Raw genomic sequence first — 143,238 nt, forward strand, 5'->3', positions numbered from 1 at the left:
GAAATATTCCTCCTCATAGAAAGATGATAAAGGGAGTATAACTCAAATCTAGACAGCTTTCATAATTTGCAGGGTTCTCTCCCAAGCCTTTCTATGAGCCTTCAAGTCCCTCTTTAAGAAGGCAACTTTGCTTGGCAGCAGCTGCTGCAACAAATTCTTTTAATTCCTGGGCTTGATGTGACAGCAGCAGAAACTTCCAGTGGACTTTGGGAGTTACATTTTGACGCTGGCAGCAGTGAATGTGCCTGGTGCAATCTCACAAGAACATAAGTAGAACCTTGCTGCATCAAGCCAATGGCCCATCTTGTCCAGCATCCTGTTCTCACATTGCCCCGCTTGCAGATGCCGGTGGGACAGTTCTGTGGCTCACACCTGCCCAGAAGCTGCATCACCTGAGCTGGATTCTCTGCTCTTCATCCCAGGTATATGAGATGGAGTCCGCTGTGTTTACTTGCTAGGAAAGGAAAAGTACAGCCAGGAGCTCAGGACAGATTATAGATGTCTTCAAAACACACACACACACACACACACACACACACACACACACACACACACCACACACCACACACCACACACCACACACCACACACCACACACCACACACCACACACCATAGACATGAAATGCACAGGGTAGAGTGGAGCTTTCCCCCTCTCCCTTTCTTGCAATCCTAGCTCTCCAGTGAAATTGATTGGCAGTAGATTTAGGACAGACAGAAGGAAATCCTTTTCCCCACAGTGCATAAGTGGACTACAGAAATTGCCACAAGCTGTGGGGCGGTAGCAGCCACTCCCATGGCATCAGTGTCTTCAAAAGGCAATTAGACAAATCCATGGAGAAGGAGAGTTCTATCAATGGCTTTTAAGTGTGATGGAACATTCACATTCAGGGGCAGTCTACCCCTGAATCCTGAAACTCTATGTTGCTCTTATATTAGGCTGTGGTTTCATTCCCCTACAATGTTAGCAGAAGATGGACATTTGGAGTGATCAAGCTCCTCTTATGCTTTTGAGCCTGTCCTTTTGAATAGTGTCATTTTGGCCTTTCAAGGGTATGCACTCACCCCGATGGTTCAAGGCTTTGAAACTCTTCTCTGTTCAAAACATGCCTGGCAGTGACGTTTGCTCTAACATGGTGCTTGGCTTTGATTTGGAAATGAGGCTTGTTGTTCACATGATTAATTAAGGCTAATTAACAAGAGTTTGTTCAGAACGTTGGAGAGCCTCTCTGAAGAGGCTCTCTGTGCATGGGAGATTCCAGGAAATATTTATATAACCCCATCCAGCCTTGGAAGCTTCCAGACCTCAGAGAGAAAGAAGCTAGACCCATTGAGGGACTTGCCTCTAAGTAAGGACTCACTATTTATCCATCCTGCTTTGCTTGCCCAGAGCTTATGCGGAGATTAGATAGATTCCGGTTTCTTGAACATTTCTCCTGATTTGCTTGTGGGCTGTTGATACAGCTGCCCATTAATCATCTGCCCATTCTACAGTCTTCAATGATTTCCCCTCACTTTCTAAACCACAAAAAATTCTGTTCTGTTGTTTGTTTTTGTGGATTTGTTGCTCTAGGCCAGGGTGACAGAGCCCTTTCATCCACTTTAATTGCGAAAACCTAATTTTCTCCTCCCACAAATCCCTTCTACAAAATGCTGAAAGTCTGGGGGTGCCTGCCATAAGCCACCTAGTGGAAAAATAATGGAATCATAGAATTGTAGAGGTGGAAGGTACCCAAAGCATCATCTAGTCCAACCCCTGGCAAGGCAGCAAGCACCGCTGAAGAAGCCATGACATGGCCATCCAACCTCTGCTTAAAAACTGCCAATGAAGGAGAGTCCACCGCCTTCTGAGGTAGCCCATTCCTAATATTCATTCTTGTAATTTGAATTCATTGGTTTAGGTCCTACCCTCTGGAGTAGTGGAAAGCAAGCTTGCTTCATCTTCCATGTAACAGCCCTTCCAATATTTGAAGATGACCTGTCATTTCTTCTCCAGGCTAAAAATATCCAACTCCCTCAACTGTTCTTCGTGAGGCTTGGTTTCCAGACCCTTGATCATCTTGGTCGCCCTTCTCGGCACACGTTCCAGCTTGTCAACATCCTTCTTAAATTGTGATTCTGTGCCCAGAACTGGACACAGTACTGCAGCCGTTGTCTGACCAAGGCAAAATAGAGGAGGGATGCGGGTGGCACTGTGGTCTAAACCACAGAGCCTAGGGCTTGCCAATTAGAAGGTTGGTGGTTCGAATCCCCGCAATGGGGTGAGCTCCCGTTGTTCGGTCCCAGCTCCTGCCAACCTAGCAGTTTGAAAGCACGTCAAAGTGCAAGTAGATAAATAGGTACCACTCTGGTAGGAAGGTAAACGGCGTTTCCGTGCGCTGCTCTGGTTCGCCAGAAGTGGCTTAGTCATGCTGGCCACATGACCCTGAAGCTGTACGCCGGCTCCCTCAGCCAGTAAAGCGAGATGAGCACTGCAACCCCAGAGTCGTCCGTGACCGGACCTAATGGTCAGGGGTCCCTTTACCTTTACCTATGACTTCCCTGAATCGGGACACTAGACTTCTGCAACCTAGAATTGCATTAGCTTTTTTTTTTTTTTTTTTTTTTGCTGCTAATTTTGAGGGGAGGTTATACAACAAGCATTCATTCCCAATTTGCTTGTGAGATGTTTCCACATCTTCCCTCTAATCTTTTGTTTATTCCACACTTGATGCATTACTGCCTCCAAATCGCACAGCTGAAAGTAAGGGACCAACTGCTTGATATGGCGGAGGTGGAAAAATTCCACCTTTGCTGTGGCTGCAACCTGCACCTCCATGGAAAGGGAGGCGTCAAAGCTTACACCCAAACTCCTGACAGAAGGCGCTGGCACTAATTGAGCCCCCGCAAGAGATGGGAGTTGGCCTCCCAACCCCATGTCATCCCGACCCAGCCAGAGGACCTCTGTCTTTGAAGGATTTAACTTCAACCAGCTCCCACGCAGCCATCCAGCCACAGCTTCCAAGCATCTGGTCAGTGTGTCCGGGGCCAAGTCCGGGCGGCCGTCCATCAACAGATAAAGCTGGGTGTCATCAGCATATTGATGACAACCTAGCCCCAAACTCCAGACAATCTGGGCAAGGGGGAGCATAAAGATATTGAAAAGCATCAGGGAAAGGATTGTGCCCTGCGGGACTCCACACACCAAGGACTGCCACAGCAACAACTCCCTCCCTAGTGCCTCCCTCTGTCCCAGACCTGAGATAAAGGAGCGCAGCCATTGTCGGACTATGCCCTGAATCGCTACGTCGGCAAGGCAGTGGTCCAAAAGATCATGATCAACCATATCGAAGGCTGCTGACAAATCTAAAAGAATCAGCAGTCCCAACCCGCCTCGATCCAGCTGTCTACAGAGATCGTCTGATAGGGTGACCAAAGTCATCTCGGTCCCATAACCAGGGCGAAAGCTGGACTGAAATGGATCCAGAGCCAATGTTTCATCCAGAAACCTACCAAGCTGTTCAGCAATCGCTCTCTCAATTACCTTACCCAGGTATGGAAAATTCGAAACCGGGCGGTGATTGGATAGATCTAAAGGATCAATAAAATCAATAAAAAGCATTAAAAAAAGAAAAGTCAATAAAAAAAATGGGGGGAACACTTCCCTCTTGGCTGGCTTTCCTCCCCTCTGCTCAGCTTTGATCCTGGCCACACCCTTCCCCCTCCCTCTCCTCTCTCCCCCACCCCTGCCATTTTATTGCCATTCCAGTCCTGTTGCAACAAGCGAACTGCAGCCCAGCAGCTGCTGCTGCTCTTGCTGCTGTCCCAGCAGGGCTCTGCTGTCTCGCTAATTTGGGCCTTGATTAGGCCACTGAAGCATTGCCATTTTTTTGCTGCTCCCAGTTGCTTCGGCTGTGCACACCATACAACTTTACACGGATGGCAGGAGCAAGACGGGCAGATTAGCCAAAGCTCTCCTGCCAAATTGATTACTCTCATTAGACCATCACCTGGAGAGCAAGGGAGGGGAGGGGAGTTGAAGGCTTGCTATCTCTCTCCCCCGTTTTCCTTTAAAAAGAAGATCGAATAGAATCAGGCCATAGCAAAGTGGTGGAGCACATGCTTTGAGTGCAGAAAGTCCCAGGTTCAATCCCTAGCACCTCTCAAGCACAAGGCTGGGGGAAAGGGGCCTTTTGTCTGCCCCCAGACCCTGGAGAGGCCCTGCTAATCAGAAGAGACAATGCTGGCCTAGAGGGGCCAATGGCCCAACTTACTGTAAGGCAATTTGTTGTGTAAAATATCTACTTGCATATTGCAGAAGGAGGGGACAGGAGAGGATGCAGATTTGAATAAAATTTGCATGTACAATTTACCGGTAATAGGTATAGGTGCAAACTGAGAAATAATAGCTAAAATAGAAATTGAGAACATCTCACCACATGGAAAAGACTGTGCCCAGGGCCAGATTTACATCATCCGTTTAAGGTACTATGATTCCACTTTAAGCAGTCATGGCTTCCTGCAAAGAATTCTGGGAACTGCACTTTGTTAAGGGTGCTGAAGAGATGTTTGGAGACCCCGAACCATGAATGAAGGGGAATGATGGCCGAATGGTCCAGTATAAGCCCACCAGTAATGCACTATGATTGCATCCATAATATGTTGCAGAAGACACCTGCAAAGACTGTGCAGGGGGCTAGAAATGAGCCTTTGGTCTGATCCAGCAGCCAGGGGCTTCTTATGCTTTGCAACAGATGAGCTGGGCAGGATTTCTGCTGCCCCTCTTCCTCTTCCACCTAACAAGAGCTTACTCATGCTGCTTCCTGTTGCCAGCATGGCTCCAGATGGGCACAGGCTGCATCCTGCCTCATGCGAAGCCTTTGTTGCCAGCTCATCTCGGGGTCTGGATGCTCCGAAGCACCCAACAGCACCGACTCAACACATGTGACTCATGACTGCGGGGGGGTTCTCAGAGGACTTAGCAACCCGATTTAGCAGCGGAAAGAACAAATACATATCCGTGGGCAGACTGGCTCATATTCTGGCAATCGGGAACGAGACGTCTGGATCACCCACTTCTTCTCTGGGATTAGCTGACACTAACAACAGAGAGGTTGCCAAAGTTCGAGACTGCCTTTGCGTCATCTCATCCAGAAATGTAGTCTTTTAATTCCATTGATTAATTCCATCAAGGTGTGGTTGTGTGTTGCTGATAGAGGGGCACCTCTCTCTATTCTCCTCCTGTGATGTTCTAGGTCAGAGCACAGGTATTCAAAGAGTCCCAGGCCTGAAATTCAGCCAATGCTCCTTCCAAAAGCAACGCAGTCAGGTGCTTGCTTAAGCTTCTGTTGGGAAGGAGAGCCCTGATCCGTCTGAGCAGCTCACAGGTCAAAGCTGTTCTCAGGAGTGTACCACTTCAGATTGCAGGTGGAATAAGCACGTAAGAGCCCCTGCCCTTAAGAGACAAAAGAACACAAGAAGAGCCCTGCTGGAGCAGGCCAATGGCTCATCTAGTACAGCATCCTATTCTCACAGTGCCCAATCAGATGCCTTTAGGAAGCCTACAGGCAGGACCTGGATGCAACAGCATCCCTGTGGTTTCCAGCAACTGGTATTCCAAGGCATACTGCTTCTACCAGTGGAGGTAAATACACAGCCTTCACCTAGTAGCCTTTGATAGCCTTATCCTCCATGAATTTGTCTGTCCCCCTTTTCAACCTAACTAAGTTGGTGGGTATCATTATACTTTCTGGGAGCAAATTCCACAGTTGAACCATGTGCTGTGTCTCTCTCCAGTTTCTCAAGGCTATGCATAGTTTTATACACTTCTTTCATGTTAGCACTTCCTTGCCTGCATGGGTAGGTTTAGTCCATGGAGAGCTTTACCATGTGAGTTGCTGCTCAGCTTGGCATGGGGTGACTTGCTTACTGAGCGTTCATCCAGATTTGCTTGCACAAAGCTTACGCAGAGGCTAGGTTGTTTCTGCTCTTCGCTGAGCATTCCTTCTGCTTTGTTTAAAGGGGCACTTGTAGGGCAATGCGCATTCCTGCCGTTTTCATCCTGATTGGCTTATGAAGTATTTATCCATCTTCCCACTGATCATTAGGGCACCAAGTTGTTGAAGACTTTTTAAGGGGTTGAACAAGGTATTTCACTCTAGGTTTGCCAGCTGACCTTCCCCCTTTGGCCACCTCTCTGTTGCATAGAGCATATGTTTTTTTCCTGAGAAGGAACCTTGGCTGAGTGGCAGAGTGTCTGCTCTGCATTCAGAAGATCCTGTGTTCAGTTCCCTGGTGCAAAAGATCATTGGGTAGCAAATAACACAGAAGACATCTGCCTGAAACACTAGAAATCTGCTGCTGGTCAGAAGAGACTTTTCTTGTAGAAAGTGTCTTTTTCTGTTGATTCACTTCCTCCAGACACCGGCAGCTATTTGCTCTGTCAGCTTCTTTCTCCCACTCAACAGTTCTTTGCTTGCACCACAGCAATGTCTGGTTTGCTTGAGCTGATCCGGCAGGTGGGTGCATAATTCTGCCTTTGGGATGACAGCAGGTTGACCAGATAAGCCTGAGTCCTGCATTGTTCTATGCTCTTAAGTGCACAGATCTGTCTAGACAAATTAATTTCTTCTGTTCACTGTTGGTGGAGTCTCTGCTCACACAAGAAGTAAAAATAAAATAAGAGATTCCTTGTTCCCTCTACTTTTCCTTCCCGGATTTCCCCTGCTTTTCTTGGTGGGGCGAATGTAATCCTGACTTTTTCATGCTGCCCTCCCCATTTTCCAACTGTGCTTAAGTAATTAATGTAGACAAAGGACCTGTATACCAGAACAACAAAAGGGAAGCTGCCTGTTGTTTACTGACATGCTTGTTCAAAGATTGAACACACACACACACACACACACACACACACACACTGCTGCAGCAGCATTGGTACACAACTCAAGAGCTGCACAATAGGAAAGCTTTCAATGCTTTTCATGGCACAGTCCAAATAAAGGTCTCTTCAGAACATTAACTCTATTGGGGAAGATGAGACTGGGTGATGAAAAGCATTTTCCCTGTTGTTGAAAAGTGCAAGAAGCCATCAGATGCACTTTCAACTCTTGTGCTTTCAGAGCTACATTGCCATTTCCATGCAAAGCTTAGCAGGGGGCCCCAAGATTCTGGGTGGGTGGAGGGGAGATAATAGGACAAAAGGCAGAAGAGAGGAAATAGCCAGCTAGCGGTGTGGTGTGTTTATTTCTGTTCAAACCCAACAGCATTTCAATTTGTGACGCAGAATGCATTTTCTTTTGTAAGCTGAGCTGATCCATTTACAGCGTTTTTCTTCCTTTCTTGACTTAAAGGTGGATGGTCTGTTGTTGTTTTCCTTTGCTGCACCAAATATTACCCTCAGGAAATGGACCTGCCTCTCATACCTTGGAGAAAGAACAGCCAAGCAAGCCCAGAAGCAACACACACAAAAATTATTGCATGCTAAATTTCCTTCCCGGTAGATGTGGTAGACTGTTGAGCTAAGTACAAACAAACATAGAGATTTCTCGCCTCTGCTGTTCTCGCTTTCTCTGTGTGGCATCCCCACATCATGTATAGAAGTGCACATCTGAAGCACCTGCATCTTAGGATACCTTTAAACCCTGCTGGCAGATCTCTTGCTACCAGCATCAAGCCACCAAAACCTAAGACACAATGACACACACAGGATCCTCTCCAAGTTAATGGAACAGGAAAAGGTTGCTGGCATCCATCTGTCTCAGGAGACAGTGGATGCACCTCTGAGTGTGAAGGCAGACTGCTAGAGAATCACAGTGAATGAAGTGACCTCTCCAGGGAGATTCTGGGCTGACCAGATGACAAGACCCCCCCCCCCATGGCCTATCTGGAGATGCCAGAGATTGAAACTGGGACATTCTGCATACAAGTAGATGCTCTACCTCTCAGCCACAAGACTCAGGCTCTGTGATAGGAGCTGGTCTGGACACTTTCACCTGCTCTGCTACTGGATCCTCAGGGAAGAGACAGCTTCCAGGGTGGGGTTGGGGTAAACCACTCTGTATCAAGGGTAAGACACCCAGAAGCACCACTGGCAGGGGTGCAGAGTTTCTGCTCTTAACTGCGTTATAGGAACTGTGTCTTGACAACTTTTATTTGAGCTTGCTTCATCCCGCTCCCTCCTAATCCCTTTTTCCTTATATGTCATGTTTTTTCAGACTATAAGCCTTGAGTGCAGAGGCAGCCTTAATATTGATTTCCACAAGCTGCCCTTTTTGGCTAAGGGCAGGGGGCTATAGATTCAATAAAGAATCAAACTCAGAGTTCCCACAATGAAGTGGCCAAACAACCATGGTAAAGGAGACCTTTTTGCATCTCCCTTCAGGAAAAACAGAGGCAGTGATTAAATGCTAGTGTGCTAGTTCTGTTTTTTTAAGAGTGCTTGAAGAAGTGCTTTCCTCCCTGCATTAAGTGTGCTAACTAGGAAAAGGGTACAATAGATGTGTACCCCCTCTTTTAAAAAAAGTTATATAACTACTTTCATTCCCTCACAATGAGTGCCCCCTCCTTTAACTCCACTCTCCTTTTGTCTCATAGTTTTTAAAGAGTTTGTTTGTGCCCTGTATTTCTGTACAGCACATAGCACATGTTGGGACTTTTACAAGTAATAAATAATGCTGGTGACGTATGTTGACTTAATGCGCAGTTAAAACAGTGGTCTGGAAGAACTCAAGCCTCCATCCTTTGCAGTTCAGTACCATGGACAGCAACCCACAGAGCTGCCTTTTGAAGCGGTATGGTGCTGCAAGCTCCCTGTGATCTTCCATTAAGCTATGCTTTCATCCTTCACAATGCTAGTGAGAGTCTGATGTCAGTACTTTCCATATGAATATAGGATCAGATGGCTATACCTGTCTTTTGCCCCTTAATGTTCTCCTTCTTGGAAAGTTTTATTTGTTCCATTTGTGGCTTTTTGGACAATTAGAAAAACAGAGCAGAAGAGTGCTGAATAAATATGTGAAGGGCAATTGCACAGATCATTCCACCACCCACACCTCCAGCATTAAAATGAGGGGTTCAGCACTAACTCAGAAAAGAATGATCTTCACTAATGATGGTTAGCATACATGTTTAGGACTGTCCATGAATTTATTATGACAGTGAAGAGTTGGAGATTGATGGGAGAATTTGGCATAGAATTTAGGGAAAGCAAAATTCTAATCCCCTTCTCACCCTAATTAAGAAGGCAGCTTGGCAATATCAAATCGTGACTTCAGTGCCCTCCAAGCCTCCCTGCTCCTCATCCATAGCTCATATTCTGTGCATCCTGTTATCCAAGCTGCTGCACACCCACTTCACGGATGCTTTCCTCCCCATACATTTCCTTTTTGCAGACCCAGCCAAATATCCTACCTATCTTTAAAATCCTGAGTTTCGGAACCAGAATAACCTCTCTCTCTCTCTCTCTCTCTCTCTCTCTCTCTCTCTCTCTCTCTTAAAGCTGTACCTAATTTGCAAAGCATAGGTAAGCGTTGTTTGGGGTGCAGCACTGGCAAACACCCCTACTCCATTCTTAAGAAGAAATTCCAATGTGCAACTGAAAAGGAGAATCACGAGGAAGTACCACAACTCTTTTGTTGAATGCTCAATGGGCAGAGCAGGAGGGATGAGTCTTGCATCACTTACCACTGCCATGGAGCCATCACTTACCACTGCCAAAATAAGCATATGACCCAGTAGTACCTGCCCAGCAGCAGCTCACTGGCTGGCGGGGAGGGGCTATGCCCTGAAGTACGTCAGCAGCTCTTGGGAGCTTCTGGAAAGGAGCCTCACGTCATCCAGGAAGCCTATGGCAGGGATCTGTTCCTCACTGGTGCTTTGGGTGTAGTAGCTGGTGGTGTTATTGCTGAGCACCTCTGCTACTTTGCACCCACTGTCTGGAAGCTTGACTCTGCTCTGTTGGACTATGACTCTGTTCTTCTTCTGGATGTGACCCTGCCAGTGAACCAGTCAGTGCCATTGCTTCAGCCCAGCTTTTCCCAAGAGCCTTGAGCCATGCTAAGACAGGACAGCTCCTGGGATGTGAGACGCAGCCTATCAACAGCCTGTGTGCCCAGGGACTGGCACTTGCTACTTCCCCTCACTCTTGTCTTTCAGCTGGCCAGCCAGCCATCCCTTCTGTGCCCACGCTGTCTGCAGCTCCCAGGCAGGCAGTCTGAAGTTGATTCTGAAATGCCCTTTTGCAAACTCCCAGACATTTCATCTTTTCCTTGCAATAAATGGAAGTCCCGTGTTGCATTTAAACACCACCTTGCTATACACTGCAAATCCAAGGCAGCTTGTAGCAATTTAAGAAGAAAAAGTAATGTAATAATAAAGCTGATTTAAAATACAGTAAAATAGCAGGTACTGAGCAGTAAAATAACAGAAGCAATCAAAGAAATGTAAAGACTTTAACTTAGAAGAGTCTAACTTGATATGAAGTCGTGTGTGTGTGACAACCTGATATTCCTGATATTTGGTGATTATTGCCCAAACCCAGCCCATTGGCTATTTTGTCAGTTTAGTACATTAAGTCAGACATAATTTGCTAGTCCAGGCTTAGACTTGACCCTCTGTTGTTATGTGCTACCTGAGATGTGGGTAGTGCTGTGGTCTAAACCACTGAGCCTCTTGGGCTTGCTGATCGGAAAATCAGCAGTTCAGATTTGTGCAACAGGGTGAGCTCCCATTGCTCTTTCCCAGCTTCTGGAAACCTAGCAGTTCGAAAGCATACCAGTGCAAGTAGGTAAATAGCTTTTCCATGTGCTCTGGCACTCACCAGGGCCCTCTGTGTGCCAGAAGCAGTTTAGACATGCTGGCAACATGATCTGGAAAGCTGTCTGTGGACAAGCACCAGCTTCCTCGGCCTGAAAGCGAGATGAGCACCGCAACCCCATAGTCACCTTTGACTGGTCTTAACTGTCCAGGGGTCCTTTACCTTTTACCTTTTAATTGCTACCCCATTCTCCAAGCAGTGAGAGATTCCAGGGGTGCCTGTGTTTACCTGAGGTTCACTTTCCTTGAAATGAAGGCAGTGGAGATGGCAGTGGATAGGATAGATGGTTTTATTTACACATATATGCAACCTCAATACAGCATGGTGGGCTCACAGCATTAGCACCCTAATAGATCTTGCTTCCCCTTTAGTTTTCCAGGGGAGCCCCAAAGTCCACTGCAGAGCAAATGTCTATGTGTGTCTCTCTCTCCAGGTTCCAGCATCTATCCTCCCCTTCCAGCATCCAACTTTGGCTGTTGTTCTTCTACCTACCAGCCGGGGGGGGGGGGGGAGAGACCCACCCATTTGTTTCCGTGGCAACCTCTTTGGATTTGTTAATCATGGCAACCTCTTTGGATTTGTTAATCACAGTACTCCAAAGTCATTACCTTAGCAAAGGAAATGGTTTGGCTGGTTTTCTTTTATAAACTATCCCCCCCCCCCACAGGATCAGTCTCCCCTTCGCATTGGTAAAATGGGAACAGCCAAGATCAACTGCACGCGATTGCTGGGAAGGAAAACACAACAAAGGTGATGAAATACAGAATTTGCTTTGCTTTAGACTTGGCTTTGAGCTTCATTTCTGCCAGGAATTCTGCAATGCCAGGGGTTCATGGTGTAAGCTTGTGGTTGTCAGCCTCACTTGTGTTGTCAGTCTCACTTCCCTCAAGAATAGAAACAGCAGGGGATCTGCCCCACAGGGCTGTTGTGAAAGAAAGCAACCATAAACACTTTGGCATCAAATGTGAATGTGCATTCTTGCATTTCAGTCAAGTTTGTTGTTTCATGTGCTTTGTAGAAGGTGAGGAGACATGATGTGCTTGGTTCAGGTTCTTATTCTGTCACTGGAACGCTCTGGGGACTGGGACATTTCCCTTGTCATTGGGTCAGTTCCAGTCTCTGATTCAGCTTTGAAAGCTCCCAGGAATAAAAGCTGAACCAGTTGATGGGAGGGCAACAGTCACAGCTGCCATCAGGATCCCTGAGGAAATCTCCTCTGGGTCGCTCTGCAAAGTTATTAAATTCAGAATAAGAAAAGTCTTAATAAGCAACGCTCAATACTGAGTTACAACAACCTGTCCAGCTCACACAGGGGCTGGTTTGACATGAATCTATAGCACCCCTGAAGGCCAAAGGACGCGTCTGTTTATTATTATTATTATTATTTGTTGTTGTTGTTGTTGTTGTTTTACAATTTATATACCACCCTTTATCAAAAGATCCCAGGGTGGTATACAACATTAAGAACACATAATGGAGCATCAATAATAAAAACACAACAAAGGGGCCATTCTCTTTTCAATGCAATTCTCTTTTCAATACCCCCTCCCATAAAGTTGTTTGTTGTATGACTTGCATTGTGCACACAGCAGGGAATATAGAGATCAGACCTCCCAGGAATCTGATATTTGCAAATTCTGATGCAAATTGACTTGATCCACACCATCTTTGTCCTCCCCACATACCACCCCCAGGGGCCTTGTAGTGAAGGGCAGGTAAGAGGAAGAAAAGAGCAGCAAAATACGAACTTCTCTCCCCACTGGAATATTATCACAATGCATGCAGGTCACTCCAGTGTAACTCAGCTAAGCTCATTGGTAAGCAATGCTTCAAGAAATATCAAGCATCAAGTCACAACCTGGTCCCAAGCTCACAAAAAAAATATATATGTAAGGACATAAGGAAAGCCCGCTGGATCAAGACCAAGGGCCCATCAAGTCCAGCATCCTGTTCTCACAGTGGCCACCAAGAAGCCTGTGGGAAACCCACAAGCAGGATCTGATCACACAAAGTGATGCTCCCCGCCATTCCCTCCCGCTCCTGAGCATCCTTGACCATGGATGACCCCTGCCTTTCTGCCTTCCGCAGGCAGCTAACACGGGAAATGATTATCTGAGTGTACTCAAACTTCACACGAGAGCCACGGCTCAGGCGGTGGTGACAAGCAAATAATTACAGTTTGTGAGGGGGTGCCATCCCTGGAGCGGACACATTCAGAGCTGGCTGGTTCTCTCTGAGTGATGAGGGGCCTCTTTCATCAACACATAACAGCCCTTCTGTACGGAAAACTGTTTTGCTGCAGACCACCCACCCTCTCTGTCCCTGCCTCCACTGGATGCACCACAATACAACTGGGCTTACCTCTCTTGCCATCGTCAGCAGCTGCTAATTACAGTTTTCATCAGGAAAAGTCACTCTGCTTAATTGGGGTTGTATGACAACTCATTTTCTTTTGCCTGTTTCTGGCTGTAAATGAAAAGCACACACAGCCTTGTCATTTGCAGCTTTGTGCCAGCACCTCTGGGCAGTAATGCGCAGTTTTAGATGTTCCAGGCAAGCCGAGCCTAAGCATTATGCTAAGCGTTGGGGTGCAGAGTAGAGAACCAGACAAAGTGGAAGACCTTTTGATTATATTATTCTCTGGCCTGTTAATACATGGGATGATGAAGGTATCTGTGACTACCTTATGATACAGTCACAATCCACAGCAGGACTGATGAGAAGGCAGCAGATTCCAGCTGGACCTCAGAAGGCTGAGGCCCCACTCTGTAAGGCCAGCAGCTTCTGGCTGCATTACAGTCACTTCCAGGAAAAGATGGGTCAACACCAGGCTGTGTCTCAAGTCCTGTTTTTTTTCAGCCATGAAGAGCCCATTTCCATCTGAGCTGGTCATGAAGTAAAGGTAAAGGTAAAGGGACCCCTGACCATTGGGTCCAGTCATGACCGACTCTGGGGTTGCGGTGCTCATCTGGCTCTATAGGCCGAGGGAGCCGGCGTACAGCTTCCGGATCATGTGGCCAGCATGACTAAGCCGCTTCTGGAGAACCAGAGCAGCACATGGAAACACCGTTTACCTTCCCACAAGAGCGGTACCTATTTATCTACTTGCACTTTGACGTGCTTTCGAACTGCTAGGTTGGCAGGAGCTGGGACCGAGCAACAGGAGCTCACCCCGTCGCGGGGATTCAAACCGCCGACCTTATGATCGGCGAGTCCTAGGCTCTGTGGTTTAACCCACAGCACCACCCGCGTCCCTTTCGGTCATGAAATAGAACCTTGTAAAATCAATAATTTGGTAGCCAATTTTGCTTGTTTTCCTCTCCTCTCCTCATCCCTTTTTTCTTTCATGACATGCCTTTTCAGATTGTAAGCCTCAGCGAAGGGACCATGTTGTTTTTGTTCATCTGCAAACCACTCCGAGGGCCTTTCTGACTGAAGAACAAGGCATGCATTAGGAGCGAGCCAGCTGGAATTTCTTTTTGACCTACTGAAAACGAAACACTAAATTACAGTATTTAAAGGGTTGGTGAGGAAGTGATGAGGAAATGTCTCAAATGGTTTTTAGCTTCATGTAAATACTTTCTGGTTATTATTTTTTAAACCTTTTCAGCCTAGAACATTTTCCACAAACATATCCTGCCCAGCTGCTGGTAATTAGAATGGTTTTTAAAAACCCTTCTGCGAAACAGTTGCGCGTCTTTGCTGCTGTGTTTCAAGGAGAAACATTTCCACTAACTTTTTTAGCAGAGAGTTTGAATGTTCATGGTAGGGAATTGTCTTTTCAAAATCCTGCTTCCAATGGCAGATCTTGCTACAAAAGTGCAGTTTGGTGTCTTCCTCGTTTGGTAGGGAAACTGTGTTCTGGATCAAATGGAATACACCTCCTGTAAGCTCTACTGGCTGTGGCAGATGGGAATTGTGGGGCAAAGCATCTAGGAAGTGCTAGGTCAGGGAAGGCTGCTCTAGGTTAATTGCAGAAGAAGATTTGTGCATCCCACTAATTAACACTCAACAAACAGGAAACCCAGCTTGGCGACATCTCGGAGCCTGTAACTTAGTGCAAAATCCTCCAGAACAGCTTTTCTCAGCAAAGGATTCTGTTTTTCTCAAACCATGGCAAAGCTTTTTCAAAAACACTCCTTCCACCTTTCGAAATGCCAAAGGAGCAGTTCCTTGCTGGCCTTCAAGCCCCGGTGCCCTTTGCCTGAGCTTGCCTACTGCCAATGTTTACTGCAGTAGCACCAATTTCTCTCCCCGTCTCCCTTGAGCCCAGCTGTGCGGATGTTCTAGAAGGCAGTGTAAAAACCCTTCCTTTTTAGAATGGCCTTTAAGAAATGTGATGCACTTGGCAACAAAATGTCATGGTGGCTACCAAACCAGATGGCTTTAAAGGGGGATTAGACAAATTCATAGGGGGTCAAGCTATCTGTAGCTACTAGCCCTTGGAACTCAAATACCAGAATGCACACTTCTCCTTACACCAGCCGCTCTGTGGTTTGCGATCTGGAGCTCAACTACCTTCTGTTGGCAGAATAGTATTAAGCATGGACATATAATAGGACTTCCTGTCTGATGGAACCCCACCTGTGGAGCCCCCTTCCCACAGAGCAGTGTTCTTCAACCATGGAGTTCCAGATTTTGTTAAACTACAGCTCCCATCATCCCTGACCATTGGCTAAGCTGGCTAAGGATGATGGGAGTTGTAGTTCAGTAACATTTAAGCCCCAGGACGACTGGCACAGAGAATTTTGTCATTTTAGAGCCAGATGAAAACTCACCAGTATGCCTGTGTTTTGGGCAGGGGGCACAGTTAGGAATTATGTTGCAGCTACAAGTGATGCGTTCTGGTTGTGGCTCCCCAGGTGTGTTTAATGATGTTGGGTTTTTATTTGCTTTTATGAGTTATGTTGATTTGCTTTTATTGCTGTGTTGTTGTTTTACTGTTCTATTGTGTCGCAACTTGTCCTGGGATCATATGACAAAGAGCAGGCTAGAAATTGTCTTGGAAACAAAATGAAATATTTACGGTGGCTATGTCATCTCTAAAATCAGAAGCAATGTGCCTCTGACTAGCAATCACAAGTGGGGAGAATTGCTGTTGCAGTCGGGTCCTGCTTGCAGGACTTCTCATTGGGGCCTCTGGTTGGCTGCTGTGAGATGCTGAATTGGGTGGACCATTGGCCTGGTGCAACAGGCAGGATTTTCTAACATTCTTCTATTATAAGTGGCATCATCTGGCACGCTTGCAATCCTGTAGTTTCCTGGGAGTAAGCTCCGTTGGACTCAGTGGTCCTTCTGGTTGTGTATAGTTTCAGCTTGTAAAATGCATTTATCTTTAGCAAAAGGTCTTCAGCCACCTGAAATGCAACCTTTAGCTTTTAATTCAAGATACAGTCTTACAAAGAAGTGTTACCTTTTAAGCTGGGCTGAAGTCAGGACACTACTGAAGAGAAGAAGTAGTAGTACCCAACCTCTGCTTGATTATTTTCCTCTTCCTCTTCCTCTACATGTCACAAACAATAGCAAAGCTTGAAAGCCTCGTTATCACCTCATCCACTTGCCAGAGCAAGGAACATCCATCAGTTACCTTGGTGCTCCTTGTTCCTGTTCCTGCTCCACCACACCACTGGGCTAACCTATGTGTAATGTCTTAGTAAGCATATTTATTAAATTTAATATACACCTAATTACTCTCTAAACTTGCTGAACTTTGGGGGCTCTGCTGAGTCTGACATGGGGCTGGATCAGCTTGTGCTGGTTCTAGCAAACTTCACATTCCTCTTCCTCCTGCATATTTTCACTCAGGTGTTGTAGATTCCCCTGGCATTCTTCTCAAGACAACAATGACCCTGAAAACTAGATTTTCCATATGTATTCCCCACCTTCCCATCAGATATTGAGGTGAGTCTCGCCTGTGCATACCTTATAGCTGTTAGAGAAAAGCTACAAGACCTTTGGGTATAGGGTGGTAGATAAATTCAATAAATAATAATAATAAATAATACAAAAACAAATTAGTTCCCTTGAAGAGCTACTAGTGGAAAGACGGGGTAGAAATCTTCTCAAGCAAGACAAAATAAGCATTGGCAGGGCCTTTTCTGTTGTGGCCCATGTCCTAAAGATATGCCTGGAGCACTCTTGCTAGTGGGTGGTATATATCCCTTGAAAATGGATAGACTAAAGCAGGATGTCCACAATGCAGTCATAGTGATGCCTTTCAGATGTTGTTGGACTATAACTCCCCTCTTCCTTGACCCTTGTCCATGCTAGCTGGGGATGATGGGAGTTTGTTTGTTTCTTATCGCATTTATTTCCCACTTTTCCTCCACAATAATATTTTTTTAAAAAAAATAATACTCCTCATGATCTTGAGGTTGTTTAAATTTCCTGGTGGCTGATATTTACATGACCAAAAAAATTTAAAAATGTTCACATTCATTACACTCATCTACCGTAATTAACCACAGTTAACATCATCATAACTAGTTTAGCCCTTGGCTACAATTTTGGCCCCAATTTTGCTGGAGCATTCCTAAAGCCAGGGGAGATTTCCACTGCCACACAACAAGCTGTGCACCTCCCCTACATCCCCACCAATGGAGCAATAGAAAGCCAATCATACTGGTTGTTTCTAAGATGATATGTTCATCTATGCAATAAGAAGAGAAAGAGAACTCACTTCGCATATTTAGTGTGCATAAATCATTTGGCCTACAATAACCAAGATTAAAGAGCATTATACATTTTCAAATAAAGCTCACGCACGAGTGTGGCAACGGAAATCAACTTTGAGCTGGAGACCATAAGCTAGCACTCTCTGTCTCTTTCCAGTCTTGTGGGAGGGAGGTGTAAATAAGTGATTTTTCTTTTGAACTTCCATACTGAATTATGCCTGGGAGGAATAAATTGCTCATCAGCTGTAGCTTCTGAGTTGGAGCCAGCATGCTTAATGCTGTTTTGATCCGGTAGGTCTGAGGACTGACATTTTAGAAACCGTTGGGAGTATTTTCTGAGAGTCTTTGGATTTCTTTGCATGGGGGCAGGGGATCCTTACCAAAGGACAAAAAGCAGACAATGAGAGATGAACTTTTCTGTTTTGAAAGAGGTGGGGAAATCCCATTGACAAAGAGTAGAGGTTAGCAAACTTAAAAACAAAAAAACTGTTCTCCCTGGCATCCTTTGATGCTTTTCTTCATTTTTTACTCTGCAGCGTCACTCTTTTGAAATTAAGCAATGGGACAGGTTGTTCCCAGTGGTTTCCTAGTTTTTCTAGAACACCCACCTTCCACTTGTTGTTGACTGTGGTCTCAAGACAGGGTGGTCATTTAGAATGTAAGATGAGCCTTCTGGATCAGGCCAATGGCCCATCTAGTGCAGCATCCTGTTCTGACAGTGGGCACCCAGATGCAAGCAGGACCCGAGCACAAGAGCCCTCTCCCCACCTGGCATTCATAGGCATTCTGCCTCCAACAGTGGAGGTAGAACATAGGCATCTTGGCTAGCAGCCATTGATAGCCCTCTCCTCCATGAACTTGTTTGCCAGTTTAACTTTCTCTTTAAGAGGTGGACAACAAATTGCAGCAACGCAGGTTCCTTCAGAATCCTGAGTCTGCCTCTGGGTTTTAGAGGAGACCCAGTGAGGATGTTATTCTTGCACAAAGTTCCAACCCCAGAAATGCAAGTTTCAAATGATAATTGTTTTTCCACCTCATTTAATTAAATCTTATATACTCTCCGTGGTTCCATTCTCTCTTATCCACCTCTCTCTGTGTACAGAGTTATATCACTCACAGTCTTTGCCTGGTGACACTCTCCAAATTCAGAAATACTTATCTATTTTGTTTAGCTTTCCTCCCATGCTATATGAAGGGCTTCAAAGTTTCATGGGCTGTGGAGCTTTCCAATTATAAGGCTGCTGCTCATCCTCTACCTGTTGGTTTGACTGTTTATATAAGGTGGGGCCAGTGCTTTCTTCCCTGTCCCATCACACACACCCTACTTCCAGCCTGGGCATGTTTGCATTATCATTATCATCATTCTAATTACAGTGGTACCTCGGGTTACATACGCTTCAAGTTACATATGCTTCAGGTTACAGACTCCGCTAACCCAGAAATAATGCTCCGGCGGCGCGGCGGCAGCAGCAGGAGGCCCCATTAGCTAAAGTGGTGCTTCAGGTTAAGAACAGTTTCAGGTTAAGAACGGGCCTCCAGAACGGATTAAGTACTTAACCCGAGGTACCACTGTATATTTAATTTTATTACCCTCCCTTCACCAGCAGGTCCCAGGGTGGTCATATTTTCAATCCAGGGACTAGGACCCTGGACAGACAGCAGCATTGAAAACACCTGCTGCCCCAGCTAGGTTTGCACAAGCTGCTGGGGCAGCTCTACAAAGCCTGGCTGTCCTTGGCTGGCTTGTTCCTTTGCTTGTGTCCTACTGGACAGCTCCAGTGTCAAGGGAACCTAGCCACATAGCTCAAAGTGAGCAGAAATGAGTCACTGGCAATTTGCACAATAGCATTTACTTTCCAGAGTCTACTTTGCCACCATCATGTGTACACCTTCCCCCTGATCCAGAAAAGCCAATGTGAGGTCGTCCAGATGTTGGACTACGATTCCCATCATCTTTTGCTGAGACTGAAGGGGATTGTGGTCCAGCAACATGTGGATGGCACCAGGGCACCTGTCCCTGCCCCCAATGGATGCTACAGTCTACCACTGAAGCCTTGTAACATTTTATTCTGTGCCTGTTGCCATGCAATGCTATGCCCAGTAGTTACCCAATTCAAGTCACCAAATATCTCATAAAACATTTTCTTAAAGGCCACCCTTGACTCATTCCTAGATGTGGGTGGAAAAGGGTACATATCAGTTCAAAGGCTTAGTTGCAAAGGTTTAGATGCTGCTGTTTCAGACAGCTTGTCCCTGTTGAACTGAGCACCTTCTGGGTGACTTTGCACTTATAGAATTGTAGGAACCCCAAAGGGTCATCCAACCTAACCCCCTGCCATGTAGGAATCACAATTCAGACCTGTGATGCAACTGTGTTTCTGCCCATTGTAAGACCAGCAAGATAATTCCAGCACAACCTGTCTGCAGCCTTGAGAGCAGCTTTTCCCAACCTGGGATGCCCTCCACACATCACTGGCATCCCTGACCACTGGCTATGCTGAGAGGGACTGATGGAAACTGGAGTCCCAAACCTTTGGAGGGTACCAGTTTGAGGGAGATGAGAGCAGAGAGAGTTAAGCACACCTTGTCCCTTGCTTCTGGAGCAGCAAGGCAAATAAAAAGGAGAAATATCTATCATCTATCTATCTATCTATCTATCTATCTATCTATCTATCATTCCCCCCCCTCCCGTATATCAAAGAGGCCAAAGCAAGTCATGGTCAGTGGACTATGGAGTGACCTTTTTCAAGGAGGGGTTTGTGCCTTCTTCTTCCCCCATTTGCAGCTCTCTCATACCTGGGTAGCAAGGGGAAATGTACTGTCTTTAGGTACTCAGCTCAGACCTGTGCACAAGCTTAAGATGCCAGCTTTTTATAGGGGTCCAGGAGCATCAGCTGGCTTGCCCTGGCCTCTCACTGCCAGGAGGCTTCCTTGGCTGATGTGGTCTGTCCCCTTGCAGCTCTCTCTCGTTTCCTTGGAGCTGGGGTGGAGCTGGTACACAGTCCTGATTCTGGCCCAGCATCCTTTAGGTCCTGAGTACAGAACTCATAGCAGGGCTCCAGCCCCGACAAACTCCTTCCCAGAGTCAGAAACACAATTCTGTTCAAAATGGTGGGTGAACAGTGATTTGGGCTCCTGAAATTTGGCTCGGGGGTTGCTCAGGGCACCAGTTTTGCCTGCAGATGGTCCCAGGCTCGATTCTGGCATTTCCAGGCAGGTCTGGAAGAGCCCCCTGCCTCATGCCCTGAAGAGCCACTGTCAGTCAGCATAGACATGACTGAGCTAGATGGGCCATGGGTCTGACTCAGTAAGGCAACTTCCTATAGTGCAGTTACCATAGCTCACCTGCTTGGCATGCAGAAGATCCCAGGCCCATTCCCCAGCATCTCCCCATAGGGCTGAGAATGTCGCCAGTCTGAAATCCTGGACAGCCTCTGCCAGCCAGTGAAGACAATCCTGAGACAGATTGACTCAGTAGAAGGCAAATTCCTCTCTTCCTATTTAAACAAGAACCACGAGATCTTATTATATTTAAAGGAAGTGTCATGGCTCAGTGAGATCACTTGCTTTGCATGCAGAAGGTTCAATCCCTGGCATCTCCAGGTAGAAACTGAGTCAGTGTAGGCAATTCTGAGCTGGATAAACCAGTGGTTTGACTTGGTCTAAGTCAGCTTCCTCCCTTCCTATAGATCTAGTTTACTAGGAGAAGTAAAGCAAGTCCTTTACTGGGAAGTGAGAAAGGAGCCAGGCAAGGGGAACTGGGGCATTTAGAGCACGCTGAAATACGGCTCCTTCTCTTTCTCAGGTGCAGGCACCTGCTCCAAAGCAGGCAAGTCCTCCTCTTCGCCTCCTCCTGGGGACGGTGGCCCCTTAGCCTTAATGTCCCCATGCGGGTGGGAGTCAGGTTCCTTCTTCATGCTGGAGGCTGCGTAGAATCTGTGCCTTGGCTGCTGCTCCACCTTCCCGCACTTGCAGAGCTTCTTGAAGGCCAGGCGGAACTTCTGGGACATGAGGTTGTAGATGATGGGGTTGATGGCGCTGTTGGCGTAGACACAGACTCTGCAGAAGAGGATGAACCAGCGGTTCAGGTAGGGGCGCTCCATGAAGGAGTTCACCAGCACCAGAGTCCGGTAGGGCATCCAGAGGAGGGCAAAGAGGACCACCACCACGGCCAGCATTTTGGTCACCTGCAGAGGAGCCAAAAAAAGAGAGAGGTGGCTTGGATGTCTTTAACAAGTTGCAGGTTTTCAGTTGCTTTTTCCATTTGCTTGCCTGTTTGGGATGTCATAGATCAGAAAATTCTACACCAATTCTACATATTGCCAGGATCTGTTCCAGAAAGGTGTAGGAATGAGACAGGCCATTTTTATATTGCATACATTTTCTTCGTGTTGACAAGATTTTTGCAGCAAAAGTAAATTTTCTGTCACCTTGTATGTTTAATGGGCATTTAAGAGCAACCTGCATTTGGAAGATGATGGATATCTGTGCAGTAATTGAACCGTACTGAGACTCTATAGGTTTGAAGGTCCTTCAGGTTTGAAGGAGATGGTGGTGCTTCCCTCGCACGTGATACAGATTTACTTGTGCTGCATAACTGCAAGATAACCAAAGTGTTTTGTGGTCTCAGGATAGTCTTGACACTTAATTTGACTCTTGCACCTGGATTTTAAATGCTCAATTTAAATGCATGAATAAAACTGATTTTTAGCTTATCGTAGATTTTAATTAGTTTTGGATGTTTTAAATAGTTCCTTTTACTGATAATCTCATTGTTTTATTCTTTTTGTAAATCACTTTCAGATTTATTTATTTGCAATTAAGCAGTATATCAATTTTAATAAATAGATATGAGCAAATAAAAAGGGCATGGGACAAACTCACAGAGAAGGAGAGATCCACTGTATGGCCATTTGCTATGAAATCTGGATGGAGCCTCTCTTTTCAGAGGCAGTCTATCTCACAATACTATTTGCTGGGGAGCAACAACAAGGGAGATGGCGCTTCCTCTCGTGCCTCTGCTGGAGGGTATCCTGAAAGCCTCTTTTGGCTACTGTGGGAAGCAGCATGCTGCAAAGCATTCAGTTAAAAAAAATAATAATCCAAGTCAGTAGGGCTGTTTCTTATTTGCTTAGTGCCTGGGGCCCAAATGCAGCCCTTGCATCACCATTCGACCATTGCCACCTTAGAGCACTCCTTTCCTGTGTGTAAACAGGGAGAGATGGAACTGCAAGGTCTCTCCACTGGCTCACTTGGCAGACTAAGAACTTTTGGCTCCTCTTTTACAAAATGTTCCATTTCGGCTGGTCATTACAAGAGCTTTGCAGCAAAGAGCTTTGTTTTTTCCCCTCTCCCTCTCAACCCTTCTTTTTGTGGCATGGAGTTGATAGAGAAACGTTAGAAGACACAGCCATTCAATGAAGCTGAATTTTGGAAGATTCAGGACAGAGAAAGGAAAGCACTTTTTCATTCAGCGCACAGTTAAACTATGGAACTCGCTCCCATGGGAGACAGTGATGGCCACCAATTTGGACAGCTCTAAATGAGAATTGGGCAGACTCGTGGAGGAAAGGGCTAGTGATGGCTGCTAGCCATTAGGGCTATGCTCTGCCTCCATAGCTGGAGGCAGTAATGCTTCTGAATGCCGGTTGCTGGAAAGCAAAGGAGAGGAGAGTGCTGCTGCACTCATGTTCTTGAGGGCTTCCCACAGCTATCTACCTGGCCACCTTGAGAACAGATGCTGGATTCAATGGGTCATTGGCTCAATCCAGCAGTGCTCTTCTTATGTCTCTTAAGGGCAGGGGATGCCCTATCACTGGTATCTGGAAGTCTTTTTCAACTGAAGTGTGGAATAAAAGTGCTTTAAATCCAACACATGCTTTTAGCATCGTGACACCAGTTCTCTGGAATTCTCTCATTCCAAAAGTGAAGCAAGCCCCAGCATCATGACATGTTCAACGTTTGTCAAAAGCTTTTCTCCCAAGCCTTCCCAAATTAGCTGGCTTTATTTCTGTCATTTTTAATTCTCATTGTTTATGATCTGTATTTTTTATATGTATATTTTATTTCTCGGTGTTTCTCTGGATGTTGAGCCGTTTTACAAATCCACCAACGAACAAGTAGGAACAAGAGAAGCATTTCCCAAAGCCACCATCAGCCCTGGATTTGCGGGGTGGGAGCGGCACCATCTATTGTGCAGCTTCACTTTAGAATTCTCTTTTCAGCCTGCCCTTTTCGTACCAGGACTCTTTCCAAAGAATTAAAACAAAACAGTGTCAAAGCCATCGCCACCGTGCAATGTTGATGAAGGCTCTGAGAACGCTTCTGGCTCCTTGCTTGGCAGACGGCAGTGGTGATAATTCAATTCCATGCAAAACCAACGTGTTGGCATGCCAAACAAGACAAATGTTGGCAAAGGGAAGGTGACACATCATATGAGTGATTCTTTAAAAAGGACTTGGATCTGCTTGGAAATTCACGTTACTATTTAGAAACCCTTCGTCCCTTCTGCTCAGCTTGGGATTTATTTGTTTGTTAGTTGGGGAAGCAAATGCATTCTGCACATGCCCAGAAGCACATCCTTATGCTCCATATAGGCCACCAACATCTTCCGATGAGACACGTTTGGTGGCCCACTGTGTCCCTGAGTTCTGGTCAGCCAATCCTGACCAAAAGTCAATTCTGCTTTCTTTTGGACATGTTTTAAAAACTGCATCGTTCAGACAGGGTTTTGGAATGTGCTGGGTTGTGTGGTTTTTAAAATCAACTCTTTTTTATTGATAAGTTATTGATGTTTTTACTATTGCTACTTTTGTATCATGGTTTTATGCTGTACAACACCTTGTTACATTTTCTCTGAAGGTGTGCTTTATAAATATTAACATTAATCAGAGCATTGGTATTAATTAAGAACTGAGAGGGGAGGTAAAATAAGCCAGGGAAACAATTGGAGGCTACAGCAGTAGGTGGAAAGATGTAATCTGGATGCTGGGTCTATCCACAGATTAGAGCTGCTAAATCAGGGAGGATGGGAGCACAGCCCCCCCCCCCCGCATCTTTAATAGATGGGTTAAAAAGGTGATTTCAGCGGGTGTATTTTGCATGACAGCTTCCTGCACTTCTATATCCCTACCTCACCAAAGATCAGGGCCGGGCAGACTTTAGGCTTGCAAGGCTATCTATAGGTCCCTCCAACCCCCCCCCCCTTTATTGCACATTCATCATGATTTGTGCTCATGATAGTATTGGGGTGGTCACATGCAATTCCACTTTCAATCCTCTTTCCACCTGCAAAAGCTTTGTGCCAGACATACTGCTTGGTTTCCAGTCTGTGCAAGCCCCATAACCTTCCTTTGAAACCCTCTACCTTCTTATCTTATAAACGTTCCAGTTTATTTTATTTGTCCCACTTCTGTTGTGCTGTCATGCAAATATGCCCTTTTACAGTAGATGGCAATAATGAAGTAATGTATCTCCCTATATGAACCTATCTGGATGCAAAGATCCTCAGTTTAAAAGGGTTTTAATTTTTGTATTTAACTAGTTTGTTTTTATTTTTCTGTTTTATAATCAATATTTTAAATGTAAGCTGCCTTCAATCCCATCTTGGGAGAAAGGCAGGATATAAATATATTTATTCCACCGGTCAGTAACACTGGGGGAGCATCACAGAACAAATAAGACAGTGAAATGATGTGTGGACGGTCCAGAACAAATCCGCCACTAACACACTATAATTGTGTCAGTCATAGAATACACTGCTGCGCTTTTGGACCTCTTGCCAGCATGACACTGTTCTCTCTAGCCCCCCCCCCCCCAAGGCTGAACCTGCCTGCCCATTGGCCTGAACTTGGCAGCACCTGGCAATCTCCAGAGGGCTCTGCGTTACCTGCTTCCTGGAGGAGACGGGCACCCTGGTTCTTGAACCACTGGCCTTGCTCCGGCTGGCCTCTGTGCCATTCCTCTCTTTGCCGATCCTTACTTTGCAACTCTGGTCTTGCCAGCGTTGGGTGCAGGCAGTGGGCTGGTGTGGGATGGGGCTGCGGAAGAGGACCCTCCCAATGAGACCATAGAGCACTGTGGAGAGGAGCAAAGGGGTGACAAAGAAGAGGGCGAAGTCGAGGAGGTAGATGGGCAGGTAGAGGTTGCGGGAGACCTTGTAGCCGCACTCCAGCTGCTGGCTTTTGTTGACAGCAATGTCCACCAGGAAGAACCACAGGGTGCAGTACACTGAGGTGAGGATCCAGACAAAGGTGATGATGCGCTTGGCCCGTGACACTGTGCACATTGCCTGCGCTTTCATTGGGTGGCAGATAGCAATGTACCTGGCAGAGATGAAAAGGAGGAAGTTATATGTGAGTAAAGACATAACACTGTGCTGAAACAGCAGTGGGGAACCTCTAAGCCATGGGCCTCAGGGGCCCACCTGGCCTCCCCATTCAACTTGCCAGGTTGCTTTGACTAAGCCACACGCACTTGCCCTACATGGGATGCCACTTATTCTTTAACACTGATTTGGGGTAATGTTAATTAATTGCCATTGCATAGAAACAGGCAAATCAGACCCACCCAAAGGGCATGTTTCAAGATGGAGAGAGAAGCTGGTCAGGCAGTAGGCAGCAGGCTGCCCAGTGATGGTCCAATGCCACTGGGATGCCACTGGGGGCCAAGGACCACATCTGTATGAAGTGGCAGAATGAGGATGGAAATACCCTGAATGATGGGCAGGGATATGAAGATCTCCTGGGGGAGAGACTGGGAGAGAAAGAAAAGCTCCCAGGTGATACCTGGGAGGGGCTGTCATTTTCTCTGAGGGTGGGGATCAAGAGCTACTTTTACATAGAGAGAAGATTGTGTACTTGTGCATTGTTTTTGCATCTTAGACTGATTTCCTCCTCCCTTACTTTTTAGGCTGCTGCTGTTTAAGGTTTATCTGGGTGCACTGTTTAATTCTGTGTTGTTAACCACTCTGTGGTCCTTTGACAAAGAGCGGCATATAAATTTAAGATAGAAATAAAACAGATGGATATCACTGCTCTAAGGTCTAAATTGGGGATGTGGAACTTGTGGTTCTCCAGATGTTGCTAGACTACAACTCCCATCATTCCTGGCCATTGGCCATGCTGGCTGGGGCTGGTGGGAGTTGGAGTCCAACACCATCTCGAGGGCAACACATTGGATACCTCTGGTCTAGTAGAACAGAGCTACTCCTAAGAATCTTTTCTTACCTTTCCACAGTGAAGGCAGTGATGGAGCAGGATGATGCATTGATGCCCAAGTACTGAAAGAAGGTGATGCCAAGACACCCAGCAAATCCATAGATCCATGTTCCTGCCAGGCTGTCAGAGATGTTGGGCAGGCCAGCAGCCACCAGAACCATCAGATCAGCCACAGCCAGGCTAACCAAGTAGCAGTTGGTGGGAGTCCTCATCTCACGGGTGGTGAGGACCACCAGCACCACCATGACGTTGCCGATGATGCCAACTCCGCAGATGCCCAACACCAGGAAGACAGAGATTACCTTGTATTCGAGAACATCCAGTGGACTATCGCTGCCTACCAGGGATATGTTGGTGGGACTGTCAAATTTGCTGCTGCTGTTCTCCATGGCTGGGATGAAAGCGAAGAAGGTTTGGGTCAAGAGAGGCACAGAATCAGATTTCACAGAGGAAGGTCTCCTCATTCCCATTCAACTCCATCAACACTTTCCTTTAGCCAGACAGGGAAGTCCTGAATGTAAACAGATCAGACAATTAAAAAAGGAGCTGGGACCGAGCAACAGGAGCTCATCCCCTCACGGGGATTCAAACTGCCAACCTTCTGATGAGCAGGCCCAAGAGGCTCAGTGGTTTAGACCACAGTGCCACCCGCAGGTATAATTAAATTAGATTCTATAATGCCACATTCACACCATACATTTAACGCACTATGTTACCACTTTAAATATTATGGCTTCCCATCACCACCCAAAAAATCCTGGGAGTTTGTTTCTTTCTTTGTTTGTTTGTTACGGGTACTGTTAGCAGACCCCTATTCCCCTCCCAGAGCTGCAGTTCCCAGAGTGGCATAACACTCAATCCCTCTTCACAGGCAACTCGTTGAACTGTAGCTCTGTGAGGGGAATAGGGGTCTCCTAACAACTCTCAGCACCCTTAGCAAGTACAGCTCCCAGGATTCTCTGGGGAAAGCAGTGACTGTTTAAAATGGTATCATAGGGCTTTAAATGTATAGTGTGAATGTGGCCTAAGAATTCTATTGGGGTACATGGAAGAGAATCAGACACTGATTTTTAAAAAATATTATATTGTCTTCTGGTGGCAGCAAAATGTTTAGCAGCTCAGCACTGGGAGAAAGCAGATAATGACAGCAGTGAGTTTCAGGTGTGGTTAGTGTGTAGTTTTGCTGGTGTTAGCTTAAGTTGGGGAGAGAGCAGCAGAAATGACAGCATTGCTGCTATCAATAAAAGCACACTTGCATATTTGGTGTGTGGGGCTAGTTGTCACTGCTGTATTTCCATATTTTGGATCTACTAGCAGGTATTATGGTCCTTGTATGTTAGTTGTTTCATTTTTATATTGGTGGTGTGGTATTATAATAATTGGGATTATTATTATTATGTTTATATACCACTTAATACCAAAACAGGCTTCTAAGCAGTTTTAAAAATATATAGAAACTAATTACACAATATTCTTAAAATGCACAGTAATTAAAAATACAACATTAAATGCACAACAAAACATACCATGCCTAATTTTCACACCTCTGTCATCACCCCTCTTCCACATTTATTTTGTAAACTCTCCTCATTGCAGAGTTGCTCCATCCCTTTGGTTATTTGGCCACCCTTCTCTGCACCCTTTCCAGCCTGTTCCAGCCTGCTGATTCTGTGTGGTTGGTGCTGTTTTAGCCAGATTTCACCCGCAGCCTGAACATCAGAAAAAAGGGAATAATTCTCCCAGGGCTTAACTCCAAGTAAACATTAAAAGGATTTCACTGTTAACTAATTAACTGGCTGTTGCTTTGTTGGCATTGTCCCATGACAGGGTCTTATTGTTGGCAGTTCTCTGTTTATGGAATGCCCTCCCTGGAGATATGTGTTTGTCTTCCTTTTTATTAACATTCAGGAGCAATTTCAAAACATTCCCATTCACCCAAGGCTTTATGGCTAAAATATACTATTCCAAGTAACCTTGAAACTATTAGCTGTGGTGGTATGTGACTGTTGTTGTTTTTTTTAATAGATGTTCTTCACTATAATAATAATATTGTAATAATTTATTACTTATTACTGGTTTCCCCAGCCACTCTGGGTGGCTTCCAACAAGAGATTGAAAATACATTAAAACATCAGTCAAAAACTTCCCTAAACAGGGCTGCCTTCAGATGTCTTCTAAATGTCAGATAGTTTTTTTATTTCTTTGACATCTGATGGGAGGGTGTTCCACAGGGCGAGTGCCACTACCGAGAAGGCAACTGCCAGAAGGCCCCTTGGTGATGGACCTCAGTGTCCGGGCAGAACAATGGGGCTGGAGACGCTCCTTCAAGTATACTAGGCTGAGGCCATTTAGGGCTTTAAAGGCCAGCACCAACACTTTTAATTGTGCTCGGAAACATACTGGGAGTCAATGTAGGTATTTCAAGACCGGTGTTATGTGGTCTTGGCAGCCGCTCCCAGTCACCAGTCTAGCTGCCACATTCTGGATTAGTTGTAGTTTCCGGGTCACTGCTTTTTAAAGCTTTTAATACTTTAAAAAATTGTATTGTTTTGCTCTTTTGTTGTTTGCTAGCCTGTAAAGAGAAGATAGAAATCTGATCAGTCCATAAATAGACCTTTACCTTCAGGTAAAAATGTGGTCCCCCACGGAATCAGAGTGGCCATGATTCGAACACTGACTCTGCGAGGCAGGGCTCTTAAAGGACCCCTTGCCATTCACACTTTATCAGGGCCTTCTTCTTTTTCCACCGGCTTCAATGAAAAGGAAACCTAAAGATGAACTTTTTACTTCCAGAGTATACCCATAACAACCTCAGTGTTTGCCTTGTTATAACGAAATGCCTATTCTTGCTGTTAACGGAAAAATCTGAGGGCTCCCTTGGACAAAAAGTAAAGACACCAACCAGAGCAATTGGAAGCAAAACAGCAGCCTGTAGGCTTGGCCTTTATTGAACTGTTGCAACAGGGTGTTCCCCTCCCTTGCAGGAGAGAGGAAAAGACCCAGAAAGATGGTCTGCAAGACCTTATAAAAACTTTTGAAATTCCCCTCCTCCAGTTCAAGCCCACCCCCAGAAACATCATACATACATTACAGAAAGGAGGGGTTGACATCATGCATACATTACAGAAGGGGTTGACATCATGCATACATTACAGAAAGGAGGGGTTGAGGGAGGACTTGTGGTGGTAACCTGAGTGTCCTGTCACCTGGCTTTCCCCCTGCCCATGAGTCACTTCCAGGAGACAAAGGGGAGTTTGCAGTTTCCTGCCCCCAGAGGGAAGATCTGATCATTGTCCTTTGATTCAGTCCATGCTGAATCCACTAACATATGCAAGTTCTTTGTCATTTTGATTGTCTTCTGTCTGGGATTATCAGGGCTGACATAGCAACTGGGCAGGGCTCCTGTGGATGTGCTGGTATGCCGAAGGGATTATGGCTGACCAGAACCAAGCCACCCCCCTTTGATAGTCCTTGTCACATGGAGTAAAATAAAATGGAACAGTGCAAATCCGATGTATGGTTGATTTTCTATGAATTTATAACAGAAATGTGGCGTATGTAGTGTGTGAGTGTGAGTGTGTGTGAAGTTTGTGCAAACAGAATGATTGGGGTGGGGGGTTCCTGCTACAGTTCCCCCCTTCGGAGATAAGATTGCAAAGGTGGCTACTTTGCAATCCTTTTCTCCGCACAATTTAAGGTGATAAATATTAACCTGCTATTCTCCGTCCCAGATGCGTGTGCCCATGTGAACCTGAAAGGGACTTGGATATCATGCTTCTTAAGGATATTTGCATAGAAATATAATGGTGTAACAGTGCACATAGTTAGACATAGGATGTCACGTAAAATTAATATTTTGTTGCTCAGTTACTTGTGGTATTCTAGCACTTTGGAAGAAATATTTTCTCAATAGTGGTCTATGCTTTACATTTAGCAGGAAGATCCACTAATGACTGAAAAGTGCAGTTTGCTTTCCCCCCCGCCATTTTTGTGTTCTCAGGTGTCAAGGTAGCTCTTCTGTGGTCTCACATCGGCATGGTGTCGCAGTAGTGGCAATCCCTGGTGAATCCACTTAGGGCTTTCATATTTACTATGTTGCCTGGCACCCACCACAGCTGGCACAGGTTTTGGACACGTCCTGAGAGAAATGTCTTCGCCTTGGCCATTCCATGGGATTATTTTTTTTTATTATTATTATAGGCTCTGGTCTTGCAGTCATGGGAAGTTGCTCACTTGCACTTTAAGGACCAAAAAGCTAATTGCAGCCTGGATACACTTGCCCAATTCAAACTGAGTCCAATTTGAATTTATGTGCCCATGGTTCTCAACCTTTCAAACCAGTCTGTTAAAGGAAAACCGTTCTTAAAAGGGCACTTGTCCAAATAAGTCAATTTAACTCTCTAAGGGATCATTCCTGCTAAACCAAAGCATATGCACCTTCATGTATCTTATCAGCTTCTCTTTGGTAAAGCGAGTTTTAGCACATTTTAAAATGGGTAGGGAAGTTAGCAGAGTGCCAGGTGGAACAACGAAATGTGGTTATAAATTTATCTAATTCTAAACATTGGACTACATAATAGCCTGATCTGTTAAAAAGCATAAAATGTATGAGAATCCTCCACTGGGGTGTAAGGAATAAGACATTAAACATAAAAACAATTACACACAAAAATAGCCCCCCTTTTGTGGAAATAACACACTGTCAGACACATTTCAACATTCCTACGTAATAACACATAATACGAAACAAACTAATTAAATATCAGTTGCATATTTTGACACAATTGTGATCTTTTACGCATGTATCTTTTGAATCCTGGAGCACAGAGGCTTGAGGTTCAAGTGAAAAAATGTCCTTGTAATTCAACTCCTCCCCCCTTTGTCAGCCCCACTCCCCATCAGTCTATATCCTTTGAAAGAGATAGCTGTGGCCACTTTGAAACTTTGGTGTCTGTTGTTGTTGCAGGTCTTGTGATGGCGGAGAATGAGTTGAGGGGTTGTTGCTGCTTTTCATCATTGTACATCTGAATAAGTGATATCCTGTAAGGGGCAGGGTTTTGGGGGCTTAAAGACAGAGTTAGGAAAAGGAGGGGGCAAAAGGCAAAAAGGATGTCCTTCGGTTTCTGTTGGAAGCTGCAAATAATAAAAATCTTAGCGAATTAAGCATTTCATTCATTCCAATATTATTATCACATTTTCATATAATTACTGTTATTATCTGCCAAGTTCGTTTGGTTTCCTTCACTTTGGAGAGAAAGAGAACTGTAAAAAATACAAGGTTAAAATAATAATGAAACACACACACTGACTTATGAGGAACGAAAATAAATAAATGCTAAGACACACAATTTTAAGAAATCTGAAGAAACAATGAAAATAAAAGAGTGTTTCTTGATGTGACAACATCGGCTAGAATGTTAATAGCAAAATACTGGAAAGTGACTTAATACGAAGGAAAAATGAATGGCAATTTAAAGTTGTGCAAGTACCTTGCACTAGCCAAAATGACAGAATTAATAAGAGATGCTCAGGCCAAAGGTAAACAAGTAACATTCCACAAACAATGTTTGGTTGTGCTTCGATTAACTTCATAGACATCATGGAGAAACGGATTAAATAAATGAAAAACAGATTATTTGTAACTTTAAAAAGTGTCAAAGCCACAAAGAGATGGAAGTCACTAATATAGCAGGGATTCAGACTTGTTTCACAGAACAGAAAGAAAGTTGCTGTGGGAGGGGGAAAAAAGGGACAAACACTTTGTTATCGGGGTTCACATATCCTGTTAAAAGGGAAAATTATTTCATGTGAGAAGCCTGTCAGGAAATGCTGTTCCTAAAATTCCCATTGAGGGGGGGAATGCTTTGATATTTACCTGTGAAAAGAATTTGGCATGTTAAGATTTGGAACCTGGAAAGCTCCTGACTTTTGATGGGCTAGTTTTTTTAACCCTTTTGTCTTACGTAGCCCCTGGAGCAAAGACACATTAAGGATGATTTCCCTCAATGGTTCCAAGTTTTTACATAAGGAAATTTGGATAAGTTTCTCTCTGCAGTTCTCGAAGAAAACCTCTCCCCCCTTACAGTTCCCCCCTTCCTCTCTCTCTCTCTCTCTCTCTTTAGCTGATCTAGCCTCTGTGCATGTGCAGAGTGATTGTGTCTCAGCAAACCTTTTATACTATTGAAAATGTTGCATCCTTTGGCTAAATTACGATTTGAATAAGGGAAGGGAAGGGTAAGGAGTAGATTTTGAAAATAGGGTTTGATTTTAAACAAAAAAGAGAAACTCAGCAATTTAAGTATTCACCAAAACTAGCAATTTCAGCCCAAGCAAAAGAGACTGCTTCCTTTATGTACAGGAAAGGGCTAATATCCCTCTGGCCATTCGCGGAACAATGCCACGCCCTTATATATGGGGGAAATGGCTTTTCTCAACATTCTCAGTCATTTCAACCTTACCATTTGCAGACAAAAAAATTTTTTTTTTCCTGCCCTTTATTTACAGGATGGATGGTCAAGGCTAATGCTACTTGACTATATGAATTTTATGTGCTTAAACTTTGAATAGACTTTTAAGTTTGATTTTTTTTTTTTTTTTTTTTTAATAGTAGACAAAATGATAAATAGTGTAATCACTCAAATGCTTGATATTACCAGTTGTGCTTCAAAAACATCATGGCTTTCACCTCTCTCCTCTTAAAACCAAAGAGCAAAGCTAGGCTGAATTTCAACTCATCACCTCACTAGAATTTAAGAATTACCCTCCAATGCTTGTAGACACATGGCCTTCCACACAGCCACAAATTGGGAGAGTTGAAAGGGACCCTGGGGTCATCTAGTCCAACCCTCCAAAATATAGGGTTCACAGCAAGATTTCGCAGCAAGATTTGTACTATCAAAGAGACATACAAATTTAAGTACAGATTTACAACTGGGAAAGGAAACATCTATGCTCCTATCATGTACTAAGGAAGAGGAAGATCTCGAGATAGTTTGAGTGAGTTTGCTTCCTTAGACTAACGAATGCAAGTTCCTATAGAAATATTTAAAGGAAGACTGAAGTGAACAGATTTGTTTTCCCCCCCTTAACTTGCAGAGGAATAGTAAGCCTAATTTAGATTATTATTATTAATATTATTATTATTATTATTTTAATAACTGCACATTGGAAAGTGAGATGCGGGGTGACTTTAGGAAAGATTCCCCCCTCCCCTCTTTGCAGTTTCCTTTAAAGGAAGCTTACTTGGGAGTAAATTTACCTGGCACAGAAGTAAGAAGGGGAAGAAAACTGAAAGAGGCAGAATGAAACAAGGGGGGCATTTTCTAACAAAAGAGGCCAGGAAGTCTTATAGAGACTGATATCAGGAGCCTTACAATAACTCTTCTGTCCAACCAAATCAAAGTAAAAAACTGGACTCACATATTTTTCTTAGAATGAACACCATACTTTCATAGGCATATGCTTAATGAAATACATACACTGCATTTTAGCTTGGGAGAGCAGTTGGCTCAACTAGGCCTTTGCAGCAGAAACATTAGGTTAACTTCACCTTCCAAAATAGACTGGAACAAAGGTGTACTCACAAACTCAAAAGTTACAACAAAACATCATTTACCATTAGACTTAAAATCAGCCTCCTCACTTGAACTAGAGGAAGGAGGTGGGGTAATCCCCCTTTCAGAACACAAGTAGCACGTATACAGGATTTTACCACTTGGGAGGAAAACTCTCTTTTAGAGCCTCTCTCAAATAACAAACATTTGCACACTCCATTCTCCATTTTGTTTTGTTTAAGATTAATAAGTTGCAACATGGCTTCCTTAGATTTAAAATTTTGAAGCAAGCTTGCAATTTAAAACTATGTGCATTTAAGAACAGTCTGTGGATGCCGAGGCCAATGTAAATACAAACCCTTGAAATATTTCTAAATCTTTGAGTACATCTCTTATTCATTTTTTTATTTTTATTTTTTAAGAGAAACTAAGATCTCTAATGCGTGGGCTCTCAGGCTGGGCTGTTATTATATCTACTGCCTTCTGAGCACCATTAAGTTTACAGTTTCATGTTCCAGCTCTAGGCTACAGTTTAACAAGACAAACTTGACCATTTTTCCCCCTTTATTTTATTTCTATTTTTCTCTAATTGGAGATGACAAGCTGGAGGGGCATATTAGAATCCTCTCTGGGGCAAAAAGGCTTCATGGAAGCTTTGTTGCCAGGAGGAGTCCAGCTAGGGTGTTTAGTGAGCTCCCATTCTCTCATATGTTATTATTGGGCTTTTTTTCGTTAACGAAGTACGCTAAAGACAGAAAGAGTGGAAACACACACAAGGGAGGAGGGGCAATGGGAAAGAAAGGGGGGACAGAAAAAAAATATCCTTTCAGTGTTTGGAATCTCTTTGACTAACACAACTCTCACCTATCTTCAAGCTACAAACTCATTTCAAGAAATCTTATACATGAACTCAAACTTCAGCCACGGGACACCTCGGCCCGAGAAACTTCAACCACGGGACACCTGGCCCGAAAACCTTTACCACGGGACACCTGGCCCGAAAACCTTTACCACGGGACACCTGGCCCGAAAACCTTTACCACGGGACACCTGGCCCGAAAACTTCAACCACCTCTTCTACCCTCCACAACAGCCTCCTGCCTAGCCTTTTGGACTAAGTTCGGAACTCCCTACTGGACGCTTGCGTAATGCAATGCCAGATCAGGGTCCGAGAAAATGAAGGTTTGGAAAGGAAACAAACGACCTTGCGTTCTCACATACCCGGGTCATCCCTAACAAAGGTCACCAGGCAGGAGGGGCAGCTTCATTTGCATAGTTAGGGTAGGTGGAGAGTAAGAGAATACTTGAAAGACTCCTCTGGACGACTCCGAGAGAGGAATGTCAGAGAAAAACAGTAAAAGAGCCACGCTTTCCCGGACTCAATTCCAAGACGGAAAACGGGGGAGAAAAGGGATAGAGAGATTAAGACGTTCCTGGACGACCCCGAGAGGGAACGTCGGAAAACAGCAATAGTACCCCAATTTTCACGGTCACCTTCCGCGTAAGGAATTGGGGGAAGGGAAAGGGAAAGGATTTGACGTTCCTGGACGACCCCGAGGGGGAACGTCAGACAGTAAGGTTCCGCAACCTCCCTGGCCACTTTCCGAAAGGGGAGAATCGGGGGAGAAAAGGATAGAGCTAAAACGTTCCTGGCCGACCCCGAGAGGGAACGTCGGAAATGAAAGAAGGAAAGTCTGGCTGTCGTGGAGATGTTCCTTTTCCACCCCCCTCCCAATGTATTTACTTCAAACCATACTCACGTTCGAAGATGTCCCCTGCGGATCTCAGGATCCTTTCCCCTTAGCCGGCTTGACCTCGCCTTTGCTTCCCCTGGTTGGGCTTTTGGTGACGATTGATTACCGCCCGCAAAGAGGAGGCAGGGAGAGGAAGAAGGATCTCTGGGCTAAGGTTGCCCAGTGGCGCCTGATCCCCTCTATCTCCCTCCTCACCTCTGCAGGAGAACCAAGTGTCCCATCTGGGGTGCCAACTGTTAACGGAAAAATCTGAGGGCTCCCTTGGACAAAAAGTAAAGACACCAACCAGAGCAATTGGAAGCAAAACAGCAGCCTGTAGGCTTGGCCTTTATTGAACTGTTGCAACAGGGTGTTCCCCTCCCTTGCAGGAGAGAGGAAAAGACCCAGAAAGATGGTCTGCAAGACCTTATAAAAACTTTTGAAATTCCCCTCCTCCAGTTCAAGCCCACCCCCAGAAACATCATACATACATTACAGAAAGGAGGGGTTGACATCATGCATACATTACAGAAGGGGTTGACATCATGCATACATTACAGAAAGGAGGGGTTGAGGGAGGACTTGTGGTGGTAACCTGAGTGTCCTGTCACCTGGCTTTCCCCCTGCCCATGAGTCACTTCCAGGAGACAAAGGGGAGTTTGCAGTTTCCTGCCCCCAGAGGGAAGATCTGATCATTGTCCTTTGATTCAGTCCATGCTGAATCCACTAACATATGCAAGTTCTTTGTCATTTTGATTGTCTTCTGTCTGGGATTATCAGGGCTGACATAGCAACTGGGCAGGGCTCCTGTGGATGTGCTGGTATGCCGAAGGGATTATGGCTGACCAGAACCAAGCCACCCCCCTTTGATAGTCCTTGTCACATGGAGTAAAATAAAATGGAACAGTGCAAATCCGATGTATGGTTGATTTTCTATGAATTTATAACAGAAATGTGGCGTATGTAGTGTGTGAGTGTGAGTGTGTGTGAAGTTTGTGCAAACAGAATGATTGGGGTGGGGGGTTCCTGCTACATTGCCTTCCCACCAGGCACGACACAAAGGAGCCGTGAGAAGCATAGGTGAGCATGGAAGTGTTGGGGAGGCAAGAATGTGCCAAAAAAATTGCCAGACATATAGTGAGCAGTGCAGCTCTTGACTGACCTAGTCAATCAGCTTGATTTTAGCAAGAGCCATCAGAGCAGAGGAACAGGCTTGTGCATACTGATTGCCCTCCTGGAGATGCCCACTGCCACCACCAGAGAAGGGGAGCCGGGGGTGAGAGGGTCCATGCTTGGTGCTCCTGAGCTGGAACATTGCAGTGCATTGATGTGTTTGCATTTAATTGAATAATGAATTGATTAATCCGTTAAAAAAACCCAGGAAATTGACCAATTTAGAAACCTTCTGTCGGTTTACCGCCAGAAGGTTTATTAGATTTTGATGCGTTCCTTTGCTCCCTCTCTCTCTTGCCCGCTCTCTCTTTCTCTCCGCTTACTGCCTCTCCTTCCCTGATGCGCTGCCTTATCTGGAAGGATGCTACACTCAGTGTGTACTGAGGAGGGATTTGAACAGAGCGGCTGCTTCCCCCTGATCTTAACTAAACCTTTTTCTGCTGCTGTTGAGCGTAAAGGGTGCAAAACATGGCTGAAGTCAATAGATGCCAGCCCTTTCCCACAGGCACACCCTGGCCCTCTGGGCTTTCCCATTTGATCTAATTTTGTGTCATCTTTGCCCTTCCTCTGGTACCCAGGTGACACGCCATGGCCGAGAAAGGGAGACACAGGCACACGAATCCTCACTGAAATCATACCGTTGCCTTGTCTTCCAGCAATTTATTTATTTATTGTTAAATTTATATCCTGCCTTTCCTCCCCAAGGAGCCCAGAGTGGCCATCAGAAGGGTAGATGGATATGGAAGTGGTGGAGAGACAAGAATGGGATCAAAAGATGCCAAACATTTAGTTTCATTAACACTATATTGGCCTAATTTGCCGAAATAGCATCCTTCCTGCTGTTGATGGATTCTTCTCTGTTCCCTTTCTCTCTTTTTTGGGGGGGGGGAGGGGAACAGCCTCATCAAGACAGGTCAGCACAGCCAGCACATTGCCAAAAAAGAAACATTATTGTGAAAGCTATTATTTGACCTCTGTAGATTCATTATTCCGTAAGTAATATTTGCTGTTGAACATAACATACACTCAAGGGTTGAAAAATAAACCACTCAGACATGCCTGAAAAAATATAAGGAAGGGAGGAAGGAAGGAAGGAAGGAAGGAAGGAAGGAAGGAAGGAAGGAAGGAAGGAAGGAAGGAAGGAAGGAAGGGTTTAAGCAGGAAGCCTGGGTGAGAATGCAATGTGTGTGCCACAGATCTGGTTGCATTCAATGTGACCCTTGCAAAGTATGCAGGAAGGATGCATTCAAGGTGTCTCTCACAGGCAAAGTGTCAAAGGGGAGAATTCTAATAGGAGATTAACTCCATGGTTTGCCAAGGCATCTTAAAGGTGCAAAGCATGACAGGTTACCTTGCCGATGGAGCTTTACCTAAACATTTACTGCAAAAGGGCTGCTGATGTTTGTTGGTTCTGTGTCCTGTCACCTAAAACCTGTTTGCTGCTCCTCCTCCTCCATATCATTCAAGAATCCCCAGATCTTTTCTGCTTCTTTCACTGGGATAGGCAAAATATACCCACAATTGAGCCTGTCCCTGCGGATGCCTTTACACATTGAAATCTATTGGATTGTCTCATTTAGGGAGAAGGGCTGTAGCTCAGCAGTAGAGCACCTGCATTGCATGCAGTTTCGATCTCCAGGTAGGGCTAGGAAATGCTCTCTGCTTGAAACCCTGAGAAGCTGCTACCAGTCCGTGAACACAATGCAGAGATAGATGAACCAGTTGCCTGGCTTGGTATAAGGCAATACTTTAAATGGTCTGGTAAAGCCTTTCTCCAAAGCAGACAAGTAACCATCCTGGAGATCACCCTCTTTCCTCCCTCTTTCCAAAACCTATTGCCTTGGTTTTTAAAACAGCAAAACAAAACCGGGAACTAACTTTTCCTGCAAAACTTACCTTCTTTTTTTGCATCATTCTTAGATCCTGGACGAGACTGGAGGCAACAGAGGAAGGAGAGTTAAAGGCATGCAGCGTCCCTGTCCCTCACCTCCTCTCCTCTCCGTCCTGCTTTGCCAGAGTGCCTTCGTATCTCCTGCCTTTTCTACAGCATCTGCCTGCCTCTCTCTCCCCCTCCCTCCCTTTTCTGTGTGGCTCATGCAGTTTTTGCTGGCAGATATAAGGGGGACCCTTCGTCAGCTGATGTAACTCCACTCTGGCAGGGCTACGGTATGAAAGGAGAGACCCTCTCTTTGTTGCTTCCCTGGGAGAAATTGCAATCAGCATTGTTTAACACACAATCAGGGAGTGTAGGAAGAGCGAATAAAAAAAGTGCCACTGCTCATCAGTTGTTTTTATTGCTTGCTCTGTTGGCCAAGTGAGGGATATTTTGACAGCTGTCACCAAGTGGAAAAGCACTCCAATCCAGACAGGAGGCGTGACCTGGGGAGGGGAGGGGCCTGCTGAGAGTCCTGAGGGCCAGATAGTGAAGCCTTGAGGGCCACATTCAGCCTCAGAGCCTGAGGTTCCCCACCTCCGCTTTACAGAATTATCTTCATCCCCAAGTCGAGCATATGAAGCTGGTTCTGAGTCAGACCTGTGGTAAAACTAACCCAGTATTGCTTACTCTGACTGGCAGAGATTCTCCAAGGCCATCTCTCTTAGACTATGCTATCAGGAGCTGTCATCCAAGCTGAGGGCATCAGCTTGGTGGCGCCTGCTCTTGAACCATCTCTGAGAGCAGAATTTTGTTTTTTATATATATAAAATATTTATTAAAGTTTAGACATTGCAAAAAAACAGAAAAGAAACAAGAGAAAAATATAAGCAATAAACAGTTACAAAACCTCAAAGACAAAAAATAAATACAGTAGTACAAAACATCAACAATACAAAAAAAGAAAAAAGAAAAACCCCAAAAAAGAACAAACAGACATACAAAAGAACTACATATTTTCATATCCTTATCTTTCATTTGCTTATTTCCTCGACTTCCTCACACCTCCTTTTTTGTATTCTAGTTCAATTAAATATTCCAGCAAGTCCTTTCCCTCTTTCACAAATTTAGTTCCATAATTTAACTTAACGCAATTTTCAATTTAAATTTACCTCTTTACCCAATATCAATCTATTCATACTTGATTCTTTATAATATTTCTACTAAAGTCATATAACTTCTTTCCAGCATCTTTCTAACATTCATTAATTTTAGAATATTTCTGTAAATAAGCTTTGAATTTTTTCCAATCTTCTTCCACCGACTCTTCTCCCTGGTCTCGGATTCTACCAGTCATTTCCGCCAATTCCATGTAATCCATCAGCTTCATCTGCCATTCTTCCCTGGTAGGTAGGTCTTGTGTCTTCCAGTGCTTTGCAATGAGTATTCTTGCTGCTGTTGTAGCATACATGAAAAAAACTCTGTCCTTCTTTGGCATATGAAGCTGGTTCTGAGTCAGACCTGTGGTAAAACTAACCCAGTATTGCTTACTCTGACTGGCAGAGATTCTCCAAGGCCATCTCTCTTAGACTATGCTATCAGGAGCTGTCATCCAAGCTGAGGGCATCAGCTTGGTGGCGCCTGCTCTTGAACCATCTCTGAGAGCAGAATTTTGTAACCACTGGCGAGTCCTGATATGTGACCTTCTCTAGGACACAGAGAGAATGTCAGTTATGTCTTCTGTGGACAATATGGGGATTCAGTGTTTTGACCTCTTTGTAGGGTCTGGCCTACATAGTTATTTCATAATGGATGCATCTGCCAAAGGGCTTGAGTTCAGTTCCTTGTCCATCCACAAATTCTCTCAGTGACCTTGAGCAAATTGCCTAGGCTTTGCAAAAATAGCTACTCTGGCTCTGAATACAATTCAGTGAGAAATGTGTCATTTTACGTCTTTGCCAGTCATCCTTCTTAATATTTGAAAGCAAATTATATCAATTACACACAGAAAGACAGACAGACAGACAGACAAAGAGACACACTCTCTTTCCCCTTCTTGCTATCAGCTCCTGGGTTATTCAAGGAGTTCCAGAGCAAACTGTTTCAAAGAGAAGAACAGAGCCCCCTACCTGCCTATACTCCTGCAGATCCTGTAGTTCCCCTAAGCCTACTGAGTGCTGATACCCATCTCTAGCACAGGGGTGACAACTTGAATAAAACATTGTGGGGGCCAAGGTATGCCCTGCCCTGCATAATCAATGAGATGATGCAGTGCACACACACCATTCAAATGGTATTGCCCATCTAATTTGTGGGGGCCCGGCCCCCTCAAATATTTTATTTACTGAAGCTCCCATGGCACCTAGGAGTTGGCTCCTATGCTCTGGCACCTGGTTTAGCTACATAAGAATCTACATTCAGAGATTGAGTCTACTAGTAGTATATTATGGCATACAACTCAGTGCCCTCAGATGCTTCAGACTACAACTCTCAGCAGCTGCTGCCAACATGAGCAGTGGTCAGGGATGATGGGAATTGTAGTCCAGATATGTGGTGGGGGCCACCAGGTTGGGGAACCCCTGTGTATAGGATGGTGATAGAGGTGAGCAACCAACACAGGGTGTTATGCTCACACATATTGAATGACCTATGCACCTTTTGGAAGTACAACAGCATTCTGTGTACAACTTAGGGGTAAATTCTCTTTGTGAACTAGCCAAGAGGGGGCTGGATGGAAGTATTGCTTAGCAACCAGGTGGAAATGCATGATGTTTGCTGAAGTAGCACGTGTCCAATTGGCTGAAGGAGTTTTTCTTCTATATATTTAGGTGAATGTCTCCCTGCTATATACAAGGCCTGAAGTAAGAAAGACAAAACCTGAGAAGTATAATTTTAACTGAATAAATTCAAAATATCCTCAGTAAGTTGGAAAAAAATGCAGTGAAAGGGTAACATTTTGTTATATATGGTAGACATGCAAAGTGATATCTAAATTTTGGACTGAAATCTTTGATGAAATTTATAAAATTGCTAACCAAAATCTTGAATCTAAACCACAATTAGCTTTATTGATAATATTTGATAACTCAGAACAGAATATAGTTTTTAACAGCCTTGTTATTTTCTTGGTAACAACAGCTAGATTGGTAATAGCAAAACCTTGGGAAACTTCTCATTCCAATTTATTTGAATTTTGGTGCCAAGAAGTTTGGCAGATTTCCCTCATGGGAAATTTATTTGATAAAGTGAAAGCACAAAGTAAAGATCCATAAGTTGTCATGTTGTGTGGTATAAATGTATTAAATATGTGTCTATGTCAAAAAAATCTTCACAATCCAGCTCTGTAAACCCATGAAACATTTTGGACAACTACACTTGGGAACCTGAAATTTGAATAATAATGAAATGGACTTACATGCCGAAATGTAATGTCTCAAACTTTACAACTCCTTTCACTAGGTCTACCTATGTTATTGTTAATGATGTTGTGTGTTTTAATTGTTACACACACACACACAAATGTATAAGAAAGACAAAAATTCTCTGTTTATTTCTCCACATATTATACACTGATCTTGTTTAGTTTTCCTCCGTAAAGTGTTATCAGGATTTCTCTCTCTGGAGAAATTGCTTACATTATGACAAACAGTGTGGAACATTAATTCAACAGTCACAGTTCAATGGCAACACAACAGGAGATTTGGAGACTGCATAGACTCTCCACATTTCATTTTCCACAGGAACAAATATTTACATTGCATAAGTGTAAGTATACAAGTAAGATACACCCCCATACTTATTTCTGGACACTACTTTTTGGTACACAAAAAGTGAACAAGGAATTGTGGGATTCCTTAGCCAGAAAATGAAGTTATTGCTTTCTGGGGATGATCCTGGCTCAACAACCATGGGAACAGCCTGCTATCTTACTTTCACCTTAAGTGGTTCAAATGATATTGTAAAGCAGTGGGATAAAAATGCTGCACGTCCCTCCTGAAGCTCAGGACTGCAGAACATTTTTGCATACAGAAGGTCCCAGGTTCAGTCCCTGATGTCATCTTCAGGCAAGTCTGGGAATTTCCCTAGCCTGAAACCCTGGAGAGCTGCTGCCAGTCAGTGTAGACATTACTGGGCTAGATGGACCAACAGTCTGAATATAAGGCAAAGTTCCCTTTGGGTGGAACCTCCTAGGAGACACAAGTCACTGGTGGTGGGTGGAGCCAGAGGCAAAAGTGGGTGTGGCCAGCATGATGGCCATGACTCTTACCTTTGTACAGTAGGCTAACCATATCAAACCAACCAAGTCAAAGTCAGAGGTTTCTAAACACACGCCTGTCTCTCTATCCACCTTCCATCCAAGCAAGCAAGAGGCATCCTCACAGTTCAAGAACTCATCCCAGCCAGGCAAATGCACTCAAGCAGTGCTGGTACAAAGGGTGTGGACTGGGCAAACTTCTGAGGGCAAGACAGAGGTTCTTATTTGGCTCTCAGGTCTGAGGTTGCCAATCCCTGCGCTATGGAAAACACCACCTATGGAAAATAAGAAGCCTGCTTTAAACCAGTGGTTGCTTTCTACAGGTTGGGGTGGGGGTAGGCTTGAACCCCAACTCCTCTCAGCCCCAGCCAGCATGTCCAATGGCCAAAGATGGCAGAAGCTGTCATCCAACAACATCAGGAGGGTGACAGGTTGCTCACGCCTGGTTTAAGCTCTGGTGATTCTTTCCAGATTTAGCTCTGAGAGCAGCATGGGGTGGTGGCTGAGGAAAGGGGAGTCTCGTGCTTTCATCCACACCTTGTTGTTAGGGCCCACAGAGCAGAGGGGGTTTCAACCTGTCAGAAGACCCAAGACCAAGAAGTTGATTTTGTATTTTTGCAGCAGCCAAAGGAGCAGGAAAGACTCGACTGTTGTTCTGGGTAATAGTTTGAGCTGAGAGGTACTGAGGCAATTCTGCCTTGGGAGATTGGAAGGGAAGATTTCTGTGGATTAACATAAAATCAGAGCAGAGCTGAGGTGGCAGTGAGGGTGACTCACTTGCAGGCCTATTATGAGGGGGTGGAGGGGAGGGGGAGAAGAGATTTTGTCTGCTTCCATGGTGGATCGCTCATCATCAAGCATCCCCCACCTCACCTCTGTCTCTGTGCAGTTTTCCCGGCAAGCAGCCCAGTCCTCAAACCATTAAGCCACAGCCATTTCATCTGCTCAGCCAAAGGTTTCAGAGATGCCTTAGTATGGTTTTACACTGGGCACCAGTCCTACCACTAGGCAGGGTCCTTTCTATTGTGCATTCATGTTTATTTGACATGATGATTGTGTTAGGATGGCTAGATGCCATTCTATTTCCAATACGGTTTTGGCTGAAAACACATTTGCGTGGACATGTTTCATTTTCAACCAGTACATCTCCCATAGCTTCCCACTGAAATACTGTCACTTTTAAAACCACAAAGGTTTCAGTTTTTGTTTTTTGTCCTGCTTCTGTTGTGCTATCGTGCATGAGTGCTCCCTCAGGGGGCAATAATGAGTTAACATGATGTGTGGACAGTCCAGTACAGTGGTACCTTGGGTTACATACGCTTCAGGTTACATACGCTTCAGGTTACACACTCCACTAACCCAGAAATAGTGCTTCAGGTTAAGAACTTTGCTTCAGGATGAGAACAGAAATCGGGCTCTAGTGGCGCGGCAACAGCAGGAGGCCCCATTAGCTAAAGTGGTGCTTCAGGTTAAGAAAAGTTTCAGGTTAAGTACGGACCTCCGGAACGAATTAAGTACTTAACCTGAGGTACCACTGTATAAGTAAATGATTATTGTGTCAATGGTATGTTTCAGAATACACACACACGAACACAAAACCCACAAGTCTCAAGGGGCCCTGAGGCAGCTACCTCAGCTGGCAGATACAGGGGAACAGGGATCAGCAGCAAATAATGGATCCACACTGTACAGTAATTTTTAAGCACATCCAGTGCACATTTAAAACACATGACCTCCCTCAAAGAATCCTGGGAGCTGTAGTTTCCTCCTCACTGAGCTAAAATTCCCTACATCCTTAGCAAACTATCGTCCCCAGGATTCTTTGAATTTAAAGCCATGTGCTTTAAATGTATGGCAAAGATCTTCCCAAAGTGTTGGGGGACAGAGCTGGGTGTGTCATGTGGCCTGGCCGCTGTGCCCTCTAAGCTAGCCTGATGTCAGGTGTGATGTAGGGTGCTGTCCTGTCACCGGTGCTGAAGTAAGACAGAACTGCCAGCTCAGTTAGTTTCTCTGCTTGGAATAGGAGGGGTGCTAAATCTGCTTTTGCTTAGGCCTCAGCAATGTTTCCAGATGGCTCTCCTTTGTTGGAAGCAAAGGTTTATTAGGCAAAGTCACTGGTAACACGCAGATTCCTATGAGGAGCTACACAAGCAGGGCTTGAAGACACCAGTCCTCCCCTGTGGTAGAAGGGCCAGAGCTCAACAGCAGAGCATCTGCTTTGCATGCAGAAGCTCCCAGGTTCAATCCCTGGCATTTCCAGGTAGTCTATTAATACTGCTATTATTACTGCTACTAGGAAGACTTCTTTTTTCAAAAAGCCCTTCGACCATAAGGTCCAAGGGCAGGTTATAGTAATATAAAAATACAACTTTAAAACCAGTTAAAAGTATTTCTGTTGTGGTCTGTGGGAAAACTCAGCAACATAAGATTGAGTTCAAGCATACCTTGTTAAATCTCAGGGAAATACTCAAGACTTTGCAGTATCCAGTCTTCTGAAACTGGTGTAAAATCAACATTCGTCTCAGGGTTGGTTTGTTTTAAGAATAAGAAGTGCCTTGATTGACTTCAGTGATGGATTTGGTGCTGTTTGTCTACATATTTCACTAACAAATTCATAATCTCGCCTCCCTGCTCTTGTACCTCATTTCATGCTCATCAAACCGCTGAAATGGCACTGCCATCCCAACCCCAGACACATTTGGGCTTGACTTCTAATGTATAATACTTTATTCAAAATGCTCATTTCAGCTTTCCTTGGTGAGTCAGGAAGAGGGGCCTGTAGGTAATTCTCAGCAGGCTGCCTTTGATTTATAGTAGGTTCATTCAGTTTGAAGATTCTGCCTCTCTCAAGATGTACAGTAAGCTCCCCTCATGTGGGAAAAACCTGCATTCAGGGGTGGCCTCGGTATCCCAGAATGTATTATTCTGCTTTAATCAATCTGGATTAAATGTTACCTAATAATTTTGTGGTCTCAGCTGATTTGGGAGAATGACTAGATCACAACAACCTTCCAGACCCTCTTGAGTGCTAATATTGGCAGAAGGGCCTTCTTGATAGTTCCTCTGGTTGAGAGGGGGGATTCTCTATGGCAGCTCCTAAACTGCAGAACTTTCTTTATACAGCTTTGGGTGAGTGCTGAAGACGCACCTCTTTTGACACCCAAGATGTATATTTTTAGGACCCATCTTATTTCCGTAATCTTAAATTGTTCCAAACTGTTTTTTAATATTGTGTTTTAATGGCTGCAACTCACCCTAGGACCTTAGGATAAAGAGCTGATAATACATTGTAAGAAGCATCATCATTGTCATGTTTATTTCTATTCCACAAAATTGTGCCCAAAGTGGCTTGCAATGTTATCAAATAAACCAGAAGTATGACACTTCAAGAAATATATTGGAAACAATTGGATATAATATCATAAGGAAAAACATAGAAAGCAATTGTATGACACGATACAAGCAGTCTCACCTAATTTAACAGTGTAAACTAAACAGATGGGAGAATAACAACAACACAAAACATTGACTAGTAGTATGGAAGATATCACCATGCTCCAGACAATACACCTGGATCCACACAACTAAAGATCCCAGTTGGGGTGTTGCAAACACCCACACCTTGGCTCTTACCTGGAGGGGCCCTATGTCCACCCTTGTTGTGGGCTGTCACACCACATGGCGGCCAGTAACTTTCCTTCCACACTCTTCCACCAAGCAATAAACATTTGTCTAGGCTGGGGGACATAAACAAGTTCTTTGGGTAGTGCCCTCACCCTCATCATGACCCCTGAAGTTAAAAACCCAAAGAAGAAAAGCCCCTTTGGTGTCACTCCTGTGGGGCTGACCCACCAAGGTAGGCCCACCACCAGTGACCTGTTATGCTGCCATAGTCTGCCATATTGTTTCCTACTCATGTGAGTATTTACCAATATGAATACAGAGATAATACTTATTAAACACACAGTCAAAATATACAGATTTACATGTTTCTGCAGTGAGGAATAGCTCAGCAATTAGCTCAGCAATTAGCTCCACTAAACTGTCAGTATCAATCACTTCAGTTTGGGGAAATTAGCTAAATGACTCTGACCATGACTAAATCAACATATGTGCAATATGCCCACAAAAAGAGGCGGAGGAAGGGGCAAGGCAGGGGTACAGTTTAGGAGGAAACATATGTCCAGCACAGCTTAGAGAGAGACCCTAGCCTAGTCTGTTCTTATCAGTCAGTTTCCAACAACCCATCTAAAACTCTCACACACTCACATAGGAATTTACCCCTTATTAACATTTTTAACAGTGATTATTAAAAAAGTAAAACTTAACTTAGTTGTGTTGATAACACAAACATCCTGACATTGGTACACCAATTAACACAAGTATTGCAGGGGGTAAATCCATGGTAGTGGTTCAGTCCACAAGTGAACTGAACCTCCAGCAGTTTCAAGCTGCAGTCTATAAAATTCCTTTGTTCCAGTATCCCTTAAAGTCATTACAGAAAGTTCTGGGAGGTGGAAATGTTCCCCTGCTGGCTTTTGAATGTTTGGCCATTTATGATGACAGATTTGTATACATTTGTCCTTTTGCTTAAGAGACAAAAGGCTGCAAGTATTCAACTGTGCATCGTTGTTGGGTGTGAGCTCCCTCTTCTGTTGTATTTGGCAATAGCATTTCTCAGTTTCAACTTTTCCTCCTTAGTTCCAATTGCTTTTGATTATCTCCATCTTAAGGTTTTGAGTCAGTTTAGAATTGCTTGTTTATAGATCTATATCAACTGTGGGAAGCATTTTGGTCCTCCAGATGTTGCTGAACTGCAACTCCCATCATCCCTGGCCATTGGCTATGCTTGCTGGGTGTGATGGGAGTTGTAGATCAGCAACATCTGAGCGCAAAAGGTTCCCCACATCTAATCACTATTGTTACTTATTAACGTATTACATTTACAACCCACCTTTCATCCAAGGAGATCAAGGTGACATACATGGTTCTCCTCATTTTATCCTCACAACAACAGGCTGAGAGACAGTGACTGCCCAAAGGTCACCCAGCAAGCTTCATGGCTGAGTGAGGATCTGAACCTGGGTTTTCTAAGTTCGTTCTCTCCTTCCCTGTTTATATTTTCTACTTTTCTATTTGTCATTTCTTGAATTTTGGGGGGGAACAGACAGAGAGTGGATCAACACCCTATCTGCTGCCCTGTTTTTGCTAGAAAATCATTTTTCTCTCACCAAGTCAGCATAGACATCACGCAGATAGGAGTGCAAACATGCTGGGAATGTGGGTTTGGGAGAGCACATCCTTGTTTGAGACTCTGTCCTGCCATGTGATGGCCAAAATCTTCCTGACACAGTGCCTGTGGAAGGTGTTGAGGCGTTGCTCCTGGCGGTTGTAAGTTGCCCATGATTCACTTCCATAAAGCAGCATGCTCAACAAGCAAGCCTGGTAGACCTTCATCTTGGTATTGGACGTTAGCGCCACATTCTCCCATACACTTTTGGAGAGGCAAGCCATCGCTGTAGCTGCCTTGCTCAGCACCAATGGCGAGGTTGCTGGTTATGGTGGAATCCAGGAAGACAAAATCATCTACCACCTCAAGCAAGTGGTCACCAATACTGAGGCGTGAAGTGCTGGAGACGTCCAGACACAGGATGTTGGTCTTTGTCAGGCTGATGAGCAAAATAGTTGATTAGTTTCTGTAGAGCTTCCTCAAGCTGAACTGTCAAAATCAACTGGTGCATCTTTCACCAGACTCAACATACAGCATTGGGAGAAAGCTTCACCTCTTGAATTTCTGCCAGCAGTGATGGCGACCATTGGCCTGCCAAAGGGTGGGGTTTGGAATCAGCAACTATAACCATCTGCTGCGCTTAGATTCGTATGAAATCAGTTGCTGCAATATTGGATGGAAGCTTCAGGTTTTGAATTTCTAAGCCTTGTGTCGTTCTTAGGTAGGCGGATGCCTGTCACAAGGGATAGTGTGCTGGGGCGGGGAAAACACGAGTTGAAATGCTGGCGCTCTAGGGCACTCTGCACGTGCTCAGAACCATTCTTGCTTTATATTACAGTGACTATGAAACAAGTTCTGGACAGTAAAAGTGCTCAAATGACTCAGTGCGCAAGCGCAACAAAGCTCTGTCTCCCGCCCCATCTCTAGGTTAGATCGCCTGATTGGCTGCTAACCCTTTTAGAGGCGGTCCCCGCCCTCCGACTACTTCTCTGGAGCTTAACCATGCGCCGCCACACCCCTTTCTTTTTTTTTCTTAATCTCTCGCTGCCCTGGGCGCCTCTGCGCATGCGCTTCCACAAACCCTTCACACTCTCTTTAGCCGTCTCGACGCCGCCGCCGCCGGCGCGCTCGAATGACGTCACGCCATGGCCGCCTTGCTCCGACGCCGCCAGTAGAGGCCCTGTCTCGCGCCCTGCCGCTTCTCGGAGCCGCTTTCCCTCCCTCCTCGTCCCCTTCCCGTCCGGTCAGGTGAGGAGAGACGGGCCCGGCTTCCAGGCCCGGAAGTGGGCGGAGGGTCGTAAGGGAGCTGGGCTGAGGCGCCCTGGAATGGGGGGGGCGCCTCCCTCACCTCCACTGCTCGCGCTCTGGGTCTTCGGAGGGCGGGGTGGTAGGCCTCTCCCCCAGCCCTGAACGGGGATGACGTTATTGGGGAGGGGGGGAGGCTGTGACTCCCTCCCCCCAATAACCAGGAGGGCTAGTTCAGGGTGGCGGGGTGTCAAAGGGGTGACCTCCAGGGCATCCCACAAGGAGGCGGGAAAAGAGGAGGTCGGCGTTGCTCTGTGGGGATGAAGGTGGCTTCGAGCAGAGGGGAAAGAGGGACGTTCCGTGTTAACAATTGAAGCAGTCAGAGCATCAGGCAACCTAGCCTGAAAGCATCTCTCTGAAGTTTGAGGCTGCTCCCATGCTGCATGAGGTGGTTCGTACTGCCGGTAAAAGATGGGATTGCTACATCCAGAGCCCCCCCCCCCCCGTGATGTTATCCCTGGTCCTATTATCCCTGGTCACTGATCATGTTAGCTGGGCCTGATGGGAGTTGAGAGCATCATGTTGGCTACCCTTGTGAATGTTAAGCTTCCTTAAGATGCGTTGGATCATTGACCCAGACACACTGCTGTTGTCATCTCAACAGTTCTCCATGTTCCCAGGTACACAGAGGCCTTTCCTAGCAGTCTTACTAGTGATCCTTTTGATGGAGATGCTGGGGATTTAACCTGTGACCTTTTGCAAGCAAAGTAGGTGATCTGCAATTGAGCTGTGGATGCTTCTGATAAACCTGTGCAACTTAGCTGCTGTCTTTTGTAACCAGAAATGAATTTGAGAGCTTCAGTATGTGCTTTACCACAGAGTGATGGTGAACATGTAAAACATGGGTAGCCAATGTGGTGTCTTCCAAATATGTTTTGGTTCCATTTCCTTTTAGCACCTGGCAGCATAGCCAAATAACAGGGATAATGAGACTTGTAGTTCACCAACATCTGGGAGGGCACCATGTTGATTATCCTTGCCCTATAAGAGTTGAGTTGGATGACTAATCCACCAAGCCCAGTCTCATTCTTGTCATTGGCAGTTTCAAGCAGAGAAATCTCTACTTGACATGAGATAGTACATTGGACCTTCTGCATGCAATGCACTGAGTTATGGCCTCTGGGATTGGTGGTGGTGATGGTAAATTGAGGAGGGTATAGTGAAAGGTTGATGGCCGCTCCTGCTTTGAAGGGTGTATTGGGACAGACTGAGTCCTCAATGAATGGAAAGCAAGTTGTGATGACAAGTGCCAATGTGGGTTCCTCATTAGCTGGCTACAGGTTCTTTTCTGGATGGATTTGACAGGGGCCAATGCTGCAGTTAGGGTGTGTCAGGCAACAGCTCAAATGGGAAATGACTGAGTAGGTTGACACTGATTCTGCTGGGAGGCTTAAGAACATGGATTTAGTTACTGAAAAGAGAGTGGCAAAAGAGGGTGAGACGGAGGTATTAACTTATCTGTGGACAGCACAGAGACAAGAGGTGCTCTGAAGTTGCAAGTAGAAATTCAAAGGGGAGGTTTAACTGAAATGAAGATTTGAGGTTCATGCAAAGGATGCCTGATCAAGTTAAGTTTTGCATGAATGTATATGAAGTTATCATTGGTTTCTCATATAAAGGGAGTAGGTGGGAACACACATCCCCTGACTGCATAATGGTAGTGGCGCCCTCCCTGTGGAACGCCCTCCCCTCAGATGTTAAGGAGATAAAGAACTACATAACTTTTAGACGACATCTGAAGGCAGCCCTGTATCAGGAAGTTTTTAATGTTTGATGTTTTACTATGTTATATATAAGCTGTAAGCCACTCAGAATGGCTGGGGAAACCTAGCCAGATGGATGGGGTATAAATAATAAAATTATTATTATTTCATTAATTAAATGAAGAAATTGGGTGTTGCTTTGTATGGATGGAGATACTGAAAGGCTTGATGGATTGCTTGAAGTGAGGAAAGATAATACAATGGGGTCTTAATTTAAGATGCAAAAGCTCAAAATGTGATTTGTCTTAGGGAGCAGAAGGAAGTGTGAGTGCTGAAGAAGGGATAGGGTGTAGGAAAGATGAAAGATCAAGACCTTTGTTAGTCCCGTCTTAGCTGGTGAAGACTCTGCATGTATTCCTAAATGGCCTGGTAGCTCCTGGATATCTCAAAGATAAGCTTTGGTAATAGGGAGCTCTTTGATACCTTGGGAAGAATAACTAGGATTTGTTGTTGATACTTAGCATTTTCAGAGTGCTTTCAATCTTCAAATAACCAATCTTGTCATCCTTATAAGAAGTTTAGAGGGTAAATTAGTATTATCAACATACTGCCGATAAGGAAAGAGGCTGATGCTGAGAGAGAATGACTTGCCTACAGCCGCCTTGCAAGTGCATAGCAGAGGCAAAATTCAAAACTTTACTCTCTTTCTGGGCCATTGCATTATATCACCTCCCTTGTGGTTGCCAGTGGAGGAGGATCTTTTAAAAAAATCTCCTGACAAGTTGTTAAGCATTGTGGATTAGTGAGAGCTAAGTAAAGCCAAGATAAATCATGTTTAACCACTCATCAGCCCTCTGCATTTTGAGGAAATGTGTTTTCAAAAAGTAGCATTCTCCTTCTAGGCTCTTAATGACACTTCTCCATCTTAGCTTCATTTTCTCTTGGCATTGCATAGATATGTGGTATAAGATCCCATTGTATTATGTGGATCTATGTATAAGGAGCTGGTAAGTCTTATTGTTTTCAAGCACCTATGGCTAGAGCAACAGACTTTGTGATAGATGCCTATTCGTTACCGGGCTGTTAAAAACAGTACTGCTAAAGGTGGATTATTGTTGGTTGTTCTTTGAAGTATTTATTTGCTGGTTTTAAGCTTAAAACGTCAGGAAACAGTTTATTTTCATTTATGGTCATTTTATGTAATCAAATGCAGCAGTAGAAAGAAAGTCTAAGCCAGAATTTTTTTTTAATCATACTAACAGCACAGTCCTCTACAGGTCTGTACAAAAGTAAGTCCCATTGAGTTCAACAGGGTTTGCTCCTAGGTAAATGGGAATATGATTGCAACCTAAAATACACTAAAAGCATGGGCTTTAGTTTTGCTAAACAAATTACTTTCAATGTATAAGTGCCAATTGCATTTTGTCCCTGTAACTGGGCAGGAATAGAGTGGGTGTGACATTTGTCAAACAAAATACTCTGCAAACTGCAAACCCAGTATTATTTCAGTCCCTGATCACCAAAGCCCCATCTGGCATGAGACTAGATGTTGCTCACCCTTCCTCTCTAAACCATTTCATAGTCAGTACCATGGATAGGTAGCATTGGGTAGACTTCACAGTGATCAAACTACGTTCTCAACAGTGGCCAAGTATTTTCATTTTTTTATTCTACTTTTGTCCTATCCTTTGAACCTCAAGGCAGTATACCTAGTTCTCCCCTCCCTGTGCTATTCTCCCCACAACCCTGTGAGGTAGGTTAAATTGAGATAACATTAATCTGAGATAGGCTAGCCTAAGGTCTTCCAGTGAGCTTCATGGCTGAATGATGATTTAAACCTACATCTCCATGGCCCTAGTTAGCTACTAATCACTACACCATGCTTAAATTAGATGGAGGTTCTTCTGGAATTCTTTGTAAAAGTAACAGATCATGAATTTATTTTCTCAGAGCGAGCTTTAGTAATACTCATTATGTAATCAATAATATAACAGAATTTCCTTCATTCTTGGCCAGCACTGGATAAAAATTCAAGGCACTAGGAATTTGATGCTGGCACCTGGGAATATGCTGAAGGCCAGTTTCTTTAAAAAAATGATGATTGTTATGGAACTAATTGAATGCGGCAAATACTTATTTTAAATGTTTTTTGGGTCTTATTCATTGATCACTTAACATTCCGTCTATTCCATGTTTAACCTTTAAAATGAGCACTTCATGGTTAGATTTTTCTGGGGTGAAAAGATTTCCTTTCCCTAAATGTTGTTCCCACAAACAGATTAAATTAAATGGAAGAAAAATGCTATTTCATCTGAGACCTAACTAGAGAAGCAAATTACCATCTTCAGGCAAAATTCCTTTGGGGAATGGTAACACAGAGACAAAGGCTAAATCTTGTTCGCTGTAAAATCCCATGTTATTCACAATAGAGAGAAACATTTCTCTTGTTAGACCTTTCAAAATCTTTGGTTATGAGTATAATAACATATGTTTGAAAATACTGGTTTTTAGCTCACCCATTTATTTAGTTTCATTTGGCTTCTGTGGCACAAAATATTTATTCACTGTCCTCCATTCTCCAGGCTTGGTAATAGTTGTCTTTTATCCTGTGTTAGTAAGGATTGGCTGCAATTGACATGGTATGGGGTTTCTTTTTAATGGGACAGAATTACACTTCAGATTAAAGTTAGCCAAGCCACATGACAAGGGAGGACACAAATACCCACACTCTCCTTGATTGGGAGCCATTTGACTGAGGGAGGAATAATGTCTTCCTATGCTCAAATATGTCCATCTGCTAATCAATCGGTGAAGCCCTATATGTATACCAACTTAAGATCTTCTGCCAGACTGACATGGTTGTTCACAGCTTGCTACCCTGTTCATTCTTGCTTCTTATGCAATTCCCTTTCATCCAGTATTCGAAATTAGCCAGGCACCTGGTGCATTTTGCCCCTGGCTACCAGCCACTTGTGACCAAGTGAAGATGACTGGGCACCAGGATGGTGCCTGCATCTGTACCATCTGAAGGTGCATTCATTAGCTATTGACTGTTTTCACACACTAATACCGCATTCTGTAGAATTCTGTCAGTTATATTTTATCTGCACAATTAGAACGAACTTCAGGAACCAAAATGCTTTTTCTATGCAGCCTGAGCAGGAGTGGTGAACAGTGTTATAGTTAATTGTTGTACCTTGTCTTCACTTACACCACCCCACTGCCCTACTCACAGTTGTGAAGAACATTCTTATGTTATGAATGGTCCATGTCACCATTAAGAGAAAGAGATAGAAATAGGGCAATATATATATATATATATATATATATAGACTGTCCCTGGATCAAGTGACTTTTCTTCTTTAAGTTCTTAACCTAGCTCAAGGTTGTCATCTGAAATAGCCAGATGTCACAGTCTTTAGAGCTGTCTTACCCCAAAATGACAACTAGACCTTCTGTTTTGGTGACTGTAACCTTAGTTTAAGGAACTGTTTGGTGCTTAGCTTATATATCTGAGTTTCTAACACTGCTATCATCATGAATTTAAGAGGGGTGCTGTATAAAACATAACTATTGTTTGGAAGGTGATAATTTTTCTAGTGTTTCTGTTGCTTTGTCACAGGTGCAAGGTATATTCTTGGTTTCTGCACAACTTTTATGTCACTTGAGAAGTCATTGGGCAATGTTGCACACATGGAATTCTGTGAGCTAAACAGTCAGTGAGCAAAATACCTCCGCCTCCTTTAGTCTTGCTGATGAAATATAACTAGGCATTACCTTCCAGACTTACTAAAGTACCTCTGTCACATCCTCTCAAACTTACTTGGTTTTTAAGCTGGCTGTTTCAGCTGGCCTTAGAATCAGTTATTCCAGCTCATCTTCCTCTGACTCTCTACATTTCTGTAAGCCTGTTAATGTCGACCTTTAAGTTTGGGTGTTTCAGATTGAAAACAAACTTCTGGGCCTGTCTTCAGCAGGGAATAATTTCTGAAGTAATTAAACCATTTTAAATCATAATTGGAAAATGGCCAGTACAGCAAGCTTTTGGTCATAGATGTTTCCGATCTCTAGCCTTTAAGTGCTTTTGAAATGGCGAACTTATGGGTAGCTCTTCCAAGCTACACTTTATTGCCCCGAGCCACAATTTAATAGAAGTCAATTAGTTGCATTCTTTAAGCTTCCTGATAACATTCTCTCAGTTGGAAATTCAAATCTGTCCCAAAATTTGATGTACAGGTATTCTCAAAGTATTAGCGTCTAGTGAATCAAACTGTGTTAAGGGCTCCTTCAGTTAATTTTACTTTTCTTTTAAATAAGACCTGTTTTATTCCCCCATTCTAAAACATATGTGCCCTGGTATATATTACATTCTTACAGCATTCTAAAGTTAAAGATCTTTAAAGTTAGGAGTTTATTACCTACCCAGACATTCTATGTGGTACTAATATCACTTTATCTTTGACACTTTGTGTCTTATGTCTACTTTTTTAATATTAGCTATTTGTTTTTGTGCCTGTATGAAGAAGGTTGACATATACAGGCCCAAATCAAGGCTAGCTGTAGAAACTTTACACCTAGTGCGGGGAGAAACACAAGAATACTGTGCAATATGGAGGAAGCTTTTTGTTCTCTAAAACAAGTGTTGGGTATCTCTGGTCCTCCAGTTGTTGCTGGATTGTAACTCCCATCATCTCTGACCCCGTCATGCTGGCTTGGGCTGACAGGAATACAACAACATCTAGAGGACTGCAAATCAATTACCACTTCTCTAAAGAAAATACATAGGGTCTAATACAGTTGTGTGGAATGGATTTTTTTAAAAAAATAAATTCTAAAAAATGTACTGTTCCATAAAATGAATTAGAATCATAGAATCATAGAGTTGGAAGAGACCACAAGGGTCATCGAGTCCAACCCCCTGCCAAGCAGGAAACACCATCAGAGCACTCTGATGGAATTAATTTGCTTTTTGAATGTACTCAGCACAAGAAAAAATGGGCTATTTCAAAGTTGTACATAATATTTTTTAAGTGATTGTCATTACGAAGCCTAAATATTACATATATATTACACATAGTCTATTTATGTTTAAGGCAGAATCTATGCAGAGGGCTCTAAACAACCCAACATGCAGCTAAATCTTCCAGTCACTTTGAAAGCTCAAAGTCAACCTACCTTTCCTGAAGGCTTAGTGGTTTTGGATATCCGTGTTCACCAGTGATGGCTAGCCTGTTGCCTTCTAGATATTTTGGACTTCCAATTACCATCAGAACCATCCGGCTGATGGCTGATGGGAGTTTTAGTTCAACATCATCTGGATGGCAAAAGGTTAGGTGCTCCTGCTGTTCATGGCACACAGGTTTGGCAGTAACTGGCATCGTTGATTGACTGTTGGCACTTAGATTGGAGTGTCATTTTTCTATCCATTATAGCCTAGTAAGGAGGAGGGGGCAAAACTATTGCATTCACATGTTTTCCCCCTTTCATAAAGACCTGCAAAACACTCTTAGGGTGTTCCTTCCTATTTGCCCTTTGACTTTTGAAAGACTAATTATGTCAGTGGAAGCATAAGGGGAAAGGGTTAGAAGGGCAGAAAACAACTAGGTGTTCTAGAATTTGGCAACAACCTCCAGGTTAACTACTTCTGCACATATGTAAAGGGGCAGTGGATTCTAATTAACTCCAGCTATCTGACTGTTTGTTTGATAACTCATCCCAGAACTTTAATTTCTTCCCACCCTGTGAGGTGAGATAAGAAAAGCAATACAATGAGAGCTTCAGAGGGAAAGAGAGAAAAGGATGGTGCTGTTGAAATAGCAATTGCAGGAAGCCTGACTGTCACTGCTTTGCCTTCGATATTGTTCTCTCCCTTAGCTAATTGGTTAGCTAATTCTCCTTTGCGGCCGAATTGTTGGCAATAGATAAATAATGGTAGAAGTGAAAGCCATGGCATTAAAATGTCAGCTTGGTCTTTCCATTGCTTGCTGTTCTGCATCATGCTTCTCACTCCAGCAGGCTGTTTGGGACCTACCAGTGGCTGATGTTGCACTCTTGCCTGCAGCCCACATCCCAAGCCTAGGAATACCATCACTCATCCATCCCCCAATTGTTGCCACTCTTGATTTTTGTTATATGCACCGTAGATGTACCCCTGTTCCTCCTCTCAGTGTACAACAATGCAAACGCAAAATGCTGGCTAAAAACTGTTAGTGAATATATGATCGGTTATGATGTTATTCAAAATACATGAAAAAGCCACTTCAAAATGATGTATATATCATACAACACATCTCACAAAATATGCAAGTAACTAGAAGTTGTTATATATATCAGAGTCAAACAAAGAATCAAACAAATCAATGAATAGCGAGGAACGCCAAGCCGTCTCTCAAAGGAAGACGTCTCTCCGAAGTTTCAAAAGGAGATATCCAGAATAGTTCAACTGTTTCAGAATAAAGTCTTCATCAGCTGGAAATGGAATATAAGGCTTTGCAAGCAATGAATGACAACAAAACTGAGCAATCTGCATGTAAGTTATACAGTGGTCAACTTTATATGTCCTGTTCATTTGTGTTGTAAGCATCAGCAGCTACACTATCCAGTGAGCACTGATCCACTAGCATGATCCCAACTAGTATGAATATTTCATTGATAATTATTCGGTATGTACATCTTTATATATTTTGTTCTACCGTGTAACTTACGTGCAGGTTGCTCAGTTTTGTTGTCATTCATCGCTTGCAGTGCCTTATATTCCATTTCCAGCTGATGAAGACGTTACAGTGGTACCTCAGGTTACAGACGCTTCAGGTTACAGACTCCGCTAATCCAGAAATAGTACCTCAGGTTAAGAACTTTGCTTCAGGATCAGAACAGAAACCGTGCAGTGGTGGCGCGGCAGCAGCAGGAGGCCCCATTAGCTAAAGTGGTACCTCAGGTTAAGAACGGACCTTCAGAACAAATTAAGTTCTTAACCCAAGGTACCACTGTATTCCAAAACAGTTGAACTATTCCGGATATAGTGTCCTTTTGAAACTTTGGAAAGACGTCTTCCTTTGAGAGGAATTCCTCGCTATTCATTGATTTCTTTGATTCTTTGACTCTGATGCATATAACAACTTGTAGTTACTTATATATTTTGTGAGATGTGTTGTATAATACATACATCATTTTGAAGTTGCTTTTTCGTATATTTTGAATGACATCATAACCGATTATATGTTCACTAACAGTTATTAGCCAGCGTGTTGCATTTGCATTTTTGTAGATTGTTACATTTTGCAACACAGGGGTTTGTGGCTGTCCTCCTCTCAGTGTAGCTGTGGCTGTTGCCTTATGTCTTTAAAATTCATCTGCTCAGCCTTCTCTCGTTTAGCTGAAGAGTTTGGGGCATTAAGACCACCCACAATCCTGACAAGTGTCATAATTTTGCATCCAATTTGATACCACAAGAGTTTCTGGTGAAGTGGACTTCTGCCACTTTAAGGTGCCACCTGTCTTTAAGGTGCCACAAGATCCTCTGTGATTTTGCTGCCACAGACTAAGACTGCTGTCCCAGAATTTTTACTGTCTAGGGGTTGTAATCCGTTCTAAGTCCTAGGGATAAAAATTCAAATGAGGACTGTGTGCATACCATTGGAGTAAGGTTAAGAGTTATACAAATCTTTTGACCTCAGATTAATTAACCTTGCATGTTTTGGGCTTTCAGAAAACATGTTTTTTTCTGCTGACTATGTTTAGATACGGTAGTGCTGGGGAGGAAGAAATTAGAGGAGAATAAAGGTAAGGTATGGGGAAAGAGGTTAGATTTATTGTGCAGAGGACATGGGAAATAACTGGCTATGTCCTTTTTAAGAGTTATGTGTGCAGAACACCTGGTGCTAGGTGCCTCCCCAACCCCAGGCAAACTGCACACATTCTCCTCCATAAGGATCAGAAGCTTGTACTTGGTAAAATGCTGTGGGCCTCACCTTTCACATACACCTGCTACGGTTCACAAGTTACTGTCTTACATAGTCTACTCTGTGTAACTGGGAGCAGATAAAATTCTGGTTTGAACACTTGCGGTCTTAAATGGTACTGTTAGGCAAGCAGGCCCAGTCTCTCTGCTTGGATTGTAAACTGAGGATTCATTTTTAAGGAGTATCTGTATCTGACAGCTGAGAAATGTAGGAATGCTTGAGGCTGAATGTTTACACATTATCCCATCCAGCTATTTATTTTTCTCCATTACAGACTAGCAGGCCCTGATGGATGTTTCCAAAAGCCCTGAGCAAAACCCCCGCTCTCCCGACGAAAAAGAGGAGGAAGAGGACGAGGACCAGCTGCTGTCTGATGACGAAATCCTCAAAGAGAGCGGCTCAGAAGAGGATGGAGAGGACGGGCAGGGCACCACTTTGGGAGAAGGCAAGGAAGATGCTGACAGAATATTGAGTCAGGAGGAGGAGGAGGAGGAGGACGACGAAGAAGAAGAGAACCACTCAGGTGAAGAGGACTGCTTAAGTGAAACCAAGTCTCAGGACTCCGACAATAATGAGCAAAGCAGGGAGCTTAAGGGCTCTCTCTCTGTCAAGGAGGATGAGGAAGAACAGGCAAATGACTTGGGTGATGAAGCCTCCTCAGTCACTCGGGAACTAGACGAGCATGAACTGGACTATGATGAGGAGGTTCCCGAGGAGCCAAGCACCGTTGCTGCTGACGATGAGACTGACAAGGCTGGGGGAGAGGAAGAGGAAGAGGAGGAGGAAGAGAAGGTAAATGAACCACCTGAGGATGAGAAAAAATCTGGCACAAAGAGCGACGACGAAAGAGGTGGGCAGGAGCCTGTCAAAGAGAAGAAGAAAGAGGAAGACGGAGAAATTGATGATGGCGAGATTGATGTAAGTTCACCTCCTTCCCAGAATTTCAGGTTTTGCCCCCAGCCAGTGTCCCTGGAAACCAGGGTGGGTTTAGACAGCACTCTGCCTCCCACTTCTGTTTCCTAGACCTCCTGCATATGCAAAAGGACCTCTTGTGGGCTGTTTTCATAGGTACATTTTCAGCTAAAGGAATCCTAACATGCATCTCACAGCACTATCATCATTGGAATCTTCAGATGCCAGTCAATCTCATATCAGGCCATTCTTTCTAAGCTACCTCATTCAGAAAAAGAAAACCTAGGAGCAAAGAGATGGAGAAGCAACTAGACAGAGCCCATGATCTTCTTTTGCAGAATCTTGGGAGGGAATGTAGTGTTGAGTTTCTTCCCCGCATTTTCAGTGTATGCAGAGCTGCAGTAGCAGTAGGGGAGTTTCCCCTTTACTTTAGTTCATTCTCCTCCTGGTTTTCGGAAATAGTAAGGGACTGTCCACCACTTTGAGTTGGAGCACATGCTTGTTATGTAGGAAGTGTCAAGTTTGTCCCTTGCATATCTCCAGTTAGAAGACAGACAGGCTAGGAAAGGCTTCCTTTTGCTTGTGGTCTTAGGGAAGAACTCTTAGCCAGAGTATCTCCTCCTGGGCTAGATGGACCAGTGGTGTAACTCAGAATAAGGCAGCTTCATGTGTTAACAGGATACCTAGGTTTGCATCTCCATGTAGTCTAGTGAGGCTGTCAGCTCCAGTGAATATCATTTGACAGTTTCCTATCTGCTTATTGGTGGCAGGAAACTTGAATGCGGACTGTCTGAAGCATACACATAGCCTGTGCCTATTCATGTAAGCTTGGCGTTTCTGCATTATCAGTTTCCTTAAAACCTACCTGCTTTTGGAAATGGATGCCAGTCAGTCTCTTAAAAGAGAGCATAGCAGAGGCATTACTCATCCTGGAAGGGTTCTTTTTAAAATCCACTACTGAGGTTCTCTCTGATAAATGCAATACAAGGCCTGCTCTTTCATGCTATCCATATGAACATGGAAAGCTGCCATATACCAAGTCAGCTATTTTGACTTTAGGCCCAGAGCCCTTTGCCATCCCTGCTGTCTGAGAATTTTTTAGGCTAGGGTCCCCAACATGGTACCCTGCAGGTGTTGCAAGCAACAACTCCCATCAGCCCAGCCAGCATGGTGACTGGCTAAACGCTGGAAAACTTTATAAGGGGTTACAATAGATTACTGGTAGCACAAAGTGTGGCTTTTAGCTTTTGTGTTAAAATTGACACTCAAAGGAAGAGTCCTATGTGGCATTTCAAAGAAAAAAAACCATTTCAGTTTGGTACCCTTTTCTTATGTATGTTAATGACAAAATCACAATCGACAGCCTCCTTCCCATTATGCCAGAATCTGGAATGCATGATCTCTTTTTTAACAGTCCTCTGTCTTGGCTCGCTTTATGTGACTGTGTAAAATTGCCAACTAGTCTTTCCCATCCCTCAAACCATACGGGTAAATGTATTGCAAGGTATGTGATGACTCTGAATGTTTATGGCATTTATGTAACATCCTCTACTTGCTTGTAGTGCAGGACCAGTTCCCTGCATTTCAGTTCACCTACAGGTAGGTGCTTGTATAACTGCTTCCATTGAGAGTGGTGGGGCCATGGAGGGTATGTTCTCTTTCCGTCAATTCTAAAGTGGGACAGAGTCAAATAACATATTTGTTAGCATTGTAATAAGGATGATAACAAGGTGTGATGAATAGGGCTAGGTGATAACTGGTTTTCAACATTGCGATATATCACCAGCTAAACATCCCGATATAACAATGTGTGGAATAAAGATGGAATTATGTAGAAGTGAACATCAGGACTGAGCGATAACTGGCTTTAAACATTGTGATATATCACAGCTAAACATTGCAATATACCAATATATCACAATGTCTGAAATAAGGATGGAGCTATGTAGAGGCATTGGCTGGCTTCACAGTTTCCCCTACATCGTGATTTTTGCCCATTCCTGCTCTTGTGATTCTCTGCCTCCTGCAGGAGGCAGGGAAGAGCAAAGCTGGCAGAGTTAACAGGGACTGCAGGAATTGAAAGAGGCATTGGCTGGCTTCACGGTTTTTCCCATATTGTGATTTTTGCATAGTTCCACATACACACACACCATGATTCGTGATGTATTGCCAGGTCAAAAATAATGAAACCAATATCACTATATGGACTTCAAACCAGTTTTGGACAATATATTGATATATCTATCACCCAGCCCTAGTGGTGAATTACTTTGTATTTATTCTTTATTTATAAAACTGAATAAAATGATTAAATAAGAAACAGAAAAGCTCATCCAGCATGGCCAATGATTGAAGCTGGCATCTTTTGCATGCAGAGTATGTAGCCCACCACTGAAGTAACTTCTCCTGCCTTCCCCACCCCCACCCCCCCAAAAAAGATACCAGGGACACAGCTTCTGGCCTTCTGCATCTAGTGCATATGCTGTACTGCTGAGCTCTGGCCCCACATTTGGTTAAAAGCAATCTTGCTTTTACTGTCTGACTTTTCCGAGTTATTAGTTTTGAAGACTGTCATAAAGAGCACCCAGCTTTCTCTCTCCACATGTTGTGCTGTGGTGTGGCTTTTCATTTCTATGACTATGTAAGAGCTGTACCACATTGTAATTCTGCACTGTTCTTCCTGAAACGGGGAGAGTTGGATTTTGTGGCAATGAACAGTGAAATGGTTTTATTTGCTCTCTTTAACAGCTGCTTGTAAACAGATTGCCTTTGAACTTAATAGGGTGGAACCTCATCTGCATACCTGGCATCCTGCAGATCTATGAATAGGAGAAACCCAGAAATAAAATAAAGCACTTTTAATGTTCTGTGCCCAAGTGGGAGGCAGGAAGCGAGGGTGGGGAGATAAAAAAAAAATCTGTTCCAGGTTAATTTATCATTCACCAAAGTTACCTTGTGCAAATCAAAAAGTGTCTGTACACTTGCTTTAAATCTTACAAGATTTGCTTGGAGCCCAGCTCTTGAATCTGCCATATTTTGGCAGTTTTGCAATTGGAGGAAAGGGATAGATAGCTGAGAAGAGATAGAACTGTATGTTTAATAGTGGAAAATAACTGGCAGGTGAGAGTACTCTGTAACACAGAGAAGCCCTGCCCTTGCCATGCTGAACGTTTACAAATGTTTGACTTTTCTTAAGAGCCAAGACGTAGCAGAGAAAGGAGGAAGAGAATGACAGACTCCGTTGGACCTGTTATGGCTGGTGGAACGTGGCTCACCGTCCACCTGTTCAGGAGCAGGTGGATAGAAAGTGTTTGGCTTCACCTGTCTCCCAATGTGCAACTACTTGATTGAAGGGTAGCAAAGCAAATACTCTATTATTGGCAGCATTGCTGCTGTAGCAGCATCTGCCTTTTACATACCTGTCTCTTTATGTCTTTCAGGATGACGATCTGGAAGAGGGAGAGGTAAAAGACCCAAATGACAGGAAAGTGAGGCCGCGTCTCACCTGTCGATTTTTCATGAAAGGTAGGAGCCATGCCCAAGTGCTCCCTCTCTCCTGGAGCTTGCAGAGGCAGCTGTCAGGACTTATTGCCTCTGCCATCCTGCCTCCCGAGACTTGTGGCTTCTGAACATAGTGCATTATCCAGGATTATTTCTGTATGTTATCGAGTCACATCAGATCAAACGTTCTCAAATGTTGTCACAGCAAGCATCACAAAAGGCCTTCGTAAGAGGGAATCCTTTGGGATCAGACCCTGGCAGGGCCACTTGGTATGTTTGTAGCAGTGACCACTCAGATATTTGGGGTAGCCAGAAGCTGAGCACAAGGAAGGAACCCACATCTATGGTCTTTGGTATTCCAATACATCCTGAATTTGAATATGAACACTCCATTCAGTAATTACGACTCAGGAGCCATTTTTTATTACCTGGATTTCAAGTCCCACCATCATGGCTAGAGTGGGTGGCAGTCAGATTTTCCATGGCCTTTTAAAATATATGTTTAATTGGTTGGCTTTAATGCTGTTTGACAATAAAAGCAAGGACATTAAAAATGCATGTCATTTCCGGTCTTAAATAGAAACTAAAGAAATCCTATGTGTTTTACTTGATTAATTAGTTAATTAAATTGGAACCTGGATAAATATATTTCTGAAGTAAGAAGCAGACTTGCTTTGTTTTTAGGTGGTGGAGAGAGATGCTTGTGTTGAGGTAGGCATCCATGTAAAAGAGACATTTATTTTACATACAAAAGACTTTCAAGATGGTACTTTACATCCATAATTTTTATAAGTACTTTGTGCTAAAAAATGTTTCATTAAAAATGTTTAGTTAATTAAAAATGCCTTTGCAATTAATCAGTGGCACATTTTAAGTTGCTCGGAAGGTTTTTAATTGATTGAACAATTCTGAGATAACTTGTTTAAGCTAACCACCTTCCAGGTTCAGAGGTGGGATTAGATGGACACTTATATGGGAATGGAAGGCTTCACTTGAGCTTCTCTTGGCACTTGGGTCAAGGATACAACTCTCTCTCTGAGCTCTGCTAGGTTTTCATAAAAGCTGTTCACCAAAGTTCTCTAAGGACCTGGGCAATTCATAAAGAAGCAGCAACCAAGAAATGAAATGTAAAGCATCAGCAGTGCATTTCTCCTTTGATGAATGCTCTGCCTTCTTTTTTCTTTTTCTTTTTCAAGTGATTTGAACATCTCTACAAAGATTTAAATATGTTCCAGTCACTTTTGTGTGTGTGTGTGTGTGTGTGTGTGTGTGTGTTTTTACTGTTCCCGTGCATGGAGATTTCAAACCTTCTGTGTGCTTTTCCCCCCCATAGGGCATTGTACTTGGGGTATGAACTGCCGGTTCATTCATCCTGGTGTAAATGACAAAGGAAACTACTCTTTGATCTCCAAGCCAGATCCTTTCTCTCCAAATGGTGCACCACCCATTGGCCCTGGGCCTCACCCTCTGATGCCAGCCAATCCTTGGGTACGGTAATATTACTTTTTTAATACATTACTTATTTAATACATAATTTAAAATGCCAAGAGGTTGACCAGGCTACACTGCATTGGAAGATATGCAAACACTGGAACAAGTGAGGAGTATCAAGTTGGCATTTCAATGTTCTACACCTTTTCTTGTGTTTGTCTGTTGATGCTTGCAAAAACCGTGGGTGGGTGAGATGGGGACAGTGCTGTCCCTCTGGGTCATGTGCAAGCTTCAGTGCCTTTTTGTTTGGCCTATGGATTCTTATTTTAGAAAATCTCAGCTCTCATGTTCCAAAAGCAGTGGTTCACTTAGCCCTATACTGTCAGCCCTGGTTGGATTGGCCAAAAACCCCACACCAACCAGCCTCTGGTGGCAAGGCCTCATTTTCAGCCCCATTATTTGAGATCACTTAGTTGTGCATGTACCATGTTTCAGAGTGTAATGACCTCAAATTCTGACGCCACATGCATTGCCACTGAGCCACAACTTTAAAGCCACTTGCTTATAAGCATGGTCATAAGAGCATAAGAGTAGCCTGGCTGCTGGATCAGGCCAGAGGCCCAGCTGGTCCAACATCCTGTTTTCACAGTGGACAAGCAGAATCTCCAATGGGAAGCTCACAAGCATGATCTGAGTGTAGGAGTCCTCAGTTGTGTTACCTGGCAACTGCTGCTCAAGAAACACACTGCCTCCAACAGTGGAGGTTGCAAATAAAGTCATCTCTAAGCATGATGATTTATTTCCTAAAGCCGGGCTGGCTAACCTGTGGCCCTCCAGATGTTACTAGTCTAAAACTCCCTCCATCCCTGCCCACTGGCTATGCTTGCTGGGACTGATGAGAGTCCAACAACGTCCAGAAGGCCACAGTTTCACCATCCCTGAAAACCCAGACCGGGGGGGGGGGGGGGGGCTAGCTTTATGTTTATAGTCAAATGTTGTTGATGTATCTGATTTTGAATGTTGGAATAAGTAGACTGCAAGACTGCATGGAGGTTGGGGGCTGCAGTCCTTCCTTATATTTTAAGATTGTTTTCCAGAAAGAAGCTTTATTAAAGGCCCCTTCACCTTTTCCAGATCATGCCTGTTTTTCCCTTGAAAACCCAATTTCCTTCATCAAAACTCTTCCATGCAAACAAATTTCATCGTTGTTAAGATTCTTGGAACACAACCTTCTGGCCAGATTTTATGGAAGATACACAACTCTCCTTGTGTTGAGAGAGTGCAGCTGCCATGTGAAGGAACATTCTCTTAATTTCACTGAAATCCTAATGCAAACCAGTATGAGTAGTCAGTAAACATGCACATTTGGAGCAAGAAGCTCTCCTGAGTTATTTGTAAAGGCATACATTTTTCCTGTCATTAGCTTTCTAAGATGTTTCATTTTCATGTGCAAATACTGCCAATACTTAAAGGACTAAAGTTAAAACAAAAACCTTTTAAAGATTTCCCCTTTCCCTTGGTGAAGGCAGAGACTTTGAGATAAAGCATTCTCTAAGATAGGACAGTCCAATTTCTTATTATTCTTTAAAAATAAATATTTTTACGCCCTTGGGAAAATTCATTTAACTTCCCTGAACAGAACAGAAGCAATGGGCCGGGAGAAAGGGAAAGCGGGCCTAATGAAAATGTGTGTCACCTCATTCTGGAACCATCCTCTTCTTTTTTCTTAAAAGGGAGCCCCTGTAGTTGATGAAATATTGCCACCTCCGCCTCCAGACCCTCCAGCAGAAAGTGCTTGGGAACGGGGACTCCGCCATGCGAAAGAGGTAAAGCAGCTGTCTGGGGACAAACAGGAAAAATACATATGAATGAAGAGCATGAACTAGGTTGCTGTTCACAGGTATTCAGAATAATTAGGAATGAGTAGACATTGGGATTGTCTGCTCATGCAGAAGGGGAGGAAACGGGAGGCTTCTGATGGTGACATTTCCCCCATTCAGACAAAAAGGGAAACTCTGCTCTGCTCTTTCTGGCGACTAGTGACCTAAAGTGTCTCACCTCTGGAGGAATAAAGAGAGCATGCAAGCTCAAGGCTCTCACTTGCTTGTTCTCTTTATGTTGGAATTGGTGCCCTAGAGATAGGCAATTGATCTGCCTTGCTAAGGAGTATCAGCTCTTGACTTGAGTCGCTCTTCACGTTATCCAGCAGTGATATATCTACACACACACAGCTCAGCTGCTTGAGGTTCTATGATGGAAGATTGCACCACTTTAAAGTTCACCCCTTTAGTGTTTGCATCTCATGCAAAACACGTGCTCCGCCAGTGAACAGTATATTGCCCTTTTTTATAGTAAGCAAATTGTTTCCTCTGTGACCATGCGCTGTGCAATCTTATCTCTATCTTAAATTTTGGGCAAGTTCCCTAGGAAACCCTCTTTAAATATTGAGTTGACCAACAAAACTGTCTGTTTTTCTCGAAAAGGCTGAGATTGCCACGCAGGTTACTCTTCAAAACACAAAAGCAAAAGCCACGTTCACTGTGACTTATGCATGACAGCACGTGATAGGCCACCAAGAGCCTGCATGGCTGAGTTTTCCATACCCAATTCCATTATTGTACTCAGGATAATGAGACTTATTTTTATACATATAAATGAAATTTGTAAGAATGGACTGCTACAGCCTCTTTGTTTACTCAGGCCTTTATTTAATGAGAGTTGTCTCCTGCAGTGGTGCTCATCTTTTACTCAAGTAAAAATATTTAGTCTTTAGTATGGCTTAAAAAAATTCTGTTTTTAAATTGCTTTTATTTGTTGTACTTTACCTTGCTGTATCACCTTGAGACTTTTTATTTTGTATAAAGCAACTGATAAATGTAATAAATTATAACAGTAATAATCTGAATCTCTGGAGCCTGTTAATAGCAGCTAGCAACACAGTGAAGAAATAATAATAATAATGTTATTTGTTTGTTTGTTTTGCCCCACCCATCTGGCTGGGTTTCCCCATTCCAAGATGGAGCTTTTTAAAATCATCATTATTATCATCATCAAACAAACAGAAGGATACCAAGCATTCTTGGTTTATCAGTTCATATCCAAAATGCTTCATTTCCATCCTTGGTGATGTTTGTTGCAGTGAGTAGCTGTGAGAAAAGCAAGGCTAAAACAACTAATAAGGACCAAGCACATCTTTAAAATCCTGTTTCAGTGGCTACTTTTACTTTGAAGAAAACCTGTCCCAATCTGGAACGGGGTCTTGCACTTGTTTCCTTCCAAAAATATATTCTTTACCCTGACCCTGGCTGCTCTCTGCCTCTGAAGGTGCTATTTGCAGTAAGCCAGTCCTTCCTGACCTGATGCCCTCTAGATCTTTTTCACTACAACTCCCATGTAATGCTGGCTGGGCTGATGGGACTTACAGTCTCTTAAAGCATCTCAAGGGCACCAGGGTTGGGAAGGCTTCAGTAAATAGCAAAGGGCAGTGTTCTTTAGGAAATGAATAGTGCTCATTTCCAATTGGGAGATGGCAGCTGCTTTTATTCCAAAAGAATAAAAAGTGACAACTTATCAAAACAAAAGGAAACGGCTTAAGCTTTTGAAAAAGTGTGTTTGTTTAGCTCAGCCTTAGCATGTGGTCTGTGATTCTGTCATTATGATTCTAAAAAACAAACAAACACAGAGAATTAAATGTTACCTCAAAATTGTAATGTGGTTTAAAATATGATCTGCTATTTAAAAACAAAAAACAAAAACAAAACTAGGTTGTAGTTGATATTTGAAAAGATGAGAAATATATTGTTGGGATATTAGCACTTCTGCAGTGGGTCATTATGCCACAGAATGGGATTTATTGCCTCTGCTCTAGGACAGCCCTTGCCACCTGGTGCTTGACAGGTGTTTGGGGGCCAACCAGTTTGGGGCCGATACACACTGTAGTCCAAAACATCTGGAGGGCACCAGGCTGGCAAAGGCTGTTCTGGACGGACGACTCCTTACCTCTTGCCCGCTTAGGTGTTAAAGAAGGCCACAATGAGGAAGGAGCAGGAGCCCGACTTTGAGGAGAAACGGTTCACGGTGACCATTGGAGAGGACGAGCGCGAGTTTGACAAAGAGAATGAATTTTTCCGGGACTGGAACTATCGTATCACTCGGGATGTTCGGGACTCGACGTAAGATGCAATTGTCTAATTCTGTCTTGTGGCAGGAATGTGGACTTGAGCAGGCTGGCTTCTGTGGATCTGACTGCAGTCCTCCAGAGGGCAGTGTTGGCTTATCCAGCGCTCTGTTGTGTTGTTCAGTAGCAACAGACACTTGCTCTCATCGCTTCAAGAGCCCTTCCTTGGTATTCAAGGGGGGCTCTTCTTCTCTGTGCAACACTCTTCTCCATATAGAGGGGCACAAGAGAAGTGTGATAGCTATATTTCTTTCCATCAATTGTCTTCTGTTTATAGCCCAACAGAAAACAGTCACACAAGTCTGCCTTTTCCTGGTGCGCTATGTTGCTAAGACAGTCATGACCTCCTGCTCTTGCCCCAATGCAATTCCCAGTATCATCCCAGCTTCATGCTTCTAATACTTAAAGGTTTTTTTAAAAAACATTATTGTGTTGCAAAGGTGGGCCCCATCATTTGCAAAAAGTAGGTCAAGCAGGCTTCTCTGGCGATCCAGCAGCCGTGAGTGGGCTGTTGTGTACGGATCACAGTCCTGGTTGGCATGACAGCTGATCCCAGCCTTCATGAGTCACCCCAATGGATCACTAGCTCACAAAGCTTAACCTACTTAGTACAGGCAGTGCATTGAGTAAAGGGAGCCTAGGTGGATAGAGAGACCTTCCATTTCTAGCATAATGAATGATGCCCTCCAGACAGGGAGATGTCTCTTCCCTGCTTCCTCAGTTGCATCACACACAAGTGCTAAATTTGGTATCATCAAATTTTAAATCAAGGTTCTGGTCCATATGGTTGTGAAAAGAAACTTGGAAACAGTTACTGTGAAACCTTGTTGAGCAGGGCTGCAAGTGGGTCAGGTTGGCTGTTGGGGGAGCTTTGGGGTTCAGTGTAAAATGAATTCTACAAAGATGCACCTTTTTCATCTTTTGTTCAGGATGCAGAATTCAGCTTTTCTTTGCACGTAGTTTTTAATAAATATCCCACAACACTGAAAACAGGCAGGTTTCCATTACAGAAAAGGGTTCTGACCCTATATTTTTGGACTGAAAGTTTTCTCTTTCTAAAACAGCATGGATATAATACCAGTCAAACTGAGTGCTTGCTGTTAGCTCATGTGCTCTTGAGGCAGGTAAAATTAGGATGTTAATTAATATACTTCCCCAGGGATGGGGAACCTTCAACCCACAGGTCTAATTAGGCCCACCAGGCCTTCTCATTTGGCCTTCCAGGCTGTTTTGGCCAAACCATATCCATATATGGCATCAGGTGAGAGGCAAGAAAATAAGTGGCTGGGCCAAAGGGGATTTGCAGGCACCACTAAGTAGCATTTTTTCAGTGAAGACAAAACAGCTCGTCTGACATCATTGTGCTATTGAGTGATTGACAGGGGATGCCCGCCCCCAGGTGTGAAGACCCACACAAAAAGAAAAAAATAGGAAAACCTCTTCCTCCCCCCCCCCCCCATTTGAAAAAAATGTTACATTAGGAAGTGTTTTCTTTTGGAATGATGTGATGAATGTTTAAGATAAAGCATCTTTTTGCTGACCTTTGACAGCTGAGATGTGTGTTTTCAGGGTCCACCCTATTCCCATTATTATGATCTGTTTCAACTATTTTAAATTTTGATGCTTAAATTCTTGCAACCTTCCCTGGGACCCGCTGGTAATAAATTTTATGATGCCAGTGCTAAAACAGTTTTCAGTGCCTTTAGTTTCCCACTCAAAATGGGGGAAAAAATAGGAAACTGTATGCAAGTGAGTCATCATGTCTTAAAATATTAGCAAATATTCCAACATAACGAAATTCCAAATAAAGATTTGAATTTAATCATTGAAGCCACATTTCAATATGTATTATTGATCCCCTCTCTCCAATCAGATAGTTTACTTTTAGCTAAAGGTGGAAGAAGAACCTTTGAGATTTATATAGCACATAAAATTAACACAAATATGCATCTTTGTCTATAGTTTTTGATTGCTAAATAGGTCAAATGTACTAAATCCAACCTCAGTTTAGAGCACTGAAAAAATTTCCAGTTCAAAATTTTCTAGAAGACTCGCATCACTGCCCTTCCCCTAAGAGTTATTTTTTTACAAAACAATTTTAACATGCATTGAGAATGGCTTGTGATGTGTGAAGATGGCTGAGAGCTTCATAAGTCTCCTCTTTTTCCCCTCCTCCCCTCGGTTTCTTGAAAAACTCCAGTGAGGTGGACATCAAAGAGAACGCTAACTATGGGTAAGCAGTCCCTAATCTCTGTTGTGCTTACAGCTGGCCCATGTTGCTTTCATTTTGATCCCTTGCAATTCTTTGAAATTCTTCGGTCAATACCAGCTGCTGCGTAAGGCTTGGCTTCCAGTTGACCAAATCTTAACTTGGTGCATTCAGGTGTGGAGGCTTCCAGGTGCTGGCAGTGTCTCGTGAAAGTTTATAGTAACTGCAGCATTCCTAAATAATGAAATGCATATTGACTTCTGGTCAGCGGAATGCATTTTCTGAAGACATCCTCAGAAGGAAGGTCGTCAAGTAAAACCACAGCCATGGTTGTGGTGAAGTCCCCTCTATGCCCCAATATCTTAATTTACCAAACTTGCAGAGGCTTCACCTCTTCTCCCTTGACCAGAGCCCTCACAGCTTTCTGAGCTTTCCGTGGTTGAGGAGGGCCCAGCTCCAGCTGCTATCTTACGATCTGATGCTAGGCATGCACACCTGTGCTTGTTTGTGTTGGGGGTTTTTTAAAGACACTGGGTAGATATAAACATGGTTGCTGTCATGCTTATTTATTTATTTATTAGCACACTGTGTGCTAAATGTGGCATAGGAGTCAGTGATGGCTGGATATTGTTTTTCTGGCAACAACAATAGTTTTGTTTCATTTGAATGTTTAACCTCTCTTGATTCCTCTGCAGGCTTGACACTTATGCGGATCCTTATTATGATTATGATATAGAACGCTTCTGGCGAGGCGGGCAGTATGAGAACTTCAGGGTACAGTACACTGACCCAGATCCGTACCGGAACTACAGATTGAGTAAGGTAGGTAAATGCATCCTCTTCTCACGAGCTGAGCTTTTATTCTGCAGTAGGTTGATCCAGACAGTTTAGCCCAAGTCATTGACCCAGTTCCTGTGTTACCTGAGTGCCGTATTCACAACTTTAGTGTGTGCATCTTGTGTTGTTCCAGTAACATTTAATAATAATAATAAATTTTTATTTGTACCCCGTCCTCCCCAGCCAGAGCCGGGCTCAGGGCTGCTAACATCATAAAACTAACACAGTATACAAAGAACATAAAAACAGGCAATCAGTTAATTAAAATACATCTTAAAATTAGTTCAGAGCAAATTAAAATCTGGACAGATGGCAGTCCATGGGTAAAATTGAGAGTGGTTAATATTCTCCAGGCCAGCTGTTACCACCAGTAACAGGACCTGTGAGCGGGCTAGGAGGCCTCTTTAATGCTTGTTCTTATACAGAAAGAAAAGAATCAGACTGAACCCCGACCAAAGCCCTGGCAGAACAGCTCCGTCTTGCAGGCCCTGCGGAAAGATGTCAAATTCCGCAGGGCCCTGGTCTCTTGTGAGAGAGCATTCCACCAGGCCGGGGCCACGGCCAAAGAGGCCGTGGCTCTGGTCGAGGCCTGTCTAATCTCCCTGGGGCCTGGGATCTTCAGGGTGTTATTATTTGCAGACCTTAAGGTCCTCCATGAGGCATGCCAGGAGAGGCGGTCCCGTAGGTATGAGGGTCCTAGGCCGTATTGAGAATTGGAATCATCAGTCCTTGCTGCTAACATGGGGAGCAACCAGCTCATGGAAGCCTCTTGTGTGGTTTCTTGGTTTCATGCTGGGAGGGATACAACCACACTGCTCAAGTAACTCAAGAACTGGCCCTCCTTGCAGAAAGAAACCATTGGAATAAAGGTTATCTCAAGGATTCCATCACGGCATGTGTGGCTAGTTGGGGGTGGGGGGAATTAAATGCCATGTTAGATTATTGAAGGAACAGCATATGAACATGTGGGTCAAAACTCCTAACGCAACTTAATCATTATTTTACAAGGAAAGGGAAAGAGAGAGGGAGAGGGAGAACAGGCAGCGCGAGCGAGAACGCGAGAGGGAGAGAGAGCGTGAACGGGAGCGGCGGCAGAGGGAACGGGAGCGCGAGAGAGAACGGGAGCGTGACAAGGAGCGCCAGAAAAGAAAAGAGGAATGGGAAAGAGAGAGGGAGCGCATCAAAAGAGACGAGAAGGACCGGCAGCACCGGGACCGAGAGCGGGAGAAGGAGAAGGAGAAGCCAAAACCACGATCGCCACAGCCACCAAGGTACAGGCTATACTTTTTTCATGCTGTTGATGATGTGGCAGGGAAGGGTGTGAGGAGGTTTAGTCCCTGCTGGCTGGCTGGCAACTCCGAGAAGCTGATATTTTACAACGGCATGAGACAGCATGTCGAGGGAAACTGTTTCTCATGTTGGTTTCGTTGGCTCTTTATATGGGAGAGCAAAGGAAATTGGGTGGCAAATGTATTCGCTCACATCAAACAGAAGCAAAAAGTGTTGTGTGTTTGATTCAGACATGTTCTTTGAAGATTTTGCACTGTAGAAAGTCTGGAATCTATGTAAGCAACGGGTTTTATGATGTGAAATCTGTCAGAATGGAGCCTCATGAGAGACTCCCTGCTCCATTTATTATTATTTTTAAAGTGAGCAGGTAGCCGTCTTGGCTTCTGCTTTCTTTCTCAGTAGCTTTGGTTTGGGTTCACAAGCAGCATCTGGTTTCTTACTGTCTACGTTTAAGCCTCTTTTTTTGCTCTTGGACTCCATGCATGAACTGGCACTTCTGTTTCTTTTATACGTTGATTGTTAATCACCTTAAACTACTAGAGAGGTAGTCTGGTGCTAACTGAGCTTCTCCCATCTGCTCTCCCATGTCTCCATTCCAAGGCTACTGGTCCTTTTTTCCAAGCTCTTAATAACCACTTAGCCCCATTAGTGATGTTAAATTCTCGTGAATAATCTTTTGGAGAATATTCTCAAGAATATTCTCGATTAATGAGAATATTAGAGAGTTTTCATTTAAAACAGGAGAATATTCATTTTAATGCATTGAAAATGATATAATTTTAATGCATTGAAAATGATATAATTTTAATGCATTGAAAATGATATAATTAGTTAATATACATGTTTATTCATGGGTAAACTTGTTCAGATGGCAACCAAAAACTGTACAGATACTTTTATTCAGTGGGGCAATGCGTGAATTCATGTTCTTTGATTTAGTAAAGGAACCACAGTGAAAATATATAAGTACAAGCCCACTTGTCACTTGCAAGTGTCAAATTAAAAAGTAAAACATATTTTATAGTTAAAGTTAAACCATTCTAAGGTGATGGCAACAGTAATTGTCATGTTAAGGTTTGGTATAAGGAAACTCAGTAGTTAATTCATATATTATTCTTCCATTAGAATATGTACATGTTATAGGACAAGTCAAAAAATACAATTGGCATGTTAAGGTTTGATACAAGTAAATTCAGTAATAGGCTATCTTGTGCTCCCAATAGCTCTAACAATAACTGTTTTGGTGACTCAAAACACAGCTTGATAAACAAAACTACATATATGCAAACATATAAAAAAGAAGCCCTTAACATTAAATATATTATCATTATATGATAATATATTTCAGTATGTCAGTCTCTGGTAAATGGCACCTTGTACCATTGAATGGCACTGCAAAAACCAGTTACTGACACTAAATAAAAATATAGAAATATCAGCTGTTTAAATCAAGGCCACCTCACATGCTGTTACACATAATTGTATAGGCCTAGGTACTTTAAGTGTATAAAGCATTAAAGCTACTTTCTGTTTAAAAAAAAAAATCACACGGTATGGCAAGGGTATAGAATTGCTAAGAATAAGGTCACACCAAAATAGAAAAAAGGCTGTTATATATAGTTGAAATACATATGAATTCAAATGTTCATCAAATTAAATGAATAGCGTTTTTAAAACTAAAAAAAAATGTTTTCTGTAGCTCACATTTCAGAACTGCCAGTGGTGAATGACACAATGCCCAGTAATGTAACTGGATAAAAAAAATCAGTATTCATTACTTACACTGGCAATATCACAGCTTGACTTATTTACTAGATTTTTTAAATGTGGGTTGTAAAACTGGTTCTTACATTAGAATTTACAGTTTGTGGAGAATATTCTCTGGAGAATTTTCTAGCAGAGAATATTCTCAAGAATATTCTCATTCTCCGGAGAATATTCTCATCTCACATCAGTAAGCCTCATTCTCCTTGCCTGTTCTACCCCCACTTCTTCCTCTTTCCACTCCAGTTCTTGGCAATAAACTACTACTACTACTAATAATAATAATAATAATAATAATTTATTATTTATACCCCGCCCATCTGGCTGGGCTTCCCAAGCCACATAGACCAGATTATGCAAAGTTAGTAACTTGCATAATTCTGTGTACAGAATTTGGGTTCCTTTTGGCACTGAGTTCAGTTAGGGGTTCATTTGGTGTGTATGCAGCCCTCAGCAGAATAAGGGGTGATGGGAGATAAGGCAAAGGGAAGTGCCTGCTCATTCAAAAGAAGGCACTCCTTGTATAGTGGCCTCTGGCTGAAGACCCAGTTTGGGGAACTTGTAACCCTCCAGATGTTATTGGACTCCCATCAGCACGACTCAGCATAGCAAATGATGGTCAGAGATTGGGGAGGGGGTCAAATCCAACAACATCGACAGATCCACATTTTTCTCACCCCTGCTGAAGATTTTATTTCTTAAACTTAGCCAGCGAGTATTTTTTTAGGAGTTCCCTCCCCCTTTCTGCAGTTCATTTACCTAACTTACAGTTGTTGTTGTTTTCCACGCTGGGCATGAGAATGGGGCCCAGGTCACAAAGCCTGCCCCCAACATATAACCTTTGTTCCCTAGAATTCTCAGCCTTGAGTCTAAATGCCAGCTTCAGCTTGCCTTTCCTTGAGTCTTTAGTTAATATAGATAGCAAAATGCAGCCTTCCCCGACTCCCATCAGCCCCAGAATGCATGCCGCCATGCTGGCTGGGGCTGCTGGGAGTTGTAGTCCAAAACATCCGGAGGTTGGGGAAGGCTGGCATGATGTGTCCCAACTGCTTCTTCACGCTCATTATATAACTCACCCAGCTGATGAATAAGCAGGGTGAAGTAAGGGTGATGTAAGACCGAAATGTTCACAGGTTGCTAAAAGCCAGGTTTCCCCAGCTCACCAACACTGCTATAAAGAATGCAGACCAGGTTCCCTATTGCAAGAAGAATGCATTCTTTTCTCTCTGAAACATTCGGAGGCTCCTTTTCCACACTTGCCCTTAATTGGGCCAATGTCGTCTCATTCTGTTTCCTTGTTATGGCTCAGCTGAATTTGGAGAGAGGTTTTGAGTGTTTTTCGAAGCACAATGATGATCAGTTTTATGGGTATCCGAGGGATATATCCACCATGTCATTCTGGGTGGAAGCGGTTTAGGTGGCAACATCTCAGTTGACAATATACAAGGGTTTTATTTATTATTTGTTTGTTTTATTACATTTATGTCCCCCCTTTTCTCCCAGAAGTTCAAGGTGGTGTCCCCAGTTCTCCCCCTCCTCCTTTAATCCCCACAATAACTCTCTGGGATAGATTAGGCTTTGCGGCAGTGACTGGCCCATGGTCACCTAGTGAGTGGCGATTTGAACTCTGATCTTTCAGCTACTAGTCCAGCACTTCTAATTGCTACACCACACTTCCTACCTCCCTGTCAGCAAAACTACGTCAGTCACGTCTGCAAACCTATGATGAAGATTGCTGTATGGATAACAGAATTTTATTATGTATTTTTTCTGCTTTTATGATATTCTTCTTGACACAGTGTGATTCGATTTATATTTATTTTGTTGGTTTAGCCACTTCAATCAGCATATGACATCCTGTGTAACTATGATATGGTCAAAACAGCAAATTGCTTGCTTCCACATTTCCTTCTCCTTGGAAGTTGAGTTCTAATTATAGAAGTTCTTGAGTTCTAAATATAAATTTATAGCTTGAAAAGGGCAATAATTTGCAGGTCTGCTTAATACGTAGCACCTTTAGGAATTCTTCGTGTTTAACTAGTCGGCCTTTTCCTTGGCAGTGGGGAGTGACTTCACATTAATTGGGTTTATTTATAGACTCCTGTGCTTTCCCTAATCATTAAATCCTAGCTCAGCTCTTGGCAACTTCAGCCTCTTGCGTAGTTTTGGGCTGACGCTGTCCAAATTGCTCATGTGCCTTTGGTGAGGCTTCCAAGTCTGAAAAGCCTCATGCTGGTGGCAGCTTCCAGATAACAAGTGTTTATGTATAACAGAGACTTTGGTCTTGAACTAACATTCCTTGTGGGATGTCTTAAAATCGCAAGAGCAGAACAAAAAGTGGTTGCATAGGCCTGGTGTTTAAAAAAAATAAATGCCTTCCAAAAATGCAAAAATGCATTTTAACCAGGCTAATATATATTTGATGTTTTTATAACTGGAATAAAGGAAGTCATATGTGGTCCTTTCTGAGTGGTGCCAGCCAACAAAAGGGAGCCTTTTCACTTGTGCAGCTATTGCTTCAAGGCCCCCCCCCCCCCGCTACCGCCAGGGGGCTCTCCCAGTCCGTGGGGAAAGGAAGGGACATACCATCTGGGAGGAGCTATAAGCTCAGTATATCTGGGCTAGGTGGACCGTATGATCTGAACTCTCATAACAAATGTAGCCTGAAGCAACCGTCTTGTTATAAAGCACTTTTCACTCGTAGCAGAACTCCTAGCTGTGTAGATATCATAGATACTAATTTCTTATATTTGTTTCTTCCTCTGGCAAAGGGCCTACTTGCTCTGTTTTCTCTCTTGCACATTCTGGGCTGGGGAATGGGGCTTGTTTCAACTCCTCTCAAGCATGCTGGAGAAGGGCGTAACTCAGTGGTAGAGCATCTACCTTGAATGCAGAAAGTCCCTGGCATCTCTACGCAGGGCTGCAAGAGGTTCCCTGTCTGTGTAGACAATACTGGTCTAGAAGGGTCAGTGGGTCTGTTTCTATCTAAGGCAGCTTCCTATGTTCCTGTGCTGCTCACTGCTGCCGCCTTATGCAAGTCACTATACCTGAGCCTAACCCACCTTCTAGGATAGCTGTGAATATAATGCCAAATCCTTTCCCCCACCCCTTTCCCTGGAGGAAGAGTGAGATACTAATGTGATAAGTAACAGGACTTTTCCTGCTCCTTTTGCCTTTTGTATCTGGTTCCAAAAACTGAACTTGAGAACAAGTTGATGCCCGGAAATATTGTATTGCGATGTGACTGTTTCACCATGCAAAGGGTATTGCTTCTTGGTATTGTTCACGCTCGCTGTGATTTCATCTAAATGGATTCTAACCTGGCCCCTGAGGGAATTCTTTCCCTCCCTAACACCAAATAGGAACCCGTGAAATGGAGTTGGCAAGAGCAGCAGCAGCAGGAGGAGGAGTTAAAAGCGTAAATGAACATTTCTCACTCAGTCAATGGGAAAGCTGCCAACTTATTAAGGCGACTCAGGCTAAAGAAAGTTAAAACCAAAACAGCTATTCAATTCAAATTGAATCCAGTAGGGAAGAGAATTCTGTTCTGGTCAGATGATGGTTTATTTGAAGATAATCTAAACTAAATCAAGGATTCTTCAAAACTGACCAGAAACCCATTTAGACACACACACACACACACACACACACACACACACACACTTTAGGTTAGCAATGGGGCAAATGAGCCAAACAATAAATTGCCACCTATTCTTATGTATTCCAGAGGGTTAGCCACAATAGCCTGTTGCCATAAAACAACAGTCTCCCCAAGGAGGGATGGGGAGCCTGCAGCTCTCCAGATGTTGTTGGACTACAGGTTCCATCATCCTTGACCATAGGCCCTGCTGACTGGGGATGTTGGCATCCTACAGCATCTGGAGGGCTGCAGGTTCCCCTATCCCTGTGCCGAGGACTAAGTTTATTGTGGTTTAAGCGCTTGCTGTCCGATGCAAGATGTAGTCATCTTAGTGGGTAGATGTATATGCTGTAAGGGCAGGAGGAAGCAGGAGTGGAGAGAATGTTTTCTGCCAGCAGGCAAAGTAGTAAGAGAGAGAACTTCGCAGAGTATGGATGAAAAACGACAACCACATCAAAAGGCTAATAGACCCAGTCAGTGGGTGTGGCCCACTCCAAGCTGGTGACAAACTATCTGTGCAGGATGAATAAACACCCAGCAAGGGACAATTACTTTCTGTAGTGTTCAAGCCACGCCCAGTTGAGCCGCAGTCTGATAGTGTCAAATTTGCAAATGGATTCCAGCTCAGCCTCTTGACGCTCCCTTCAGAAACATTCCAAGTGTGGCAGCTTTGAAGTTGGTTGCAAAATGTCCAAGAAAATCTAAATGCTTAGTCACATTTGCTGCCTTTGATGGTCCAGTTTTCTTCCTTGCAATGATGCTAAGAAATATCCCTAACCTACCGGAAATATGAGGCTATAGTGAGTAACCGTCTTTTTCTTCATATATTGCACAAGGGTTGCAGCTGACTCTGAATAACTGCTTGAAATCCCATTTGAGCTGTTCAAGGTTCTGAGCCCAAAGAATCCAGGTTTTGGGAAGTATATGCAAATATACTCATTTGCATAAAGCAGCATAATGTGTGCACTGCTGCTCCTTCTCCCTCCCCTCCAAAAAATAATAATGTTGGTTTCCTAGTCCCCAGAGCAAGTAGCAGGATGAAAATGCAGCACAATATCTAACTCAAAAATCATGCTAAATAGAATGTATATGAAAACCTCATTCTCAATTAAAAGCTTTTAATTATGGCTACGCTGTCAGTATAAATCAAAGGATGAAAGTACAACTTGGTGTATTAGCCATGACGCACCCAAACATTGAGCAAGTCTGAGATTAATCTAAAGATTTTACATGATGCCTCTGTATATAGGATAATATTTAAGAGTTGAATCTACTCAGAGTAGACCCATTGAAACAAATGGGCATGATTAACAGGTTCCTTGATTTCAGTAGAACTTAGTTGGAGTCTAGTGTTTGCCCTTTTCTTCTTTCCCCATAAGTACCGGTACTGTGAGGTTGGGAATACCGTAAGTGGGGAGAGCACTGCTTTTGCACTCAGGTCCTGCTTTCTGGCTTCCCAATAGGGCATCTGGTTGGCCACCGTAATAACAGAATGTTGGACTACATGGGCCATTGTCCTGTGTCTCTTCCATCCTCATGATTATCACATGAGCTACAGGCACATATGCAGAGTTCTCTTAATTGCTGGAGCTTCCCCACTCATTTCATGAGAAGGTCCATACAGCAACACATCTTCCTCTACCACCTGTCATTGCAATATTTCACCAAGCTTTAGATCAGCGATTTCCACCAAGAAGAAGAGTTTGGATTTTATATCCTGCTTTATCACTACCCTAAGGAGTCTCAAAGTGGCTAACAATCTCCTTTCCCTTCCTCCCCCACAACAAACACCCTGTGAGGTGAGTGAGGCTGAGAGACTTCAGAGAAGTGTGACTAGCCCAAGGTCACCCAGCAGCTGCATGTGGAGGAGCAGGGAATCGAACCCGGTTCACCAGATTACGATTCCACTGCTCTTAACCACTACACCACCTCTTACAGTTTCCAGAGGGACACTTTGTGCCATGATTCCAAGATCCATGCAGGGGGTCTGCTTTGGACTCCCATTTTCAGACAGGAGTCCATCATGCTGCACGTGGACAAGCTGTTTTTGAATGCAAGGAGCATGTCAAAAGCCATTCATAAAGCAGCAGGAAAGAAATAATAGAAAAGGAACCTTTTAGATTGACAGCTCCGATATTGCAATAAGTCAATGTGAAGAATTAAGTTGGAGCTATAATGATAGTAGAATTATTTGCCCTTGTGAGTAAATTAGTTAGGGTTGGCACCCAGTTCAGTTTACCAGTCAAATGTTGTCAGCTGGTCAGTGAAACAATGATACTGTTGATTCTTCCGACTTGGCCAGCAATCTGCTTGGCACAACCACCTTTAAAAGCTGGTTCTTTGCTTTATTTCTTTTGGATTCTTTGGGTTCAGTTGTTGTTGGTTTTTTAATGTAACTGTAGACAGACCCTGATGTTCCTGAATAAAACCAGAGAGAATCGTCCAGTGAATTGTTCACATTTTTAGGAATAGTAATGTGTTTTTGTAATCATCACAAGCATCAAACTTCTGAAACTTGTTCAGGCTGCAGTCCTATATGCACATACCTTGGAATAAGTCACTGAACTTGGTAGGACTTCCTTCTAAGTAGATGTGAAATTTTTGTAATTCAAATAGGCATGTGTTTCTGTTCAGCTTAACCTGCTGTATCTGGTGGCAGTTGAGTAACCACTTCCAGGCCTTTTCATTTCCTCTTTTCAATCCTGGGAAATTTACAGTGATGTCAGAGTGACACCTTTCTTTTTAAAAAATGTATTTTGTTTTTGGGTTGTTGTTTTTTTAAAAAAAGCTTCCTTGCTAGATGGACTTTCAGAGTTGCAATGATGTCACTGATGCTCTTTAATGGCCAATTGGTCATTGAGTTTTCCTGCTTGATATGATTGGATCATCAGTGAAAAATGCTTGCTTATGTCGTGTATTGAAGAAGGGGAAGTAAGGGGGAAAAGTTAACTTTCTCTGAGCAGAAGATAATTCAGGCTGCATAACAAGGTTGCATGATCATTTCCATTAAACATTCCAAGGGATTTTTTTTAACCCCCCCTCGAATTCAATGCCCTGGCAGAGTTCCACATTTAATCTTCTTGATTTCCTCCTAAAACGAAACAACCTGTCTAAACAAAGCAGAGAATGATTTGTTCGCAGCAAATTTCCACAGCAAGTGGTGTGTTGAATTATGCTGTGATTTCCCTTCTAACGGGAACTTGGCGTGGCTAAACAAATTTCCTAGCAAGCAGAGACCAAGCCCCAAAAACTAGTGCCCAGACTGAGTATTTCTGATGGTTTTTTTCCTGCAACGAACCACCAGCTATTTCAGACTTTACATTTCTGGGTGACGCTCTAGGAAGCATTGGGCCCTGGGGCAGGTATGCATTGCCTCTTGACTTTTGTTAGAATCCTAAGAATTCCTGCAAGAAAAACAACAACACAGAAAGCCCAGTACAAAGAAGCCTGGGTTTCCTCACAATAAGCAAGAGCTAAGGTAGAGGAAGATGGGAAGATACTGTTTAGATTGTTGCTAGGGCCAGGAAGATAAAGAAAAGAAGAAATCAATGGAAGCCACTCGAAAACGACCAATATTCTATAGAAAGCAATTAGGTCCAGATTCAACATTCCCTGACCACTAGTGCAAGAATGAAAATAAAGGTTGAGCAGTATGAAATGCAGCGCAACAGTTGCGCTAGCAGCACCTTGTTGCGCAGCAGGAAGTATCGGGACCCCTGCAGTCCGTTGCGCAACTGGCCACAAGAGCCATTACTAGTTTCTGGCACCTTCTCTTGTTCAAGTCATTCTGCTAGCACAACTGGCAACACTGCTAAGCAACTGCAATTCCAGTCCCCTTCTGTTTTGCAAGCCCTTCTAGGATGCCACACACATACTTTCAGGCTTTCCTTAGCTTCAGTGAGGGCGGGAATCTTGATATTTGTAACTGGAATCTGGGGATTGCATGATACCGGTTTTGAAACTGCACCCTGGGATCTGGACGTGCAGGTGACACAGCATGTGTAGCACCCATGATTGCAAAGATGATACTGGCTAGGGCAGAAAGTCCGAAAATCTGAGCTTGGGATTGTTTAATTGTAGAAGCTATGTGGGGAAGTACCAAACTTCATAGAGTTTAGTATCATTATCTCTTGATTGCCATTTATGCTTACTTCCTCCTCTCCCCATGCCCTCACCTTGGGTTGCTCAGTCTTCAGCAGGCAAAGTCCAAATCCCCTGACCAGGTGACAATCATTTCCTTTTAAAAAATATTTATTTATACTTTTCAGATACATACATTTCACTGATTTTACATTCATTTTGATATTTTAAAGCTTGACTTCCTTCCCCCTCTTTCTGCGGTTCCTTAGTTTTTGTATCCATTCTTCCTTTGATGGGACTACTTCTTTCCATTTTGGGGCATGTAACATTCTTGCCACTGTAGTCATGTACATGAATAAATTTCTATACAATTTAGGTAGTTCTATCCCTATAATTCCCAGAAGAGAGGCTTCTGGTCTTTTTACAAACATTATTTTAAACATCCTTTTCATTACATTGTATATAATTTCCCAGTAAGCCTTAACCTTACTACAAGACCACCACATATGATAAAAAGAATCTTCTTTCTCTTTACATTTCCAACACTTATTTGATTTAGTTTTATACATTTATGCCAGTTTACTTGGTGTTAGATACCATCGATATATCATTTTCATATAATTTTCTCTTAAACTATAGCATGCTGTAAATTTTATATCCGTATTCCACAATGATTCCCACAACCACCACCCCACCCAACAGATCTCCATCTTTGAGAGCCATACCATCATGCTGATTTTCTTCCCACCTGAAGAGGACGCTTTCTCTTTCAGATCTAGTCCTATATGGGTGATGTAGCTGCAAGAGGTTTTTGTTGCCTTATTGAAAGCAAAGGAGTAAAAAGGTTCTGCAGTATTAAGTAAACAATAAAGTGATATGATCTGTTGATTTCCTCTGAAAAGCTCAAGTAATAAAAAGCACCCTAGATAAGTGTAATACGTTTTGTTCTGCATTTTGTGCTTTTGTGTTGTCATCTTCACCTCCAAATGCCTTTGCAGGAAACTTTTTAATATTCTAGAACAGTGATTCTAAAACCTTTGCTCCCACTGTCCACTTGACAATTGCTGAGGGTCTTGGCAGACCATTTAATGATTTTTCTGCCTGTTCTGTGCTGTTTGCTTTTTAATTGCTTCCCCCCCCCCCCCTTATATGTTATTTTACAATTTGAATTCCATAGAATTTGCTTCCATAGAATTCAAATTGTCATATAATAAAATGCAATCCAATGAATAAAAGAAGCAATAAAAACACACTTTTAAGTCCACATGAGTATTTAATGCAATGGACGTGCCATCTCCTATCTTCCCCCATGAATCCACAGACATGCCATGGACCATAGTTTGGCATCCCCAATGTCTAGAGCCTGTGCCTGCCACTGCTGGGTCTGATACCACTGAGGTGGTAGATCACTGGCGGAAAAGTGCTGCTGCCATAGCTCTGAGAAATGAGAGTGGATTGGGCCACCCTGTACAGAGCTACTCTACATCACCACTACTGCTGCCCTGAATCTCCTATCTCTGCAACAAGTGGACTGCCTGTTCAGAGCGGGCAGGGCGGGGCAGTTGGGACACCCCTGTATCCTTTGTTCCAGCTAAAGGACTGGTTGCACCCCTGCATTGTCAATTGGAGAGATTCTAGTTTGAATCTATAGTTCAGGGGTAACCAACACAGTCCCTTGCAGGCGTTTCTTGGCACCAGCTATCTCGGACCGTTGGCCATGTCCACTGAGGCTGATGGGAATTGTAGTCCAAAATACCTTGTGGTCTCTTCGTTGGCTATCCCTATCCTAGTTACTTTGCTGGGTCAACCACTACAATGCTGTTTACATGGGGCTGCCTTTAAAAATTGATTATTTATATTTATTTTAATATATATGTAGGCTGCTTTTCTGAGTACAACCCATCCATGGTAGCTTGCATTGTTAATCATTGTTACAATTGGTTATTGTTAGAACTGGTATTAAACTGATTCTAGACTTTATGGCTTTAAAGGCTACTTTAAGGATTGCCTTTGTACATCTGAAGCTGCCCAACCTTTAAACTCCAACTCACCTGACATCACTTGGTCAGGTACAATAGATGGGCCTTTCTTGGTAATTGCACCCAAACTATGGACTGCAACTCCCAATGAAGATCTTTCAGGATGCCTATTGAGGGTGTTTCTATATCAACAGGCTTTCAGTATTTTAATTACCATACTTTTCTGTGTATAAGACTATGTTTTTTTACTCTAAAATAATGTTCAAAATCTGGGCTCGTCTTATACACGGATAGTATCTCCCCCCATTTTCTTAAATCGGAATCCTCCAAAATAGGGGGCGTCTTATAGATGGAAACATATGGTACTTTTAAGGAATTGATGTTTTTTGTGGGGGGTTTTAAATATTGGCTGCTTTTATGTTTTATTGTTTTTACTGTTATATGAATTGCTTTTGGTTTTTAGCAGTGTCTTTCTGACTTTTGTTTGTATGCTGATTTGCTGATTTGATTTTCAGAAGCACTAGTTATGAAATAGGTGCAGTTTGGCCCTTGTATATAGCCATGTTTTGCATTTGGTTGCATCCCAAGAACTGGGGGTGGGGACCCAGGTCATTGGATGGCCCAAGAAAGAACCTTCTCTCCAGCTAACTACATTTTTATTCATTTTCCAGCCGCCAACCTGAGCCACCAAAGAAGGAGAAAGAGGCAACTACGACCACCCCGTCTCAGTCCAAGAGAGCAGATGAGTGGAAGGACCCTTGGCGCCGATCAAAATCCCCCAAGAAGAAGCATGGGCTGTCTGCTTCACCCAGCCGTGCCCGCAGGCGCCGGAAAACCTCTGCCTCTTCAGCCTCCGGCTCAGGTTCATCAAGGTGTGAACCCGAGATGGGTAGCAATTGATGCAAGGGGATTTCTTATAATCAGCATCACTCCAGATGGCTCCCAGGACTCAGTCCTAGCAGAAAGAGCAATGCTGCTGGTGGGAGGAGCATGTGAGCCAGAGACAAAGAGAATAGGCTGTGTGGCCAGGGGATTCTGTTGTGAATAAGCATCCAGCCCTTTCTTGGATGCACTAGGGCAGATTGCTCTGGTGTTGGTCAATGGAAAGAGAGCTTAAATCAATACTGTGACCTGTTGAGACTGAATGGCAGAGAGTGACAGCCTGTGCCCCTGGAAAGGTAGCCTCTAAAGGCAGGCTACAGCAGAGTAGGACATAGACAATTTGTGACCCCATGTGAACCTACTAGAATCTTGGGGAGATTTTGAAATAAGGGAGCTTCTTAAAACAAGTAGAACTGAAAATAAGAATTCATACAAATAATGTTCCAGTTGCCAAAATGCTGTTCCCTCATATGTACACATACCTTTTATTCCCTTTCAGGTCATCTTCTCGCTCCTCCTCCTATTCTGGATCTGGTTCTTCACGGTCACGGTCCAGATCTTCCTCATACAGCTCCTACTCTAGTCGTTCTTCCAGGCACAGCTCCTTCTCAGGCAGTCGATCCAGGTACTGTTTCTCCAGATGTGTTAGCTGGCAGGTTCTTGGGCTCCCATAGTGAGCCTCCCTGAGTAAAGACAGGTTCTTTTAGGTGAGTCTGGGCAGTACCCTATGGAAAGCTCAGGACAGCCACTTGATGTCAGTTTTAAGGTGTCGCTGGAAATCCTGGAAGTGGAATCCAGGACACAGACTAAGTTCAGAATTCAGGGAGCTTAGCTGGTCACTAAGGCACAGCTTCATGATTGCTGCCTAGAAGTAGTTTTACTACAATTTATATCCTTTATTTTAGTGCTCCTCCTTTTAAAAATTAAAATACCTAAAATGCTCGTCTAGATTGCTATTTTTTCTTCAAAATAAATCATACCTTAGTCGTTAATTCATTGCATCTTTGAGAGCACTTTACATATTAATATTGCATTCCATATTTTTCAGGCCCATTTGCCCACTGCTGCTTGCTTATTGCATTTTTTCCTATTGCAAGGAGCATTCTTGCACCTGCAAATAAAATGCTCACCAGTATTCCGCTCTATTCTCTTCACACAATTTCTCATATCAGCCTAATGGTATCTGGAGGGCACCAGGTCGCAGAAGGCTGACATGGGATTTCTTGAAATTTGGACCCCATTTCCATGCTCACAAACTCACAGGTGTGGCCTGCTGACTTATGCAGAATTTACGTACGAGTAAGTGTGTTTATGGTTGTGACCCTGCAATGGCATTTCAAATAGACACAGTCACCACTGTCACATGCACTGGAAAGAGGCAGTTTCCTAGATGTTTGGGTTGGCTGCTGCTGCTGCTGCTGCTGCTACTGAAAAGTTATGAAATGGTGATGAAATATCCAGGTACAACATGTTTACAATCATCTGTTATCAGAAGAGAAAAAGTTGTGTAAACAAATGGTGGCAATCTTGTGACCCGTGGAGATGATTTTCTCTTCCAGATCAGCAGAGGAGTTGGGGGGGGGGGAGAGAGAAAGAGAGAGATCTGGATGACTATCCAATAATTCTGTGATGCCTTCAGCCCCTGACCAGTCGGGGAGCTGCTGTTTCTCCACTTTCTGGAGGTTGCCTGCTTGGGAGGGTTCCTTTTCCCAGTCCATGTTCTAGCTTCCTCTCTACCAGGAGATGTGACCGTTGGCTTAAAATGATGGGGTACAGAACCATTTCTGAGCTACTTGGACCCTGAAGAAAAGGGAGTTCCATGTTGCTGGATCCTGACCAGGGTAGAGCTCAGCCCTTTTCTGGCCCCGTACCGAGATGTGGGTGGAGAAAGGCCCATCCTATGGGGCAGTTCAGCATCCCTCCTTTTCCTGCTCTAAATTCTGCAGATTAGAAGCTAGGCAACTAAATTCTCGTGTCATTTGATCAATTTGAATTCCAGGATTTGGGCCCTTTTCCCCAGTGAAGTTGCACTAGGGCAAGAGCCTGGAGGGAATGGGAAGAGGGGCAGTTATGGAATCTGAGGGCTGTTGGGACAAAGAGCCAAGTTGGTGGTGAGGCACCACCCCCAGTTACTGGCAGTCCTGCCGGGTGTGTTGCTTGGCTTCTCATTTCAGGCGGCCCATTTCTGCCACCCACCCATGCTAAAGCTTCCTTCCCTTCAAGGGTGCTCTTCTTTACACACCCAGCCCCACTTCACCAACAGATGTTGGGTGCTGGTTTTTCTCCGCAGTACCTCTGATCTAAGAGTCCTGTGGACACAGATCACTCACAGCCTTGAATGTGGCATGGGCAGCACTTGGTGCACTGAAAAGTCGAAAGCCATCATCTATCCAAAAGATGCTTCCAAAAAGTTTGGATAGTAGAGTTTTGTAAAAGAAAAATGGTACCATTTTTCAACTTTCTTCAGAGATTCTTATCAGCCTGCTTTACACAGATAACAGCAGAAGTGTGGCATTGGAGGTGAGGGCTTGCATGAGCTTAGAGCTCTTTTCCCCACAGTGGCAGGTGGGGGACCAGTGTTGTGGTCAACAGATCCTCTAAAAGCCAATTCAGAGTGGAGCCCTGCAGGTGCTGCTTCCAGGGTTAGCAGGCCATTCAAATCTCACCAGTTGGCCACCTGTTGTTTGATTGTGCCCATATATTGTAAAATATTCCATGAAGCCATCATGCTTGAAGAATTGGCCCCGTTGCCTACTTAGCACATCCATCTGCCTTTAAAATCGGTCTTTTGCTTTTCAGTAGTTGTTGTTACTTCACTTTGTTACTTCGTTCTATTTTGGTTCAGTCCAAAAAAAACCAAAAAACCTGTAGACTGATCCTCATGTTTCACGATAAAAACCAAATGGAAGAATATTCAGTGAATTGTTTGCATTTAGAAGGAACTTAGCATGGACTTTTATAATGGACTTAACGTTACCTTTTTTAGAGGCACCCCCAATTCAATGAGGCTTTTGCTGTATTTAAAGGGTGTATCTAGACTTTCCCCTCATTTTCATTCTCTCTCTCTCTCTCTCTCTCTCTCTCTCTCTCTCTGTTGTCTGATTTTTTAGGTCACGGTCCTTCTCATCTTCCCCATCTCCTTCTCCAACGCCATCTCCACACAAACCTCTTCCCAAAGCTAAAGGAGAGCCTGCAGCACCTGCTGGAAAGGGGTAAGATGCTGTGTCCGCTCTGGGCAAAGTGACATTGGGACATTCCCTTTTTGAGGTTCTATAGCAGTATAAAGGTGCAGGGGCACTTTGCATTTGTCACATTTAGAACTAGACCAGCAAGGTACTTTCCACCAGATCAGGTTTGTAAAGTGTGGTCCTGTGGTATTGTGGCACCCAGGCGTGAAATAAAGCAAACACAACAGTTGTCTGTACTTAAATATTGATTTTTAAATGGACGTCATCTCCCTTTTCCATGAACATGTGACACATGCTTCACATACAATTAAAGAGATGACACAGTTCTGCTGAGGGATGTCTACCTACTTGTAGCAATGTTGGTTCTGCGAGGCCTGCAGCTTATCTCTTGATACGCTGTCATTCACTGATTGGATGAATGATAAAGCAATAAAATGTGTTTATTTAAACATACACTCTTTGGGTTAGTCATCATAGGGCAGTAGGCAGACTTCAGGCTTATGGGATCTACTTTTTTTTTTTTTTTTAACTAAAACCCCAGGATCCAACAACTGGAGCCTAGTGAGGGGGGGGGGGGCTACATTTCAAATCAAACTGTTCTAAGCCCAGACCTTTGTTTCGAATACCAGAACTGAACAGAGCTCACAGTCCTTCCACTCAAAAAGTCCATGCCTGATTTCCTCCCCCCACCGGGCCCCCTAACAGTATAATTTGCAGTGGGGTGGAACTGGGGAAGAGAAAGTCACCCCATTTGGCCATGGAGATGAGCTTGAAAACATGAGGCAGATTTGGTGAAATGTCCAGAGACCCCAAAATAGACTGAACAGGACTCACTGTGGTCCCAGGAGCTGCACTTTGGAGCTCTGTGCAAAAGTTTCTTCCAATACGAAATGCAAAATAAATATATGCACGGTCACCTAAATGACTCTGAAAACCCTGTTGCTATACTGTCCATATTCGTTTCATTAAAAGTTTTGTCTCCCAGAATATTCCTCCTTTTGCAATTCATGTGAATTAAGGAGAGTTGGGAGAGCAACTTCCCCAGAGCCTTACAGGGAGCTCAATTCCAGCATGTCCAGTTAGAAGAATTTGAGGGAGGAGGGCTAGGAAAGGCCTGTGACAACTCTGGAGAGCCATTGCCAGTAGAGTAGGCAATACTGGGCTTAAATGAACAGCAGCCTGTCTCTTTGAAAGACAGCTGGCCTTTGTATGTTCAACCTGGGCATCTGGTGTCCAACCCCAAGACGCTCTTTCACCATCCTGTCTCCCAGAATGTGCCAGACGGCTTTAGCATGGTCGCTAAGATTTGAGGCCAAACTTGAGTCCAGTTTAAAAAATCTAGCACCCACTCTCTTCCAGCCGGTCTCCCTGCTCCTGTCATCTTACCCATTTTACTTTTGCAGCGACAAGCCTGTGAAGAAACTACCTGCCCCTCCAGCACCTCCACCAGTCGCTAAAACTGCCCCAGCTGCCCCGGAGCCACCCAAGCCAGGAAACAGTAGAGAGGCGAGGCGGAAGGAGCGCCAAATGAGGATGCCACCCCGGAGGTAGGAGGAACAGGGGAGCTTCCTAGAACAATCTCCTAATAGGCAAGTCGAAGCATGAGCTGCTTTCTTGGGAACCTGGGGAGGCACAGCGGCCCAAGTCATTGCTTCATGCCTAGGGGCTTCCCAAGACATAGCTGTTTACTTGAAATGTCACTTAAGGCACCAGCGGCTAGCACTTCGTTTGCCCAAAGAGCCACATTCACCCTTGACCAATCCTCGGGGGCCACATTCCAGGAGCAGCTGTGTCCATAAGTGGGCGTGTCCACTCCACATTTCACAAACACATGCCCTGCTTCTCTGTGCAGATCAATTCAGGCAGGAGAAATTATCAACTCCTCTCCCTTCATCATATGATTGATCTGGTTACCAGGGAAGGGATTTCTGAGCATCTTGGGAAATTGGCTGTGGCAAAGCGGGGTTCTCCAAAGTGAAATTAGCATGCAATTCAAATGTGTAGAATTTCTGAAACTGGCACAATATAAATGGGCCACATCCCAAAGGATCTAATTCCATGCAGGCTAAAGAAACCACTTGTTTCCTATGTTCTCTTGGGGCTCTTTTGACCCTGCTTGCTTCATTGGCTGTGGGAGCTGCATCCGGAAGACAGAAGAGAGAAACTTCCCTGCCCTTCATGGCTTCCTTAGCATTCCTCATTAGAATCATGACCACGGGTTTTTAGAGTTCTGTGACTGAAAGCCAGGTGAGAAATAGGTCCATGCCAGGAAGTATCTGTGGGGAATCCCTTCTCTTCTCCCCTGTTGGGGAGGGAGGAAGGGCACAGCCTCCCTTTGCCCCACAAGAGGACTGCTTTCCCGCAACTGGTAATTAGCGGCCTGCTGCCTCTGATTGTGGAGGCACAGCCATTGTAGCTATTAGCCATTGATAGCCTTATCATCCGTGATTTTGTCTAATCCTCTTTTAAAACCAGTTGCTGATACCCCAATGGGAGTCCCATAAATGCAATAGCCCTCTCCTGTTTGGAATCCCAAGCAACTGATTCCAAACACATTCCAAGCACATCCGAGTGTAATGTATTGCTCAGACAACTCAATTATTTCTCCCACCACCCAAACTATCCCTAGTTAGGGCTTGGGCCCGTATGCCATGGGGATGGTCCCTAGTGGCAGAAGTCAGCTCACATGCAGTACCCATTGACATAGAATAGGTTCCACTGCCCCACACAGCAAGGATTTTCAAGCAGAGTTACTCCATTACGATCCCTACTTGCAAGAATCCACTTTAGCCCTCTCCCTCCTGCTGTTAGGTGCCCAGCACATCCACATGGAAGCGAGCTATTATTTTATAAGTCACTTGGAGATGCCTTACATAGCAAGCCACTAATAGGTTGTATTATTAATATTCATTATTGTTTAGAATTTATTCTGCTGATATTGTTGGTTTTCACCCGTCCTAAGTAAGGGTTTGTGGGTGGCTGTGTATTCCTGAGTGCACCTGTATGGCAAGCATCAAGGTTTCCCTAGAATGACCAGCAAAGGTGTCTTGCACTGATGTCCACCTGGTATGTAACAGGGAGCTTGAACTTGTTTCTTGTTGCAGGCGGGCCATCAGCTGCAGCATGAGTGGCAGCGGCAGCAGCTATACTGGGTCCAGCTCCCGTTCAAGATCCATCTCCCGATCCCTCTCTCGATCTCATTCTCGGTCCTCCTCAGCTTCCATCTCCCCATCACCGTCTGGGTCCAGAAAGTCCAGGTGAGATATTTCCTTCTGTTTCTGGGTTGGAAGAGTAAAACATGTGGCTACTTCTGCGGAATGAGGCATCTCTCTTCTAAAGCAGTATTTGTTTGAAGGAAGCACCCTGCCAACCTTCATGGCCACTTGAGTAAAAACTGGGAAATGCCCAGAAATCAGCTTTTCTTATAAAGACCTTAGAATTGCCATTCTGGGTCGAAGCATCTGCCTCCGCAGCATACCCTGTGACTTTGCCCAGCCAGAATCGTCAGGATGGTTCAGAAGCAGAGCATGCTAGGTACAACCTTCTCCTTGTGGTTAACCCCAACTGTGCCCTCTGAAAATGTTTCTACCTCCATGCCTTGTGGCAAGAAGCAACAAGCATGTGTCATCAGCTGATTTGACTTCGCATTTAATTCATTACGGTATCCAGTACCTTGCAGTTCTTTCCTTATATTAATTTAGCTGTTGCAGGAAGACATCCTTAAATCTATTTCCAAGAAGGAATTGAAATTGTGAGGGTAGGGAGGAGATTGCAGAGAAAACCATGATGACATGAACAGTCTGTTTTGCATAATGTTATGTTTTCCTGGGGCTCCCTGCATCGGATTCTAGCTTCCGCATCAATGAATACAAAAGGTTCCCAGCTGAGCTGGTGTCCCATTGACATCTGGAAGGCACCAAGTTAGGAAAGGCTGTGCTGGAGCAGCACAGTTGGCCACTGTTTTGCTGCGGACAAGTGCTCATGAGCATCTTGACTGATTATGAAAGTCCTCTTGATATCACAGCAATTCAGCCAGTGGAGGGGGGAAAGAACGACTTGTATCCAGACGGACAACAGGCAGAAACCAGTTTTTACCCTAGTACTAAATTGACCTGGTGCCCTCCAGATGTTTTGGGACTCCTGGAGGGCACCAGGTTATTTATTTATTGGCGTTTTCATCCCCCCTTCCTCTCCAAGAAGCTCAAGGTAGTGCACATGGTTTTCTCCCCCTCTAAATGAAGGGGGTATGACTGTGAGGTAGGTATGGCTGACAGGCAGTGACAGGTCCAAGGTCACCCAGTGAGCTTCATGACTGGGGTGGTGGGAATTGAACCCTGGTCTCTAACCAGTACACCACACAGGCAAGGCTGTATTACATAAGCAAAACTATTCTCCACTGGGGTGCTGTTTCAACCCGTTCTTCTGGATCTAACTTGTATCTTTGCCCTCCTCGCACCCAACCCAGGTCCCTGAGTGTAAGTAGCGTCTCGTCCGTTTCCAGTGCCTCCTCCAGTAGCAGCTCTGTGCGGAGCGCTGACTCAGAAGACATGTATGCTGACCTAGCCAGCCCGATTTCTTCGGCCAGCTCCAGATCCCTAACCCCAGCGCAGCCGAAGAAGGAGAGAGGTAGGCCACTCTGCCTCCAGAATGTGATTTTCCTGTGTTCCTTCAAGCACCTCCTGCGGCACTGCCAGTCTCCATTCCCCTCTGCTGCTCACTTCCCCTCACCTCCCCCCCTCCCCCCCCCCGGACTTCCCTGTTTTTGCTGCCCTTGTTTGCAGACTGCTTTGGAATGTTCTTCACTAGCAGACGGAAAGACGTGTGAAATCTTCATGAACACAGTTCACTAGCACTATTTATTCTGGATGCAGAATGCAGATTATTTTGGCGACGGGTCCTTCTGCTGTGCTCATCATATCTGTTCACTATCTTGGCACATGAGTAACGCAAGCTTAGACCATGCATGTGGTCTGTTGTTTCTAAAGGCAAAATTCTGCCCTTTTTTAGCAGTGGAAATACACTGCAAATTCATTGGCAACAGCAGGGAAAGCCAATCAGCCGGCAAGGGAAGCCCAGAGAAGAGCCTCACCAATTATCTTTAAAGTGCAGGTGGGTTGATATTAGAGCAGGCCATCCTTGAGCAGCTTTTGTCCCAAACCATAAACAGCCATATGGGTTATTGCCAGCACCTTTCTTTGTGCATGCACTAGAGAAATGTCGCCCATGTGGCTTCTACATTTTGAGCCGACCAAAGTTTCAGAAAGGTCTTCAAGGAGAATCTCGCAAGCCACACACTCTTGTATTCAAGCCTGGATGTTACTAAGGCATGGGTAACAGTATCCGAACTGCTTCTGTGTAGGAAGGGACAGAGCTCTGGGACATTCACATATTTTTGGATTGGATTGTATGTATTTTAATATTTTATAAATTTCGCTATATAACCATCTCAAAGGTCTTAATCTGAGCCTTGTGGCTTTTATTCCAAATGTGGTTGGGGCTGATGGGAGTTGTAGTTCAAAGCATTTGGAGAGCACCAGGTTGGGGAAGGCTGGTTTAGGTTGAGTCACCACTTAAAAGGACCTCAGGTGGCAGGTAATAGGAGAGCCCTGCCACCTTTCCTGCTGGAAGCCTTGAAGAGCTGCTGCTTGTCAGAAAAGACAGCACTTCCAGTGCTGCAGCTCAGAGCTCAGTGCTTTACATGCAATAGGTCCTGGGTTGAATCCCTGGCATCATTATGAAGGGCATGGAGAGACCCTTCTTCTTTCCTTATATTTTTTATTAGTTTTCCAAATTGTTACAAATCAGACCTAATTACTTTAATACAATTTCATAAAATCAGGTTTCCCGCTCCTGTTGCACCACTGTTAATTCTCATAAATATTAAATCTGTTTCACATGTGTAAAGGTAAAGGTACCCCTGCCCGTACGGGCCAGTCTTGCCAGACTCTAGGGTTGTGCGCTCATCTCACTCTATAGGCCGGGAGCCAGCGCTGTCCGCAGACACTTCCGGGTCATGTGGCCAGCGTGACAAGCTGCATCTGGCAAGCCAGCGCAGCACACGGAACGCCGTTTACCTTCCCGCTGGTAAGCGGTCCCTATTTATCTACTTGTACCCGGAGGTGCTTTCGAACTGCTAGGTTGGCAGGCACTGGGACCAAACGACGGGAGCGCACCCCGCCGCGGGGATTCGAACCACCGACCATGCGATCGGCAAGTCCTAGGCGCTGAGGTTTTACCCACAGCGCTACCCGCGTCCCTGTTTCACATGTGTAGTCCTTCATAAATGGTGTTCTCAGATCTGGTGCGTTGGGAGAGTTAATTGCTATCTTCCTTTGTTCAGTTCTCTTCCTTTGTTCAGTTCCCTGCAGTGTTTACAAGGTCATTTCACATTCCGTTCCCTTCCTTCTGCTGTTCACCAACTTGTGTACAGGCTGTGGCTTTAAATAATTCCCAGATAAGATGTCCAATCTCCACCATTAAAATTCTACTCTGGGGTTCTCCCTCAGCACAGCTAAGTTTTTTCCCCTCAAATACAGCTGCTTCTTGCCAGATTTAATGAGCAGCCATTCATTTTCTTACTCAGCATTGCTCCCTCACACTCCTGGTCCAGTCCTTTATTCTGAATAATGAGGACTAGGATTGTGCTATATTTTTAGAGGAAGGGTCATAGCTCAGCAGTGGAACATCTGTGTTGCATGCAGGAGGTCCCAAGTTGAATCCCCAACAGCATCTTCAGGTACGACTGGGAGAGACCTCCTGCCTGACATGATGGAAAGCCACTGCCGGTCAGTTTAGACCAGTAGTCTTCTACCTTTTCAGACCCAGGACCCACTTTTAACTCAAACACACATTTGGGGACCCATTCCTTAATCTTTTACCATATATTTGCATGATGGTAGTGCTTCTGTTGCAACCCACCTTGGATCAGGCCATAACCCACTAGGGAACCCTTAACCACCAGTTTGAAGACCAGGGGTTTAAACAGTACTGGACCAGGTAGACCAGTGGAACTCTGTATAAGGCAATTTCCTCTGTGACATGCTCCATAGCTTATATAACGTTGCTTGCTTTCAGCACAGATTGTCCACAGTTGCTGTCATGTTGACTGTCCCCTGGCCTTGCTTACAGAAACCTGGGGAGGGGAGGAGCACTTTCTGGCTCTTTGATCACCAAAGCATGTTCTGCTCCTAGCAGGAAAGCCCAAAAAAGAAGGTGGCGGCAACATCAAGGAGGAGAAACGGAAACGGGAAGCCCCAGCACAGCCCCCTAAGCCAGCCAAGGCCGTGCAAGGGGGTAAAACTCAGCAGCCGCCCCCACCTCAGCAGCCCCCACCGCCCCAGCCGCAGCCAGCCGGCTTCAGCGCCCACAAAGAAATCAAACTAACACTGTTGAACAAGGTGAGGTTTTTTGGGGGGGGACTGAGAGGGTCTCATTAAATATTTTAAGCCGTCCCTCAACTTCCTTGCATGCAGTTGGAGGGGAGGGGGCTTCCCACTTCTCTCTGGGGCATTGATAATATTGAATAATATGCACAGGGGCCCAAGAAGGCTTCCTCTGACTTGGGGTCCACCCAGCAGCTGCCTTAGGTGTGACAACAAGGCGTCCTCAAAGCAAATGAGGGTCCTGTTTCGAGGGTGAGGTGTAAAGGGCTGGCTCAGATAGCGGACAGGTGGATCTGATCCACCACAGGCAGAACTTACTTCTTTGCAAAAAATATGTCTAACTGCTACATATAGACAATAAAAAAGGTACAAATTTAAAGAGAACCACTATTAGAGAAAGATACTTAGTTAATTGCATGCATAAGTTGGCAGCACATAAAGAGATTTCAGCAGCTGCTTAAGGAATAAAGCAGAAGGTGCCTGCTGAATTCTGAATGGTAAAGAGAGGAACTTTTCTGCCTCTCTCATATTATAGGACACCCAAGATCAGCCAGTTAAATCTGAGGTATAGGGGATCCAGATAGCAACTGTTTCACCAAATGCAGGCTTCCACTTCTTTGGAGTTGGTCATCCAATTTGGCTGATCAATGTCATATGGGAGCTCTTATCAGTGACTTCTTATTGGGGAAGGGGGACAGCAGGCAAATCACACTTGCGGGCTTCTTGGAGGCATCCGTTTGTCTGTTGTGTGGAACACAAACGCTGGGTTGGACAACTTTCTGGTCTGATCCAGTAAGAGGCTGCTCTTGTGTCCTTGCAGTCCTGCAGGGGCCTCTCTTGCGTAAACAACACTGAAGATGCACCCACCATGCAGTCCTGCTGGTTAACTTGTTATGAGCAAACTGCCAGTCATTAGGACAGGTCAGATATGTGTGATGGGAAGGTCAGTGGCACAGTGGTACATTGCTGAAACACCTGGAAGGTGCATTGGGTGTTCTTGTGTTTACAGCATGCATGACACCTTCCCCCAGGGGCCACTGCCAGTCACACCACCCAGAAGCTCTCGTCACTTTTGTCCCTGGGCATAGTTGAGGCATTTTTCTGTTAGTCACACTAGAGTGGGACAGAACAGTAGTAAGCAGCTTTTAGGTTTACACAGGAAAGCAGAGCACTGGGGACAGACTGAGCAGCATGTAGTCTGCTGGGAAAGCAGCACATGGAAATAGCAGGGATTTTTCTGCTTCTGGCCTCCCAGTTGGTTTCAGCTTGAAGAGGAATGGTTGACCTCTGCTAAGGGTGGGATTGGAGGTGCCATTGCTCTAGGGGGAGAGGACAGTTAAAAGTGGAAGCAGGCTGCTGCTTGCTTGATTGACTAACTGCCCAAGGCAGGCACTCACCTGACCAGTCGCATGCTCTCAAGGCCACAACACACACCTTTTCTGGGCCAGCCTCCAGCCGCAATCTGACCTTCTCCTCAGAAAATGTGCAACAGAGCCTCTGGCTAGAGCCAGCAAGGTGAAGGCTTGGAGCACAAATGTCCTGCTGCAGGGAGAGTGCCTCATTGACAGGCCAGCCTGTGTGTGTGTGTTCCCATGCGTGAGCCTGGCTCATTCTGATCCCCTCCATTCTCTTTGCAGGCAGCTGACAAAGGAAGCAGGAAAAGGTACGAGCCCTCTGACAAAGACAGGCAGGCTTCTCCTCCAGCCAAGCGGATGACACTTTCTCCAGACAGAGGTGAGGAAGTGTGTGGGACCGGGAGAGGAGACCTCTGTTGCAAGGCCTCTCCACATGCAAATACTTCAGCTGTCTACTTCTGCTCTGGTCACCAAGCTGGGTTCAGCCACTTGTCTGTGTTTGAACTCTGCACAGATGCCCTTTTCGGTGACGGTTGCCGTGTGCGCGTGCGCATGCATGCACACACACTCAGCTCATTGCCGTGGAATTTGGTGCACTTGTCAGATCCTTGAGAACCACTTCAAAAAGCGAGAGCTGCCTGTCTTTTTGACTTCAAAGGCAAACTTGAAAATGTGTGGGCAGCAGTACAGTTGCCCAATGCCACCTTTGTTACAGCCAGCGGAAGTGAGGAGCTTAGTGGTGGAGCATGTGCTTTTCATGCAAAAGATCTTGGCTTCCATCCCTGGTGTCTCCAGGTACTGCCTGAAACTCTGGGGAGCTGCTGCCAGTCAGTGTAGACAACCCTGAGCTAAATGGACCCCATGATCTTGACTTGCTGTAAAGCAACTTCCTACATTCCTGTCTTTATACATGGGTTTTTTCTTCAGGGTTCAGTTTCTGCTTTTATTTATTTACCTTTTTTTAAAAAAAATGCAGGCGTGATGCTCAGCTGAAAACAGCTTAGTTGCAACATCCCCAGCTGCTCCCTGCCCTCACCCAAGTATTTGTTAGATGATCAGCTCTGACTCTTGCACGATAAAAGCCAAAAGCTGGCATCCCAGGCTTTCCCCTGATTGTGTTGCAAGCTCATTAAGGCCGACATGCCAGAGCTGCTGCCGGTATACTCAGCCTGGACTGTGCCTGCAGCCAGAGGCACAATCTGCCGTGCCAGGCTTGGAGTTGCTTAACTGCTGCTGAGGCAACAACTTTTCCTGAGAGCATCAGTAACTGAGCCACATTCCTTATGCTGATCTTGCCACCTGAAAAAAATGCATTGTACAAATCAAAGCTGGTGTTGCTAAGAAACCGGAAGCTGGAAAGTCCCCAGTTCAAATATCACCTCTGCTGTGAACTCATGGCAGATGGTCATGTGTTCATTCTCTCTCTCTCTTTCGGCTTTCCACCTTCAGCACATAAATGAGAACACTGACCTACCTCACAGGGTTGTTGTTAGGGCTACTAAGATAATGTACATGAAATGTTTTGAACACTTAAGGGACCATTAATAACAGCTGCAGTTTGAATTGTTGGGAATTGTAATGTTGCTGTTGCTATTGAATTGCCCCTTTAAAGCAGCCATCCCCAACTGGGTGCCCTCCATATATTTTGGACTTGATGTCTCATCAGCCCCGGCATTGTACAGCTGTGCTGCCTGGGGCTAGTGTAACTTGCACTCCAGTACATCTCATGGGCAGCTGGTTGCATTGAAATATACTGACTGCATTAAAAGGCTGCATTATGTAAAGGCTGCATTAAAATATACTGACCCCATTCCTCAATCAGTGATTTCTGAGGGAGGGCGCACCATATGGAAACAACCACCATACTCAGACTACCTGACATATTCTTTCTTCCTCAGGTACCCGTGATAGGAAACCTGCAGGGAGGCTCTCCTCTCCCAAACAAGACCGCCAGCGGGGTCCTAACCTGAAGCTCTCAGCTGCTCAGGCAGACAAGTAAGTTCTGTGCTCCATGATCTTGGCCTGCTGCATTTCTTGGCTTCCTGCCTGGTTTTTTCCTCCCTGCGGTCTCTTTGAAGGCTGCCATGCTTTAACTACATCAGGAGGCAAGGGCCCACATGCCCAGGCGGCAACTGATAGCTGCAACAGCCACCCCCGGGTGATCCCCAACCTCTGTGAGTCACAGGCGATAGAGCCCAGTTGCCCATTTGGGTCATCCCTTGCCCTATGACTCATAAAGGCTGGGGATCACCTGTCTGAAGGCCTGAAGCAACCCCAGAGGGCATGGGACAGGTTGAATGTCTTGGGTGTAACCTCACAGGGCATCACCTAAAAGGGCAGGGGATGCTGCTGCGTGGGCATTAAAGTGGGGAATTACCACAGGGATGGAGATGACTATCTGAGGACCTGAATAATGCCCAGTCAGAGCACCTGACTGGCATACTTTAAATGGTTGCTTTTTTTCTTCCCGACTGAAGATTCCTGTGATGCCAGAAAGCTTGTACATGAGTCTGCTGCATCTTACACCCACCCACCCCACACTCAGTAACATCCTGCAAAAACTGGGTTTCCAGTGCAGGCCGGACAATGAGATGTAAGATTGGAGACCTTATTTAGCAAGTAGACTTTTTAGCTGTTTGCATTGTTGCCACTGCATTGCCAAGGTGAGGACTGTAGGTTGGATCTGATGGCTGATGTTGTGGCTCTGTTGCCCTCGAGGGTCACACCCAGCTAATCTTTACTCACAGCAGAAGCGCTGAAATTAATGGATCTATGTTAGTCATGCCATTTAATTTAAATGGGACTCCCTCTGAGTGTGACTAGCATTGGATACAACCCTGAGTCGTCTATGCTGGGGGTGGGATCATAGCACAGCATCCCTGGTCTGCAAAACGCAAAATGTCCCATAGCTCTTTTGTCTACATTTTTTCTCCAGCTGCAAAAAAAAAAAAAAAAAAAAAAAGTTTTAAAATCCCCTTGGTTTGACTAGAGCTTCCCCCTGCAAACATTCCTTTCCCGAGAACTCTGTACTGTCTACAACTTTGGACGCTAGAGGTTGCCTGGTGGGGAAAAGTGGTTGGCAAGCAACTCCCTGACTGGTGAAGTCACAGAGAGTGTAGCACTAGAAGCTGCAAACTCTCCTTTCTGGACAGAGCATCCACTTTTCATGTAGTTACAATCTATGGTTACTCCAGTTAGAGGCAGACCTGGGAAAACTGCTTCAGACCATGGAGAGCTGCTACCCATCAGAGCTGAGGGTACAGGGCTAGACTGATGTACCATCTTGAGGTATAAGGAGCCCTCCTCAGCCTGGTGCCCTCAGATCTTTTGGGTTGCTGTTTCAAATGTTGCATGCAGTTAGCATAGGCTGCATCAAGAAATCCCAATTTTTGTACTGTTTTGTTTTTTGTTTCTATTGTAAGACTCTTTGGATGGGTATCTATTCAGAAAAGCGGTGTAGTGGTTAGTGTTGGACTAAGACTCGGGAACAAATTGGGAGGGGGAAAGCCCTGTATTGATGCCTTGAGCTCCTTGAAAGAAAGATGGGATATAAATATAAAAATAAATAAGCATCAGCAAGTGACTCCAAAATATGTGTATGAATAAATGATAATTTTTCTTAATGGACTTGGAGAGGATGCTCTTCCTGGAGCCTCTGGCCTACATTCCTGGTTATTTCTTACCATTATGTCTTTTTTTCTGTCACAGGAAGCGCCCGCTGTCACCGCAGTCCAAGAGTTCAAGCAAAGTTACAAGCATCCCAGGCAAAGCAGCTGAGCCCGGGGGCCCAGCTGCTGCTGCGAAATCAGGCAAGTCCAGCACATTGTCACGGCGGGAGGAGCTCCTGAAGCAGTTGAAGGCTGTGGAAGATGCCATTGCCCGCAAACGAGCCAAGATCCCTGGGAAAGTATAGTCTGCCTTGGTCCAGCCTGGATTAGAGACTGCTCTCTGTGTTTTTATAAATAGCATACATACAAGCAGCCACTTCGGATTTTGCAGTTCAGTTTTATTTTGGCTGTGATCCTTTTTAAAAAAATAATAAATTGAAAAGAGAAGAGTTTTGTCAGCTGAACACCCACCCGCCCCTTCTGGCGGTCTAAGACGGCTCCCTCCGGTTACCTCCCCAGCCCACGCGTTGCCGGCACCGTGGCGGAGGCAGCCACGTTGATGTTTTTTCCATGTCCATCATGCACAGAGGACTCTTAACTGCAGCCCTGTCCAGATGCCTTCTCTGCTCTGTCCTCCGCTGCTAGCTACAAGTTGTGTTTCCTTAGTTAGCCCTGCTGTGTGTTGAGTGTCTTCAGCAATGCAGTTCTACAATGCTGTGTAAGGAGAGAGAGCCAAAACTCGCTCTGTCATCTGCCGGAAATGTCCCCCCACCCACCCACTACACCTTTGTTTGTTTGTCTTCTTCCCACCCCTCTCCACCTTACCCCCCACAAGAACTAAACCAGTTGCATAGATATCCTTGATGGAAGTCTGGTCGGAAGATCCCATGTGTCTTTTTATTTTAAGCAAAAGATTGTTTTCGTTGATTAAAAAAAATGGAAAAGCAAAGGTTTCGTCAGGATGTGTGTCTAAAAAGAGGGGTCTTTTCTTTTTTTGAGGGGTTATGCTGAAAATAAAGTATTTTGATAAACAGCTTCTCTTCTTTGACGTGCTTTGTTGCCATCTCAGGCCTGTCTCAGAATGCCTGGTAAACTCCCACCATCAGTCATTTAAATTTCCTATGAAGGGTGGATTGGGAATTCCTGCAGGGAATTTAAAAATGTGTGGGTTTGAGCTTATTCCCCCTCAAAATCAAAGTGTTATATCTAAAGGTTAAAGGTACCTACTCCCATGAGATGGAAAGCAAAAATAATATACCACTTTGTAGTAAAACTTTAAAATACTAAAACTATCAATAAAATACTGTTTAAAAGCGATTGGAAAATCTCTGGGAGATTTTAGCTGCCTTCTTCCCTGCTTTGTTATGCAAGGAAGATTGCACCCCAACTTAATGTGCTCCAATGAGCTGATCACCAGAGCTTGCAGACAGCCCTGCCAGGTGCTCAGAAGACCCAATGGGCCTTCAAAACAACGTGCAGAAGAAAGTGGGCCAGCTGACCTGCAAACTTGGCTCACGGGGTGGAGGAGAAAATGACCCAGTCCGTTAGTGAAATCTAGTTGTTCACTCCTGTCTTTAAAGGTCTCTTTCAAATTAGACACGCTCACATAATTTTTTGTCTTAACTAAACTGGATCTTTGGGTCATTCAAATGGTTTGGCTTCCCCTATTTTTCCTTCCTCATCCCCCCAATTTTCTTCCAGTCCCCAGGAACTCACAGAAGCTAATTGTGAACTCCAGAAAAGGAGGAGAAAGAGGGCCGGGGATTGACAACCACTTGTCCCTGACCTTACATTTTAAAAACAGGAATCATTGTCCTCCAGCCCACTTGTGCTCACCACACAATAAAACACCTGTTAGTATCACTGTTCACATAATGTCACTGCTTATGAAAATTGTCAATAAAACTGGTTAGAACTTCAGATCAAGCAAATATATGTCATGTGATGCAGAATTAATTTATGGAATTTGCAGCCACAGGATGTAGCCATGGTCCCTGGCCTTAAAGGAGGATTAGACACATTCTTGACAAAGGCCAGGTGGGGGTAAAGTAAAACCTCCAGTTTCAGAGGCAGTCTGCTACTTCTGGGTGCAAGTTTCTGGAGAGCATCAGCAGAAGGCTGATGCCATCCAGCTCTGCTGGTAGACTTCCTGGAGGCATCTGGCTTTTCACTGGGGGGAGCTGGATACTGGACTAGAAGGGCAACTCACTCCGATCCAACCAGGGTGTTCTATGGGCAAGATTATTCAAGGAGCTGTGGCCTCCCATTTTAATGGGCATGAGCTTCTACTGGCTGTGCAGCCAGTATTAACATCCAATTCCCCCTTAGGCCACTACTGGTTGTAGAGGGCATTTCACAGGCCACTGATCTAACCCCTTTCCAGGCTCTGCTTCCCATCTGCCCTCCTTGACTACGTCTTACCGACTTGCCAGAAACTGATGCTTGAATTGAAGAGAGGCCTATAGACATGGGGGGCGGACAGAGAAATACGTAAATAAAGCTCCTGCGTGTCAGCATGACATGCACACTGGCCTTCTATTAACTTTCACTGATAAAGAAATGTGTCATCTTAGGGTTTTTGTCAGTTTTTTAAACCTATCTTGATCAAACCAGCAATTTGGGTGTGTGTGTTTTACACACTTCCAGTCGCTGGACTGGTCACTGATGCCTGAAGCCAGACCAACAGGCAAGATTGCATCACCTGTGCTTTGAAATCAGTTACACCTCCATTTTATGTTAGTCACACAGCAAAGGGACGCAAAGAGTGATATTCCCCCCCACCCAGCCCCACAAAAAAAGAGAAAAGGTCAGTACCCACACATCTTGGGACCAGAAAGCTGCTGACCTCACTTCAAGTACCCTTAAGCCTTTTAACACACTACTCACCTATCCACCTCTGGTTCTACAAGTGTCTTTGTAATTTGACGAATTCTGCTAAACGCTCAGCTGTTCATTGCCATTTTCTGTGCTGAAGTTTGGGTGGATGTTTATGGGCTTTATATTTTTATTCGGTTTAATTGCATTCTTTTTGTATTTATGCAGTTTTTGGTTCTTATGCTTATTACAAGCCACTTACAGAGACTTCCCAAATTACACTGGACACTTGTAATAAAAAGCTGTTTAAAACAACATCGTGAATGCTTATGTATTTAAAATAGCACAATACCTCAAGGGAATATAAGGAGATACCTGTAGGGTCAGGCCAAAGCACTCTTCCTGTGTCTTGCTTTCCACACTCAAGGCTAAGGCCCGGCTCTCCCAAGATATGATATACAATAGCCTTATGTTCTTCCGGAAGCTTTGGTATTCTGCAACATGGCACCAAAGTCCACCAGCAATTAGCTTATGATATTTGCTGCTTCTCAAAATAATTAAACTGAAAGTGAGTTAAACACTAAAAACAAGAACAGCCGGAAATAAGTAATATATATTTAACAAAACAGTATTCATTTGGGGGAAGGGGCATAGCTCACTGTTAGAGCATCTGCCTTGCACCAGAAGGTCCCAGGTTTAATCCCCAATGGGTCCCACTTGCCTGCAACTCTGGAGAGCTGTTGCCAGCCAGTGTAGACAATACTGAGCTAGAGGGACCAGTGGTCTGACTTGGAATAAGGCAGCTTTCTATGTCCCTTTGTAAAGGCAGAATATTGTGTCATTGGAGACATTTAGCTGGCCCTTGCAGGAAAAGAAAAGTGGACAAGATGGGCCCATAGTCTGGTACTCTTATGTAACAGTTGCATTTTCAGTGGGCAGAAGATTATGGACTTGCTAAAAAAACCTGAGCGACAGAGGACAAGGCTATCAATTGCTACTTGCCACAATGGCTATTTCCCATCCCCATGGCTGAAGGCAGGATGCCTCTGAATACCAGTTGCTTGGAATCACTTTTATCACCCACCCACTCAGGCTCATGTTCTTCTGTAAGTATCTGGAGGACATAAGGTGATCCTCCTTGCTGTGTAAAAAGGTAAAGGGACCCCTGACAATTAGGTCCAGTCGTGACCGACTCTGGGGTTGCGGCACTCATCTCGCTTTATTGGCCGAGGGAGCCTGCATTCAGCTTCCGGGTCATGTGGCCAGCATGTCTGAGCTGCTTCTGGCGAAACCAGAGCAGCACACGGAAACGCCGTTTACCTTCCCGCCAGAGTGGTACCTATTTATCTACTTGCACTTTGATGTGCTTTCGAACTGCTAGGTTGGCAGGAGCAAGGACCGAGCAACAGGAGCTCACCCCGTCGCAGGGATTTGAACCACCAACCTTCTGATCGGCAAGTCCTAGGCTCTGTGGTTTAACTCACAGCGCTACCCGCGTCCCTTCCTTGCTGTGTAGGGCAACACTAATGTCACCAAAGTCTTAAGGGTTGCCACTATCCCAGAGAGTACCTGCCTGGGAGCAATACCTAATAAGCTGAAATTAAATGAGCAGAGGCACTCTCTTCCCCCACTTTCTGGCGAGGAGATGCTCTGATCAGCAAATCTGCACCCACTGAATTTCTGCCTTTTATGTACCTGCTGATGGTGCAGGCAGCGGCGTAGCGTGGGTTGTCAGCACCCGGTGCAAGGCAAGTAATTTGCACCCCCTAACCCGGGGCAAGGCAAGTAATTTGCGCCCCCTAACCCGGGGCAAGGCAAGTAATTTGCGCCCCCTAACCCCTAACCTGCCGCCGCTGCCAGCTTCTTCTTGCTGCTGCCTGGTCTGGTCTGGTGTGGTTCTCTCCCGCGCTCAGCGCTGTGCTGGGCGGCCGCTGCACTGTCCCTCCCCCAGATAGTCCCTCCCTCTCTCTCCGCACCGCACGCCTGGCACCCACCCCCTCCACAGTGGGCAGCGACCCAGCGGCTCAGATCGGATTCGCACAGCCAGCACTGCAGTGAGAGAGAGTGAGTGAGCCAGGTAGGGGCAGAGAGCTGCGAGTGCGAGCGCGCCCCTCCAGATGTTGCGCCCGGTGCGGCCGGCCCCCCCTGCACCCCCCACGCTATGCCACTGGGTGCAGGTGTGCAACTGGGACTCTGTTTTGATCACTAAAGCACATCCATGCATAGACCTCATACTCGGGGCCTACAGGATGGCTATGATTTTAAAAACTGATATTGTGGCAAAAGGTATCGGCCAGCTATCTGGGACCTTTCCATTCTTGCTTAATTTTGGAGTTCTGGCCTTGGCTTTAGGTGTCAAGCTAGCCCAGGACATAAGATGTGCCCCTGGTGCTGGAGTGGGAACTGGCGATGTCACCCTGGGTCTATGTAAGAGGTGTGTAGCCTTTGCTGGGCCCTGATTGGCTCGCTGCACCAGTGACACTTGCAGTGAACAGAAATAGCTCACTTGAAGGTGCCTGTTAGCTTCAGGGGCTGGCAGTGAAGAGCCCTGCCCTGGATGAGTCCCTCCTTCCTATGGGAAACCAAAGAGGAAGTTCAGCTCAGGTGCTTATCAGTTCATCAGCTTCAACAATCACGCAATTCCTTAAGTTTCTGTTTGAGATGGGGGGGAGAGGGGAGGGAGAGAGGGAGAGAGAGAGAGAGAGAGAGAGAGAGAGAGAGAGAGAGAGAGAGAGAGAGAAGCTCTACAGAAGAGATCTGGGCATGCAGGGGTAAAGACAAATAAAGCCACTGGAATGAAGCCTCTTCTTCTAGCAGAGGCTGGTCAATTAAGGCAACCACCACCAACCTCAGTCTTCCCCTACCTGCCTGTCTTCCTACTTAACAGCCAGTCCAGGGGGTCGCCCTGCCTGTCTGCTGCATCCTCCTTAGTTTCACTGTGGCCCTTATGGCTCTCAGCAAGGGACACAAGAAAAGCCAATGGCTGAATCAGGCCAGTGGCCCATCTAGTCCAGCAGTGGCCAAGCTGATGTCTGTGGGAATCCTCAAGCACAGCGGTCAGCAAACTTTTTCAGCAGGGGGCCGGTCCACTGTCCCTCAGACCTTCTGGGGGGCAGAACTATATTTTTTTGGGGGGGATGAACAAATTCCTATGCCCCACAAATAACCCAGAGATGCATTCTAAATAAAAGGACACATTCTACTCATGTGAAAACACGCTGATTCCCAGACCGTCTGCTGGGTGGATTTAGAAGGCGATTGGGCCAGATCTGGGCCCCGGGCCTTAGTTTGCCTATCCATGCTCAAACAGGACCCAGCACAAGAGCACTCTCCCCTCCTGGGGTTTCCAGCAACTGGCACTCAGAAGCATTTCTGACTGTGGAGGCTGAGCATAGCCATCAAGTTTTATGCACATACATTGACAGCTGTGCCCTACATGAATTTGTCATTTCCTCTTTTAAAGGCAGCCAAGTTGGTGGCCATCACTGCCTCCTGTGGGAGCAAATTCCGTAGTTTAACTCCACCCTGAGTGAAGGAGGACTTTTATTTATCTGTCTTGAATCTTCCAACGTTCACTTTTAGTTCTAGCATTCCGAGGGAGAAAAACCTTTCTCCATCCACTTTCTCTGTGCTGTGCATAATTTTATACACTTCTTTTGTGTCACCTCTTATTCACCTTTTCTCTAGACTAAGAAGTCCCAAATGCTGCAACTTTTCCTCCACGCCCTTGATCATTTTAATTGCTCTTTCCTGAACCTTTTCCAACTCTACAATATTCTTTTTGAGGCGAGGTGACCAGAACGATGCACTGTTATTCTGAATGCGGTCCAACCCTCAATTTATAGAACAGCAATTTTATTTTCAAGAAGCACAAATCCAGAGTTGGTCGGCTTTACCTGTCATTGGCTCCACCTGCGGTTTGGGTTCCCTGCCTACTGCTATACCACTCACAAGGGCCACCAGCCCCAACAGACGACGGTGAAGCAAGGATAGTGTCCTCTTCACCTGTTCACCATACTGAAAAAAGAAGAACTTTTGCATGTGTTAAGTTATTAATACTGAGGTTCCAGGTGATGAACAGGTCCTGGGGTAATCAGGGTCTTCTTCCCTGCCCCCAACCCTAAATCAAAGTGACATTTTACCTCCACAGCAATTGGATTATTATTATTTTATAAATCATGTTTATTGGTTTTGCAAATACAACATACAAATAAACACAAATTAGTAAAAACATACCTGTATAAATTCTCCAAATTTCAGGACTCCCCCCCCCCCCATTCCCTCCATGCGGTCTCATTTTAAGCATCTGCAACTGCATATTCACACGTACTCTAATTTTTATATAAAACCATATTGTCCATAGTATTTTTTATACCAAAAGTGAGTCAAAATCCTGCTCTTGTTTCCTTCTGCTTACAGTGGTTTCCTAGGTAACTTATAAATTTTCCCCATTCTTTTATAAAGTTTTTATCCTCTTGGTTTCTGAGTTTTCCAGTCAGCTTTTCCATCTTGGCATAGTCCATCAACTTGGCTGCCATTCTTCTCTGGTAGGGACTTTTATCTTCTTTCCAACTCTGGGCTAATAACATTCGGGCAGCCACAGCAATTGGATTATTACTTAAGTAGCACACACTTTGTACATAATAGCACTTTATGCAGGTCTCTGTCCTGTAAAAGGTAAAGGTAAAGGGACCCCTGACCATTAGGTCCATAGTGGCCGACTGGGGTTGCGGCGCTCATCTCGCTTTATTGTCCGAGGGATCCGGCGTACACCTTCCGGGTCATGTGGCCAGCATGACAAAGCCGCTTCTGGTGAACCAGAGCAGTGCACGGAAACGCCGTTTACCTTCCCGCCGGAGCAGTACCTATTTATCTACTTGCACTTTGACGTGCTTTCGAACTGCTAGGTTGGCAGGAGCAGGGACCGAGAAATGGGAGCTCACCCCGTCGCGGGGATTCGAACCGCCGACCTTCTGATCGGCAAGTCCTAGGTTGGCAGTATGAATCTGTCTTGAGGGTCCTGCAATTTCAAATGCAACACAGGGAAGACAGTGGGTGAGCAGGACGGTGTGGAGGATAATGCAGGAGAATAATGTGCATACATTTAAGTTGAGGTAGTTCCAGCAGGGCAGAGCTAGAGCATCTAGCCAGATGTTGTTGGGTTACACCAGGTGTTAGAGAACCTTTGGTCCTCTCCTCCAAAAGCCTCTGAACAATAACTCCCATCAGCCCCAGCCAGTATGGCCAATGACCAGGCAAGATGGGAGTTGTCGATCAGCAACATCTGGGGGCTCAAAGGTTCCTCACACCTGGTTGTATCCTCTCTCATCAGCCCTAGCCAGCATGGGAATGAAAGAATTGCAGCTTTCTCAAGGAAGAGATGCTGTGGTAGACAAAGCTTCACCTTTGAGTGTCTGCCTGTTGCACAGCTGTTTAAGACACAATATGCTTTTATTTGAACCTGTGAAGCTGTTGTCTATATCTCAAGCTCGTTCCAAGCTCCACTGCTCAAGATCTTCTCATGTGGAGATGCTACAAATCAAACCAGGGTTCATCAACATAACAAGTCTCTGCTATAGGGCTCTTCCCAACGTGGAACACAGAATCAGACCCTAAGAAGATCCCTAGTGAATTGGGCCAACAGGCCATCTAGTCCAGCATTCTGTTCTCACAGTGGCCAACCAGAGGCCTGTTGGAAGACGACAAGCAGGACCTGAGAACTCTCCTCTTTCTGACAAACAGTGGAGGCAAAGCATAGCCATCAGGGTTAGGCACCACTGACAGCCTTCTCCTCCATGAATTTGCCTTTTCTAAAGTCTTCCAATGCTTTTCAATTATGGTGCTGGAGGAGACTCTTGAGAGTCCCATGGACTGCAAGAAGATCAAACCTCTCCATTCTTAAGGAAATCAGCCGTGAGTGCTCACTGGAAGGACAGATCCTGAAGCTGAGGCTCCAATACTTTGGCCACCTCATGAGAAGAGAAGACTCCCTGGAAAAGACCCTGATGTTGGGAAAGATGGAGGGCACAAGGAGAAGGGGATGACAGAGGACGAGATGGTTGGACAGTGTGAGTTTGACCAAACTGCGGGAGGCAGTGGAAGACAGAAGTGCCTGGCGTGCTCTGGTCCATGGGGTCACGAAGAGTCGGACATGACTAAACGACTAAACAACAACAACAACAAAAGTCTTCCAAGCCGGCCACTGCCTCCATAGTTTAACTATGCACTGTATGAAGTGAAGAAGTTACTTCTTTTATCTGAGATTTTAAAACTCAGTGCACTTTTCAGAAGTCTCTTACTTCCCTTGGCCTCCCTTGGGGTCTGATCCTGGCCAAGCACTCTGAGAAAGTCAATATGGAGTCAGTACAAACTGCTTTAGCTAAGCCACCCGGCCACGGGCCTTTAAAATCACGAGTTAACATGACGGCGCATGTGATGATGGCCCAGGGAGCTGTCTTTTCCTCTATCCAGCCTTGGTTTTCCCCCAGGTGCCTTTGTTCACTCGTTGGCGTGCTCTGCCTGTTAACAAAAGGCAGCCACATACCAGGCGAGCCTTTTCTTGCATAAGAATTGTCAAGAGGCGGGGCAGCGGTGGGGTGGAAGGATGCTTCCGTGCAAGCCCTCAGAGCTTGCTAGACTGTGCAATTTACTGCACCGAATCAGGGCGTTGGGCAATCTCTTATTTAAGATCCAGTTACAACCCTTTCCTTTCCCCCCTTTTTGAAAAAAGTGGTATAATACCTGTGTTTCATGCATCCCGGACTCCTTGCTATTGCATGCAAGCTCCAAATAAATTTTATGATGCTTCATAACCACTCCAATCGCTAGCTGGTTATTGCCAATTAACAAATAGATTGATAAATTATCTGATGATGCGCCAAGTTCCAGTGCATACGCAGAACTCTATAGGCTTTAGAGTAGGTTAGGAGAATGCATTAATTTCTCTGGATTTTCCACGTACATAGGAAAACGTACTATGGAGCAGGGAAGCTTGTGGGATTCCCCTTTCCACACCTTCCTCCATTCATGTCCTGTCCCTGCCGTCCCCGCCATCACCCTGCCCAGCTGCCACTTTGCTCCTCATCCCATGACTGAGCTGGCTGGCAGTGTTGCATATGTATACCCTGCTTATGGTTTTGGAGCAAACTTAATAGCAATGGAATAGCCTCTTTTCCTAGGTGGGAAGCTGCTCTTTCCAACACACTCATGCTCTGCCTATGCACCCCTTTTTGCTCTCGCATGGAGGGAAACCCCCAATTATTTTTTTTAATGAGACCTAACCACCTGTTTTAATGAGACCTAACCACCACAGCGGGTGGCGCCACAGAGCCTAGGACTTACCGATCAGAAGGTCGGCAGTTCGAATCCCCATGATGGGGTGAGCTCCTGTTGCGCGGTCCCTGCGCCTGCCAACCTAGGAGTTCAAAAGCATGTCAAAGTGCAAGTAGATAAATAGGTACCGCTCCGGTGGGAAGGTAAACGGCGTTTCCGTGCACTGCTCTTGTTGTGCCAGAAGCGGCTTAGTCATGCTGGCCACATGACCCGGAAGCTGTACGCCAGCTCCCTCGGCCAATAAAGTGAGATGAGCGCCGCAACCCGAGTCGGCCACGACTGGACCTAATGGTCAGGGGTCCCTTTACCTTTTAACCACCTGTAGATTTAAACTTCATTTCTGAATAAACACACAGAGCCCAATAAAAGTCCATTTACATAGGATTGCAACTCTGCTCTGCCAGGTGATCCTCAGATTTTTTTTAATCCAATTTTTAATTCATCCTAGCCTGTGCTTTTTTGCTGATAGCATATGGGGGGGGGTTTCACTGGGAACACATCAGGAAAGGGAAGAGCTAATCCCTGCCTCCCATCACACCACTGTTCCCAGCTGCAAGGCTTGACATATCAGGTTCAAACTTGAGAGACAGTACATAAGCAGCCATCCAGGAGCAACATCAGGCTACCTGCACAGAGTAGAAAGAGTAAAACTGAGCACTAAAATACAGTTTTTGCCTCACATGTAGTCTGCACCCCAGAATCTAGTTATGATTCCTGCATTGCAGGGGGTTGGGGTCAGCTAACGTTTTCAGCAAGGGGCCGGTCCACTGTCCCTCAGACATTGAAGGGGCCGGACTATATTTTTTTTGGGGGGGGGGGAATGAACGAATTCCTATGCCCCACAAATAACCCAGAGATGCATTTTAAATAAAAGGACACATTCTACTCATGTAAAAACACCAGGCAGGCCCCACAAATAACCCAGGGATGCATTCTAAATAAAAGGACACATTCTACTCATGTAAAAACATGCTGATTCCCGGACCGTCCACAGGCCGGATTTAGAAGGTGACTGGGCCGGATCCGGGCCCCGGGCCTTAGTTTGCCTACCCATGGTAGATGACCCTTGGGATCACTTCCAACTCTTTAATTCTATGATTCTTTTGGCCCCTGAAGCTACACTCTTTATATTTTATGTATTTATTCAAGGATTATATTGAACCCCTGCGACTGTTACTCTGCTAAACATTTTATAAGAAGTCTGCAAATGGCGGCACTGTTTAAAATAAACAAAAAATTGCACACAAATGGACTACTGACTATTGCTAAATCAAGGACAAGGCAAAAACTTTTGAATAGTTTTCTTTGGCATTACCTGAGAACAATACAGTGGTACCTCGGGTTAAGTACTTAATTCGTTCCGGAGGTCTGTTCTTAACCTGAAACTGTTCTTAACCTGAAGCACCACTTTAGCTAATGGGGCCTCCTGCTGCCGCCACGGCGCCGGAGCACGATTTCTGTTCTCATCCTGAAGCAAAGTTCTTAACCTGAGGTAATATTTCTGGGTTAGCAGAGTCTGTAACCTGAAGCGTATGTAACCCGAGGTACCACTGTAACTTTATAGACACTGCTCAACTACTATTTTTAGCAGCGGGATATCTTGCAACTTCAGAATTACAGAAGAGTTGAGAGCACTGCAGCAAACCCAGTCTTGAAGGTGTGTGAATCAGTTGAAAATCTTGTCTCAGTTGGGATAACTTGAGAGGCATTGCAACTGATGGTACAAGAAACTTGGTGGAAAGTAAAACTGGTGCAGCTGCAAGAATCAGTCAAGAGACAATGAAATTAAATGGCACACGTCCCATGCAATTTCACTGCATCATCCACTAACAAGCCTCCTGCAGTAAGATTCTCCCAGTGTGATGTATGTTGGTTGTATCCAGCGTTAATCACTTACGGCATCATGACCTTGATTACTGTCAGTTTCAAAAAAATTCTCTCAGAGATAAAAACAGAATATGGAGATCTGTTGCTCCATGCAGAAGTCAGGTGGTTTAGTACTCCTCAGGTGGTATTTTAGTCTTTTTATGAAGTTGATGTCTTACTCATGGGCAGAATACAAGGTCGAGAAGTACTACTTTCTGATCCCAAATTGATTTTTTATTTGCCTTTCCTGATATCACAGAGCATCTGAATGCTTTTAATACAAGGTTGCAGTGAAAAGGAAAGCCTACTGCGTCTGACATGTATTCTGAGTTGAAAGCTATGGAAGCAAAACAATTTTTATTTTATGAAGCACGTTAGTGAACATAGCTGTTCAAACTTTTCATGCAGGAACAAACTATAATCTGAGAATGGGAATTCACAATTCCATGTTGAAAGATGGAACCTACTGCAGGTGGGGTTTCAGAACAGAATCACTGATTGTCAGAAGCACAGAAAGGAAATGATAACATTTCAGAATCCATTTGAAGTGGCACCAGAAGGTGCAAGTGAAGTTTTTTTTTCAAGTGGAACTCGCTGATTTTCAAGCCAGTGTTTGCCTCAGAGACATAAACAAAATAAGAATTCTATGAAATACATTCTGTCAAATACATTACAAAACATTCTATCAGATACGTTACAAAAGCCCATCCCAATCTCTTGCTCAAATGGCTCTGCTTCCTAATTAATATGCAATTAGTACTTGGTGATCAAGATAACATTCTCAATGAATGAATAAACCACATGACCAGGTGCTAATTTATTCTCACATAGTCTGCAAGTCATCAAAAGAGAGAGAGCGGAAGCCTAGGTGGTTATTAAATAATGTTCTTATGAACGGTTGGGTAACTCGCCCTTATTCACCACCAAAGTGGTGGCCCTCTTCTTTCTCAGAAGTTGTTGAGCAGAGCCTAAGGAAGACCACCCAACAGGGAGGCTGGTGTCATGGATTCCCTGCACTGGCAAGAGATTGGACAACGTAACCTTTGAAGTTCCATCCAGCTCCAAGATTCCCTCCGCCCTCTATGGCAAAGGCTGCAATCCTAACCTCACTTACCCAAAAGACCCACAGAATTGTTATTATTATTTTATTATTTATATCCCACCTTTCTCCCAGAATCAGGACTCAAGGCGGCTCAAAAAATTAAAGCAAACATGAATAAAACGCAGAAAGCTAACAACATATATAAAAGCTGATGCTTAAAAAGGATTTAAAATATAGCAAAGTTAAATGGATATAAAAACAAACCCATTAAAATACAGATAAAAACAGCACAGCACTCTTAAAAACCTTTTCTTAAAAGCAGCCAGTTCCCAATACCCTGCAGAAATAAAACAGTCTTCACCTGCAGGTGGAAGAAAAAGGAGCCAGTCTGGTTTCTCTAAGAAGGGAGTTCCAAAGTCTGGGAGCAGCCACTGAGGTGGATTGGCTAGAACTTAGTTCTGAGAAACAGGAATGGGATTACACTGGACAGTGGTACCTCGGGTTACGTACTTAATTCGTTCCAGAGGTCCGTTCTTAACCTGAAGCACCACTTTAAGTTAATGGGGCCTCCTGCTGCTGCCGCTCTACTGCCGTGCGATTTCTGTTCTCATCCTGAAGCAAAGTTCTTAACCCGAGGTACTATTTCTGGGTTAGCGGAGTCTGTAACCTGAAGCGTCTGTAACCCGAGGTACCACTGTACTTTTCTCTATGATGGTACAGTAGTTGCTGCTTCCTTATTAGTCCTTGCTTTATACTGGGGGTTTTTTAAATTATTGTCTATTGCTTTGAGCAGCTTATAGAAACAAACAAGAACAACAGAAGAATTTAAAAGCGAATTATAGTGACACAGTTGTAGTTTGTTTTGACCCTCCTGATTGCAGATAAATATACAAAATTATTATTAATACTATTATTATTACTACAGTATTCTTATTCACTTGTTACCTCCACTGTTGGGAGGCAGTATGTATCTGAATGCCTGCTGCTGGGAATCAAAAAGGGGGGGGGGGGAGCTGATGTTGCATTCAGGTCCTGCTTGTGAGCTTCCCCATGGGGCATCTGCGTGGCCACTGCGAGAACAGGATGCTGGGCCCTCTTTGGCCTGATCCAGGCCCAGCACGGCTCTTCCCGCGTTCTTGGTTGTTCCAAGCACTTCACACACATGGTTTTGCTCACAACAGCCCTGCAAGGTAGGCCTATGTTGTCATTCTCCATCTTGCAAACGGAGGAGAGCGGGTGCCGAGAGCGCGAGTATCTCCTCCGTGAAAGAGGTCACGAGGTTAAGCAAATTTAGAACTGGGAGGCTCCGAATCTCCTCGGATGCGCGCCATCGTTTGCAATCACGAGCCCTGGACGCCGCCTTCTTCCTCATGACTCGGGGCTGAACTGCGGCGGAATGGAGCGGGGCCGGGCCACGTGGAGGGGCTTTCCCCTGAGCCGGCCTGGCGGGAGCATGTGACGCGCCCACTGGAGAGGCGAATGACACACCGAGGCCGAGGAACGACGCAGCCGGAGAGAGTGCGCCTTGCCTTGCGCAGCCGGTTTGCGAGGATCCCGTGACCCAAGAGAGTTCAACCACCTGCTGCGGATCCAGCTGAACTCTCACCTAATTTCGTCACCGCCCGAGCGCAGCATTAACCCCTTGCGCAGCGGCCTGGCCTGTCTCTGCAGGCTCTTCTCTGACGGCACACGAAAACCTGATCCAGGAAACGGAGTGACGGCCGGCGAGCGGGCTCACCTGCGAACCGCAATGCGGGAACCGCTTCAAGCAAGCGGCTGCGGAGGGAGTGGGGTGGGTGTGTTGCAGGAAGGAAGGAAGGGCCGTGGCTCAGTGCCTGTTTTGCATGAGGAAGGTCCCAGGGTCAATCCCAGGTGGCATCCTGGAAATGGCCCCCGCCTGAAACCCTGGAGAGACAGCAGTGAACCGTATAGAGCAGCGGTTCTCAATCTGTGGGTCCCCAGATGTTGTTAACTCCCATCATCCCTGAGCTCTGGCCTTGCTAGCTAGGGATGATGGGAGTTGTAGTCCAACAACATCTGGGGACCCACAGGTTGAGAACCGCTGGTATAGAGCAATGGTTGGGCTTGATATAAGGTGGCTTCCTGTAATGTCACTTCCCCCAAAGTCTAGTGCTCAAACCTCTACACCACACTGTCTCGGCCAAAGGACTCCTAAGCGCCTTGCCCACATCCGCAGTGAGCAACAGGCATAGCTTGCCAAGGCCTCCTCCACACCATTCGGCACCCTTAACACGCCACAAGCCCCAGGATTCTTTGGCGGAAAGCCATGCCTGTTTAAAGTGGCATGATGCCACTTTAAATGCATACTGAAGATGGGTTCATGGTCACAACCTTCTCTCCTTACAGTGAGATGCTCTGAATTTCCATTAAGTTATAGCCGTCATTTCTAAATCTGCAGCTATACATACACTTTTATTTTTATTTTTGTTTCTGCTACCTGCTTTATTTGTGATCGTTACCAATTTTATGGTGCTGGTTGGTTAATTTTGTCTCACATTTCCATAGTTGACTTCAATTTTTAATATCATTTTTTGCCACCTTGAGACTCTTGACAAATCCCAATATCCCTGTCTTTTCCATCTGTACAATTGAAACGTTGGCAGCCCACATTGCAGAGTGGCTGCCTTGATAAACAAGATAAGCACTGAGAAACGGAGAACATACTAGTTGCCTCAGTTTAGAATGGAATACTCCAATCATTTCAGTTTTCCTTTCCCACCCATTCTGAAACCCATCTGGTCACCACTAACTTTTGGGACAGAAAGATCAGATTTGAGAGAAATAGCATTAAAGTGACTGAATGAAAGCAGAATAGGAGCTTTTACAGACCGGGGATGAGGTGGGGAAAATATACTCCTGATGGATTTAGCTCTTAACCTGTCTAGTTTTTTTACGATCATACGTTTGGATCTTACTGGTCATACTTTTGGATCCCAGACAAGAGAAAGAAGTGTATTTGTGAGGAATGAAGCACTGGATATGTGAGCCTTTACCTTTCTTCCATGAACATCTTGGGGTAGATGAAAAAGAATGAGTCAGGGAAGGGAAAGTTAGAGCAGAGTTTCTTACCCACTCCAAGCCTCAGTTTTTCACCATCTGTAAAATTGAGCCACATAAGCAAAGAGAATCTACAATGCCAGATGATTTATAATGTATTGTCGTTGAAACATTATTGATGTTTATAATGTCTATGAAGCTAGACAGAATGCACCCTTCTCAATAAGGAATTAGCCATGTCCCATGTCCAACCTATATAACACTGAATTTATTCATGGCTGCCTTGTTATGGGATATGGTAACGTTTCAGAGTTAATGTGTTTTACACCACATCAAACCACAATGGATGTCAAAAAGAAATAGATATTTACAACCATTGGGGGGGAGCGTTTGGAGAAAAGGAAGGTGAACTTCAAGCAAAATTACTAAAAAAGAAATACATGTGTTTCTATTTCTGTATTATTATTTGTGTATTTAAAGTGTGTGATTGTGTGTGGGTCAGGTTTCACCTGCTATTGTGTGTGGGTCAGGTTTCACCTGCTACTGGAAAGTGGACCCCGGTCGCTTTCTACCAGGATAAAAAAAAATGGAGAACAAGTCTGTCAATGGGTATGGAACATGCACACTCAGAAGCAGTCTACCTCTGAATGCCAGCTACTGGAATGCAAACAATAGGGAGGGCTGTTGTCTTCCTGCCCTGCTTGCCAGCATTGGGAATAGGACCCTGTACTAGGCAGGCCTTCGCTCCAATCTAGCCTGGCCATTCTATATTTCTTTGGCTTATTTATTTATTTCATTTATGTCCTGCCTTTCCTCTGAGGAGATCAGAATGGTGGATGCAGTTCTGCCTTCCCAAGTCTGACCTCACAATGCAGCCCCACAATGTTGATTAGGCTGAAAGATAGTGCCCATCACCGCAGTGGCTTTCATGTGTCCTTGCGGATGTGTTTGTTTTCCCACAACACAAGCCAACAGTGGAATAAAATGTGAATAAATGAATGAGCTAACTGAGCAAATATGGACCTATCAAACATCAATGAATGAACAAACCTGTTTTGCAAAAAAAACAAAACAAAACAAAAAAAAACCTCATATAGAAACTGAAAATGGGTTTGTTGGAAAAATACAAACTGTAACAAAAAAACCAAAAAAACCCTTTTCACGCAGAGGATGGAAAGTCTCATACAATTCCCTGGTTTGCGAATCCAACTTTTTTCACTTTCATATTTCCATTTCAGAGTTTCAAAGAAGCATAAAGAACTGACCATCAGGATAAAATCTATGAGACGGTGGAAGAAAATATTTTCCATGACTGATCAATGTATTTATTAATTCTTTGCATTTTTATCACAAGTGTGATGTAGTGGTAAGAGTGTTGGATGAGAACTTGGGAGGCTAGGGTTCAAATCCAGTGTTCAAAACTCCCATTGTTCTAGGCGCATTTTGTGACAGGGAATTTCATTAGTGCAAGCAGTTTCTGAGCTCTGAGCGCAGTACTGTGCCTAAGACTTCAGATTGAAACTGCAGATTTGAAGAAAAGAAGGACCCTTTTCTGCCTCCCCACTTCCAGCTAATCTGAAGACTGGAGAAGAGACCCTCTTAAGAATATTAGGGGGGTGGGCAGGGGAAGGACTAGATCCTGTGAAAAACGAACGTAATATTTTAGCTGCAGTTCATTCTTTTTCAGCTTTGTATTCTCGTTATTAAAAAGCATGCTTAGACATTCCATTGTTGCTCCATTAACCTAGGTTTAAGGTGCCATTTAGCTGCTAGCTTCCATATCTCAGTTTCTAACACTGTTCAAATCCCTACTCAATCAGTCACTGTCTCTCAGCTTAGCCTACCTCACAGTGTTGTTGTGGGTATAAAAAGGGAGGAGGAAAACTATGAACACCACCTTGAGGTCCTTTGAGAAAAAAGGTGGGCAATAAATAAATATTGTTTTAAAAAAAATGAAAGGAGGAGTAAATGTATGGTGAAGGCAGAGACATTATTTCAATCCTCCTATATTCCCCCTTAGAATATTCCACCTGGTTTTTTAAAAGGAAAAGTGATGTGTTGCCTTTCCTTCTGCAGGGATAAATATTGTGCAGTCATGATTGTGCTCGTGTTAGGATCAGGGTGGTTATATGCAATCCATCTTTCAATACTGTCTTTGATTCAGGAGTTGGGGTCGGATATACTGCTTTGCTTCCAGTCAGTGCATGTGCCATAACTTCCTGCTGAATTCCTATAACGTTAATACCACAAATGTTCTGGTTTATTTTTTGTCCCACTTTTGCTGTGCTAGAGCCTCTCCGGACATCAATTATTGTTTGTGTCAAGAATATTTTGCAGAATACACACGTAATAAAACACCAGTCTGAAAGGGCCCACAAAGTAGGGTAAATATTTCAGTGACTATCGTAACAGTGATATTAAAGAACTAAGCATAACAGTGACTAACAGAACAGTGATTAGTGTTAAAGTGTTAAAGCAAGAAAATATGTAGCATTCGCACGCACTCTCCACCTCTCCAACCCGTCCTCCAAATCTGGCAGGACCCGGCAGGAAAAGAGACAAGCACACAAAAGCTTTTTTCAAAACACAAAACCAAACAGTAGTTTGCTGCCACCACCCCCTTATTTCCAGAACAGTCCCCAAAGAGTAACCCAAGGAAGGAGGTTACTCTTCAGTCTTTACCAGACTACCCCACTCTATGTCACTTTACCGTGACACAGACAGAAATCCAACAGGCTCTGGTAGGTGACTAAGTAGATTAGGCACTGCTTCAGCTTCCCCGGCAGAAAGGCAGGGAAAAAATCCTTTTTCCAAATTTATTAAAAAGAAAGGGTATTCAAAACATAAAAGTTGGCACATCTCTTACAGATCCCAAACAGAAAATAAAAACATGATTTAATATCACTAACTATACTCTCAACAAGAACAGAAGCACAAGCATAATAGTTTCAAAGAAGTTCTCGGCTGAGGTGGTGTGCCAGGCCAGGTGGGCTGCGAATTGCAAGTAAGTTTCCTAAGGTTTTTTCCCCTTTGAACCCAGGTGGATTCAAAACTTAAAAGCCAATCAGTTCCTTAGATTAATTAGCAATTTGCCAATGGTTACATAGAGGGACAATAACTCAGGCTTGTTAGGAGACTCAACAGCTGAATCCTGTTTATCAAAAGGCCTTGAAGATTAAAGCATCCCCAGAACAAACCAGATTAATTAGCCAGAAAGCCCTCTCACTCTGAATCTGCATCCCAGAGAGCCAGGTGTCAAGAACCACAAATCAGCCAGAAACTCTTTCTCCTGTAGGAAGGAGATGACCAGTTCACACTCTTAAAGACACAAAGTCTGAAATTAAAGAACCAGATGCACATTTCCAGGATTCTATAGCGTTTGGCTCTCCCATAATGCTCTTCTGCATGAGCCAAAGTTCTAACCTGCTAAGATTTCCCAATATCACTACAGGATGTTATGGGATTTGGACAACGGTAGGATGCCTCAAAGCTGTCACCATTTTCCGGGAAGGATTCAAGCAAAGAACTGAAGAACTATCTACCCCTCACAGAGCTACAATTCCCAGCACCCTTCCAGGATACTTTGGGCAGTGAGGTGATGCGCTTTAAGTGTATGGTGTGCACAAAGTCACCCCCTCTCCCAGTAGGTATATATTTCTTTACTGGGCCAAGTTATGCTGGCTGCAGAGTATGCCAGCTTTAGAGTTTCAATGAATGGAATGAAAAAGCAGCCAAACTTCCACTGACCTCTCTCCTCCACTGATCTGTATGGCCCCCTCCTGCTCTCAGTCTCTGTACAATCTTCTGTGTTTCCGTTCCATATGACAGAGAGTTCTGTGGAACCCACCAGCTGGTGCATTCCCCAAAATATGCTGAGGTGCCCCCCCCCACCCGGCAAAGAGAGAATATTATACCTGCTGCATAATTCAAAATAAAATGGAGCACTTGGGTGCCTGGGAACAAACAGAGTATCAAATTTCATATTTTTGATTCAGGATGCCTTCTCAATTAATGGAGCATGCGCTTCCCCATCTACAAAGGATGAAGACTAGAGAGATCAGTCAACAATGTTGGTTGTGTACAGAAGATCATTGATTGCGTACATGCCCTTTCCCTGCCCCACGTCATCCAAGGATGCCCCCCTCCTTACAAATCCTATCAAACAACTGTTTAGATATTTACAGTAAAATCTATTATTAGCAATAGACCATTAGCAGAGGCTAGAAGAAGAAAAAAAGACTAGGTTAGCCTGACTACTCAGCTCCCCGCCCACTGTCGTTAAATAAGTAATCATAGTATAACAGAACTATTTCACGAATGCCAGAGGATTGCAGAATAAAGAAACCCTGCTAGGTAAGGGAGGAGGAAGTGAGTAGACTCAACTATTTCCCTAAAGGGAGGAGGGAGAGCCTTGGAGTTTCCAGGTGTGTAAGTAACATCCCTGTTCCCCAGCATATAAATGGGAGACAGGTGTCAAGCTGGAGTCAGTTTACCTGTCCCTTGCAACTGACAATCACCCTCCAAGGGAAGCTAAGCCCAAGAGGCAGAGAAAGAGGAGCTCGTGGACAATCCACCTTAAGCATCATCAGCACCTGCTCACTGCCTCTTTCGAATCAGCCGAGATGGTAAGGATGCCACCTCTGCCACCTCCAGGTGCCCGAGGGAAATGCTCAGGGACTCTCTTACAGTTCCACTCTTCTGGAGGAGGGCAAGGGAGAAGAAGCAGCCTTTCAGAAAGGAAATGGGATGGGTTGGATTCAGCGTTAGTCTGGACCTATTTTTCTTTCTTATCTGTTGTGATTTGCTAAAGTGCTTTTATGACTTGCATATGGACAGGGCTGGCAGTCAAACTGCTATCTGAAGAACATTATTCTTTTGTACTCGATCAAATACATGAACGATATCTGTTTTAAAGCTGTGATTCTAAGCACTCTCGCGGCATGTTCCTGTGTCTCGATAGAATGTGTATGTTCCGTTCAAACTGAGATTTACTCACAAGAAAGTGTTGTCTTAAAATCAGAGGATTGTAACATTTAAGCATATGCTGTATTGATTCATTTGTGGCTTATTTCAATATGATAAAGTCTAGTGTGTTGGTAAATGGTCACAAATAACCTTGGACCAAAAAATGTGGATAAGTAAGGTTATAATAGAACATACTCATTCTCCCTTGGTATGGGACAGTGGAAGAGACATCTGAAAAAATAGGAAGGGGGAGAGAAAGAGAAAGACGGGTGGAAGATCTTGAGGAGAGACTGAAGGGGGAAATCCTGTATATGTCTATTCTGAAGTAAGACCTGCTGAGTTCAATGGGACTTACTCCCAGTGAAGTGTGTATGGGGTTGTAGGATGATAAAATGAAGTGCAGTGAATTCTATGTGTTGTAGCCAATACCGCAGAAGACAGAATCAGGAGTCAAGATAACATTAACAGATTGGAGAACTGGGCCAAAACAAACAAAATGAAATTCAGTAGGGACAAATGTAATGCTACAGGAAGAACCAGCTGTACAAATATAAGATGGGGAACACCTGGACTACTGTACATGCGAAAAGGATCCAGGGGTCTTAGTAGACCACAGGTTTAACTTGAGTCAACAGTGTGATGCAGCAGCAAAAAAAAGAGCTAAGCTGCATTAACAGAAGTATAGCGTCCCGATCAAGGGAAATAATAGTCCTGCTCTATTCTGCCTTAGTCAGACCTGGAGTACTACTTCCAGTTTAAGAAAAATATTGACAAGCTGGAATGCATGCCCAGGAGGGTGACCAAGATGATAAAGAAACCAAACATTATGAGGAATGGTTGAGGAAATTGGGTATGTTTAGCCAGCTAAAGAGGAGACTGAGAGGAAATAACCATCTTCAAATAAAGGGCTGTCACACAGAGGAGGGAGCAAGCTTGCTTTCTCCTGCTCCGAAGGCTAGGACCCAAACAAATAGTTTCAAGTGACAAGAAAGGAGATTCCGACTCAACATCAAGAATAACTTTCTGACAGTAAGAGCTGTTTGACAGTGAAACAGACTCTCAGGAGAGGTGGTGGGCTCTCCTTGCTTGGAAGTTTTTGAGCAGAGGTTGGATGGCCATCTGCCATGTGTGACCTAGTTGAGATTTCTGCATTGCAGGGGGTTGGACTAGATGACCCTCGGGATCCCTTCCAGCTCTACAGTTCCATGATCTATGTGTGTTTACTTAGAGGAAGTTAAGCCTTAAGGTGCTCACTCCAGGAAAGTGTGCTTAGAATTGCAGCTTTAGGTTACTATTTTTTTCTGAACACAGAAAGAAAGTATCTCACAGGCCCAACAGAACATCACACCAAGAAGATAAAGAAGTGTCACATTTGGCTAAAGACATGATTTTAAACATATACATACATATAGCATCACCTGTGCCCATGGTGCTCTGCGGAATATAAAGAAATGGGTCCTTGCCCCAACTAGGTTACAATCTAAAAATTCTACACAAGGGGGGAAACAGAAAAATACTCAAGAGGAAGAATATCTGAAAACTTCAGTTCTCTCTCTGGGCTGGGACATAGGAATATAGGGAGTAGCCTTGTACCGAGTGAGTCCCTTGCTCATCTAGCTTGGTATTGTCTACACTGACTGGCAGCAGCTCCCCAGAGCTTCAGACAGGGAGTCTCTCCCAGCCCTACCTGGGATGCTGGGGATTGATGCTTTCTGTGTACAAGGCAGATGCTCTACCATGGAGCTACAGCTCTCTCCCTTCTATTTTAAGTATACTGTAAGAAAGAAGTTCAAAACTAGTTGAACTAAGGATGTCTCCTAATTAATCCTAGCATGGATGAACAATGTTTTCTCTCCAACCACCATCTTCAATCCCTCTAGTATAGTTATATGCATCTCTTTCTTCCCCTTCCAGCGGTCCCTTTTGCTTGCACTGATTCTCCTTGCCTGGGCAGAGGCCAAGCGACTGGGCGGCCACCACCGACACCACCAGAACTGCTTTGCCGCAGAGGATGTGCAGGAAGGGTACGTGCCCACGCTGTTCCGGAGCAGGGCCACACGGTGGGAACGCCAAGCTCCCGTGCAGCTGGTGCCCTACGTGGAGGGTGAAGAGGCCAGTCCACGGAGGCAGCGGAGGCACCACGAGACCACCTGCCCCGATCTGAAGGTCCAGGGCACTCTGAACAGGGAAATCCACGAGCGCTCCATCTCACCATGGACATACCGGTAAGGGCACAAGACATAAAAAGCAAGGGTGAGCATCTCAAGTGGACAGGTGCAGAGGCAGTTTTAGGGTAGCATGACCAGCGCGGCTGCACTGGGCACCACACTGCTGTAGAAAGGAGCGCAAGGTGTGTGGGGGGGGTGCGCGCCAGATTTTAGTGTCACACAGGGCGCTGCTGAAATTTGAGAGCCCAAAGTCTGCCACTGACAGATGTGAGTGTACTAAACACCACAACCAAACGGTAGTCCCCCAGCCCACATGGCAACTCTTCGACTCTTGCTAGGGTCTTTTCCCAAACACCCCTAATAAGGTGCATCCTATCATTTTAATTTTATAAAGATCTTTATATACCCCTATTTGTGTGGTTTTTTTAAAAAAATCAGAGCAGTTTACAACAATTATATGTAAGATTTTACAATAAAAATATGAAATGTTATAATGATAAAATCTGAAATCAGCCAGCTGTTAGGGAGATATATATTCTGATTGCCAGAATAAGCCTGACAGAATAGAAATATATTCAGCAGGTGTTTAAAAGTTGAAACAGAAGGTGCATCAAGTTTATACAAGTGAGCCAGAGCTGTAGGAGAAGTCTTAGAGGAAGGAGAAGTCTTAGCAAAAGCGGCTTGTCATGCAAGGAAAAGAATTTGCAACAAACTATAATTTCCATAATTCCTTGAGGGTGGGAAGATAGAAGTCATGACAGTTAGACAGCTATTAAGGCTATTGTTGTGGTTTTGAGTTCGCCTAGCTCACTCTTCTTTCTCCATTCTTTTTAAACCAGTATTGATGAAGATGAGGACCGCTATCCACGCAAACTGTCCATTGCAGAGTGTCTCTGCAAAGGATGCATTGATGTCAAGACAGGACAAGAGGTGACCTCGCTCAACTCTGTGCCGGTGTTCCAGAACATGATGGTGCTGCGACGCAAGCCGTGCCAACACAACGATGAGGCCGCTGGCTTTACCTTTGAGGTGAAGTACATCGATGTGCCCGTGGCCTGTGCCTGCGTCCTCCCCCGATACAGCAGCTGAGCGGGTAACAGTCTGCGCAACCAATGCTCCTATGGAGCAGTTTCATATGCAGCATGGTCCAAATCTAAATCTGTTTTTCTGAATGCAGCAGCATCACATGTCCCAGTCATTGTGTTTGTTTTAAAGCACTTGTTCATTTCAACTCTAAGGATTATTGTGGTCCTGCCCCTTTGGGAGGAAGGGCGGGGTATCAATGTAATGATGATAACAAAATTGCTGCCCAACAGCTCTGAGTCATCCCTGGAGGTCAGGAAGGGATTTTAATCAGGTTCCCTTATCCCTACTCCCCCTCATAGCCTAGAGCCCCTGGTCCCACCCATCAGATGACAGCCTTGGGACATGTCAGCACTTTTTCACTAGGAGGGAGCAATGGAGAAACTGCAGTCCTAAGAGCAAAAAACAAACAAACAAAAAACCTTTGGCACCTTAAAGCAGTAGCTTCCATGGACCACAGTGCACTTCTAATGCCACAAGACTCTTGCATTGCTTTTGCTGTAGCAAACTAACATTGGCTACCCTTTTGCATCCTAAGAATAAGGGGAAAGGCTGTAGCTCAGTGGTAGAGGTGCTTAAGGCAACAGTATCTTTTGAAGTCCTCCTTACTCTCTACCTGTCAGGCAGAATGCGCTGGTGGCTGGTGCCAGTTGAGGCTGGTGAGGCAGCAGGCAGGGAAACCGACAGAAGGTGGTGCCAATGACAGGCAGAGCCACTTTCTGATTGATTGCAAGTAAGTAGGCAGGCAGCGCCCTATTCACCCAAATGGACCAGCAAAACGTGCATTGATGGAAGGGACTGATCCTGGTAGCTCCTCCCCATATGATTGTTTTTGACCTATTTATTTATTCATGTTTGTATTTATATTATTTATGTTTGAAGTTATCAAGTGCTTGTTCTGGTTATTTATTGATTTTGTTCCCTAGTAGCTCTCCAAGGCTTTGCCGAGAATTTACTGAGTCCATATCTGTGATCTCTTGCTGCTGGTGCTGTCTTGAAATGTGTCCCCCACTCCCTAGAAAATCTTTTTTCCCTTTTGAATAGAAGCTTACATTTTCCTGCTTCGTTCTCAGGGCATTTTAGAACTTTTTCTGGGCGTGGGGCTTTGAGCTTACCTTATCCATCTGAGGTGGCTGAGGCCACTACATATTTACTTTCTTACTTACTGGTAAAACGTTTCCTCAGCGCTCCTCAGCATCCACCAGCTGCCCACACTTTCTGATCTGAGAAAGCCCCATGGGAGGGGCTACCTCATGAGGTCTTCTCCTGAGCTTTGACTGACACGTTGGCAGCTGGGGTGGCTGCGGAGTGCAGACCATTCCTGAGGTAATTTGTGGAATGAAAGAAAGGAAACTCCCCCTCAGCCACCTCAAAGATTAAGGCAAATGCTTCAAAAACCCAGCACAGGCTGTCAGAATTTCACTGAGCCTTTCTGTCCTCCTTGATAAAACCTCAACTGTGATATCTTTTTTTTTCATTAGTTGAGACATTTTTCAGGACAGCACCAACCCCCAGCACAGCAGGGACAATCTTGGCAAAAGTGTGCCAGCAAACAGCCTGACCAAATATGCCAAACTGCAGCAGGGATCCCATGGCTTGGCTGTCTGTTGCAGCTGATCAGCACAGCCAACCCTGTGGCCTGGTGCGATTGTCAGCTTCAGCTAGGTGCTGGTGTGCAGCATGCTGACCTGCCAATCTCATCATAACAGAAATGGTCGCAATGTCTTCTTGTGGCAGAAATGGGCCTTGTAGGTGGAAGACCCAGCTCAACCCTGTCTTACAGCTGTCTAATTCCAGAGTGCCGAGCATCATACTAAAAAGAGAAGTGGTGCTTGACATTGCTGCTCCAGGCAGTGGCTGGTTTAGTGCAACTGTGTGACATGCCCAGGACTCAAGTCTTTGAGGAACCTTGCTGCGTTCCTTAGCTGGAAGGCGCTGGGTGAGGAGTTTGCTTGGGAGGAAACTCTCAGTAGCTCTGCATTCCTTAGTAGTTCAGGAAACCTGCAACAGATCATCAGGGTGAGATGCTTTAGCTGTTGCTACCAAAGTTATTTGGCTTCTCCAGTAAGACCTGTGTGTGCTTAAATATTAAAAATCAATAAATTTCACCATTGCTCTCCCAGGGGTAGCAACCCCTGCGCTCCCTTCCCCAAAGTGCTGCTCTCAGAGATGATGGGAGGCACTGCCTATACATTTCTAACCTTGTGCCAGCAGCCCGTGACTTTTCTCTCTGACAATTGCTGGATGTCACCTCCCACACCAGGTTTCAACATTGCACGGTCTGGCCGTGGGTGTGTGGAACAACAAGTGATGCATACTGTGTGGTTTTGATTCGTTTTTGCTTTTCCAGCCATGGATTGGAACTCTTATTTATTGAATTGCTTCAGGAAGTTCCAATCAATTAATTTATTTTTGGTCTCAATATCTAATGGATAGGTGCTCTTATTTATTTGATGTCTTGTGGTGCTTTTAATTGATATGTTTTTATCTCTAAATATCTAATTATATGTCTAAATTATTAAGTTATTTATGCAAATGTATTTATTGTGACACTAAACAAACAAACAACCCCTGATAGGAGGAGGCATCACCCAGACTGGGATGCAGAGGCTTCCTCCAGTGTGAAATTGTTTAATAAATTGCATTAAAATAAAATGTTATTTCTCTATGAAAGCATTTGGGACTCTTGGCTGTTTTGTTTACAGTGCAGGTCTCTCCTGAGAGATCTGCAGGTCACTACACCCGTCACTGGCCTTGCTTGGCATGTGTTGTCCTGCCCACTTTTGCCATTGGCATGTGACCCCCCCAGAAAGTCACCCAGAAGGACCTTGGAGTGAAAAAGGTCCCCTGCCCCCTGAGCAACACAATCCAGAACACAAGCCATGCTGAGCAAATGGCTTCATACGACCAGGATGTATGTGTGAACCAAGGGGCCTGCTGTAGTGAAAAGCACAATTTTCATAGGGTCATAGGGAATCAGAAACCTAAGGAAAGTTCAGAAATAAAACAAAAGGTTCTTCCTCCTCCACCCAGCAGTGGTCAGTCAGGTGTCTCCACACAGCCCCAAGGCAGAGCTTGAAGGCAAGATCCCTCGCCCACTGTTGCTCAACCAGATTGTGGCACTACAAGGTAGACTGCCTATGAAACTGCAAGCTCCACTCGAAGCTGAAGGTTGGAAGATTCAGGGGAGGCAAAAGAAAGGTCAGCTTCAAGCGATACATAGATAAACCGTGTCATTTGCCCCCACAAGAAGCAGTGATGGCCACCAACTTGGATGACTTAAAAAAAAGGATTGGGTGAATAAATGGAGCACAAGGCTATCAATGGTGGCAATGTTCCACCTTCATTCTCAGAGGCAGAAGTGCTTCTGAATACCAGTTGCTGGGAATTGCAAGTGGGGCAGTTGCTGTAGCTTGTGGGCTTTCAATAGCCAGCTGGTTGGCCACTCTGAAAACAGGAGGCTGGACCAGACAGGCCTTTGGACTGATCCAACACAGCTCTTTTATGTTCTCTCTTTTTTTTTTAAATAGTATTTATTAAAGTTTTAAGTTTACAAAAAGACAAAAGAAAAAACACCAAATTGAACAATAACAAAACCAACACATCACAATAAAAAATAAAAAAATAGAGACAATTAAAACAAAAGAAAAAAAGAGGAAAAAAACAAATCGAACCTTCCCATAGCTTATCTTTCATTTGCTTGTTTCCCTGACCTCCTCACACCTCCCTTTTTTGTATTCTAAGTCAATTATCCATTTCAGCAAATCCTTTCCCTCTCTTCAAAATTTTTATCCTGAAAATTTATCTTGATCTTGATATAAGTTTACTTTCCCTCTTTTCACCAATTAACAGTCTATTTTTCTTAACTTTGATACATTTTTGCTAAAATCACCTAGATTCATTCCAACATCATTCTAACATTCATTAATTTTACAATGTTACTGTAAATAGTCTTTTAATTTCTTCCAATCTTCCTCCACCGACTCTTCTCTCTGGTCTCGGATTCTGCCAGTCATTTCCGCCAGTTCCATATAGTCTATCACCTTCATCTGCCATTCTTCCAGAGTGGGTAGATCTTGTGTCTTCCAATACTTTGCAATAAGTATTCTTGCTGCTGTTGTGGCGTACATAAAGAAAGTTCTGTCCTTCTTTGGCACCAATTGGCCGACCATGCCCAGGAGAAAGGCCTCTGGTTTCTTCAGAAAGGTATATTTAAATACCTTTTTCATTTCGTTGTAGATCATCTCCCAGAAAGCCTTAATCCTTGGGCATGTCCACCAAAGGTGAAAGAATGTACCTTCCATCTCTTTACATTTCCAGCATTTATTATCAGGCAAGTGATAAATTTTCGCAAGCTTGACTGGTGTCATGTACCACCTGTATATCATTTTCATTATATTCTCTCTTAAGGCATTACATGCCATGAACTTCATACCTGTGGTCCATAACTGTTCCCAGTCAGCCATCATAATGTTATGTCCGACATCTTGTGCCCATTTAATCATAACAGATTTTACCATTTCATCCTGAGTATTCCATTTCAACAGCAAATTATACATTCTTGACAAATTCTTAGTTTTGGAATCTAACAGTTCTGTTTCCAATTTTGATTTTTCCACCTGGAAGCCAATTTTTTAATCCAAATTATATGCCTCCATTATCTGATAATAATGAAGCCAATCTCGCACTCTATTTTTTAATTTTTCAAAACTCTGCAGTTTTAATCTGTCTCCCTCTTGTTCCAAAATTTCCCAATATTTCGGCCATTTAGCCTCCATATTGAGCTTTTTCTGAGCCTTCGCTTCCATTGGTGACAACCACCTTGGGGTTTTATTCTCAAGCAAATCCTTATATCTTATCCAAACATTAAACAGTGCTTTTCTGACAATATGGTTTTTAAACGCTTTATGTGCTTTGACCTTATCATACCACAGATATGCATGCCACCCAAAGACATTATTAAAGCCTTCTAAGTCCAACACATCAGTGTTCTCAAGAAGCATCCATTCTCTCAGCCAGCAAAAAGCGGCTGATTCATAATAAAGTTTTAAGTCTGGCAGGGCAAATCCACATCTTTCCTTAGCATCAGTTAATATCTTAAATTTTATTCGAGGTTTCTTGCCCTGCCAGACAAATCTAGAGATATCTCTCTGCCACTTCTTGAAACACTCCATATTATCAAATATTTGCAATGTTTGAAACAAAAACAACATCCTTGGCAATACATTCATCTTTATCACAGCAATTCGGCCTAGCAATGATAACTTCAGATTTGACCATATTTCTAGATCCTTTTTCACTTCCGTCCAACATTTTTCATAGTTATCCTTAAACAGATTCACATTCTTAGCAGTCATGTTAACCCCTAGGTATTTCACTTTCTTAACCAATGTTAATCCTGTCTCCTTCTGAAACCTTTCTCTCTCCGTCACTGTTAAATTTTTCTCTAAAACTTTAGTTTTCATCTTATTCAACTTAAATCCCGCTATTTGTCCAAATTCTTGGATCAGTTCCAGTACTCTTTTGGTACTAGATTCTGGCTCCTGTAATGTCAATACCAGATCATCAGCAAATGCTTTCAGTTTGTACTGTTTAGCTCCAGCTTGTATACCTTTAACTGTTTGGTCCCTCATAATCATGTTTAAAAGAACTTCCAGGACCGATATAAAAAGCAATGGAGAGATTGGGCAACCTTGTCGTGTTCCTTTCTCTATCTTAAATTCTTCTGTCACTACATTGTTCACAATTAATTTAGCCTTTTGTTCTGAATAAATTGCACCTATACCATTTTCAAAACCTTGACCAACCCCCATCCCCTATAGATTTTTCTTCATAAAACTCCAAGAAATATTGTCAAAGGCTTTCTCCGCGTCCACAAAAATCAAAACTGCTTTAGTATTAATATTCACTTGTAACTTTTCTATAATGTTAATTATATTCCTCGTGTTGTCAGACAAGTGTCTGCCCGGGAGAAAACCGGCCTGGTCTTTAGGGATTTCTTCTACTAGTACCTTTTTTAATCTTTTAGCCAAAATATCTGCAAAAATTTTGTAATCCACATTAAGCAAAGATATGGGGCAGTAGTTCTTAAGCTGTGTCTTCTCAGACTCTACTTTCGGTATAAGTGTAATGTAAGCTTCCTTCCACGACTCTGGCGCCTTTTTCCCTTCCAATATTCCATTACAAACTTCTTTTAATGGCTGTATTATCCATTCTTTCAGGGATCTATAGTATCTTGAAGTTAGTCCATCCGGACCTGGAGATTGACCCAATTGCATATTCTGGATGGCCCCTTCTATCTCTTGCTCCGTTATTTTATAGTTCAACATTAGCTTATTTTCTTGAGAGATTTTTTGTAATCCATTTGTTTTCAGAAAACAATCAATGTCCATTTGTTTCTGAGTTTCCTGTGTATATAGTTGTTTAAAATACCTCTGAAAACACTTTCTAATCTCCACTGGATTCTGTATATTTTCCCCTTCTACTTCCAAATTTGTGATGGTGTTAAGTTTTTGTCTTTTTTTCATTTGCCAAGCCAGCAGTTTTCCACATTTGTTTGCTGATTCAAATGTCTTTTGTCTCATCTGTTTAATTTTCCATTCTATTTCCTGGTTCATCATTTTCATATATTGTACTTGGTATAACTTTATCTCTTTCAAAATCTCCTGCGACTTTGGTTTCACTCTCAGTTTCTTCTCTCCTTCCTTTATTTTCTCCAATATTTTATCTTTTTTCTCATTTTGGACTCTCTTTTGAATCGCATTCTGTTGTATCAGAAACCCTCTCATAACCGCTTTGCTTGCGTCCCAAATTACTCTTTTTTCTACAGTGGTATTCATATTTATCTCAAAATAGTCTCTCAGAGTTTTTTGGGCCTTCTTAGTCACTTCTTCATTCCTAAACAATATGCCATTCATCCTCCATCTGAAGGAACCAGTTGGTGTTAGTTTCAATTCCATCTTTACAGCATTATGGTCGGAGCAGGTTTTCGGGCATATTTCCACCTTTCTAGTTTTTGGAGCCAGTCCTCTAGTTACCCAAATTTGGTCAATTCTTGTCCATGTCATTTTGGCCTCGGAGAAGAAGGTTCCCTCTCTTCCCAAAGGGTTTTTAGTTCTCCAAATGTCAACTAAGTCCATATTGTCAGTCATATCAAAGAAAGTCTTTGGCAATCTGCCATCCTTAGTAACTACCTGTTTCTGTGCTTTATCCATATTTGTAGACACTACACCATTCATATCCCCCATCAAGATCATATTATAATCCATATAGTCCATCAGAGTCTCATGTAGCTTCTTAAAGAATTCCGATTTTCCCTCGTTTGGTGCATAAATACCTAATATCAAAAGCTTCTCTCCTTGCGATTGGATTTCAATTGCTACAAATCTTCCTTGATCATCTTTAAAAAGAAATTTCGGTGATAGGCTCTCCTTTGCATAAAGTACTACTCCTCTTTTTTTAACTTTGTCTGATGAAACAAATTCTTGTCCCAATCTTTTATTTACCAGTAATTTCCTATGTAGCCTTATCACATGTGTTTCTTGTAAGCAAATCAAGTCCAATTGTTCCTTTTTTAATACATGAAAGACTCTTCGTCTCTTCTCGGGGGAATTCATCCCATTAATATTCCAGCTTAATATTTGCAGTGGCATAATGTAATTACTTTAAGTCACCTCCAACTGCGCCCAGTACTTCTTCTTGTTCTGACGGTGGTGCTGGCGCTGGGAAGTCCAATCCAAAATTTAACTTTGCTAAGTCCAGTATAGGTGATATTTTGTCCAGTACTCCTTGCTCTAGTACTCTGTCTGGTGATCTTCTGTCCGGTACTCCTGCTTCTTTTCCAAGTCCCTTCTGTAGATCCTCTTCGTGGGTACTCAAAAATTTGTCTTTATCTTCAACTGATCTTATTTTTATTTTTCTTCCTTTAAAACTGAAGGATAGGCCTTGAGGAAATTCCCACCTAAAGATGATACTGTTCCTTCTCAGCAGAGCAACCAAATCTCCGTAATTGGCCCTAAGGTCCAAAATATATTTCGGGATATCTTTAAATATTTCCACTCTTGACTGCAATATTCCCAAAGGCTTCTGGAAATGCCAGCCCAAAATTTTATCTCTCTCCTCTTTGGATCGGAGGGTAATCAAACAGTCTCTTACTCTATTCTTCTTCCCTCCTCTTCCAAGCCTGAAGGCACTCACGATTTTCACTCCTTCTTGTTCCAAGTCCAACTTCCAAAACTCTGCAAATTCCTGCGTAATAAATTCTATCAAAGTATTTTTCTCCAATTCAGGTACACCTCCAATCCTCAAGTTCGTCTGTTTTTCCTTAAGCTCAACCATAGAAAGAATCAGCCTGTGATCCTCAACCTGTCTCTGAATATCTGGAACTCTCTTTGTTTCCAGTTGTGTTACTTTGGCTTCCACAACTTCCACTTTTCCCTTTGCTTCCTCTGCAATTTGACGGGTCGAGGCAGACTCCTGTATCAATTTCTGTATTGCTTCTATATTAATATTCACCTTTTGTCCCAGACTATTTATACTTTCTGTATTAATGTCAATTTTGGCATTTGCGGCATCCACCTTCGCATTAGATGCATCAACTTTTATGTTTGTCTCATCTACTTTCCTGCTGAGTTTTTCCAAAGATTCATTTATTTTACCCAGCACCGCCGCTAAAGCCTCTTCTGATGACATTCCTCTTTGTTTAGATTGAGTTGGCACAGCTGCAGATGGTACAGAAGGACCAGATGCTGACGCTCTTCGCTGCCAAGGCTTCCCAGATCTCGTTGTTGATAAATCTACTTTCTCTTTCCCATTTGCCATAACACTCAAAAAGTCCAAGGTCAATCCCACAGTCAGACAGTTTTATTTTTCTAATGGAAAATTCCCCTGGCCCGGCTCTTACAACAGTTTCCACTACTGCCTCTAGGGGGAAACAGTTGCAATATGTGCTTATAATTATCCAAAATAACTCCTTTTGAAACGTAGCTCAAAAAAGAAATTTAGTTTCAATTTTCCGTTACTTTTTCTCCCCTTAAGAGTCAGAAGGGCAGTTAGAAACAGTTAAGCAGAATGTATCTCTCTTTTGACAGCTAACAGGCAGAGCGCATTCCAAATACGGCAGCCTTATTGTCTATTTGCAGCCCGTTCCCAGGGTCTGAGCAGTGGAGTTTTAATTTCCTTCCCTCTCTCTAGCAGGTATAAAAAGTCCAAAACTTCTCCCCCCTCTTCTCCTGCTTCCAGGGGGGAGTTTTCTAATTTAGAAATTGGGATTTTAATCCTTTCCAGTTGGCTCTCCAAGACTCTAGCTTGCAGCCTCTTTGCTTTGTTCTGTCTACAAAAGCGGAAGGCAGACTTCCTGTTTATGCCTCCCCGCTACAGTTCCAAATGCAAATTTCTTCCTTTAAAAAGTTCCAATATAATTGCTCTTAAATGATATCTTTGAAATCCAATTGTTCTACTCACAGGTAGTGTCTTTTTAAGTCCAATTGTTCACAGGAAAAAGTCAGCGCTCTCTGGCAACGGCTCTGCGGCTTCACTCTGTGGAAAGAGCAGTCGATTCACAGCACCGCGCTGCTCACCCCACTTCGCTACGGATCCCGCGAATGGGTTTCCCCGCGAGTAGGGGAGGCGCTGAGGGTGCCCGCCGAATCCCGCGTTCACAGGCTTCACCCGCCTGTGATTTCTGAATGGTCTCCGCCTTCGCCGTGGCGGCCAGACCCGATTTCCACGGAGCAAATTCCTCTTAGTCAGAGGAATTCAGCCATTAGCCGATGGCGCCAACCCGGATGTTCTCAGTAATGGCGGATAGTTATTGAAAGACCTCCTTCTCCTCTGTTGACCACCATCCCATCTTATGACAGAAAATCCAGTGAATTTGTTTTCTGCAAATCACTTACCTGTTCTCACTCTGCATCTCTCACCAACAGTGGTGAATTTTGAAATACTAGCTCAGAATAACAGCCCCCGCCCACAAGGAAAGCTCCAAAATGGAAGCAGCTTTGTCAAACATTATATACATGCACGCACGGTAAACATACAAAGCATTAGACCCAGCTGCTCAGAATTGGTATGATTGTGCATAATTACTGTACCTAAGAGTAAGCTGCACAGAAGTTAGCCATGCTTGCTTCTGACTGGCTACATTTGCAAAACACACACTGAGCTGCAACGAAAAGGTCTTCAGCCAGCTGAAATGCATGTAGCCTGTAGTTATTCATTGGAACCACAGACTAACTTCAAAAAAGAAAAGCAAACTTGAAAGCCTCCTTATTCACTTGCCAGAGCGGTTTCCCTGACACTTAAGACAGTTGACATCATTGACTTCACTCCTGCTCTGAAAAAAGTCCCAGAGCTGTGCTCCCCCTAAATTTTCTCAACTACACCATTGCTTGTCAATCAATATCATGGAGATGACCTTGAGGGTAAGTATGGGAAGGGGGGGACAGTGCCTCTGTCTACTTTATCCACAGTATGCATAATTATGTTGTTGTTGTTTAGTCATTTAGTCGTGTCCGACTCTTCGTGACTCCATGGACCAGAGCACACCAGGCACTTCTGTCTTCCACTGCCTCCCGCAGTTTGGTCAGACTCATGTTTGTAGCTTCGAAGACACTATCCAACCATCTCGTCCTCTGTTGTCCCCTTCTCCTTGTGCCCTCTATCTTTCCCAACATCAGGGTCTTTTCCAAGGAGTCTTCTCTTCTCATGAGGTGGCCAAAGTATTGGAGCCTCAGCTTCAGGATCTGTCCTTCCAGTGAGCACTCAGGGCTGATTTCCTTAAGAATGGATACGTTTGATCTTCTTGCAGTCCATGGGACTCTCAAGAGTCTCCTCCAGCACCATAATTCAAAAGCATCAATTCTTCGGTGATCAGCCTTCTTTATGGTCCAGCTCTCACTTCCATACATCACTAATGCATAATTATATAACCCTCTTAATTCATGTTCTACCCCCCACCTCAACCTCAGTCGACCACAAATGTGCTAAAGTTTTCCTTGTAGGAAAGCTGCCACAGTGTTTGCTGCCCTTCTATGCATCCTTTTTGAGATGCTTCAGTAAAAGTGTGCTAAGGAGTGTTTCCCACTGGTGCCAACCCTTCTGATCAATTCGATGGTGGGAAAGTGGCCTGAATTGACTGCAGCTGTGAACACACACATCTGGCCACACCCACCACAGGGCACAGACTCACAAAGCACTAATCACTTTTATTACATCACTGAAAAGCCAAGGTAAAACACAAACCTGTAAACTGCGCGCGCACGCACACACACAAAATTTGGACTTTTACTGTATAAGACTAGGTTTTTTTCCTAAAAAATAATATCAAAATTTAGGGGGCGTCTTATACACAGATAGTGCTGAAGGTGGACTGGCGATTGGTTGTTGCCGCAAAAATAGGGGGCGTTTTATACATGGGGGCATCTTATAGATGGGAAAATATGGTACATGGGGAAATAGGGAGCTGCCTTTTGCTCAGTCCATCTAGCTCAGTGTTGCCTACACTGACTGGCAGCCGCTCTCCAGGGTTCCAGACCTTTCTTTCTTTCTTTCTTTCTTCTGGGACCTTCTGCATGCAGCCAAGATGCTCTGCCAGAGAATTTCCCTTTAACTAATCTAATAATGTAAGAGCTTGGCTGCTGAATCGGACCACAGGTCCACCCAGCCCAGCATCCTGTTCTCACAGTGAGCCAGATGACTGTGGAAAGCCTGCACACAAGACAGGAGCATGACAGAGCTCTCCATACCCTCCAACATTCCTCAGATGAAAATAGGGGCATTTCTCACTCCCCGCCCCAACTGACCCTCCTCAACTCCGCAGCAGCGGTCAGGGAGAGGCTACAGGATGCTCCGCCACAGCCGCCACCATTGTCGCTTGGGACAAGCATTGGCTCATCCTCCTCTCTGAGCTTGGCAGCTGCGGTGCTGGCTGGGGGGAAAGGGCATTTCAGGATCAAATCAGAAGCCAGGGTGGCTTTTGTAATTCTGGGACTGTCCCTGGAAAACCAGGACACTTGGAGGGTATGCTTTCGATTGTTCTCCAAGATGTGGAGAGGAGGAAAAAGGAAAACTGGGACATTCCAGGATCAAATCAGAAACCGGGATGGCTTCTGTAATTCTGGAACTGTCCCCGGAAAATTGGGGCACTTGGCGAATATGAACTCTTTCCGCTTGTGATTCTGAGTAACTGGTATTCCGAGGCATTACTGCTTCCAATTGTAGAGATGGCGCATGCTATAGAGCCACATTGATTCTGCAGCGCCACCTTCAGGCGCCAAAAATAAACTGCCCTGGGAAATTAAGCCACACTTAAGTAGTTAATCCCTTTGTCCCAAGGAACTCTGGGAATTATAGCTCTGAGAGGGGAATAGGGGGTCTCCTATCAGCTCTCAGCACCCTTAACAAACAACAGTTCCCAGGAATATTTGGGGGAAGCCATGACTGTTTCAAGTGCTATCATAATGCTTTGAAAGAATGGTGTGGGTGTGGATAAGCAGCCTCTTGCCCAATACTGGAGGTAGCTATTGATAACCTCCTCCTATATGAATTTGTCTATCTTCTTTTAAAGCCTTTTTGGCCACCATTACCTCTTGTGGGAGAGAATGTCAAAGTTTTAACTATGCACTGTGTGACTAAGGACTTCAAAAGAATCTTGTGGGTCATGTCCGTGAGCCATCTAATCTAGCATCCTGTTTTCACAGTGGCCAACCAGATGCCCCAATGGGAAACTCACAAGCAGGACCTTAAAGCAACAGCACTCTTCCCCACTTGGGATTCCCAGTAAACAGCCCCCAGAGGCATACTGCCTCCAACAGAGGATGTAGCCATGATGGCTCATAGCTGCTGATAGCTTTATCCTCCCGAGTATGTTATTTACAACAGGTAGCCAACATTATGCACAGGTAAACATTGGGCCTATGGAGAGCTAAGTTGCATTTTGCTACAACTGCCAAGGTCCACTAACTCAGAGATGGGCAGATCCCTGGATTACTTGCAATAGATAGATTTCTGACACTCAATTGTTCAAAAAGGATAGCAAGAATATGATACACAGGGACTTAAATCAGATTGCTGAAATGAAGAAAACATGGGTTAACCAATAAAGGATAGTTGTATGGCAGGTGTGTGAGTTCAGCTCAGTTATGGTATTTGGGGGAAAAAATGTCTGGGTTTAGGAACTGCTTGGTAGCACCACGTTCTTTTAATTTTACGCTCTGCTCTTTGCACCTGGTTCCTGTGTGGTGTAATGAAAAGTGTGTTGGACTGTGACCTGGAAGACCAGAGTTTGAATCCCTCCTGAGTCATGAAGTTCATTGGGTGACACTGTCTCTTAGCCTAATCTGCCTCACAAGGTTGTTCTGAAGAAAAAGTGAGGAGGGGAAAACCATGTACACCACCTTGAGGTCCTTGGAGGAACAGGTGGTATAGAAATGTAATAAATGAATAAATAGCCTCAGGGATCTAGCAAAAGACAAATTAGTTTCCTCAAGCTTGAAGTCTGACCTCCACTGCGGTAACCTGGAGCCAGTCGCAAAATGCTGGTTCAGAAAGCATGAAGCCAATTACTTCCTTCACTTCACAAAAAAGCAAACAAACCCAAACACATTAACCCGGAGATGACCTGGAAATACAAGTACAAATCTACACTTGAGTGGCTGTTCACCAGGTATTCTCACAGCCTAATTTAGGAGGCAAATAATTTCTGAAGTTGTAATCGCTTGAGAGCCAGACTCCTTTGCCAATTTATGGCAGTCAAGCCAACCAGATCATGCATATGTATATATAAACCACGGATGTAGAAAACCCTGAGAAAGTGAAACAGAGCAAAGAAACGCAACCATACAAAGAAGACAACCAACCAACCAGGTAATTTTTATTACAAAGTAAAAACATGGGGAATCCTAGAGAGAACGGAAGGTTCCCCATGAAGAAAAGAGAAAGCCATTGCCACTCTCAGGATGCCGGCTGGAGTCATCCCTGCCTGGAGCTTCACAATTCTCCAATGGGTATTCTGGAGACGAACAATATGGCCGCCGCTGGGCCCTGTCGTGAAACAAGCATGGCAGCTACCTGGCCAGGAACAAACTGGGGGAAGTGACAGGACTGAGGAGAATCTGGCTTGTGGAGAAGCATCTGTAGAGGCAGACAACAAAGCTGGAAGAGGAGGACAATATCCGAAGATCAACCACAAAATGGCCACTCCTCCCCCAGTTCTCCGAGCACAGCAAAAGAAGCCCCCTCAGGCTCCTTCGAGGGCACCATCCCGGCCTGTCATTCATTCAGCCTCGATGACAACAGGCAGCGGGTTATCCTGGGCTGCAGCTTCTACCTCGCCCGCTTGCTTTCTGCGAGCCTCAGCTGGAGGCCGTGGGGGTGGGTTGGTTGGAGGGTGTTTAATTGTGGCTCCTATTTGTAGCGCTTCCCGTTGCCTCACTTCGATGGGACGCCACTCTTCGCCACGGATGGCAGCCTGGAGGAAAAAGCCCAGAGAGATATGAAGGGGGAAAGGGTATCTCAAGGGAAAAACCCATTTTTATTTTTATTTTCTGCATGCACATGGTCCCAGGTTCACAGGAGCGTCTGAGGCCTTACACAAAGTCAGACGAGATTAGTTGAGCTAGCTCAGTATTGTCCACATTGACTGTCAACAGCACCTCAGGGCTTCAGGCAAGGCTACATTCCTAATTCTCCCTGGAGGCACCACATATAGAACCTGGAAACTTCAGTATGTAAAGCAGATGATCTACCACAGAAGTAGGGCTGGGTGAGACTCCCACCTGAAACCTTGGAGAGCCACTGCCTGTCAGTGTAGACAATACCGTGCTAGTTGGACCAATGGCCTGACTCAGGAGAAGAAGCTTCCTAAGTTCCCTATATTGTCCTTGCCATAGCTCAGAGGTTGAGCATCTGCCTTGCATGCAGAAGCTCCTGGCATTTCCAGGTAAGGCTGGGAATCGTCCCCTGCCTGAAACCCTGAAAGCTGCTGCCCATCTGTGTAGATGATGCTGAACTAGAGGAACAAATGGTTGGACTCAGTATAAGAACATAAAGAACCTGAGAAGACCCTTGCTGATCAGGCTAAAGGCCCATCTAGTCCAGCATCCTATTCCCACAGGGAAATCCTCAAGCACAACCTGAGTGTCTAACAGCGCTTTCTACACCAGCAATTCCCAGCGACTGATACTTCAAGGCAGAATTTAAACCCTGATGCAAATCTCTGTTCTGTCAAAGACTCATTCTGTCCATAGCCTCCATTCAAGTCACATCCCACCCACCCCAGTCTGTCGGTTTGATGGCAATGTAAGCCAGCCAGCTGACCTCACTGAGTTCATGGCAGGGACACTGTGTATTTTTTAAAAAAATTGTTTCAGTTTTTCTTGATGCCCTTTATGCATCGATGGACCTGCATTGTATTTTTGTTCGATGTTTATTTTATTTTTACTTTTGTATCACGTTTGAAAACAAATAATAATGATTTGAGAGGAAGTGGGGAAATGTGTTGAATCTTTACTAGAGGAAAAATGAGTACATTTCTGCCTTGGAGAGACTTATTACTATTATTATGTTGTATCCAATGTAAGTCATGCTCAGAGTACAACCATTGAAATTAAGGGATGTAACTATTTATTTCAATGGGTCTACTCCGAGTAAATGTCAGTTGGATACAAAACACTTTCACTATTCATTTCTGATTATGGTTATTTGATTTATTCCCTGCCCTTCACCATAAGGTCTCAGGATGGGTTACAGAAATCTAAAAATAAATGTCATTGTGAAGAGAAGAGTGTGGGTTCTAAAAATATATTCTCTCAGATGCCAACGGGGTAAAAAGCTGAGGCCTCAGCACTTTTAAAAATTGAATTATCTTGTTAGACTCAAAGAAGTGATAGCAAATGCCCAGTTAAGATTAAACAAGCTTTTTACACCACATAAATTATACACATTCTACAAAAACTTATAAGAAAATGAGATACTAATATAATATCATCATCATCATCATATTTTTACCGCTTTTATATCCCACCTTCTTCTCCAAGGAGTTCAGAGTGGCACACATGCTTCTCCTCCTACTCCTTATTCAAGTCCCACAACAACCCTGTGAGGTAGGTTAGGCTGAGAGTTGGTAACTGGCCCAAGGTAAGCCTCCTGAGTGCGGATTTGAACCCTGGTCTCCCAGGTTTCTTCCATCCAACTCTCTAATTGCCACACCACACTAGGCATCATAAACCCCAGGATGTACACCGTCATTTCTTGCTCCACATGAAATACTGGAATATGCTCAATTATCAATTTGAAGTAACATATTTTGTATTTAAAGGTAGCATGAGCTCTGACCAGCAGAGGGAGCTAGAGGGCTGCTAGTCATTCCTAGGCTCTGAAGCAAAGGACTGCAGGAAGGAAAGGTTGCCTTGCAGATCCTGCAGCCTAAAACCATCAGACAGCTGAGCCCTGGATCTTTGCAAAAATTATACGGGAGAATCCTTTTGTGCAAACTGACTGAAGCTTTAAAACAGGGGCGACTCTGTTTTACAAGAAACTCCCAGGACAAGGACCTAATAATCCTCCAAGACCATCCTCCCCACAAAAAACAAATATTTATTCCATTTTCTCCTTGACTATCTTAAAAGGACACCTAGAACGACACTGTGGTAAAATGCACATTTATTTAAATTTAACTCATCAATCATTCAGTTTACTAAACACTGGATGATCCATTAGCTACAAATCATTTTAACTATTTGACATCTTTGTATACATTATTACTGTTGCTGTTGTTAATTCAGGACTCAAATGGGGGTTGTGGCAGGGGGCTGCTTACCAGTAAGTAAATGCCGCTTGCAATGGCGAGACAAACTGTGCCGAGGATCGTGGCCAGTAAAAATGCTGCTGGAACGGCCAAGCTGCAAAAGGAATAAGTGAGAGAGATTTATTTGTATTTGTTTTAGAGAATCTATAAGCCACTTCTCACTTCTATGATAGCTTATCAAATCAATTTACATATAAACCATAATGCAATGAACTCAGCAGAAGGATGATGGGGACAAAGATAGAATTACTTGGCTCTGGCGCCACCTACTGTTGACCTCTCTGCCTTCTGCCCTATCAGTCTCAATGGGCACCAGCCACCAATGAAATAAGCAGAGCATCACCTGTGTTGCGCCATTCCTTCCAAGAATCCCAGCAGTCCAGCTAGGCAGTCTCCTCCCAATGCCTGGATTTATGTGTGGAATGTTTTAATGCCATCTTGTG

The 143,238-nt window shown here is 44.3% G+C and overlaps 4 protein-coding genes and 2 long non-coding RNA genes across 10 annotated transcripts in view; 2 read left to right on the forward strand and 4 right to left on the reverse strand.

Moving 5' to 3' along the window:
* Positions 1-11,364: 11,364 nt before the first annotated feature.
* Positions 11,365-49,643, reverse strand: LOC308483694 (thyrotropin-releasing hormone receptor-like). 4 transcript variants are annotated; one of them, XR_013989751.1, is made up of 5 exons: positions 39,034-39,371; positions 26,692-27,193; positions 25,353-25,788; positions 21,028-21,651; positions 11,365-12,016 (listed from the first exon to the last, which is right to left on the reverse strand). XR_013989751.1 is itself a non-coding variant. In XM_081017839.1 (5 exons), exons 3-5 carry the CDS (start codon positions 27,150-27,152, stop codon positions 21,232-21,234), a joined length of 1,317 nt encoding a protein of 438 aa, XP_080873965.1. In that variant the 5' UTR covers positions 27,153-27,193; positions 39,034-39,341; positions 49,590-49,643; the 3' UTR covers positions 20,156-21,231. The 4 variants fall into 4 exon arrangements, 3 of the variants coding, with proteins under 3 accessions (XP_080873965.1, XP_080873966.1, XP_080873964.1); XM_081017839.1 differs by lacking the exon at positions 11,365-12,016 and adding an exon at positions 49,590-49,643 and having other exon boundaries at positions 20,156-21,651; positions 39,034-39,341; XM_081017840.1 differs by lacking the exon at positions 11,365-12,016 and having other exon boundaries at positions 20,156-21,651; positions 39,038-39,371.
* On the forward strand, positions 49,608-102,736 carry ZC3H18 (zinc finger CCCH-type containing 18). Of its 2 annotated transcripts, none has more exons than XM_081017765.1 (19): positions 49,608-49,747; positions 59,743-60,386; positions 63,821-63,905; positions 65,215-65,369; positions 67,046-67,138; positions 69,327-69,484; positions 71,690-71,722; positions 72,394-72,520; positions 73,544-73,806; positions 85,960-86,160; positions 86,670-86,795; positions 89,281-89,382; positions 90,762-90,905; positions 92,463-92,615; positions 93,824-93,984; positions 96,550-96,755; positions 98,378-98,474; positions 99,994-100,090; positions 101,804-102,736. In XM_081017765.1, exons 2-19 carry the CDS (start codon positions 59,757-59,759, stop codon positions 102,006-102,008), a joined length of 3,036 nt encoding a protein of 1,011 aa, XP_080873891.1. In that variant the 5' UTR covers positions 49,608-49,747; positions 59,743-59,756; the 3' UTR covers positions 102,009-102,736. The 2 variants fall into 2 exon arrangements, with proteins under 2 accessions (XP_080873891.1, XP_080873892.1); XM_081017766.1 differs by having other exon boundaries at positions 96,553-96,755.
* Positions 102,737-104,530: 1,794 nt separating this feature from the next.
* LOC308483734 lies at positions 104,531-116,693 on the reverse strand. Its single transcript, XR_013989764.1, has 3 exons — positions 115,703-116,693; positions 107,024-108,534; positions 104,531-105,011 (listed from the first exon to the last, which is right to left on the reverse strand). It is a non-coding gene; the product is annotated as an uncharacterized lncRNA (long non-coding RNA).
* LOC308483732 lies at positions 114,071-115,674 on the reverse strand. The gene is made up of 2 exons (XR_013989761.1): positions 115,119-115,674; positions 114,071-114,332 (listed from the first exon to the last, which is right to left on the reverse strand). It is a non-coding gene; the product is annotated as an uncharacterized lncRNA (long non-coding RNA).
* Positions 116,694-122,193: 5,500 nt separating the features above from the next.
* Positions 122,194-126,423, forward strand: IL17C (interleukin 17C). Its single transcript, XM_081017876.1, has 3 exons — positions 122,194-122,400; positions 124,655-124,965; positions 125,748-126,423. Exons 1-3 carry the CDS (start codon positions 122,398-122,400, stop codon positions 125,995-125,997), a joined length of 564 nt encoding a protein of 187 aa, XP_080874002.1. The 5' UTR covers positions 122,194-122,397; the 3' UTR covers positions 125,998-126,423.
* A 13,414-nt stretch (positions 126,424-139,837) lies between these two features.
* Positions 139,838-143,238, reverse strand: part of CYBA (cytochrome b-245 alpha chain) — a 14,518-nt gene continuing 11,117 nt past the window's right edge. Inside the window, exons 5-6 of the mRNA XM_081017875.1 lie at positions 142,808-142,889; positions 139,838-140,458 (exon numbers count right to left, since the gene is read on the reverse strand). Coding sequence (XP_080874001.1) covers positions 140,264-140,458; positions 142,808-142,889 — 277 coding nt within the window. The 3' untranslated portion in view covers positions 139,838-140,263. The remainder of the gene's footprint in view (positions 140,459-142,807; positions 142,890-143,238) is intronic.

This window comes from Podarcis pityusensis, assembly GCF_964106645.2.
Source record: "Podarcis pityusensis genome assembly, chromosome: 8".
NCBI lineage: Eukaryota > Metazoa > Chordata > Lepidosauria > Squamata > Lacertidae > Podarcis > Podarcis pityusensis.

Coding starts and splice junctions, on each gene's coding strand:
- LOC308483694 (XM_081017839.1), bottom strand. CDS start 27,152: ATGGGAATGAGGAGACCTTCCTCTGTGAAATCTGATTCTGTGCCTCTC. Junction 25,789..26,691: donor ACTGCCTTCACTGTGGAAAG/GTAAGAAAAGAT, acceptor CATCTCTGCCAG/GTACATTGCTATCTGCCACC. Junction 21,652..25,352: donor CCGTCTCCTCCAGGAAGCAG/GTAACGCAGAGC, acceptor GCTCCTCTGCAG/GTGACCAAAATGCTGGCCGT.
- ZC3H18 (XM_081017765.1), top strand. CDS start 59,757: ATGGATGTTTCCAAAAGCCCTGAGCAAAACCCCCGCTCTCCCGACGAA. Junction 60,387..63,820: donor TTGATGATGGCGAGATTGAT/GTAAGTTCACCT, acceptor TATGTCTTTCAG/GATGACGATCTGGAAGAGGG. Junction 92,616..93,823: donor TCTGGGTCCAGAAAGTCCAG/GTGAGATATTTC, acceptor CACCCAACCCAG/GTCCCTGAGTGTAAGTAGCG.
- IL17C (XM_081017876.1), top strand. Junction 124,966..125,747: donor ATCTCACCATGGACATACCG/GTAAGGGCACAA, acceptor TTTTTAAACCAG/TATTGATGAAGATGAGGACC.